The sequence below is a fragment of the Triticum aestivum genome, chromosome 1A (assembly GCF_018294505.1).
Source record: "Triticum aestivum cultivar Chinese Spring chromosome 1A, IWGSC CS RefSeq v2.1, whole genome shotgun sequence".
NCBI lineage: Eukaryota > Viridiplantae > Streptophyta > Magnoliopsida > Poales > Poaceae > Triticum > Triticum aestivum.
Window position 1 is genome coordinate 478,297,551 of NC_057794.1, and position 144,179 is coordinate 478,441,729.

The window sequence follows — 144,179 nt, forward strand, 5'->3', positions numbered from 1 at the left end:
TAGCACTATAGGTGGAATAGAATATGATGGTGGAGGAGACAAAAAGGAGAAGATAGTCTCACATCAACTAGGCGTATCAACAGGCTATGGAGATGCCCATTAATAGATATCAATGTAAGTGAGTAGGGATTGCCATGCAACGAATGCACTAGAGCTAAAAGTATATGAAAGCTCAAACTGAAACTAAGTGGGTGTGCATCCAACTTGCTTGCTCATGAAGACCTCGGGCATTTGAGGAAGCCCATCATCAGAATATACAAGCCAAGTTCTATAATGAAAATTCCCACTAGTATATGAAAGTGTTAACTCAAGAGACTCTCTATATGAAGAACATGGTGCTACTTTGAAGCACAAGTGTGGTAAAATGATAGTAACATTGCCCCTTCTCTCTTTTTCTCTCATTTTTTTATTTTTTATTTTTTGGTGGGCTTCTTTGGCCTTTTTGTATTTGGGCTTCTTTGGCCTCTTTTATTTTTTGCAAAGTCCGAAGTCTCATCCCGACTTGTGGGGGAATCATAGTCTCCATCATCCTTTCCTCACTAGGGCAATGCTCTAGCAATGATGATCATCACACTTTTATTTACTTACAACTCAATATTACAACTCGATATCTAGAACAAAGATATGACTCTATATAAATGCCTCCGGTGGTGTAGCGGGATGTGCGATGATCTAGCGTAGCAATGACATCAAAAAGCGGACAAGCCATGAAAACATCATGCAAAGCAATATGACAATGAATGCTCAAGTCATGTATATGATGATGATGAAAGTTGCATGGCAATATATCTCGGAATGGCTATGGAAATGCCATGATAGGTAGGTATGGTGGCTGTTTTGAGGAAGGTATATGGTGGGTTTATGGTACCGGCGAAAGTTGCGCAGTACTAGAGAGGCTAGCAATGGTGGAAGGGTGAGAGTGCGTATAATGCATGGACTCAACATTAGTCATAAAGAACTCACATACTTATTGCAAAACTTTATTAGTCATCGAAAAAACTACTACGCACATGCTCCTAGGGGGATAGATTGGTAGGAAAAGACCATCGCTCGTCCCCGACAGCCACTCATAAGGAAGACAATCAATAAATAAATCATGCTCTGACTTTGTTACATAACGGTTCACCATACGTGCATGCTACGAGAATCACAAACTTCAACACAAGTATTTCTACAATCCACAACTACACACTAGCATGACTCTAATATCACCATCTTTATATCTCAAAACTATTGCAAGGAATCAAACATATCATATTCAGTGATCTACAAGTTTTATGTAGGATTTTATGACTAACCATGTGAATGACCAATTCCTGTCATCTCTCTAAATAGATATAAGTGAAGCAACAGAGTTTAATTCTTTCTACAAAAGATATGCCCGTGCTCTAACAAATATAAGTGAAGCAAAAGAGCATTCTGCAAATGGCGGTTGTCTAAGTGAAGAGAAACAGGCAATCCAAACTTCATATGATATAAGTGAAGCACATGAAGCATTCTATAAAGCCATACTCAAAAGATTTAAGTGAAGTGCATAGAGCATTCTATAAATGAACCAAGGACTATCTCATACCAGCATGGTGCATACAAGAAAAATGAAAACTAAATGCAAAAGACGCTCCAAGATTGCACATATCGCATGAACGAAACGAATCCGAAAACATACCGATACTTGTTGAAGAAAGAGGGGGGTGCCTCCCCAGCATCCCCAAGCTTAGATGCTTGAGTCTCCTTGAATATTTACTTGGGGTGCCTCAGGCATCCCCAAGCTTGAGCTCTTGCCTCTCTTCCTTCTTCTCACATCGAGACCTTCTCAATCATCAAACACTTCATCCACACAAAACTTCAACAGAAAACTCGGTAAGACCCGTTAGTATAATAAAGCAAATCACTACTCTAAGTAATGTTTCAAACCAATTCATATTTTGTTTTTGCATTGTGTCTACTTTAATATAACTTTTTCATGGCTTAATCCACTAATCTGAATCGATAGATTCATCAAAACAAGCAAACTATGCATCAAAACAGAATCTGTCTAAAACAGAACAGTCTGTAATAATTTGAACATTCACCATAATTCTGATACTTGAAAACTTCTACCAAAATTAGGAAAAATCCATTTGACTTTCCAGCTAAAAATGTAAAATCGCGCACTACAGCCAAAGTTTCTGTCCTGCACCGTACAAACCATCAAGCAAATGTAAACATCCTAAAGGCAAACCTTGGCACATTATTTTTATAATACAATGGAATTGTACAAGGGGATAATTATTTTTATTGAAAAGTTTCTGTAATCAAGATTCACAAAGTTGCCGTGAGCATGAACAAAGTTCAAGGAGCTCTCCCACTTCAACAATGCTTGTCTTTCTCACTTTCGCTTTCCTTTTTCAAAAAGCTTTGGGTTCCCCTCTTTATTTTTGTTGTTTTTAAACTATATGAAAGCACTCAACAGAAATAAATGACTCTCTAAAACTTCCGGGTTGTCTCCCTGGCAGCGCTTTCTTTAAAGCCATTAAGCTAGGCATAAAGTGCTCAAGTAGTGAATCCACCCGGATCCCAAGGTATATCAAAGCCAATTTTAATTAACAATGATTTAGCATTTAGTAGTGAGCACAAAGTAACATATATCATGTAACAACAAAGTCTAACTCGCTTCCTATGCATCGGCATGTCATAAAAGAACAATTCATGCACACATAGTAAAGGCCGATGCATAGTATAAACAGTTTCTTGCAATTCTATCATATTGGAAACATAGAGAGGTGGAGATATAATTCCTCTCTCATAATAATTGCAAGTAAGAGCAGCAAGCACATGCATATTATATTTATCGAAATCATCATGTGCAACGGTAAAAGGCAACCCATCAATATAATCCTTAATAAGTGCAAACTTCTCCGATATAGTATAATCGGGAGAATTCAAAAAGATGATAGGACTATCATGCGTGGGTGCAATAGCAACAATTTCATGTTTAACATAAGGAACTATAGCAAGTTCATATCCATAAGCATAATTCATATTGGCATCTTGGCCATAAGCATAGCAAGCATCATCAAAAAGGGATATTTGAAAAGAATCATAGGGATCATAACAGTCATCATAGCAATCATCCTTCGGTAAGCACGAAGGGGAATTAAACAATGTATGAGTTGAAGAGTTACTCTCATTAGAAGGTGGGCACGGGTGATCAATCCGCTCTTCCTCCTTTTGTTCTTCGCTCTCCTCATCATCTTTTTCATCCAATGAGCTCACAGTTTCATCAATTTCTTCTTCAATAGACTCCTACAAAATATTAGTCTCTTCTTGGACAGCGGAGTAGTCCTCAATACATAGTTTAACATAAGCATTAGAAGCATAATTATCATAGCAATATTTATGTATGGCAAAAATTTCAGATTTATGAAAAGTAGCATCATACGTTTCAATCAAAGAAGCAATTTTGTAAGCACCCTTAAGAGCAACAAATTCTTCAATTTGTTGAATATCATAGTAACTATAAACACCTTTAGCATAAGAAGATAAGATTGCATTATCAATAAACTCACATTGGTAGGGAAGGTGTTTCTTAGGGTTTTCAGAACAACAATTAACATCATATATTTCGCATAAATTCCAAGCATAGCATTGCAAACGATGAATTTGATCCAGTAAAAGTTTGCCATTTTCAGATATTTGGTGTCGCACAAAACAAGCATGCTCATCTAAAGATTTGCCCTCAACTAAGCTAGTTGGGGTTTCTGCACGAGCACATAGGGATCGAAGATGATCCAAGTAATAAGCTTCAACAGTGTGATAGATTTTAAGTGGTTCTTCAACCATTGGTTTAGTAGGTACAACTAATTTTTTTTGGTATTTTGCGTTTCCTACCCATAACTAAAGATAGAAAACAACTAATATAAGAAAATACAAATTACTTAGTGATAAAGCAAACAAGCACACACGATAATATTCACCCCACGCTATTGCTCCCCGGCAACAGCGCTAGAAAAAGGTCTTGCTAACCCACAAGTATAGGGGATCAATTGTAGTCTCTTTCGATAAGTAAGAGTGTCGAACCCAACGAGGAGCTAAAGGTAGAACAAATATTCCCTCAAGTTCTATCGACCACCGATACAACTCTACGCACGCTTGATGTTCGCTTTACCTAGAACAAGTATGAAACTAGAAGTACTTTGTAGGTGTTTTTGGGTAAGCTTGCAAAAAAGTAAAGAGCACATAAATAAAAGCTAGGGGCTGTTTAGATAAAGACACAACTAAATTAGTTTTAGTAAAGAGCTTTTGTCAACAAGAAAGTTATTTGTCCCTAGGCAATCGATAACTAGATCGGTAATCATATTTGCAATTTTATTTGAGGGAGAGGCATAAGCTAACATACTTTCTCTACTTGGATCATATGCACTTATGATTGGAACTCTAGCAAGCATAAGAAACTACTAAAGATTCATTAAGGTAAAACCCAACCATAGAATTAAAGCATCAAGTCCCCTTTATCCCATACGCAAACAACCTACTTACTCGGGTTTGTGCTTCTGTCACTCAAGCCACCCACCATAAGAAAATCATAAGCATATTGCAAACCCTACAGCGGGAATCCCTCACGCTTGCGCGACACGGAGAGCACCGTAGGACAGCACCAATAATAAAACATACAACTCAAACCAATCACGATCATCAAATAGCCATTAGGACAAAACAGATCTACTCAAACATCATAGGATAGCTATACATCATTGGGAAATAATATATAGCGTTGAGCACCATGTTTAAGTAGAGATTACAGCGGGTAAGAGAGAGGATACACCGCTGCATAGAGGGGGGGAAGAGTTTGATGATGGCGGTGAAGTTGTTGGTGAAGATGGCGGTGATGATGATGGCCCCGGCAGCACTCCGGCGCCACTGGAAGCAAGGGGGAGAGGCCCCCCCTTCTTCTTCTTCTTCCTTGACCTCCTCCCTAGATGGGAGAAGGGTTTCCCCTCTGGTCCTTGGCTCCCATGGTGTGGGAGGTGCGAGAGCCCCTCCGAGATTGGATCTATCTCTCTGTCTCTCTCTATTTCTGCGTTCTCTTCTGGCTCTGTTTCACCATTTCGTATATATATGGAGACCCGTAACTCCGATTGGCCTGAAACCTTCACCGGTATTTTTTTCCATATATTCCAAAAATAATCTCCATCCGTTTTTATCCCGTTTGGAGACCGTTTGATATGGATATTCTGCGAAACCAAAAGCATGCAACAGACAGCAACTGGCACTGGGCACTAGATCAATATGTTAGTCCCAAAAATAGTATAAAAGTTGCCAAAAGTATATGAAAGTTCAATAATATTGGCATGGAACATTAAAAAATTATAGATACGATGGAGACGTATCAGCTACGCCAGAATGTTGATTCATTTCCGTTCCGGTGAATTTCAGGCGCTCGATATGTGCATTTTTTAGGAAAGGTAATGCCGAAATTTTCCGTGAATTTTGGCATGATTTGTGCTAGATAGTAGGCATGTCGAGTGCTGGGAAACGACATTCCGGCAAACATAGATTTCTTTTTTATGTCATTTCTCATTTTTTTCATAGTTTTAGAATTAAACAAGGAGACTTAATCATAGGAAACATGTCGAAGAACGAAGAAACTGGGCCTTCTGACCAAGATGCATACGAGATGGATTATGAGGGTGAACAAGAGTACCTCGACTTTTTGACTGCTAATAAAATGCAAATTCAAGGTTTGCAGGTCGGCCTCGACGATGGTACTGACGCCCACATCAACACCAAGGGCGCCGGCACCGATGGCGGTGCCGAGACCGGCGGGGAAGGTACTAGTGAGGAAGATACCGGCGGGGAAGGTACCAGCGCCGATGCCGCTACCGAAAAGAAGAAGCAGAAGAAGCAGAGGATACGAAAACCTAAAAAACTCGGGATTGGATGACTGGTGATCACAAAGATGGCACCTGGCAAGTTTGAGCCATTAGAGCCAGAAGAAGCTCGCAAGTGCTATGGGAACCAAGTAGGATGCATCCTACGGGAATGCGCGAGCATCAACGATGATGACTTAAGTAGTAAAGAACATTTGACACAGTTGCTCCTGATGAAGTTGCACAAGAGATTCAAGTTCCCCGACCGGGATGATAACATAGAAGAACCGTGGGATGATCCGAAGATGAAAAAGATTAACAATCACGCCATGGGCATGTTCAGCAATGATTTGGCCTCCTGGAAAGGGAGGGTGAAATGAGCTATTAAGGCTGATGAACCCCTGTCCAAGATTTGGAGGGAAATCTGACACTTACGGAAGAGGAGATTGAAAAGTTCAAGGACACTTGCGCTACCGAGGCAGCCAAGTCTAAGGCTGCGAAATTCAAGAGCCTTCAGCAAAGGAACATGGGGAAGCATCTCCTCGGAAGCCGTGGCTACCTCGGTAAAAGGCCCATATGGGATAAGGAGGACACGGAACGTGAAGCCGCGGGTATCCCAGACCACTTCACGAAGTTCACCAACCCCTTGGAGCGTGACATCATCAGGGCCCACTACAAGTGGGATAAGGAAAAGAAGGTTTTTTACACGGACCAGATCATGAGGAAATTGATTAGACTACTAGTAATTATTCTTTTACCACCTTACATTTAGCTCTAGATCTAGTCTACTACACATTCCTAAACGGTTCACGCTCCTTCTGCATGAGAAGCAACACCAGCTTCAGCCGAAAGCCCTACTTCTCCGATGAGGCCCAAGTGGGACAACCCTCTCAACCGGGCCTTGAACGAACTTAAGGGACTCCCTTTGGACCAGGGCTGCAATATGGCCGTGTGCACGACGCCAGAGACAGTGCCACGTGGAAGGTGTTTTACAACGAGGGCCTGGAGGCCAAGAAGAAGAAAAAAAGAAGTTTAGTCAGGCGAACATCGACGGGAAGGTGAAGCTTGTGGTTGAGAAAAAAGCAGCTGAGGACACGAAAAAACAGCCGAGGAGAAAAATGAGTTGCTACAGCAGGCAGTCAATGCAGTTGTAACTACCTGCAGAAATGATTTTGCTACTAACTTGGTTCCAACTATCATCAACCATACGAAGGAAAATCCAGACAAGGCGGTACATGATTTCCCGTTGCCCAGTTTCGTCGGGAGCAACTCCGTGAACAACAACACCACCGCACCATCACTTGCTCATGTAACCGGGCATCCTCTCGCAGTCGCTCCCGCTCATAGCAGCCCGTCCTCAGTCTATGGCGCGCTAGGTGGGCCTTCATCTTTGGCTGAGCTCGACGCCCTCACGGTAAACACACGCCTTTTGAATGTTTTACGTCACAGACATGTGTTTGCAGGCCGAAGAAACCCCGTGCACTATACTCTACTTGATGAAAGGTCAGAAGGTGGACGTGGGAAACGGGATGATAATGAACCCCTTGCAACCCACGTTCCACAACCACCCGATCCCCGCTGGGCACATCAGAGTTAACTTGTCCAGTGTGAAATCGGGGCACAAGCATTTGCCTCCTCTAGTACAGCCTGTGGGAGAGGACGATGAGACCCCGCCGTGGATTGGAAACTGCAAGGGTTGGGTGCTGCTATGGCCGAAGAATCTTATTCGTCTGGAGCCTGCCGAGAGCACACCAATAACCACACATCAACAACCATGTCCGGAGACCACCACCCCGCCTACGCAATTACCAGCTCCTTTAGTGCCGGTGAGAGCGGCGGACGACGTGATGAAGGGGGTGCAATAGTACTGGCTGATGTAATTGCTCCTGTAGAACATAGAATGGATGATGAGACAGAGGTCGACCCAATGGGTTTCCTCAATACAAACGCGTATGACTGTGACATAGATATGATGAGTCAACCATATGATGAATCGGGCTATCATCATGCTAATGAGGATATGGATGATCTGCCCGGGCAAGAAGGTCGTAGCAGGGATTGCAAAAAGTCTCTCTTCATGAAATCCTCACAGGACACGCCAGAAGATGCCGCCTCAACACAGGCTCAAATAGACGAGGGTTGTATAGTGCTTAGCCCGGGAACACTAGGGCAGGGGTTAAGGAAGGGTCTGGAAGGTGTGCCCAAGAAAAAGGAGAGGAAGAGATCGGGGAAGATAGCTGCCTCCAAACAAGCCAGAGCACATAGCAGCCAGATGATGGATTCTGAAGAGCATGTACCTGTGAAAGGTGCGGCCATGTTCCATCTCACGGGTGAGCCGATGCTACCATCGAAACCGCTGGAGGCACTATCAGGGGATCTCAGGAGACTGCACGACCATGTGCTGTCGACTGAGAAAATCCTACTAGCCTCAAAGGATCCAGGATATCCGACATACGCGGCTCGTGTGCCTGAGGGGAAGTGCTACGTTGACACATGGCCCGCGGAGGTGTTCTTCCTGTGGTTTGACCATATCTTTGAGATGTTTCTGACAAGGCGGCTCGATTTTAATCGTCCGCCTTTTTGCGCTACATATGAGCTCCGTCATGAAGAGAGAAGAAGTCTCACAAATCTGTGTGGCGGATCTGTACTACATGCACGAGTATTTCTTGAGTCTCGGCGACTTTGAGCGTGAAACTGCTAGCGACTACCTCCAAAACTTCATGGTACAGAATAAGGACCAGGAAATTGTCCTCCTGCCTTATCATCCAAAGTAAGTTAGTTCCAGACAACCCTTTCGTACATTTCAATCATTCCTTCTCGCTCATATGGAGAATAATTTGAGGTGTCTTTTCCCTGCGGCAACGGTCGCGCCGTCCTTATCGTTCTTTACCGGCGAGTCTCCCACGCCGTGTATTTCGACCATTCTAGAGACTACAAGAAGAAGGACTGCACTCACATAATGAATATTCTAGATGATGCTCTCCAAGGCTTCAACATTAGAGGTGGCCACATGCATATCAGGAAACAAAGGAGCAAGAATATGGGTTTCGCGCATAAAACTAACTTCTGTTGCATCTATGTCCCAAAACAAATCAAGAAGGATGGATTCTACATCCTCCATCTCATGATTGAGTTCAACACGGATCATCAAAAGCTTCGCATGACAAGAAGAAATGATGAACATATCCACAAGCGGCTAGAATCTCATGGAGAAGCGGATTATAAACTTAGAGATGACTTCTTTCGCATCCAAAGGGACATTGCGACAATCATCATGAAAGAAGTCATCGATGAGAAGGGGATGTTCCACCACGGCCCTATATCGCGAGCTGACGTCCAAACTCGCATAGGCATGCAATGTCAAGACCTCACGCCGTTCAAGAAGCTAGGGTCCATCTTCAATGATATGGAAGGATGGAACTTCTAGTGATTTACGATGCTGATGATGATGATATGTGTCGGTTGAACTTGTATACTTTCTGTAGCGATGAAACATTGTGATGTCCATGGTCCGTGCCGAACTTGCGTAACGCTACTTTGTTTGTTTGGGTACGATGACCTGCATACCTCTAGTTAATTAGTTTGCGCACTGTATGTTGCATCTAGTTGCTAATTAACCCTTTATTTTTCGTGTTGCTCTAATATATTTTGTTGCATATGATTGTACATCCTCTTAATGAACATGCATTTCTAACAGGTACCTAGTTTCTTGATGGCGAGATGGCGATGCTATGTCGTGTACAAAGTGAAGGTTCCGGGGGTGTACAACGAGTGTCCTGAGTGTCAGGCGCAAGTGAATGGGGTCTCGGGCGCCAGCCATAAAGGCTTCAAAACCAGACAAGAAGGAGAAGCTAGTTACTTGAGGTTCATGCTAGCGCGAGAGAGGACTCGTAACCGCCGCCTCATGTACTGCATAGTTTCGCTCTCACTCATAGTGATAGCTCTTCTCGCGTATACCATTGTTTAGATGGATGATGTTGTAGTTGCAAATATTCAAGACTTGCATGTATCGCTATTTTCGAGATGATGACGAGATACCACTTTCTATTGGATGATGATTATGATGAGACTATTTGTATGTATATGCTATGATTACATTTGTGGTCTCGCAGCCATTTGTATGTGTATCATGATGACATTTGTATCTGCTAAAGATTCTTGTATAAAGCCTGTTCAAATACAAAACAAATATGCAAAAAAACAAAAACTACTAAAATTAGTAGTAGCGAGTGGAGAAATGTTAGAAGCAGCGCCACAGTAGCAGTAGCGCATCCCCGCAAAGCGCGCTAGCACTATTAGCAGTAGAGAGCTTCCACGAGGCACGCTGCTACTACACTTGTATAGCAGTAGCGCCAGTGAGAACGCGCTACTTCTACGGGTTAGCTGTAGCTCCTTATTAGTAGCGCCGGTCACCGCGCTACTGATATACCTAGAACCTGCGCTACTGCTAGCCTTTTCCCTAGTAGTGAAGTTTTGCAGTCTCAGAAAGGGCTGGCGACATACCACTATTGTCATATTATATCATGGTTGTTTTGACAACATGTTGCGGTTTCAGATGTATTATGATTGCTCGCTAGCTGATTATGTCATTGATATGAGTCATTATAATCTTTAAGAGTTATTGTAGACATGGTTAGTTATAATGTTGGCTGAAAACATGGGTGCTGGTTAAGCTTATTTATGCAAACAAGAGCAAAAGAGTTTGTAAAAGTTTTTCTTTTTCACTTTCAGTTTATCAACTGAATTGCTTGAGGACAAGCAATGGTTTAAGCTTGGGGGAGTTAATACGTCTCCAACGTATCTACTTTTCCTACTGCTTTTCCTCCTGTTTTGGACTCTAATTTGCATGATTTGAATGAAACTAACCCCGGACTGATGCTATTTTTAGCAGAACTACCATGATGTTGTTTTTGTGCAGACATAAAAGTTCTCGAAACGGAATGAAACTTTGCGAGGATTTTTTATATCAATAATAAGAATTTCTGGAGCCAAGACCTACTAGAGAGGGGCACTTGGGTGGGCACAACGCACCAGGGCGCGCCCCCCTCTCCTGGTGCGCCCATGGAGCCGCCGCCAAGCCCTGTTCTTCCTCGAGAGGGCAGATCTAGAGTCTGTTTGGGGCTCCGGAGAGGGGGATTTGCGTTCTTCGTCATCACCAACCCTTCTCCATCGCCAATTCCATGATGCTCCCCACCGGGAGTGAGTAATCCCTTCGTAGGCTCGCTGGTCGGTGAGGAGTTGAATGAGATTCATCATGTAATCGAGTTAGTTTTGTTAGGGCTTCATCCCTAGTATCCACTATGTTCTTAGATTGATGTTTCTATGACTTGCCATGCTTAATGCTTGTCACTTTGGGCCCGGGTGCCATGATTTCAGATCTGAATGTTATCACCATTATATCCATGTTCTAGATCCGATCTTGCAAGTTATAGTCACCTACTATGTGTTATGATCCGGTAACACCGGAGTGACAATAACCGGGGCTTGTTCCGGTGATTACCGTAGTTTGAGGAGTTCACGTATTCACTATGTGTTAATGCTTTGTTCCGGTTCTCTATTAAAAGGAGGCCTTAATATCCCTTAGTTTCCAATATGGACCCCGCTGCCACGGGAGGGTAGGACAAAAAATGTCATGCAAGTTCATACATGCCTACATTATATCAATGAACTGGAGCTAGTACCGAATAGCCCTAGGTTATAAATATCACATGATGAATATCATCCAACAAGTCACCAATCCAATGCCTACGAATTTATCTTATATTGTTTCTGCTAAGTTACTACTAATATAATCACTATTACGCTTGCCACAAAATTACTGCTATCACTATTACTGTTACTATTGATGTTGTCACTTCTGTCAAAACTATCAAACTACTTTTCTACTGATTTTACTTGCTGCATATAATTAATCTCCAGGTGTGGTTGAATTAACAACTCAGCTGCAAATACCTTCAAATATTCTTTGGCTCCCCTTGTGTCGAATCTATAAATTTGGGTTGAATACTCTACCCTTGAAAATTGTTGCGATCCCCTATACTTGTGGGTTATCAGCACTCTCCCCGTGCTCCACCCCCTCCCCTGCTCTCTCCATCGAGCGCAGTCATCGCCGCCGCTCATTGTTGTCGTGGCCATCGTCTCTGCGTTGCCCCTCTGACGTGCCCACAAGCTCTGCGACGTCGTCCTCGTCATCTCCACCGAGCCAAGCGACCTGGGGCGTGTCGTAGCATCGTCATCACCACCGTCTTCCACCTCGGGAGCCAATCACCGCCGCCGTTGATTCGCCGCCGTCCGCGCCTCCCCGAGCCCGCTGAGACCGTCACCGACCTCGCTGTGAGCCTCGTCGTCATTTCCCCTCTTCTTCCCATGTCGCTCACCCCGCTAACTAGCCCCACCGTCAAACTCGGGGATCCATCGCCGCGGGCCATGTCACCGTCGAGGCACCAGCAGCCGTAGCTCGTGTCCGAGCACTTCGTCCTAGTCAACAGCTTCCCAGCAAGCCCACGCACCCACCAGCTCCTCCTCCCGTGCACCGTAGCGCCAAACCCGACCCCGCCTAAACTCTGGCCGCCGCCACGAGCTCGTTTCTGGCAAGCTCGATCCACCCCAGCTGCTGCCGCTAGCCGTGTTGGATGCGCGCGAATCCCAGCACCACGTAGAGCCTCTCCGCCGTTGTTTTGGTCATCGGAGGAGCTAACCCGAGCCCTCCACTGCATCTGCCGTCGCCGGCGTCGAGCCGCCGGTGCATTAGGCCCGGTTGACCAGGGGTTTGACCTGCCCTGGGTCGATGACATGTGGGCCCATGTTCCACTGACACTTTTAGTTAGGATTAAATTAGGACTAACATTCTCTATTAATGATCCTAGTCACTGACCAGTGGGTTCCACGCATCAGGTTTGACCTGGCTGACCTCCATTGACCTGCTGACGTCGGGCTGACGTAATTAATCATTTTCTAGATTAAATATAATCCAGGAAATTTCAGGAAATGTTTAAAACTTCAAAAATTCATATAGAAAATAATCTGTAACTCCAATGAAAATAATTTATATATGAAAAATGACCAGAGAAATCCAATCTTTCCATCTGTACCTTTTTCATGCATGTTTGAACAACCTAAGGTTGTTGTATATGACAGTTTGCATAATTGGCATTTAAATAATCACATATGGAGTTTGAATTTGAACCTTTGGTTCAAACCATCTTCATTTAATCTGGTTGCTAGTTGCACTAGCTCAATCGACATCATATTGCCATGTCATATACATGCATCATAGTGTTGCATTGCATTGATTGTGTTCCTTCTCTATTTGTCGGTGTTGTTCCCTCTGAGTGGACGTTGTTCCGACGTTGTGATCCTTAACACCGATGAAGAGCTATACTATCTTCAAAAGTGCCAAGCAAGCAAAACCCCCTTGTTCATTCCTATATATTTCCACTCTCTCTCGCTCTTGCTCTCTTTTACTGCATTAGGACAACAACAAATCAATTGTTACATGCAGCGGTAGTTGAACGCATTTCCTCTGCATGACCTGTCATTGCCACAGTAAATAGATGAAACCCACTAGCATGAGTAGGAGTTGTTTGAGCCCTGATGTGCCTACTCATTCATGCTTGTTTTTCATGCCTTCTACTGCTTAGAGTTGAGTCAGGTCCGACTCATCGGGAATGAATTGGAGGTGTGTGAACATGTCCTACTGTTGAGAGCTAAGTGTGTGAACACGATTTAGTAAAGGTATTGATGAGACGCTATGTAGGAGTACATGGTGGGTTGTTTCATTGGAACCGCCCTTAGGAACTGAGATATGTATTTGTGATTTAAGCTCAGCTACTACCACACATTGGGATCCTTAATTGACTCTCTTGACTTATTAACCGCCCATGTCCTCTATCCAGGAGTTGCAAGTAGTTTCTGGTGTTTGTAGTATGCTGAGGGCCGTGCGCAGCGCTGACCTGAGGGGTGGGTTGTGATGCGGTAGGCACGTCGCACGGTGTATTGGGATGCCCGTTTGGTGCCTGGGGAACCCTGCACACCTCATTCGGGGCGGTAGTGGAAACCTCAACCGGACTCCCTGCAGATGGAACCTGGATAGGCGATAAACCTGGACTAGGGACTTGTGTGGTTGGTCTGGTCGTGGTTGCTTACACAGTTCATAGACAAGTGAAAGTGGATACTCTAAAATGCGCAAGATAAGCGTGAGTGCTATGGATGGCGTTCTCTTAGGGAGACGGGAGCGGATCCATAGTGGTGTATTGATTGGTGAATATGTGGACCCGTGTGCGCCACCTCAAAAGAGTTACTTGCAGTCATAGTACAGGATAGCCACTGAGTCAAAGCTGGCTTGCTGCAGTTAAACTCCACCACCCCGTTGTTGATACTGATGCATATGTAGCTAGTTCTAATGTAAGTCTTGTTGGGTACATTTGTACTCACGTTTCCTTAATTTATGTTTTGCAGAGAGACTTCAATCTCACTAGTAGTTCTGCATGGACTTCGACGTTTAGCTTGTTACCTCAGCTACGATCTTGTACCCTTGGGAGGGTCTTGTAGATAATCAGGCTTCACAGCCTTTTTATTTGTAGTTGTCTGTACCCAGACATGTTATGCTTCTGTTGCTTGTACGCTCTGTATGTTGGGTCATGGGACCCATGTTTGTAATATCTGGCTCCTTAGAGCCTAATGAATAAATACTTTGAGTCATAGAGTTTTTTTGTGATGCCATGTTGTATTTGCACGTATCGAGCATATTGTGTGTATGTTATTGAAATGCTTGGTATGTGTGGGATCCGACAACCTAGTTGTTTATTCTTGGTAGCCTCTCTTATGGGGAAATGTCTCCTGGTGCTTCCATTGAGCCATGGTAGCTTGCTACTGCTCCGGAACACTTAGGCTGCCTGGCATGTGTCCTTCTTTGTTCCTGTGTCTGTCCCTTCGAGAAAATGTCACTAGTTGTTCCTTTAAGTCCTTGTAGCTTGCTACGACTTGGGTTCATACGTTGATGACATACACTTTCGTTGCTGGGTCACGTATGCCTGTCCCTGTAAGTTAGTGCCACCTAGGGTTTATGACTAGTCATGTCGGCCCGGGTTCTCTGTCATATGGATGCTAGTGACACTATCATATACGTGAGCCAAAAGGCGCAAACGGTCCCGGGCCAGGTAAGATGGCACCCATGGGGATACCGTGCGTGAGGCCGCAAAGTGATATGATGTGTTACATCCTAGATCGGTGTGACTTAGGATCGGGGTCCTGACATTATCGCGCTTCTATTAAAAATGAGAATTGTTTTCCTTAGCGCAAAAGTTTCTGTTTTCAGCAAGATCGAACCTACTATCACCGTAAGCTATTCCAAAGGTTACTTGGCACAAACACTAATTAAAACACAAAAATAGATCTAACCAGAGGCTAGATGAATTATTTATTGAAAATCAGAAGCAAAAAGCAAAGAACAAAATAAAGTTGGGTTGCCTCCCAACAAGCGCTATTGTTTAACGCCCTTAGCTAGGCATAAAAACACATAGATAGATCTAGGTATTGTCATTTTTGGTATGCACTCCATAGGTAGCTACCATAATAGATTCATATGGAAAAATAATTTTCTTTCTAGGAAAGTGTTCCATGACCTTCCTTAACGGAAATTGAAACATAATGTTTCCTTCTTTCATATCAATAATTGCACCAATCGTTCTAAGGAAAGGTCTACCAAGAATAATAGGACATGTATGACTGCAATCTATATCAAGAACAATGAAATCTACAGGCACATAATTCCTATTTGCAACAATAAGAACATCATTAATCCTTCCCATAGGTTTCTTAATAGTGGAATCCGCAAGATGCAAATTTAAAGAACAATCGTCAAATTCACGGAAATCTAGCACATCACATAAATTTTTTAGAATTGTGGAAACGCTAACACCAAAATCACACAAAGCATGGCACTCATAATCTTTATTCTTAATCTTAATAGTAGGTTCCCACTCATCATAAAGTTTTCTAGGGATAGAAACTTCCAATTCAAGCTTTTCTTCAAAATATTGCATCATAGCATCAACGATATGTTTAGTAAAAGCTTTGTTTTGATTATAAGCATGAGGATAATTCAACATGGATTGCAACAAGGAAATGCAATCTATTAAAGAACAATTATCATAATTAAAATCCTTGAAATCCAAACGAGTGGTGTCGTGGGAAACCACGGCCACCTATGGGACCAGGGGCCCCTTGCTGGTTCGGCAGGGGGGTGTCACGTCGCACAAAGAGCAGAAGAGCGTGGGGCAGCACGGCAGAAATCACACAGGCAATTTCACCTAGGTTCGGGCCGCCGTGAGGAGTAAAACCCTACTCCTGCTTTGGTGGATTGATGGTAGAAGAATGGTGGTCGAGCGAAGTACACTTGCCCGGTAGGAGTGCCTCAGGGAGACAGTGGCTACGCGCATATGATTGTGTGGGTATCCAACCTTCTAACCCCTATTACGGTTGCCATGGGCCTCCTTTTATAGGTTAAGGGGTCACCACAATGGCAAAGTAGTCATTATGCACTAATAAGATAGCAAATAGTGCTATCATACCTAACCCTCAGGCTAATAGGATGCACTAAATGCGCCGCTTAATGTCACATTGTCACTTGCCTGGCAAGCCTTGCCGGGCTGTTTTGCCAGCTTCACACCTGCTCGCTTGACACGTCGGACGACGGGTGTCGTTCGTAGGCATTTCCCGTAGAAAGAAGCTGCCATGTGGCGAGTGGCTGCCACTTAATCACTTTGCATCCTGACACCATACTGATTGACGACGTGGGTCATGGTGGAGTAGTTGGGTGAGGTGGTTTTGCCTCCGCGAGTCCCGGCAGGCCTTGCCGGGATTTCTTAGACGTTTTCTTCCGGGGGTGACCTCGCCCTCTCCAAGTTCACCTGCCCAGTAATGGAGACTTTTCTTCCGGTGGTATCTTGCTTCTCTGGCTTGACCTTCGTCCTCTTGATCTGCATGTTGGTCCCTCAAAGATCTTAGTCTCTTGTACTCTGGCATGGCCTGGTGCTGGAATCTTGTTCCCGTGCCTATGCAGAGTCTGGGCAACAGACCCAGGGTTTTGCTGCACCGACAGAAGCCCCGGGGACTGCCCCGAACAAGTTGATGAGCGTCGTCGAGGTAGGCCCTAATAAGTGCACATGCAATGGTGTGGAAGTGGCTGGTCTCTTGACATCTTCTTTGCTTCTTCATTAATCTCGAGTCTGGGCCAGTTTCTGGTTTCTCCGTGCGCCGTGTAAAGCCAATAGTGGTGGGGCCGCCCTTGTAATGGTCTGTGAATGACTTTAACGCACGGGGTAGAAACTTCCAATTCACTCTTCCCACCATGCTCTTATCCTTAGCCATTTATCCCGCATGCACTGCGCGGGGTATGTAACGGAGGCGTGAGGCGCGGGTGAGCATCAAGGCGAGGGCCCACTCTTCTTGAATTGGTGGAGGAGGACGGTGGTCGCTCATTGAGGGAGCGGCTCCCCTCCCTAGCCTACCTATAAAGGGAGGGGCGAAGGGAGGGCGGAGTCATTCATCCTTGCGTCCCCCTCCTCTATTTTTTGCTTCCTACTGGTTATGTCGAAGAGAAGAGCCTGGGGCCAGGCCCTAGGCTCCAGTCTAGAGCTTCACACGGATCCAAGGGGGGTACTCGAGCGGCATGGTGACAACGCCGGAGGTGGCGACTCCGGTGTGCTTGTTACCGGGTCGCCTGTAGCCTTGATTCCAATGGGAGGGGACGCGAACGACACCATGTCAAGGCCTGTAGTGGATATGGCGCGTGGTAGTCGGTCGCTCCCCATTCTTCTTTCCTCCGCGACGCCGGGGAGGAGTCACGAAAAAGGGTTGCCGCTAGCTAAAGCGGATCTGACTCCCCCTGGGTGTTGTCCTCTTGTCGTGTAGGAGGGCTTTCTACTCCCATACACGTCTTCAGAATGTGCAGTGGCTTCTGATGTCAGGTCCGTTGGGGACGACCATTCACTTTGTGGGATAAACCAGAGAGCATGGTGTCTGGTGCGGCTGTCGTGCTGAGGTCTTCGGGTGGCGGTGATACGGACGATGGTGGCAACCCACAATGCCTCAAGAACGGGGACGATCGTTCTGACGAGTCGTGTTTGTCGGTGACTCCGCATCCCCCATCTACTCCTCCGACAGCATCACCATCCACGCCCGCCCTCTGGTTTCTTCCTCCTTGCTAGGGAGCGGCACCATCCTGATCCTGGGGAGGCGCAAAATCCTAGCTATGTACGCCCCTGGCCTCCTCGACCTCTTCCTGCAGGAGATGGACAAGGCCAAAGGCATCACGGAGCACTTATCTTTTCTTCAATCTTCAACCTGTCGGCACTTGCCTAATTTTAATTCGAATAATGTAATCTCTCGAGTCCATGTTTGTGTTCTGTAAGGTTTGTACTTGTATTATCAGCATATTAATGAAAAATATGAACCTTGCCGGGAACTCGTGCATGTATATGTCCATGCAAAGGTGGGATGCCTCTTTAGTTTAAATAAACGAGTCTGCTCTAGCAGGCTATCCTACCGGTACCCTTTTGAATTTTTTTGCTAGAGAACTGAGCCTACCGGGCAAAAAATAAAAGGGACCAGCCCCCTGCCAACCTCTTTTCACTAAAGGCCACTACGACCATCCTAGCTAAATTAACGTTCAAGTCAAGGATGGGAGCACCTAAGTTTCAAAGAGTGGCGAGGTTTTCTCATGCACAAGTTCCAGCTTACAGAACACTTATGGACAAGAGGTAGAACTTATCTGTTTGGCTTGCAAAATAGTAGATCGGAAACTTATATGATGGAAAATGAACCCGGGGGCCATATGTTTCACTAGAAGTTTCTCTCAAGATAGCAAATAATACAGTGGGTGAACAAATTACTGTCGAGCAATTGATAGAAAAGCGCAAAGTTATGACGATATCTAAGGCAATGATTATGAAATATAGGCATCACGTCCATGTCAAGTAGATCAAAACGATTCTGCATCTACTACTATTACTCCACACATCGACCGACTCCTGTCTGCATCTAGAGTATTAAGTTCATAAAGAACAGAGTAACGCACACTACTGCATGATGGTCCAAACGCGACACTACGATCAGGGACACTTCAATGGAACTGTGTGTGATGCCATAATCACAAACGGTGGTGTAAAAAACCCATCAAAAAGGTGCAAAACATTTGTGATGACAGATGCATCAAACACGGTTCTGAATTTAGTTGCGTGTGCGATGTAGGGCATACGGTTCACCTCAATTAACTGTTTAGGATGAGGAGGCACAAAAAAATGTGCAGCCAAATGAAGGCATGTGCAATATAAAGCATACGGTTCACTGGGATGAACTATGTGTGATTAGGAAACACAATGGAAACGGTTCAACGGAACAAGATGTGTGTGATATGCAGCAAACAGGCCTGTAATCTGAAATTTGTGCGAAGACCAATAATAACACAGACGATTGCTGCTAATAAGCCGTGTGAATTGCTCTGTCTATAGTAGAATAACATGTATATATATAACTGAAATAAACATCGAATTACATAAGAGACTATACAGATCATTCGCACACACCTCAATAAACAATTGCATGCATTCTAAAGTAGGAGAAACATCGTCTAGTCATCTACTTCTTGTGACGCTCCCGCCACTGCTATGTGGCTCAATCCCTCGTCTGGGTTAGGAAGAAGATAGTTCCTCATGTCAACGATCCGCCTGTACGTATCGTAGCTTGTGTACGCGTCCATGACCGCGTACTTGACATGTTGTTCATCAAGTCTCTTATGCCACACACTGTGCCAGGCGTTCCTGTCCTTATTGCTCTCTTGCTTCATCTTCGTGTAGTAGGGGTCGATGATGGCCGAGGCGAGGTCAACGAGGGAGTTCAGTTTGCTTTTGTCACTGCCCCAAACCTTGTAGTGGATTTGGATGTTGACAAGATTCAGGCATTTCAAGTCCGAAACCTTGAGCGCTTTTAGATCGTTGGTGGTGTCCACTGTAGCAAAACTATAGTCGGAGCTGTTGGTAAACCTGGCAAAACGCTCGCAAGGCCTTGTGGCAAGGTGGAAGTGGTAGACGAGGACGTCATGTCGCATGCACAACTGGGCGACGGCAACCTTCTGATCGTGCCCCACACGACCCATGGTGTACTCGAGGTCGAAGCCGACCACTCGGTACTTGTCCTCTGCAAAGGAACTGCTCCATAGTTTGGATGGAACTCTCCACCGAGACCGGATCATTCGTGTACACCACCGAGACGGCCTTCCCCCTCATGTGGGTGTCCACTAAGTGATGCGTGGGGAACTGCCTGCCGTTGTCATTGTCGGCCGCTGGGAGCGCCATTGGAGCCACGGGGAGCACCATTGAAACCGCTGGATGTCCTCTCTATATGTGTCCTCGTGGGTGTGCTTATTGTGTCGTGTGAGACGAGAGATGAAGGTAAATGGCCGCGGGAATAAAAGGGGGCCGAGCAGCATGGATTCTCGGCACGTCCGCATGGCAGTTTTTGCAGCGGGTAACTGCATCGTCGTGCCACGCCCTGCGCAACCGCTTGCACACCAACGTGTGTGATTGTGTGCTGGTCCAAAAAACTGGCAGCATGCGTGGAGGGACGAGGGCAAAGCACCCAGAGGGACGCGATAGCAGAGCGCGCGCGGCGGGATGCGAGCAGAGCACGCACGGCCGCCTGAACCGCAAGCAACCACATGCATAGAGTAGTTGAACACGCAGGAAATGGTCGCCTACAAGCCGGCCGATAGTTGCATTGCTGCATAGAGAGCGGCCGTGTGGTACCACCTCCGTCTAGTCTATAGTCTCCTTTATATTCTGTGCCATCCTTTGCCCTCAAATTTAACCAACCAAATGTTAATGCATGTTTTAAAAATTATATAATTGGAAACTATGTTCAAATACAAATCCAACAATATAATCTTTGGCGACAAGCATTCATATTTTATTAGTTAAATCATACTTATAAACCAGGATGGTGGTATAGTAGGTAATTAAATCGCAAATGTTTTTTTATTAATGTATGTGTACGTGGCCTTTCGTCCTCCTCTCACACGTCTTGACACCCCGCTGCCGCAGACGGCTTACAGCGCAAGCTTGCGCAGCGCGGGGGGCGTTCTTCTTGCCAAACAGTGGCGCCAAAGAATCGTTGGTGAGCCCGTTCCCGCGCAATCTCGCAGGTTCCCGCACAAGCTTCCCGCACGACTTGGTGAAATCCCCCAAAATCCCAATGCTTACTGGCCTGCTTACAAAACCCTCACAGCCAGCGAGTCCTGCGTTGCATTTTCCCCTCCATCCCTGTAGCTTATCTCGTTTGCTTCCCCCACATTCGCCAATGGAACCGGTCCGTCGTCGTCGCTCAGCCACTCCGCCCTCATCAGAGGACAACTCCAGCTGGGAGTCTACACCACGGCGGTGGTGCAGTCCCCGACGTAGTGTAGTGCGCGTGGCGTCCCTGTTGGGTATGCGCAGAACACCCACCACACGCTCCGCCGCCAGTCCCCGTCGGGAGCTATTGTCGGCTGCCATTGCTGCCACACCACTATCGAAAGCCAGGGCCATCTCCCGCTCCACCGCCGCGGCCCGAAGGCGGGAGATGGCCGTCATGGCCGCCACCCCATTGCTGGCCATTGTGACCATCACCCGCTCCGCCATCGGGGCCCAAAGGCGGGAGGTGGTGGTCGTGGCCACCACCCCGTCATCGGCCGCCGTGGCCGCTATCCCACCATCGACCGCCGGGGTCAGCACCCACTCCGCCACCGCCGCCCAAAGGCGGGAAGCGGAGGTGTATGCCCGCACGTGCGACAGCGACCTTGCGCACTACACCAAGTTCCTGCGGGAGGAGGAGGAGCGCCTCGTCGAGCATGCAAAGAGCCTTACCGCCGCAGTGGCCACGGCACACACCTCCTCAGAGGCGAGGAATCAGGAGATCTACGAGGAGAACCATCGCTTCGAGAGGGGTCGTCTGGAGCGACAGAGGGCGTTCGAGTTGAGCGTCACTGAAGCTGCATTAGCGGCAGGCACCGCATTGCGGTTGCCTAGCTCGTCGGTAGGCTCCTCCTCCTCCGCCTCTTACTAGGCGCGCTCGGCAGAGGAGAGGCAGCCGGAAGTAGTACAAAGCCCCTCTGCAGTGGTAGTAGTAGTATTTAGGGGCTATTTTGTTCAGTTCATCTGACTATAGATGTGGTGGAACTTTACAACGTACTTAAATTTAGCTAGTATATATAGTTGAACTAGCTATTTCAGTACGTGTTGGCAACAACTGAGGAAAATTTTGGTCGGTTCAACTGTCGAGTTGACCTGTTTGTATAAATTAAGAATGATTGCTTAATCTATGAATGAAATCTATGCTTAATTACTGAATTTTAGTTGCAAAAATTAGATACTACTAGTGATTTTTAGCTTCATATTTTCACAAATCACAGTGTTACAAGGATTGACAAATCTTACAAATTGTTTGTACATGGTTGCACACGGGTCATCCAAAACAACTGTTTGCGTTAACGGGGTGCACAAATCATGTGATGCTCTCACTTTGCATACGGGTGTTCCATCTAAAACGTTTGCGATCAAGAGCTGCAGAAATCCGCACGGCACGGCACCTCCTACTACAATTAAAACCAAGACACATGGCGTCACGTGAATGGTTAACAAAATTTTGGATTTACTAGAATTTAAAAACCGGACATCTCAATGTTTTGTCAGCAATCAACGGTGCCCCGGTGTTTGAAATTCATTCCCATTTCTTGCATGGGACCTAAGCATGCACCCAAGGACACATATTTGATTTTTTCAACCAATTTATATGCACTCGAGCATGTGCATGTAGTTCAAATTTGAATTATGCGCATAAAATGCATTGAAAACTTAGTTAATGCATAAAAATGTCCAAACGAACCCCGAAAAATCACAAAAATTCACACAAGACTCCTAATGTTCTATGTTGACACGAGAAAAAAATCGAAAGCAATAAGAGGCAATGGATATTGTTTCGTCCCCAAAGGTGGGACGTTCCCTACCGAAAACCATCATGCTTGTTGTGAGAAGCTTCGGTTTGTGAGAAGCATAGACCCAAACCTGCCCCAAATGGGACAAAATTTGTACCACGGCATGTTGATGCCGCTTCATGATAGCATGCCAAGTTTAATGAATTTCACACGAGTTTTGGATTTACTAGAATTTAAAAACCAGGCATCTCAATGTTTTGCCGGCAATCAACGGTGCCCTGGTGTTTGAAATTCATTCCCATTTCTTGAATGGGACCTAAGCATGCACCCAAGGACACATATTTGATTTTTCAACAAATTTATATGCACTGGAGCATGTGCATGTAGTTTAAATTTGAATTGTTCACCTGAAATGGCTAGAAAACCAATTTAATGTATAAAATGTTCAAATGAACACTGAATAAATCCAATTCTTTTACGACACACATATAGTTGCATCTTCACTCCAGATAAAAGGTCTAGCAATTCAAACACCGTCCATTGCCGTTGTGACCCCACTATGTAATTCAAATAAAGATGGAAAATCTAGTAGATCGCACACAGTTTATTATCAGCAACCGTGTGAGATGTAGTACAAAATATCTTGGAGCACAGTAGGTGTATAGTACGCCTATGGCTTACGCGAGAACGTGCGCTGGCTATAGTCCATAGCCGGCGTCTCAAGCACACTAGCTTGCTCCCAAAATATCATTTCACTGTTCAATCGTTGCCGGTGAAAGATGGGCACGTGGACCCGCGTCATGAGGCCAATTTCGATGGCCCACTCCGGTGAGAGCGCGGCTGCAGATGCCTTGCGCGTGCTAACAAGGTGCATGAGCGCGGCCGCAATCTGCCACCAGGCGGCAAAGGCAGCCAAAACGGCTGTTGTTCCTTCTCAGGTGGCGGCAGCAACAGCAGTTGTCCGTTCCGCAGCGGCGGCCTCAGCCCTGATGGAGGCCGCCCACGACCATGTCGAGACCGCCCACGCCCAGCTCATGGCGGTCATCGCACAAATCGAACGAAGATTCTCCGACAATGGTCGGCAACCCATGGCCGAAGAGCTGGCAATCGCCGAGAGCATTCGAGGAGCCGTCCGTTCCTCTGCCGCATACCTTGCAACGACGGAGCCCGTCCAAGCCCAGATCGTGTACGCCCATGCCCAGCTCGTGGAGGACTTTTCCAAAGATATGGCAGACGCGTATGGCGAGGTGCTTGTTGAGTATAGTGCGATGGATGCCATGGAGCCCCTTCCCCAGGAGACCGTCGGGCGCGAACTGGACATGGAGGCGGCGGCGGAGATCAACGAGCACCAGCTGTAGTAGTACTCTATGTTTTGTTTAATTAAGAACGCGAGTCTTTAATTTGATAGAGTAATTTTTAGGTCAGCTAGCTCTGTTTAATTGCTGAACTTGCTCGATTAAGAAGTGTGGGTGTGCTGAAGTCTCCTTTGTGCACCCAAATTATGCAATGACGTGGATGACCACTTTAACCATGGAAATTCGAACCAAAACTTTTGATGTTCAAACTCATCACACACGAGTTAAGCTATCTTAATCTTTTCTGATGTCCACATATCGTACATAGTTCTGAATAAGGGACCGTGTCTGATGACACTTTGCGCGCCAGTTTTTTTGCTGAAGCGATTCCAAATTTTCGGATTCCGCGGTAATATCTACCTCCCCGCCCCCTCCCCCATACCAAAAGCCACATTTCCCCTCTTTCCTCCTTCCTTTCCAAGTTGAAACCTTCACTCCTTGCTTGCAGCACCGCCGCCTCCTCGCCGGCGACCCTCCTTCACGCTGCTCGGCCTCCTCTATCCAGGCAGGTAATCCACACCCGACCTTCATCCTCCTCCTTCCACGTCCCACATGCCCCGACCGCCGGCACGAGCGCGACACCTTCTACCCAAATTACCGACCCCTCCACCAAAAAAGCACCGGCCTAAGCCATGGTGCATGCAGTATAGCCAGGACCTCAAGGAGCATTTGGCAGCGGAGAAGCAAATCACGGCCACACACATGGATGAGGTCGTGATGGCTGCCATTCGTGCCGACCCCCGGATCTTTAAGGAGCACTTTGTCAATTGCTAGCTACGCCGGTTAAGCATGCTCGGTTTACCCGTTGCGTGTGCTGCTCCTGCCTTTCCTTCACAAATTCTAGTGAGTTGTGCTATCTAATTTCACCATGCGATTCGTTTCTCTAGTGTATATGTTCTATATGTTGTGCGGTGTGGTGCTCACTTATTAACTGTTTTGTTAATTAGTTGTCGTCTTCAGTTTTCTGTTTGGTTCAATTCTGCAAATATGATGTTCAATTCTTCAGGCTGCAATTTTGTATTGTCTTCCATGTGAGAAATAAATCGAATTTATCTTTACAAAATTGTAGGTGCATTCTGTTATTGTATATGAGGGTGTCCTGGACTAGGGGGTACTCACCACGTCGTCTCCCGGTCAGTTAGATTGGGCCGAGGACCCCCATGGCCGTATACTAATGGGCCAGTTCAGACAGCTGCCGCATACAAGGAAGATTCAACAAGACTTGGTGGTCAAGACAAGGACTCCTCCTCCACCGGCGTATTCGGCTAGGACTCTTGTTATCCTAGGCCTCTAGTGCATTATATAAACCGAGGCTAGGCTAGTCAATAGATCATCATCAACAATCATAATCATAGGCTAGCTTCTAAGGTTTAGCCTCTACGATCTCGTGGTAGATCAACTCTTGTAATACTCATATCATCAAGATCAATAAAGCAGGAAGTAGGGTATTACCTCCATAGAGAGGGCCCGAACTTGGGTAAACATCTTGTCCCCTGTCTCCTGTTACCATCGACCTTATACGCACAGTTCGGGACCCTCTACCCAAGATCCCCCGGTTTTGACATCGACATTGGTGCTTTCATTGAGAGTTCCGCTGTGTGATCGGCAAAAAGATCAATGGCTCGCCCGCAGGTCATCTGCGATGTCGGCATCTTCATCGCCGGCTCGAATGGTCACCTTGGCTCGACCGAGGACCGTGCTCCATCTCCGATCGTCATGTTCGGACGGGGGCCTTCTTCAACATCAACTCCGATATCTATCATGATCATAGAGGAATCATCCATCAAGCTCGAGGGCTCAACGTCAACATTGCCCTCGGGCGGTCGTGCTGTATTTATGGACAACGAACTTGTATCCGCCATCACCACCTCCTCGAGCGTTGGTTTGACGATTGCTTCGGTGGAATAGTGCGGAATTACATCTACAACAGCCATGCAAAATTTCGTCGAGTTCCTATGGAGGAATCGACGACAATCTACGATACACCGGAGACCTATCAAATTTGGACGGGAATCTGGACGGGTTTATGGCGTGGTCTCCAGAACCCAGCTCGGAGGTCCTTTGGAAGATCCAACCGTGCATCTACTGCGTAATTCCCATATCTACTACCCCTCCAAATTTCAGCTCGATCCGACGGTTCAAACTTCGGGAACCTTCCGATGAGTGGACCAATTTTCGGATCTGTTTTCTGCGCGAATACGGATCCGACCCGAATTCATGTTTCTTTATGAACGTGACATTAGACAAACTTTTTAGAGGAGCTCTCTTCTAGGGTATTGTGCGTCGTTTTTAAACACATGCCCTTAAAATTTTAAGCATCCCCTGAGGTCATCTTCATCATCATGCTGGTGTCAAACCAGTCCGGCAATATGGCTCCAAGGCTGCCGACCTGCGCTGGACACGTCGTCACTTTGTTGAGCCGAGCTCAACTTCTTCGGATCATCATCTCGGCAAGACGAACAGGAGTTCGGCACCGTGAAGGATAAATCATCACCAACATAGCCGCCCCACGGATTACACGGAGCGGGCACACCGGCATCGCCGCACGTCACTTCATCAAGCCGGCATTGACCATGTCACGACCTGCATCGGCAGGGCCGCAATGTTGCTCCTTCAAGCCGGTGTCCATCACGCCAACCTACTTCGACTCATCGGCTGACATCGAGGCTTCGGCATCTCGGCTGGACCGGGGGCTTCGCCATCTCTTCATCAACCTACTTCGGAGACTTCGGCATCACTAGCCGACCAGCTCCGTCATGTTAGCTTGACCGAGGGCTTTGCCTCGGCGAGCCAACCTTTGCCAGCATCGCCATGCTGTCGCTTTATCGCCCATCAGGCAATGGGCGTGCGGATCGAGTCCCAATTTTGGGAATCACCTTTCTTCGGATAGCTACAACAAATAAACCAGGTGCTATTAATCCTAGTATTTTTTGCTTGTTTGGGTTTATTTTTCCCAAGGAATTATTACTCTGGTTTGTCCATCATATGTACACAGGTCTATCAAATGGTGGTCGCATTAACGACGGTCGCATGGTGGTTTGGTCAGTTTCCGTACATAGTCCGGCGAGCGCCGCATCCGGAACTCGGACCGACCTATGAATTCTGGCTTTGCCATGCCTTTACCGCATCACGCCGACGCCCTTCATCGACATTGACTTCGGCGCCAGTCCATATTCATTTTATTGCTCACTTTGCATAAATTATTCATTATGCAACGATTTTTTTAAAATTATTATTATTACTATTATCTCCGGTTTGCACTATTTTTGTGTAGAGGAAAATGATCCGGGTTGGGCAGTATCGTCAACTCGGCATACTTACATACCACGTCACCTCGGCTGGACGGGGGGCTTCGTCAACACTTCATTACCCCATGCCGGGGACTTCGGCATCACTCTGCCGGCCTGCATTAACCGTGCTATGTCACCACTTCGAAGTTCCGAGCTCTTTGCTCCGCCACCTCGGGACCGACTTGGGGGATGGAACCTTGTCCCGCATCAAGCTCGGACCGCATCATCAATACCAAACACATTAACCAGCTAAGTTGCCTTCATGCTCAAAGTTTTAAATTTTTAACTTGTGTTTGGTTCGACCAAGCATTATACTTTTTTGGAAAAAAGTTGCTTGTAAAAAATTTCCTTATCAAAACTTTGTTTGTGACACACAAATTCAAATACCCCGTTTACTTGGGGGCTTCCTCTATGAAGCCTTTCCTCTTGCAAATGATTACACTTGTACAGCTTGGTTCCTTGTTCGTGTATTACGCCACAATATGCACCATGTTGACTTAAGCGATTTGCAAGCTGGGTTGCCTCGCTCCTGTGTTTACCCCTATGTTCCCGATTGTTCGGCTAGGGAGTAAAGGGAGCACCTCTGTGATTGTCACGATCGGGTCATCCGATCTGGACCTCAGACTGGGTGAAGCCGAAAGCTAGCGCTCTTATTGTTTTCAATTATGGTCGGCACACAACGGAACTCATGAGTACAAAAAATCTATTGCACAAGTCTCATAGTAATAATGAGCACCGAAGAAAGGTATCGGTGGGGGTACTATTTTCTTCGAAGATGCTTCTTACACTTCGTCAGTAATATAGCATAAGTTCCCTGAGCGCGCTTTGTCTGTTACAGCCTTATGGCCTGATTTCCTGGTCATCGGAAACACCATAGATACGCTCGACAGGTGGAGTACATGACACTTTTTGGCCCTTGGCCAAAGAGGGAGAAGCAGACGGTTGGTTAAGACGCGTTTAAAGTTCGGGTGAACACAGATATGATATAAGTACTTCGGTCCATACAATCATTATACATAAAATTCTTTTACCCAAGTCACTTGGGGGCTCTTAAATTTATATGAGCCGTTTTATAATAAGTGTTCGTCTTCTTACTCGTTGCAAAGTTTTTTTTATTACTATTTTTCACTCCTTTTTTCGACATGAGTGTTTGGTCACTAGCCGGGGAGCCTAATTTCTCTCTCAAAGCCGCTAGAGTTTAGTTTGCTAAACTGGCCTAATGAGAAGTACTCCGCCTTCGGGATAGGAGGTTAAAGCCGTAGGCTAACCCTCTTGAAGTCTTGAGATAGGATGTGTCATGTTAAAGCACGACAGAAGCACTTTTCTTTCTACAGTCCAATTTTCATATTGGCACCGAACACTTGATCTTATTCGGACATCATGTTTTCACTGACGTTTTTTGGTTTTCCAAGCCTATGGTACTTTTAAACTATTTGTGTGTTTCCAGTATTAGTCTCGTAGTGCAACGCCGGACACCTTTAGAAATTTGGCAAAAACACTCTCCGGATATTGCCATATATGTATCGGTTTCGAATTGTGTCTTCGTTCAATAGTTGGGTTGCCCGGCTCCTGTGCTTGCCTCCTACGTTCCGCTTTTGTTTGATAGGTGTGCAAAGGGAGAACCACTGCGATTGTGCTTTCAGCTCGCATGGTTAAGCACCTTAGTGGAGAAAGCCGAAAGCTGACTGTCACAATAGGCGTAAACTGGTCAGCGATCCGATGACTATGTTAAATGAGGGGCCGTTCATAACATTGGCCGAAATATTTACGGCTTGACCTCGGATGTCGCCGAACACTAACCGGGGGCTCATCGCTAGCTTCCAAAGTTTAAAGCTCCTATGACTAAGCAAAAATTATAAACCCCGCATATCTGATTGCCTCGTTTCCGCTAACACAACCGCCTTCGGGCACCGAGACGTCAGCTAAGGGTTGTTTTGTTATTGCGGAAACACCCTGCGTAGTATCTACCAAGGGGTAGAGGTCGACGATGGGCCACTTTCAACTGATAAACGGTCGCCATGGGGTCAAAATAATGATGTAAAGTATTTGGATACATAGAATCATTACACATAATCTGTGATTTTACTCTGGATATCGATCCTTAATTCGGCCACCCATGCCCACATTAAGGCTTGGGGGCTACTGGGCTTTGCGCTCATTATTTACAAATATTAAAGGGGCACATCGATCCCTTGATCTGGTGTTGCCACCCGACTAGTGTCTCGGGGGCTACTGCATTGCCTATTCAATGCAGAAAATTCAAAGGGCTCGGTGTTCGGCTTGATCGAACTATGGGAAAGCACGTCTTCGGACAACAATAAGTACCATCTGGACCTATCTGGCATCAAGCTAATATATCACGGCGACTTCTCACGACCCTCTCTCAGGGGCCCGTAGCTGATCATTATTATTTCTAATATATTACACTGCGTTTTTATTCCTATGTATGCTGCCGAGCTAGGAGTTGATCCTCAGGACGATTTCGCGCATCGACCTGAGTCTCAACGGCTACTGGGATCAGCAGTCTTACGTCATCCTTCAGGTGCATCTCGGGTTTTAGACCGATACACACCTTGAGGGCTACTGGCTATATATCTCGGCACAGAATAAATTACACAAATAAAAAATATTGACAAAAAATCGACCCACAGTCTGGGTGGTGCACCACCTCGGAAGCAGTCCGGCATAATGCTTAGGCACGAGCGGCTAGCTCTATAGAGGGCATTTCCGGCATTAAGCTCGGCTCAACTCCTTCAACTTTTTTGGACCAAGATGATCTATGGCATCTTGGATATAGTCCGGCGTTGGAGCTTGGACACAGTCCGGTGTTGGAGCTCGGATACATTTCGGCGTTGGAGCTCGGAAGCAGTCCGGCATTGGTGCTCGGCTACAAAAGATACCTCGAATGCAGTCCGGCGTTAGAGCTCGGACGCAAGAGGACACTGCCTCCCGGGAACAACTTCAAACCCGAGGTGTGGCATAAAAATAACAAGGCATTGATAAAGGCTGGAAAATTAAGGGGGCTCCTCGGATACTCGACGTGTAAACTCTTCGGATTCACTTTGGCGATCCTCAAGATCAAAGATGAGAAGATTTGTTGAACCAGATTTCAAGACCTTCGACCGAAGATGAAGAACAGTTTAGAAGAATTGAGGAGCGTCCCTAACTTGAAGACCGATTCAGGGGGATACTGATGGTGTCCTGGACTAGGGGGTACTCACCACGTCGTCTCCCGGTCAGTTAGATTGGGCCGACGACCCCCATGGTTGTATACTCATGGGCCAGTTCGGACAGCTGCCGCATACAAGGAAGATTCCACAAGACATGGTGGTCAAGACAAGGACTCCTCCCCCACCGGCGTATTCGGCTAGGACTCTTGTTATCCTAGGCCTCTGGTGCATTATATAAACCGAGGCCAGGCTAGTCGATAGATCATCATCAACAATCATAATCATAGGCTAGCTTCTAGGGTTTAGCCTATGCGATCTCGTGGTAGATCAACTCTTGTAATACTCATATCATAAAGATCAATCAAGCAGGAAGTAGGGTATTACCTCCATAGAGAGGGCCTGAACCTGGGCAAACATCGTGTCCCCTATCTCCTGTTACCATCGACCTTAGACGCACAGTTCGGGACCCCCTACCCGAGATCCGTCGGTTTTGACACCGATAGTATACCATGTGAGGAATAAATTGAATTTGGCTGTAAATACATGAGAAACAAATACAATTACTACAATTGGTTGTAGTTAACTGTTTGGTTAACTCTCTGATCTTCTATTAGGAGTATGTTATATTGTGCAATGTGGTGCTCAGTTAATGTTTGGTTCATTTGTTATGGTGTTTAGTTAACTGCTTGGTTCAATTCTGCAATGCGATGTCCAATTGTTGTGGGTAGAATTTTGTATTGTTGTGCATGTGAGGAATAAATCGAATTTGGCTGCACTTAATACATGAGAAACATATACAAGTGCTATATTTCCTAGTTCTTAATCATGCTTGGTTTGGGTAAATGCGTTTTTCGTGTGTCTTTAATTAATCTCATGAATCTGCAATGTGCTTATTTTTAATCAACATATTTTATTGATGGCATGTGAACCCTTACTTAACCCGATGACTAACTACCTTATATGTGTTGTAGGGAAACAATGGGAAGCACTGAGGTTTACAATCGAGGTTAGCACGTGCATGGTCCGTTGTCTAATAGCACATTATTGTGCAATTGAAGGAACCATTCTAATATTTTGGTTTTTAACAATTTGGTCTTGCACATGTAGGTCCTGCTGTCAGAGGTTTTGACGCACTATTCGACCCTTTTTGCATATGGGGAAATGAGTTGTCCATGAATATCAATCAAATCAAGAAACTCAGAAAGATTGTTAGGATAAAGAAATTAGCAACAAAAAATAACAAGATCTTTGTCTGCACAATGAAGAAGACATCAGTTCATTACAAGATGGTACTAACTATTATACCTTGCCTTTTTTATCCCTTTGCCCCATTTCCAATATAGAGAAGATATTTATGCACATCCTTGTTTTTAGGCCTTTCCAAAGCAGTTCACTGATGATTACCTCTCAAACCACCTCTATGGTCAGGAGGCGAGGAAGGTTTTCATACGACACCCACGGTTCAATATTGAAGTGTTCCTGAACAGGACGAAGGACAGACGGTCAATCATCCATAGGCACTGGCCTAAAGTTGCGAAGACCTTCGACGTGAATGAAGGCTCAATATTTGCCTTCCGCTTCAGCAGTTTTCCAGATGAGATGCAGCTGTCTATATACTGTCTATGATGCTAATTTCGAAAGGTTCTACATGTTACATGTGGAACTTGTTGCTGGTGCAGTTGTGTAATGGGGTTGCTGAGTGCTGAAGCTATATCATGTTGTACTCTGATGTATTTCAATTATGAAATTCTGCTTCCTTAATATGGAAATGAAATATAGTGTGTGCTTAATATGAAATGTCAATTAGATTAATAAATGGATTATGAATAATCGGATAATTAGCCTGCTAATTGTGTTTTGCTATTGCAAACGGTTGTTGAAAAAATACCATGGGCGATGACCTCAGACAACGCACACAGTTTCAAGGAATAAACCGTGTTGGATCAATGAACAATCACACACGACTTTCTCTTGAAAACTATTTGTGTTAGGCCACCTTGGGTAAACGTTTACCACATTAAAACTATGTGTGATGGATAGCCTTTGCCACATAGTTTCTTCTACGGACCATGTGTGATACATTCAATAACGCAAACGATTTAACAGGAAAACTGTGTGTGATGTACTTGTGAACGGAAACGTTTTCCTTGGAGCGACTGTGTGGGATGTGCATATGAACGTAAACGTTTAGTGGGGACTGACTGTGTGGGATGTACTTGCGACCGGAAACAATTTTGCCGTATAATTGTATTTTTTAGCTCTAATGTACATATTTCCGTATTTGAGTGCTCGCGGGACGCACACGGCCTCATTTTGCCTAACGTGTGTGCTAGGAGGGCATATCTATGACGCCTAGAGACCGATGCTCGAGAAGACTTCCATATGTTCCAGGTTTCGCTGTGTGTTTCATTTGTGCCTGCCCTTTTATTTTTGCATTGCATCATGTCATCATTCCATCATCTCATAAATCTTTTGCAACTCAACTAAATAAATTGCATAGATCGTTGATCTATTTAAACCGAGGGAATTCACATGGTGATTCTCTTTACAACATATATCCCAATATTAGGGAGCTATGATAATAATTATTCCATTTATTTGGAATTAACCATAACACACTTGCAAATATCCCATATGGTCTCTAACTTTGTCATATATCTTTTCTTCATTTTCCGGAGCTCCACCTAATTTCTCAACATTTTTGGGCACTTCGAAAAACCTGTCCTAGTTCAAACCTTTTGAATTAAATTCAAATGAATTTGAATTTAATCTTTCAAACTTGACCTTTTCTATTCTCTCGGGTCGTGCACATTTTCACGAGTCCGTGAAAATTATCCCCATGCCCAGACTCGTCCCCTACCTTCTCTTTCTTTACTTTCTCTTTTTCTGTTTTGTTTTAAAGGGAAAAAAGATGGGAAAGAGTGAGAGAAAGCAGAGAGCCCAACTGGGCCTCCCTAGGACATTGTCCCGCAGGCCCACCTGGACCACCCGCACCCAAGCCGGCCCAAGGCCCACTCCCTTCCTAACCTAGCACTGACCGAACCCTCGCTCTCTCCCTCCTCCTCGTTCCCTCACCGCCACCAGTAGCGCTGCATGCACACACGCACGCTCCCTTCCCTCGATCCCATCTCTCCCTCCCGCAGCGCCCGACTCCCCCATCTCCTTCGCAGCCTCGCTCTCTCCCGATCCTCTCTTCTCCCCTGCTCGCGCCGCCAGAGAGGAGCGGTCTCTCACCCCACCCATGCACGCAGGAGCCCCCGCGCTCGGTCCCCGTCATCGCCAGCGCACCTCGCTGCCCCGTCCCCGCAAGGCTCCATCCTCGCCGCCTGCAAGCTCCGTCCAGCGAGCGCTAGGGCGTTCCTCATGTTCATGGCCTCCTCGCCGCCGTTCACCTTTGCCTCGAGCTCCCGGAGAGCGCCGCCGCGCCTCCTGCCATGGCCTCCTCCTCGCCTCGAAGCCCCGCGCCCTGGGCTTCTTCCTCGCGCTCCTTGCCATGGTCATGTGCCCCTCGATCCAGCAGGACGATGCCCTGCCTCGCCGCCATTCGCCTCCGGCGAGCATCCGCAGAAGCTCATCCACCTTGCCATGCTCCTGTTTCCTCTCCAGTGCTGCCCCTGTTGCCTCTTGTTTTTGGCTGCAGAGATCCTTCGACAACCCGTGTGCCTCACCGTGACCGCTTCTTGTCGTTGGACTACCGAGATGCAGCCCCGGGGCTCTTCATGATCGTTGCAAAATTCCACCTCGGCACCAGTTGCACCCCCATGATTCGGTGATCCTTCGTCCACACGCCAAGACCGGACCCGTCAAGTACAACCACACCGTGTTGATACGGGAACCACTACCGTCGACCTCCGAAGAACAGGGTTTTGCCGAGTACCCCTTCGTTTTTTCAAGACCATCAAGTCCCTCGTCGACAAGTCCACGACTATGCAGATTGTACCAAGTACCCCTTCGTTTCGACGAGACCAGCAAGTCTGAAGAAAGCCAAGTTCGACGACGCTCTCCGCCCGAACGACTACCACCGATGCGTACCTCTCCGTCGCTGTGGGTTTTGTCAAGTTCAATGATGAACCCCGAAGCCCTCGGATTCGTCAAGTCCAAAGGTGCAAGTACCACTCCGAACCATGTACGTCAACCGTCGCCGAAGACCCATGTAACGCGAATGTCAAGTTCGACTACCATCACCTGAACTGCTACTTCAACTATGAACGTGAATGACTACCGTCGCGGAACAACTACTTCCTCTACTTCCCTCGACGAACTCGAACCGTCCCGTTTGCACGCTTTGAAGGTATAACCGCCGAGAACGAACGTCTGAGAATGAATGCTTGTGTCGTATGGGGTGCACCCTTTGTCTACACTGTGTCTGATTTTTCACTCGTTTTCCATGCCACTAACCCATGGGAACCCGGTAGTCGGGATCACCCCACCATCTTTTGCATGCTCCCGTCACTTTTCCTTTTGCATCGGTATTTCCATGAGCTACCGGAACCGTTATCGTTGCTGTGGCACTCCCTTTCTTTCCACCACGGTGACAAATGCTTCTTAATGCTCTTGTCAACTTTTAATAAAAATTGCATAAACTTGAACATGACATCCGCATCATGATAACAACATTTAATATGTGTTGCATTAAATTGCTAATGCATATGGGATTTTACCGGAATTGTTGGTTGATGTTTCCGGCCCCATTTAAATTGTTTAGATGGATAGTTTTGTTATGCTTCACCTCTTGCCATGTTAATCAACATTTAATTTTGTTGGGTACTTAAAACGAGATCGAACTAAATAACTTGTTGTGGTGTTTCCTCAATATGCAACTCGTTGCATATTGATCTCCACTTAATTTGTAGAATTGCTTGTGCACTTTGCCATGCCATGCCTCATTAATCCGGACATGCATCATACTTGGTTGTGCATCATGTCATGCTTATGTGGTGGTTGTTTACTATGTTGTTTGCTTCTTTCCGGTGTTGTTTCTTCGGGTTGGTTCCGGTAACGTCGTGTTTGTGAGGACCCGTTCGACTATGTTCGTTTGTCTTCTTCATGGACTCGTTCTTCTTCCTTGCGGGATTTCAAGCAAGATGACCATACCCTCGAAATCACTTCTATCTTTGTTTGCTAGTTGCTTGCTCTTTTGCTATGCCTATGCTGCGATACCTACCACTTGCTTATCATGCCTCCTATATTGTTGAACCAAGCCTCTAACCCACCTTGTCCTAGTAAACCGTTGTTTGGCTATGTTACCGCTTTGCTCAGCCCCTCTTATAGCGTTGTTAGTTGTAGGTGAAGATTGAAGTTTGTTCCTTGTTGGAACATGGAGATGTTGTTCCTTGTTTGGAACATGTTTACTTGTTGGGATATCGCAATATATCTTATTTAATTAATGCATCTACATACTTGGTAAAGGGTGGAAGGCTCGGCCTTATGCCTGGTGTTTTCTTCCACCCTTGCCGCCCTAGTTTCCGTCATATCGGTGTTATGTTCCCGGATTTTGCATTCCTTACGCGGTTGGGTAATAATGGGAACCCCTTGACAGTTCGCCTTGAATAAAACTCCTCCAGCAAGGCCCAACCTTGGTTTTACCATTTGCACTAACAACCTATAACCTTCCCTTGGGTTTTCGTGAGCCCAAGGGTCATCTTTATTTTAACCCCCCCCCCCGGGCCAGTGCTCCTCTGAGTGTTGGTCCGAAACGGGCAGCCTGTGGGGCCACCTCGGGGCAACTCGAGGGTTGGTTTTACTCGTAGCTTGACCTATCCGGTGCGCCCTGAGAACGAGATATGTGCAGCTCCTATCGGGATTTGTCGACGTATCGGGTGGCTTTGCTGGTCTTGTTTTACCATTGTCGAAATGTCTTGTAACCGGGATTCCGAGTTTGATTGGGTCTTCCTGCTAGAAGGAATATCCTTCGTTGACCGTGAGAGCTTGTGATGGGCTAAGTTGGGACACCCCTGCAGGGATTTGAACTTTCGAAAGTCGTGCCCGTGGTTATGGGCAGATGGGAATTTGTTAATGTCCGATTGTAGAAAACCTGAAGTTGTCCTTAATTAAAATGCACCAACCGCATGTGTAACCGTGATGGTCTCTTCCCGGCGGAGTCCGGGAAGTGAACACGGTGTTGGAGTTATGCTTGACGTAGGTTGTTCCAGGATCACTTGTTGATCATAGTTGTTCGACCGTGCTTTTGCCTTCTCTTCTCGCTCTCATTTGCGTATGTTAGCCACCATATATGCTAGTCGCTTGCTGCAGCTCCACCTCATACCTTTATGAAAGTGCAACTATCCCTAGGTAGTTTTGGTAATTCATAACAACATATAGCTCATTGAGCTAATGCTATTCCAAGACGATTATTTCAGGAAAGCTCAATGATTGGCATGGCATGGATGGTGAAAGTGGAACCCTCAAAATGCTAAGGACAAAGGATTGGCTCAAGCTCAAAAGCTCAAGACTCTTCATTTTATATTTTAGTGATCCAAGATCACATTGACTCTTTAGGAAAAGCCAATACTATCAAGGAGGGATGAGGTGTTGCTTAATGAGCCTCTTGCTTCATGTGCTTAGTGATATGCTCCAAAATCCTCAGCTACTTTCCCATATCCACATATGACCTAAACCCTAACCCAAACTCGGTCCTACCGATTCTTTCTATCCGGCGCCACCGAGTTTCACTTGTCATAAGCCACTGCCAAACCCTAGCAATTCGGTTCTACCGATAGGGATCTCGGTCTCACCGAGATGGGATTGCAAACTCTCTGTTTCCCTTTCGTAACTTTTCGGTCTCACCGAAAGAGCGGATCGGTCCCACCGAGATTGCAATGTAAACTCTCTGTTTCCTTTTTGTAACATTTCGGTCTCACCGAAAGAGCAAATCGGTCCCATTGAGTTTGCCTCACCAACTTTCTGGTTAGCTTATTACCAAAATCGGTCTCACCGAGTTTGTGTAATCGGTCTCACCGAGATTACATTATGCCCTAACCCTAACAAAATCGGTCCTACCGAGTTGCATGTCGGTCCCACCGAAAATCTCTAACGGTCACTAGGTTTACCTTTTCGGTCCGACCGAGTTTATTGATTCGGTCCCACCGAGATTGGTAAATTGTGTGTAACAGTTGGATTTTGTGTGGAGCCTATATATACCCCTCCACCTCCTCTTCATTCGTGGAGAGAGCCATCAGAACACATCTACACTTCCAACTCACATGTTCTGAGAAAGAACCACCTACTCATGTGTTGAGACCAAGATATTCCATTCCTACCATATGAATCTTGATCTCTAGCCTTCCCCAAGTTGCTTTCCACTCAAACCTTCTTTCCACCAGATCCAAATCCTATGAGAGAGAGTTGAGTGTTGGGGAGACTATCATTTGAAGCACAAGAGCAAGGAGTTCATCATCAACACACCATTTGTTACTTCTTGGAGAGTGGTGTCTCCTAGATTGGCTAGGTGTCACTTGGGAGCCTCCGACAAGATTGTGGAGTTGAACCAAGGAGTTTGTAAGGGCAAGGAGATCGACTACTTCGTGAAGATCTACCGCTAGTGAGGCAAGTCCTTCGTGGGCGATGGCCATGGTGGGATAGACAAGGTTGCTTCTTCGTGGACCCTTCGTGGGTGGAGCCCTCCGTGGACTCGCGCAACCGTTACCCTTCGTGGGTTGAAGTCTCCATCAACGTGGATGTAGGATAGCACCACCTATCCGAACCACGGGAAAAACATCCGTGTCTCCAATTGCGTTTGAATTCTCCAAACCCTTCCCTTTACATTCTTGCAAGTTGCATGCTTTACTTTCCGCTGCCAATATACTCTTTGCATGCTTGCTTGAATTGTGTGATGATTGCTTGACTTGTCCTAAAATAGCTAAAATCTGCCAAGAACTAAAATTGGGAAAAGGTTAAGTTTTTATTTAGTCAAGTAGTCTAATCACCCCTCCTCTAGACATACTTCCGATCCTACAAGTGGTATCAGAGCTTTGGTCTCCATTTGCTTTGATTTCCATAGCTTTTGGTGGTCATAGCCTTGGTTTCACAACCTAGGAGAGTATGGCATCTAGCGAGGGAAATTATCACCGTAGAGGTCCTTACTTTGATGGTACTAATTTTGCTAGTTGGAGGCATAAAATGAAAATGCATATTCTTGGACATAACCCCGCCGTTTGGGCTATTGTGTGTGTTGGTTTGCAAGGTGACTTCTTTGATGGGAGAGAACCAAACCGTGAAGCTACTGCGGATGAGTTGAAGATGTTGCAATACAATGCTCAAGCTTGTGATATTCTCTTCAACGGATTGTGCCCCGAAGAATTCAACAAAATCAGCTGTCTTGAGAATGCAAAGGAAATTTAGGAAACTTTGATTGATATGCACGAAGGTACTGACTCCGTCAAGGAATCCAAATTGGATGTGCTTCAAAGTCAACTTGACAAGTTCAAAATGAAGGATGGTGAAGGTGTCGCTGAAATGTACTCTAGGCTTGCTCTCATCACAAATGAGATTGCCGGCTTAGGAAGTGAAGAGATGACCGATAGATTCATCATCAAGAAGATTCTAAGAGCCTTGGATGGAAAATATGATACCGTGTGCACATTGATCCAAATGATGCCCAATTACAAAGATCTCAAGCCAACGGAGGTAATTGGAAGAATTGTTGCTCATGAGATGTCACTTAAGGATAAAGAGGAACTTCACAACAAATCAAGTGGTGCCTACAAAGCCTCATGTGAAGCCCCTACATCATCAAGTGAGAAACAAAACTTCAATGAAGAATTGAGCTTAATGGTGAAGAACTTGAACAAATTCTACAAGAGTAGAAGCAAAGATAGAAGCTCCAAGTCAAGGTCCTACAATGACAAAAGATCTTCTAGTCGAGAGCGAAACTTCTACAATTGTGGAAGACCCGGACACTATTCTAATGAGTGTATGGCTCCCTACAAGAGAAGAGAAGACTCTCCAAAAAGAAGAAGCAAAGAATCACCACCAAGCGAGAGAAGGAGTAGAGATGATCGTTATGAACGAAGATACTCATGGAGAAGCAAGGATTCGGAAAGGAAGGAAAAATCATCAAGGAGCTACACAAAAGGAAGACATCAAGCTCATATTGGTGAATGGGTATCCGGCTCCGACTCCGACAGCCACTCCGAGAGAAGTTATCACTCCGATTCCGAATATACTCAAGATGAAGGTGTTGCCGGTCTAGCACTTGTGTCAACCAACTCCTACGACATATTTGACTCACCAAATGAAGGAATTGGAAGATGCTTCATGGCCAAAGGTCCTAAGGTAACACACCTCGAGTATGTTGATTTTAATAGTGATGAAGATGACTTGTTAGGTGATGATTTACTTCTTGACAACTCTAGTGATGAATACTATGATGAAACGTCAATTAATCATGCTAATTAAGATAAAACAAATGACAATGATAAGGAGAAGATTGAGGCTCTAACTAAAGAACTAAACACTCTTAAGTTAGCTCATGAAACTATCTTCGAAGATCATCGAGAACTTTTAAAAGCTCATGAGAAGTTACGCTTTGAAAAGCTCAATCTTGAGCAAGAGCATGAGTTTTTAAAGGCAATCAATGATGATCTCGGCAAGAAAAGTTCTTCTTACATTGCCAAGCGTTTACTCTTATCCACTTACATGCCTCAAGTCAAGTCTAGTAACAAGAACAAGAAAGATTCTTCCTCTAGTAGTAACAATGATCATGCTAAATCCAATATTGTTGCTTCTAGTAGTTCTCTCGATTCCACTAATGATTCTCTTAGCCAAGTTACACTTGAGCAAGAAAATAGCTTATTGAAGGGAATTATAGAGAAAGGAGTGTACAAAAGCCTTGCCGGGAGTAAGCAATTCGAGGAAATTGTGCGCAAGCAAGGAATGCACCGGAAGAATCAAGGTGTTAGTTTTGAACGAAAGTTCAATGCCAATGGAGTTGACTGGGAAGAAGATCAATACCCCAAGACAAAGTTTGTTCCTCAACAAGAGAAGTATGATACTTCCTTCAAGGGGACACAAGCTCAAGATGATCTTCCACCGCAAGACTACAAGCAAAAAGGCAAGGACAAGCCTCAAGAAGAAATTGATGCATTTGAAGAAGCTCCTAAGACCTTAGTCAAGTGGATTCCCAAGACCACTTCAAGTTCCACTTCATCAAGTACGACTACAACTCCGAGGATTCCCATCAAGATGGTGTGGATCCAAAAGAAGAAGAACTAGAGAGTTCTTGAGGGTGACTCCGCCAACATACTTCATTGTTATCATTTTGGCAAGAACAAGTGCAATCAACTTCCACATCTTGCACTAGTTCAAGGAGTCACAAACCCTCTTGTTGGTAAGACAAGGGACAAGGTAACCTAATAGTTTTCATGGACATCATCTTGTGTGTGCATCACTCTATGTCTATGGATATCCTTGTTTGTTCCTTGTGGGACTAACCCATGTAGGTATTGAAAGTGCAATTCACTCAAATGGATAGCTCCAAGTGATCTACATCAACATTGAGCATCCACATCTTCAACATCTACATGAAGTCATCATCGACAAAACCCAAGGTTAGTTCATCCCTCTTAGGGGGGATATCACATCTAGGGCGAGCTTTACTCTAAGACTTGAGCTAAAGCAACTCTAAAGATGTGAACACAACAATGCTTTAAGTAAAAGTGGTAACCCCACTTGAGCTTAAACGATGAGTATGACCTATGATCAAGTGTTCTCACTTGACTCCTAAGTCAATATACTCATATATAGATGACCTAGTCATCGCAAATTGCTTGATAGATGCTAGAATTGGTTGTGCATGCTTTGTCACATATTTCAATTGCCATCTTATTGTGTGAGCATGTTGGTTGCATATTTTACTCATTCGAGGACATCCACTTGTTGTTTTTATTGTTTGGTCTTATTTCCTTTTGCCAAGTGGATGGACAAGAATGCCTAAGAACCTCCTCTAGCTATCTATGCTTTTCTCGTCTCGAACTCTATTCATGCTACATCACAAAATTTGATCAAGTCAGATTCGAACCACTCTGTGTGAGGAGCACTCGGAGTCCCCAATTCGTCATAGACTTAAACTTCCAAAACCTCTTTGTGATTCTCAGTCTGACCGATACCCCACTTTCGGTCTTACCGAGATCATCAAGTTGATCTATGTTTTCGATCTCGGTGCAACCGATTTGAACCTTTCGGTCACACCGAGTTGCAATAACTGTATACAGTTTTGCATCTCGGTGCCACCGAGTTGTTCCACTCGGTCACACCGATAGGGTCGGGCTATATATAGTCACAGGCAAAAATTTGGAAATTTCTCCAACCCTTTCGCCCGCACGATAGCCTGCTCTGCCAACGTGGTCTCCGGATCGTCTCCTCGCCGCCAGCCGCCTCCAGTCGCTGGTCTCCGTTGCCGTCAACGGGAATCAACCCCGCCGTTGTCGCCGTAGCGAGTCTCCGCCGAACTAGGGTATGGACTCGATCTTTGTGCTATTCCCCAATCTGATTCTTAGCACATTGTGATCATAATGATTCTTTCCACGTTTGATAAACTTCTATCCAGTCAATGAACTCGTAGATTAGGTTTGATTCGAAAATTTTAGGTTTAGGTTTCCGCCGAAACCATCTCGGACCCACCGAGTTGAAAAACTCGGTCCCACCAATTTGGCTTATGCCATTGCACAAGTGAAACTCGGTCTGACCGAGAATTACTTATCGGTGTGACCGATTTTGGAACTTTGTGAAACCCTAGCAGTCTCGGTGCCACCGAACTGTGACTCGGTCCAACCGAGTTCACTAGTTTAGGTTCCAAAAACTGCTTCAGTATCACCGAGTTTGAAAATCGGTAGATCCGAGATGATTTCAGTGGGAAACTAAAACTAAGATTTTGAGTCATTCTTTTGCAAAAATCTCTGCATTTTGTGATGGTCATCCACTCTACCTCATCTATAAACTGTTCACAGGGTCAGCAGTCAGCTTGTTCATCATGTCAGACCAGAGTGATAGCCAGAATTTGTTAGAGCAGCAAGTGCAAATGAGTGAGGGCACTAGTCCCTCCAGCTCTTCAGATGAAGGCAGCAGGAGCATCCCTAGCAACCTGCCAAAAGCTGCCACAATACAAAGGAAGAAGAGAACCTCAGACTCAGAGGATGAGGATTATGTGGCAGAGGAGGAAGCAACTTCCAAGAGAGTTGTGCTCACAAAGGAACATGGCCCAGCACAGAGCACAAAGCCAGGGATGAAAATCAACAGGCCAGCAGGTAGGCAGCCTATGTCAAAGGCCAGAGCTTCAACTGAAAAGCCCACTCCCATAGAGCCAGTTGCTGCTGAGGGAAAGAAAAGGAAAGAAAGGGTCAAGAAGACCGTAGCCAGAGTGCTTGGAAAGGCTTCCATCATGGAAGAAGATGAAGAAGAAGAGGTTGCTGCACCAGCACCTAAGGCACCCAAGCTGATGGGTGATGCCATAAGATCAGGGTCAACTACTTCCAAGGCCAAGCCAGCTTCAAAGCCAAAACCAAAGAGGAATACAAGAAGCATCCCAGCTGCTGAGAAGAACAAGGCCCCAGTGCCTGACATTGCTGAAGAAGAAGAAGGTCAAGTGCTCAGAAAGCTCAAGCCCAAGATCCCAGACCACAATGATGCTCATCCTGTGGCTGAGGACATGAAGCTCAGAAGAGACTCAGGGCTGAGGAAGTGGAGGGAAGCAGATCCCTATGCTACCAGGAGGGAGGACTGCTATTGACTATAGGTTTTACACCAAGGAGCAGCAAGATTTTTATGAGACAGTGCTGCTTGATAAGAAGCCCATAGTTTGTGACATGAGATGGGTTGATTGGGAATATATCAAGGAGAATGAAGAGCACTACCCTGGAGTGCAGGATAGCTTCAAGGCATGTGGAGTAGAGGACTTTGTTGGGCAGAAGCTCACAAAGTGGAATGAGGAGCTTATCATGCAGTTCTACTCCACAACACATTTTTATCCAGATGGGAGGATCACATGGATGTCTGAAGGTACGAGGTACCAATATATAGTTGTTGAATGGGCTCAGCTGATAAATGCCCCAGAAGAGCATGAAGATGACCTGGATGTCTATTCCAAGAAGAAGATGGACCACAACTCAATTTCAAATATGTACAAGGAGATCCCAAATGAAGCACTTGATACGTTCAAGTTTGGCTCAGTGCATTATCTTCTGTCAGGGCTGCCAACTATCAATTGGATCTTGAGGCACACTCTGTTGCCCAAGTCAGGTGATCACAAGATGATCAGAGGTCATGCCATCAATTTGCTTCATATATTTGATGTGCCTCAGAAGTTCAAGGTGATGAGCCTCATGGTAGAGACCATTAAGAGGACATCAGCTGATCAGAAGAGGAGCTGTGGATATGCTCCACAAATTCAGGAGCTAATCAACTCAAGAATGGGCACAGACACATACTTGTTGGACAAGGAACACCTGCCCATCCATCTAGATTTTGAAGATAATCAGGTTGTCATGCATGAGAATGAACCATCATCCGTTCAAGCACAAGCCAAGAAGGAGAAGGCAAGGAAGGAGAAAGCTGCCAAGATGCCAACTCAAGAGGAGGCATCTGAGTATTTCTTGAAAACCAAACAAGAGCAGCTTGGTTACTTGATTGCATCCACCATGCGGATTGAGAAAGGACTAGCCACCCTAACTCAGAACCAGGCAAGCCTAGAAAGAATCATAGAACAAAAGTTCTATGACTTGGATATCAAGGTGACAGAGATTCAGACTGCAGTGGAGCAGCTCCAAGATGACATGCAGGAGAGGAAAGGGAAGACAACCACTGATGCCTTTGCCAAAGTGCCACGAGGTCCGAGGTCGTCTGCAGTGCCAGTTCCTGACACAAGAGCAACCGCCTCAGCTCCAGCTACAGCTTCAGTTCCACCAGCTCTAGCATCTACTTCAGCCTCAACTCCAACCACGTCTACAGAAGGCTTCGTCCTTGGAGTGCTCCGGACTCCACCACCACCAGAAGATCAAGCCTGAGAGTCGATCTAGCACTATGCATTTTCTAGGAACTTTTTGGTAACTTGTTGCCAAAGGGGGAGAAAATGTATAGATCATAGGCTTCGAGAGAGAGAGTGTTGTTTTTTTCTCTCTTGCTTTATTTGGTGGTTTATCGAACTTTGTTTGCTTTTGAGTGCTTGAGATACTATGCTTGTGAGACATTGATGATCATGTGTTTCATCATAAGCTACACTTATGCATGCTTGGTGAATGCTATTATCTTATCTATCTTATGTGATCATTCACTTTTCTTGGTGATGAGTGCATGTATTTCATTCTTATCATTTTAAGCGCTCCACCAAGATGTATGTGACATGGAAGAGTAACCCATGACTCTAACTCTTTGTGCATTTGCAGTCCAAAGCAAATCTTAAGTATGCGCAAATTTAGGGGGAGCTCTTACTTATCACATACTTCTCAAAGCGACGATATCTTTCATGATTATTATCATTTGTCGAAGCTTTGATCTATATGTTGTCATCAATTAACAAAAAGGAGGAGATTGAAAGTGCAACTATCCCTAGGTGGTTTTGGTAATTCATAACAACATATAGCTCATTGAGCTAATGCTATTCCAAGACGATTATTTCAGGAAAGCTCAATGATTGGCATGGCATGGATGGTGAAAGTGGAACCCTCAAAATGCTAAGGACAAAGGATTGCCTCAAGCTCAAAAGCTCAATACTCTTCATTTTATATTTTAGTGATCCAAGATCACATTGAGTCTTTAGGAAAAGCCAATACTATCAAGGAGGGATGAGGTGTTGCTTAATGAGCCTCTTGCTTCATGTGCTTAGTGATATGCTCCAAAATCCTCAGCTACTTTCCCATATCCACATATGACCTAAACCCTAAGCCAAACTCGGTCCTACCGATTCTTTCTATCCGGCGCCACCGAGTTTAACTTGTCATAAGCCACTGCCAAACCCTAGCAATTCGGTTCTACCGATAGGGATCTCGGTCTCACCGAGACGGGATTGCAAACTCTCTATTTCCCTTTCGTAAGTTTTCGGTCTCACCGAAAGAGCGGATCGGTCCCACCGAGATTGCAATGTAAACTCTCTATTTCCTTTTTGTAACATTTCGGTCTCACCGAAAGAGCGAATCGGTCCCACCGAGTTTGCCTGACCAACTCTCTGGTTAGCTTATTACCAAAATCGGTCTCACCGAGTTTGTGTAATCGGTCTCATCGAGATTACGTTATGCCCTAACCCTAACAAAATCGGTCCTACCGAGTTGCATGTCGGTCCCACCGAAAATCTCTAACGGTCACTAGGTTTACCTTTTCGGTCCGACCGAGTTTATTGATTCGGTCCCACCGAGGTTGGTAAATTGTGTGTAACGGTTGGATTTTGTGTGGAGGCTATATATACCCCTCCACCTCCTCTTCATTCGTGGAGAGAGCCATCAGAACACATCTACACTTCCAACTCATATGTTCTGAGAAAGAACCACCTACTCATGTGTTGAGACCAAGATATTCCATTCCTACCATATGAATCTTGTTCTCTAGCCTTCCCCAAGTTGCTTTCCACTCAAACCTTCTTTCCACTATATCCAAATCCTATGAGAGAGAGTTGAGTGTTGGGGAGACTATCATTTGAAGCACAAGAGCAAGGAGTTCATCATCAACACACCATTTGTTACTTCTTGGAGAGTGGTGTCTCCTAGATTGGCTAGGTGTCACTTGGGAGCCTCCAACAAGATTGTGGAGTTGAACCAAGGAGTTTGTAAGGGCAAGGAGATCGCCTACTTCGTGAAGATCTACCGCTAGTGAGGCAAGTCCTTCGTGGGCGATGGCCATGGTGGGATAGACAAGGTTGCTTCTTCGTGGACCCTTCGTGGGTGGAGCCCTCTGTGGACTCGCGCAACCGTTACCCTTCATGGGTTGAAGTCTCCATCAACGTGGATGTAGGATAGCACCACCTATCCGAACCACGGGAAAAACATCCGTGTCTCCAATTGTGTTTGAATTCTCCAAACCCTTCCCTTTACATTCTTGCAAGTTGCATGCTTTACTTTCCGCTACCAATATACTATTTGCATGCTTGCTTGAATTGTGTGATGATTGCTTGACTTGTCCTAAAATAGCTAAAATCTACCAAGAACTAAAATTTGGAAAAGGTTAAGTTTTTATTTAGTCAAGTAGTCTAATCACCCCCCCTTCTAGACATACTTACGATCCTACACTTTACCTTACCCATAAGCTTAAATAGTCTTGATCACGAGGGTGTGAGATTGCTGAGTCCCCGTGACTCATAGATACTTCCAAAACCAGTTTGCAGGTGTCGATGAAACCGTACAGGTGACGCAACCAAGCTCAAGGAGGAGCTCGATGAAGATCTTGTCCTTTGTGTTGTTTCGTTCTAGTTGATCAGTAGTGGAGCCCAGTCGGGACGATCGGGGATCTGTGTAGCATTTGGAGTAGTCTTCTCTTATTTTGGTTCCGTAGTCGAACCTTGATTGTATCTGGATGATGTAATGTTTTATTCATGTATTGTGTGAAGTGGCGATTGTAAGCCAACGATGTATCTCTTTCCCTTATGTATTACATGGGTTGTGTGAAGATTACCGCACTTGCGACATTGCTTTCAATGCGGTTATGCCTCTAAGTCGTGCTTCGACACGTGGGAGATATAGCCGCATCGAGGGCGTTACAAGTTGGTATCAGAGCCTTCCCCGACCTTAGGAGCCCCCACTGCTTGATTGAATTAGCGGACGAGTTGAGTCTAGAAAAAATGTTTTGAGTCATTTAGGAATTATATATCGGAGAGTTAGGAATTCTTTTTACTCCCCAGTCCCTTCGTCGCTCTGGTGAGGCATCGTAACATAGAGTTTTGACTCTTCTCTTCTCAAATTTCACTAAAAAAATTAGGATCACGCGGGTATCTTGGAATCGTTCCGATGGTTTTGTGACGAGAACATTGTTCTTGGTGCCTCCTGTCATTTAGGGGTTGTGGCAGTGTCCCGGGGATTTGAGCTCCGAGGTGTTGTCGTCACAATTTTATCGTTGCAGTTCTGGAATACCTGAGTTTAGTTTCGCCGACATCGAAAATCTCTTTTATGCAGTTGTTGGTGAGATAACCTCGACGCCACCCAGTACCGGGGCGGGAGTTCGGGAGTATTGCCATAACTTGTATAACGGATGCTTTTCGAAGGTTGAGGTAGACGATTTCCGAAGGTTTCTTGGTTATGTGTTGAAGGATGGATACAGCTGGATGTAGGATTTGCTAGTTTGGGTGAGATATTATGCTTCCCTTGTATCCCCAACATCTGATTGCATAACCCAAAAATTTCGGGAGTTTATAAGTGGGAATTCAAGTAGCTCTTAGGATATCTTTCCGACAGATGTATGATATGAAATTGGGGTTCGACGTCTAGTGGTCCGCCTATTCACGGTTGGTTTTACAGTGGTCTTGTTGTGTCCTAAAGAGTCCTTGGCTATGCCGACTCGGGGACGCTTCGTATGTCATGTGCACTGCCTTGTACATGATGGTGCTGTACGATCGATCCTGTGTAGGCCCCACCACGAAAACTTCGGACGAAATCTCTATCATATGTTTGTTCCGGCTTATTCCGCAAGCCAATCCTTTGTTTTGTTTTGATTTGTGAAATTCGAGTTGCTTCAATGTCAAGTGTTGATTCCATGCCTTTTCCTAAGCGGTGTTCTCATAATCCTATGTGAATACTAATCCTTGTTGATCATTGAGATTTTCATGTCAATCCTTTTCACCAGTGAGTCGCTCTTCAAGTGGATCCGATCTTTTCAACTTCAGCAAGATCAATTATCATTTCTTCTCAACGGTGTTCATTTCATCCGTCCCAAGTTGCCTTTATTTTCCCGCCCTCCCACCCTTGTTCTTCAAGGAGTCTTATATCTTAATCAAGTGTCCATCTTATGGATGTGAAGCCTCTCCATTCTTTTCTGTCAATATTCTTATCCGGTGATTATCAGGAAGATATTAACGGAGCCTCAAGTTCATCATTCTTCATTCTTTTCATCTACGATGGTTTCAAGTCAAGCTTTGTTGATCATATCCTTTCCTCGTTTCAATGCTCTCTCATGCCGGTGCAATTCTTAATCATCCACTCTTCGATATTCATTTGTTCCGGAGTGCTCAAGAAATCTCAGAAGATTCGTGTTTCTACTCGGCTTTCATAATCCTTTCAAGGTCTTTCGAGATTGTTATCTCATTCTAGCGATTTAATTCAACCGGTGCAACCTCTTTTTTTAAATCATTCAACGGTATTTATTTTGAGTGGGCCCTAACCCATAGGTATTTTCCCTAGGATCTTACCTGACTCTTCTAATTTTCGGAGTTATTCTCATATTCATCTCAAAGTTTGACGTAAGAATGATTTAACATGAGTCATATGTCTTTCTCCAAGATCTTTCAAATTCTTTCATCATTGGTTCAACCTTTCTAATATTCATCCCGGAGTATCTCAACAACTCATGTTGGGGTTTCACATCGTCATTCTCAACATTTGAAGACCGAAGAAGTGTTTCCTCTAAATCTTGCTCCATTCTCTTCAAGATTCATGGTGCTAGCTTTATGCCACCCTCTCATAATTGTTTTTGATTGTGAGAATTCTTTTCACCCATCCGGAACAATTCAGGAGTATTTTCCAGTTTGATTATCTAGATGCCATCATCTCAGAATTATTCATTCCAGCTTTCATCTATCATTCTCCAAATCTTACCGGTGCATTGCTCAAGTATTAGTTAATTAGCTCAAGATCTCTTCATTATCTTGTTTCTAAATTCTCTCAAGCATCTTCGTTCATTTGCTAATTCTTCCTAGTGCTTCTTTATCTTTTCTTCAATCATTTTCAATTCTTACGGTGGTTCCCAAGATTCTTCTTCCTTTGTTTATCATATCTATGTATTTGTTGTTCCCAAATCCTACTGGTGGTTCGTTGAAGACTTTCTCAAGTTTGCGCTATATCTATCTTAATCTTTCTACGAGGATAAGTAGTATGCCTAATCCGCTGCTTGTCAGCAATTAAATTGTTGAAGGATACGCATAACATAATTCTTATTCTTGTTGCATCCAAGTGATTAATTCCTTTTTTCGGAGTGGTTCATCATATCATATTCTCAGTTCGAGATGATTTATCTTTTCTTTCCCGGAGTTCCAAGCTCTAATTATCACGAAGATCCATCTAAATCATTGCAAGGATTCACCTTGTGTTTTCAATTTCTCTTTTTTTATTCTTTTGTTACCGTAGTTTCTTCTTGGAGGCTATACATGATGGTTCATCAAGGATTTATTTCCTTCTCGAAGCGTTCATCAAGATTCCTTTATAAGGAGCTTAAGTTTCTTCATCTTGCAATCCGGAGTGCAATTCTTTCTTCCATATCATTGAAGGTGGTATTATGCCATTCTTGATAATTTGAGTTCATGTTTCATGATTCAGATGTTGTTAAGAATGAGGTATTTTAAATCCATCAATCCCTTCGTTGGAGTTATCTTGGGTTATATTTCACCTAAAGCTGTCCCTAAGGATTGTTGCTATCTATGGTGCTTATAAAGGACCCAAGTTCTTCTTTATCCTCCCGGTGAAATAAGTTTCTCGTCTCCTCGCCCATATCAATCCAATTTTTTTTCCCGTAAGTGGCTGGTTGACACCTTATAATTTGAGATGTATTCCATAAGACCATATCAAGTTTATTCTTTTCGTTGTTGGTGTTCCAACGACTCCGTTCGACCCTTCTTCTAAGGATGCCTTTTCCAACTCAATTGTGGCAGAAGTTGGCATTTTCTTCTTCATTCTTTTATTTCAATTATCTATCTTCTATTATTTCCTCCGGAGGTATTGTGATGTTGTTCTGTTCGACCCATCATCTTGTTTTGTCAAGATCATGTTCAATTCCTTCCATTTACAGTCGAAGTGCTGTTCAAATTATATCAGTCTTATTCCTTCTCTATCTTGTTTTAACTGGAGTGTTGTGTCTATCATTCCCCTTCTAACCGGAGTCTCATCCAAGTGCTTCCTTTTGCCAAGCTCATATTCTTTACCTTCATGTTCCAACCGGAGTGTTGTCGTAATTGATCCTTAGCATTCCTTGTACATCTCGTTTCTACCGGGGCGCTTGCATGTAGTTCTTGTCCATTGCAACCTTTTTATTATGTCTTTCAACCTACAAGGTTCTAGTAAGGTTCCTTGTTCCTCTTATCCAGAGGAGTGTTTTTTACCTTGTTCACCTTCGTTGTATTCTGTCTCGAATTTTGTTCAACCTCGCAAGGTTCTTTGGTTTCACTCATTCGTCAAAGAAGCAACTTTATTTTACCTCTTCCTCTTCCGTTTCTCCTCGGTGCCATCCTAGATCTCGGGACGAGATCCTCTCGTAGTGGTGGAGTGTTGTGACGCCCAGAGACCGATGCTCGAGAAGACTTCCATATGTTCTGGGTTTCGCCTTGTGTTTCATTTGTGCCTGCCCTTTTATTTTTGCATTGCATCATGTCATCATGCCATCATCTCATAAATCTTTTGCAACTCAACTAAATAAATTGCATAGATCGTTGATCTATTTAAACCGAGGGAATTCACATGGTGATTCTCTTTACAATAGATATCCCAATATTAGGGAGCTATGATAAAAATTATTCCATTTATTTGGAATTAACCATAACACACTTGCAAATATCCCATGCCTTTTTCCTTCTCAACTCTTCGTCTCTAACTTTGTCATATATCTTTTCTTCATTTTCCGGAGCTCCACCTAATTTCTCAACATTTTTGGGCACTTCAAAAAACCTGTCCTAGTTCAAACCTTTTGAATTAAATTCAAATGAATTTGAATTTAATCTTTCAAACTTGACCTTTTCTATTCTCTTGGGTCATGCACATTTTCACGAGTCCGTGAAAAATATCCCCATGCCTAGAGTCCTCCCCTACCTTCTCTTTCTTTTCTTTCTCTTTTTCTGTTTTGTTTTAAAGGGAAAAAGATGGGAAAGAGTGAGAGAAAGCAGAGAGCCCAACTGGGCCTCCCTAGGCCATTTTCCGCGTAGGCCCACCTGGACCACCCGCACCCAGGCCGGCCCAAGGACCACTCCCTCCCTAACCTAGCGTTGACTGAACCCTCGCTCTCTCCCTCCTCCTCGTTCCCTCACCGCCGCCAGTAGCACTACACGCACACACGCACGCTCCCTTGCCTCGATCCCATCTCTCCCTCCCGTAGCGCCCGACTCCCCCATCTCCCTCGCAGCCTCGCTCTCTCCCGATCCTCTCTTCTTCCCTGCTCACGCCGCCAGAGAGGAGCAGTCTCTCGCCCCACCCATGCACGCAGGAGCCCCCGCGCTCGGTCCCCGTCATCGCCTGCGCACCTCGCCGCCCCATCCCCGCATGGCTCCATCCTCGCCGAAGACCCGTGTAACGCGAACGCCAAGTACGACTACCATCACGTGAACCGCTACTTCAACTATGAACGTGAATGACTACCGTCCCAGAACAACTACTTCCTATACTTCCCTCGACGAACTCGAACCGTCCCGTTTGCACGCTTTGAAGGTATAACCGCCGAGAACAAACGTCCGAGAATGAATGCTTGTGTCGTATAGGGTGCACCCTTTGTCTGCACCGTGTCCGATTTGTCACTCGTTTTCCATGCCACTAACCCATGGGAACCCGGTAGTCGGGATCACCCCACCATCTTTTGCATGCTCCCATCACTTTTCCTTTTGCATCGGTATTTCCATGAGCTACCGGAACCGTTATCGTTGCCGTGGCACTCCCTTTCTTTCCACCACGGTGACAAATGCTTCTTAATGGTCTTGTCAACTTTTAATAAAAATTGCATAAACTTGAACATGACATCCGCATCATGATAACAACATTTAATATCTGTTGCATTAAATTGCTAATGCATATGGGATTTTACCGGAATTGTTGGTTGATGTTTCCGGCCCCATTTAAATTGTTTAGATGGATAGTTTTGTTATGCTTCACCTCTTGCCATGTTAATCCACATTTAATTTTGTTGGGTAGTTAAACGAGATCGAACTAAATAACTTGTTGTGGTGTTTCGTCAATATGCAACTCGTTGCATATTGATCTCCACTTAATTTGTAGAATTGCTTGTGCACTTTTCCATGCCATGCCTCATTAATCTGGACATGCATCATACTTGGTTGTGCATCATGTCATGCTTATGTGGTGGTTGTTTACTATGTTGTTTGCTTCTTTCCGGTGTTGTTTCTTCGGGTTGGTTCCGGTAACGTCGTGTTTGTGAGGACCCATTCGACTACGTCCATTTGTCTTCTTCATGGACTCGTTCTTCTTCCTTGAGGGATTTCAGGCTAGATGACCATACCCTCGAAATCACTTCTATCTTTGCTTGCTAGTTGCTCGCTCTTTTGCTATGCCTATGCTGCGATACCTACCACTTGCTTATCATGCCTCCTATATTGTTGAACCAAGCCTCTAACCCACCTTGTCCTAGCAAACCGTTGTTTGGCTATGTTACCGCTTTTCTCAGCCCCTCTTATAGCGTTGTTAGTTGCAGGTGAAGATTGAAGTTTGTTCCTTGTTGGAACATGGAGATGTTGTTGCTTGTTTGGAACATGTTTACTTGTTGGGATATCACAATATATCTTATTTAATTAATGCATCTATATACTTGGTAAAGGGTGGAAGGCTCGGCCTTATGCCTGGCGTTTTGTTCCACCCTTGCCACCCTAGTTTCCATCATATTAGTGTTATGTTCCCGGATTTTGTGTTCCTTACGCGGTTGGGTAATAATGGGAACCCCTTGACAGTTCGCCTTGAATAAAACTCCTCCAGCAAGGCCCAACCTTGGTTTTACCATTTGCACTAACAACCTATAACCTTCCCTTGGGTTTTCGCGAGCCCGAGGGTCATCTTTATTTTAAACCCCCCCCCCCCCCCCGGGCCAGTGCTCCTCTGAGTGTTGGTCCGAAACGGGCAGCCTGTGGGGCCACCTCGGGGCAACTCGAGGGTTGGTTTTACTCGTAGCTTGACCTATCCGATGAGCCCTGAGAACGAGATATGTGCAGCTCCTATCAGGATTTGTCGACGTATCGGGCGGCTTTGCTGGTCTTATTTTACCATTGTCGAAATGTCTTGTAACCGGGATTCCGAGTCTGATCGGGTCTTCCTGCTAGAAGGAATATCCTTCGTTGACCGTGAGAGCTTGTGATGGGCTAAGTTGGGACACCCCTGCAGGGATTTGAACTTTTGAAAGTCATGCCCGCGGTTATGGGCAGATGGGAATTTGTTAATGTCCGTTGTAGAAAACCTGAAGTTGACCTTAATTAAAATGCACCAACCGCATGTGTAACCGTGATGGTATCTTCTCGGTGGAGTCCTGGAAGTGAACACGGTGTTGGAGTTATGCTTGACGTAGGTTGTTCCAGGATCACTTCTTGATCATAGTTGTTCGACCGTGCTTTTGCCTTCTCTTCTCGCTCTCATTTGCGTATGTTAGCCACCATATATGCTAGTCGCTTGCTGCAGCTCCACCTCATACTTTTACCTTACCATAAGCTTAAATAGTCTTGATCACGAGGGTGTGAGATTGCTGAGTCCCCGTGACTCACAGATACTTCCAAAACCAGTTTGCAGGTGTCGATGAAACCGTACAGGTGACGCAACCAAGCTCAAGGAGGAGCTCGATGAAGATCTTGTCCTTTGTGTTGTTTCGTTCTAGTTGATCAGTAGTGGAGCCCAATCGGGACGATCGGGGATCTGTGTAGCATTTGGAGTAGTCTTCTTTTATTTTGGTTCCGTAGTCGGACCTTGATTGTATCTGGATGATGTAATGCTTTATTCATGTAATGTGTGAAGTGGCGATTGTAAGCCAACTATGTATCTCTTTCCCTTATGTATTACATGGGTTGTGTGAAGATTACCTCACTTGCGACATTGCTTTCAATGCCGTTATGCCTCTAAGTCGTGCTTCGACACGTGGGAGATATAGACGCATCAAGGGCGTTACAATATCCCCGACAGTTTCTAGGTCATGTGGGAAGGACCCCCCTATCGCCCACACTCACTTGGCGACGGTTCCAGTTGTCGTCGCGGAAAGGGGTTTTAAACCGTTTGTTTAGCACCGACGCGCACCAGTGGCATTAAGTAAGATGACATGATGTAGAGGAATAAACTTAAGCAATATGATGTAAACCCCATCTTTTTATCCTCGATGGCAACAATACAATACGTGGCTTGCTGCCCCTACTGTCACTAGGAAAGGACACCGCTAGATTGAACCCAAAGCTAAGCACTTCTCCCATTGCAAGAAAAACCAATCTAGTTGGCCAAACCAACCTGATAGTTTGAAGAGAATTACAAAGATATTGAATCATGCATATAAGAATTCAGAGAAGATTCAAATAATATTCATAGATAAGCTGATCATAAATTCATAATTCATCGGATCTCGACAAACACACCGCAAAAGAAGATTACATCGAATAGATCTCCAAGAACATCAAGGAGAACATGGTATTGAGAATCAAAGAGAGAGAAGAAGCCATCTAGCTACTAGCTATGGACCCGTAGGTCTGAGGTAAACTACTCACACTTCCTCGAAAGGCCAATAGAGTTGATGTAGAAGCCCTCCGTGACTGAATCCCCCTCCGGCATGATGCCGGAAAAGCCCCAAGATGGGATCTCACAGGAACAAAAGGTTGCGGTGGCGGAAAAGTGTTTTCGTGGATGCTTCTGGTGGTTTGGGAATATTTGTGAATATATATGATGAAGAATTAGGTCAGGGAGTGTTGGAGTAGGCCACAAGGCAGGGGCACGACCACCCCTAGGGCGCGCCCCTGTGGCTTGTCGTCTACTCCAAGGTCTTCTGACTTGGAGTCCAAGTGCAACAGGTGTCTTCTGGTCTAAGAAAAATCATCGCGGAGGTTTTATTCTGTTTGGTATTCCTTTTCTACGAAGCTCAAAAACAAGGAAAAACCCAGAAACTGGTACTAGGCTCTAGGTTAATAAGTTAGTCCCAAAAATAATATAAAATATCATATTAATGCATGGAACAATCAAAAATTATAGATACGTTGGAGACGTATCACCTTCGGACCTCATCAATGACGCCAGGTACGCGATAGACTCATCACTTTGGGACACATGGCTCCGTGACGAGAACGACCTATGATGACAATCATACTTTGTCGGTCATGCTCTGAGCCCATCACAGATGCACTCTGCCAGCCGTGCGTGCTCTTAGTCCGCCTCGGCCCCGAAGTCATGTGCGGGTGCGCCGGCTCACGTTGACACCCCCACCCCTCACCGTCCACGCCACCACCACCTCCCATGACCGCCGAGAAGGAGGGGAGCTCTATAGGCGTGTGCTAAAGGACACTGTCTGGAAGCACGACCGCGCCCCAATGGGAGGGCCTTGATGAGATGCTGCTCTTCTTCGCCACAGGCGAGATCGCCATTCCCTAGAGCTGTAGGTCAAGAAGGAGGCCATGGAGGAGGTCAAGGTGGAGGCCACCGATGATCCACCCTTCGCATCATTGGTGCACCAGTCCTAAACAATTAGACATGGATGGACACAATGCCATGCATGCCGGAGCACGTGTCCATCCCGCCCGTGTGCATGGTCACTGATGCGTGGTCTTTGTCCCCGCGATGGGAAGAGGTGGTGCAGGGGCCTCCGGCCTTGCAGCCGTCGCAGGGGCCGCCTGAGCTATGGAAGCCACCAGCGTACATCGACCTCACCATAAATAACAATGAGGAGGATGGCGATGTGAAAGCACAAGTGCTCCCCGGGTGATTTTGGTAATTAATGTCAACATATCTCTTGTTGGACTAATACTTTCATCTAGCATATTTCAGATACGTCCAACAGTGGAGTGGCATGGACTAGAGGATGTGGGACCCCTTCAAGATGATGAAGACAAATGATTGGCTCAAGCTCAAAGCTCAGGACTCTACATTTTTCATTTTAGTGATCCAAGATCACATTGAGTCCATAGGAAAAGCCAATACTATTAAGAGGGGGTGAGGTATTGCTTAATGAGGTTCTTGCTCAAAGTGCTTAGTGATATGCTCCACAACCCTCAACCACTTTCTCATATCCAAATATATCCCAAACCAAAAGTCAAACTCGGCCCCACCGATTTGTTCTATCCGGCGCCACCGAGTTCTCTTGACACAGCCACTGCCAGAAACCCTAATCAATTTAGTCTCACCGATGGTATCTCGCTCTCACCGAGATGGGCTTGCAAACTCTTTGTTACCTATTGCATTAATTTCTGTCTCACCGAAACATGACGTCGGTCCCACTGAGTTTGCTTAGCCAACTCTCTGTTTAGCTTATTACCAAAATCGGTCCCACCGAATTTGTGTAATCGGTCCAACCGAGATGAGGCTTTACCCTAACCCTAGCACATCGGTCCCACCGAGTTGATCATGTCGGTCCCACCGAAAACCCTAACGGTCACATTATGAACTAAATCGGTCTGACCGCGTTGTATGATTCGGTCCCACCGAGTTTGGTGATTTGTGTGTAACGGTTAGGTTTTTTGTGGAGGCTATATACCCCCACCCACTCTTCATTCGTAGAGAGAGCCATCAGAACATGCCTACACTTTCAACATACATTTTCTGAGAGAGAACCACCTACACTTTTGTTGAGGTCAAGATACTTAATTCCAACCACATAAATCTTGATCTCTAGCCTTCCCCAAGTTGCTTTCCACTCAAATAGTCTTTCCACCAAATCCTATCCTATGAGAGAGAGTTGAGTGTTGTGAAGACTATCATTTCAAGAATAAGAGCAAAGAGTTCATCATCAACACACCATTTGTTACCTCTTGGAGAGTGGTGTCTCCTAGATTGGTTAGGTGTCACTTGGGAGCCTCCGTCAAGATTGTGGATTTGAACCAAGGAGTTTGTACGAGCAAGGAGATCGCCTACTTCGTGAAGATCTACCCTAGTGAGGCAAGTCCTTCGTGGGTGATGGCCATGGTGGAATAGACAAGGTTGCTTATTCGTGGACCCTTCTTGGGTGGAGCCCTCCATGGACTCGCGCAACCGTTACCCTTCGTGGGTTGAAGTCTCCATCAACATGGATGTACGATATCACCACCTATCGGAACCACGCCAAAAATCTCCGTGTCTCCAATGGCGTTTGCACACTCCAATCCCATCCCTTTACATTCTTGCAACTTGCATGATTTACTTTCCGCTACTCATATACTCTTGTCATGCTTGCTTGATATGTATTGTAAATGTTCAAATTTGTGCCAAAACTCCACTTCAACTTAAAGAAATTAAAAATTGTAACTTTTCTTGCTAATAGTCTATTAACCCCCCTCTAGAAACCTCTTCTCGATCCTACAATTAGTATCAGAGCATTGGTCTCCATTGCTCTGGTTTAAACACCTTTGGAGGAAGATGGATGAGTCTACGTTGGGGAGTCTTAGACGTAGAGTGCCTATTCTTGATGGAGAGTATTTTCATGAGTGGAAAAATGAGATGCTTGAGATCTTCAATGAATATCATTTGACCAAGTACATTACTACTCCTTGTGCTCGCATTGTTGATCCTTTGCATCCTACCCTTGATGAGTCTATTGACATGATCCGTAATCTTAGAACGGTCAATTTAATCACTAGAGGTTTGCCTAGAAACTTGCTTGGTAGCTTGCCTACTTTTGATTGTTCCTACACCTTATGGAGATTTCTTGAGGAATGATTCCCAAATTATTCCTTGAAAATCCTAGATGAGATTCTTCATAAGTCTATTGCCTTGAGTAAGATGAGTTCTAATGATCCCAAGTTTGGTGATTGCTTATTTGAGCTTACTAATCTTACAAGTGCAAAAGGAGATGTTGGAATTATTAGCAATATCATTTCCGAAGTCATTAGAATCCATAGAGATGAACATTGTTACGGCCATACTTCTAATGAATTACCCTCTCTAGGAGTTGATCCATCACATGACGATGTTGAACATGGATACTATGATGAGGATGATGATAGTGACTATGATCTTGATGATGCGATGAGACACTTTGGTCTTATGGCTAATCTTCGTGGCTACATGGCTGGAGGAAAGGAATGGGTCCTTAATAGTGGATGTACTTATCATATGATCGGAGACAAACATATGTTTCGTGAGCTTGCTGAAAACAACGGCCCTCGAAAGTATGTCACTTTCGGTGATAACTCAAAGGGTAAGGTGGTTGGCCTTGGTAAGGTGGCCATCTCATAGGATAGCTCCATACAAAATGTTATTCTCATTGAATCTCTTGGCTACAATTTACTTTCCGTATCTAGACTTGCTGACTTTGATTTTAATGTCCTATTTACTGTGGTAGATTGCCAAGTGTTTCGTAGAGATAACCATAAAATGGTCTTTACTGGTATACATAGAGGTGATCTTTACATTGTTGATTTCACTAAAAAGGCTCAACCTAGAACTTTCTTAATTGCTAAATCTTCTAAAGGCTGGTTGTGGCATAGAAGGCTAGGTCATGTGGGCATGCGAAATCTTGATAAGCTTATTAAAGGTGATCATATCCTTGGAGTAAAAGATGTTATATTTGAGAAGGATAGACTTTGTAGTGCTTGTCAAGCAGGAAAACAAGTTGGTGGAAGTCACCCCGTGAAGAACATTATGACCACGAGAAGACCGCTCGAGCTACTTCATATGGATCTTTTTGGTCCCAATGCCTATAAAAGTCTCGGTGGTAACTCATTCAGTCTGGTTATAGTTGATGATTTTTCAAGATTTACGTGGGTGTTCTTTCTTGATGATAAATTGCAGGTCCAAAAGATCTTCAAGAACGTTGCTAGGAAGGCCCAAAATCAATTTGAAGTGAAGATCAAGTAGGTTTGCAGCGACAACGGAACGGAGTTCAAGAACGCAAATGTCGATACCTTTCTTGACGAAGAAGGGATCTCACATGAGTTCTCAGCTGCATACACGCCTCAAAAAAATGGAGTTGTTGAGAGGAAGAACCGAACTCTTATTGAGATGGCAAGAACGATGCTTGATGAGTACAAGACTCCAAAACACTTTTGGGCGGAAGCGGTTGAGACAGCTTGTCATGCAAAAAATCGCTTGTATCTTCACAAGCTACTCGGCAAGATGGCATACGAGATCCTCACTGGTAATGTCGTGGAATTGTCACGGCAGATGTCCTAGTGTGAGGACTTAGTCGTGAGGCCAACGCATCTATGTGGTAGCTTGAGAGGGGTTGAGCGGAATCGAGAGATGCAACACAAGACAACGGTTTAGACAGCTTCGGGCCCCGGGAAACATCATCCGGCAACAACCCTACATGTTGTTTGTGCCTAGGTCTCATTATCATCATGAGGGAGTCGCCGTAAACCGGCTCTCCTAGTTATGTCTAGCCTTAAGATTATCTTCCCCCCTTGGGGTGCCCTGCCCCTCCTTATATATGTTGAAGGGGCAGGTTACATGTAGAGTCCATCTCGGACCAAGACTTAAACTATTCTGACTTCTCTTCATGGGTTTCTTAATGTCTTGGGCTTCATAGCATCTCGGGCTTCATAACACTGATAACCCACAATTATAGGGGATCGCAATAGTTTTCGAGGGTAGAGTATTCAACCCTAATTTATTGATTCAACACAAGGGGAGCCAAATAATTTTCTCAAGTATTAGTAGCTGAGTTGTCAATTCAACCACACCTGGAAACTTAATATCTGCAGCAAAGTATTTAGTAGCAAAGTAATATGATAGTAGTGGTAACGGTAGCAAAAGTAATGTTTTTGGTATTTTTTAGTGATGATAACAATAGCAACGGAAAAGTAAGTAAATAAGTGAAGAACAATATATGGAAAGCTCATAGGCAATGGATCGGTGATAGAGAATTATGCCGGATGCAGTTTATCATGTAACAGCCATAACCTAGGGTGACACGGAACTAGCTCCAATTCATCAATGTAATGTAGGCATGTATTCCGAATATAGTCATATGTGCTTATGGAAAAGAACTTGCATGACATCTTTTGTCCTACCCTCCCGTGGCAGAGGGGTCCTAGCAGAAACTAAGGGATATTAAGGCCTCCTTTTAATAGAGTACTGGAACAAAGCATTAACACATAGTGAATACATGAACTCCTCAAACTACGGTCATCACCGGAAGTGGTCCCGATTATTGTCACTTCGGGGTTGCCGAATCATAACACATAGTAGGTGACTATAGACTTGCAAGATAGGATCAAGAAATCACATATATTCATGAAAACATAATAGGTTCAGATCTGAAATCATGGCACTCGGGCCCTAGTGACAAGCATTAAGCATAGCAAAGTCATAGCAACATCAATCTCAGAAGATAGTGGATACTAGGGATCAAACCCTAACAAAACTATCTCGATTACATGATAAATCACATCCAACCCATCACCGTCCAGCAAGCCTACGATGGAATTACTCACGCACGGCGGTGAGCATCATGAAATTGGTGATGGAGGATGGTTAATGATGACGATGGCGACGGATTCCCCTCTCCGGAGCCCCGAACGAACTCCAGATCAGCCCTCCCGAGAGAGTTTAGGGCTTGGCGGCGGCTCCGTATCGTAAACCGTGATGAATCTTTCTCCCTGATTTTTTTTCTCTCTGAACACGAATATATAGAGTTGGAGTTGAGGTCGGAGGAGCTCCCGGGGGGCCACGAGGTAGGGGGCGCGCCCAGGGGGGCAGGCATGCCCCCCACCCTCGTGGCTAGGGTGTGGGCCCCCTGGCCTTGATCTTTTGCCAGTATTTTTTATTATTTCCGAAAATACGCTCCATGGAGTTTCAGGTCATTCCGGGAACTTTTTTTCTGCACATAAATAACACCATGGCAATTCTGCTGAAAACAGCGTCGGTCCGGGTTAGTTCCATTCAAATCATGCAAGTTAGAGTCCGAAACAAGGGCAAAAGTGTTTGGAAAAGTAGATACGACGGAGATGTATCAACTCCCCCAAGCTTAAACCTTTGCTTGTCCTCAAGTAATTCAGTTAACAAACTGAAAGTGATAAAGAAAAACTTTTACAAACTCTGTTTGCTCTTGTTGTTGTAAATATGTAAAGCAAGCATTCAAGTTTTCAGCAAAGATTATAAACTAAACATACTCACAATAACGCTTAGGTCTCATGTTTACTCATATCAATGGCATAATCAACTAGTGAGCAATAATAATAAATCTCGGATGACAACACTTTCTCAAAACAATCATAATATGATATAACAAGATGGTATCTCGCTAGTCCTTTCTGAGACCGCAAAACATAAATGCAGAGCACCTTTAAAGATCAAGGACTGACTAGACATTTTATTTCATGGTAAAAGAGATCCAGTCAAGTCATACTCAATGTAAACTAACAGTAATGAATGCAAATCACAGTAGTGCTCTCCAACTGGTGCTTTTTAATAAGAGAATGATGACTCAACATAAAAGTAAATAGATAGGCCCTTCACAGAGGGAATCATGGATTTGTAGAGGTGCCAGAGCTCGGTACTGGAATAGAGATGAATAATATTTTGAGTGGTATACTTTCATTGTCAACATAACAACCAAGAGATGGTGATATCTTCCATGCTACACACATTATAGGCGGTTCCCAAACAAAATGGTAAAGTTTATACTCCCCCTCCACCAACAAGCATCAATCCATGGCTTTCTCGAAACAACAAGTGCCTCCAACTAACAAGAGTCCCAGGGGGAGTTCTTTGCAATTATTTTGATTTGATTTGCATAAAGCATGGGACTGGGCATCACGGTGACCAGCCATTTTCTCGTGAGTGAGGAGTGGAGTCCACTCCTCTTGAGAATAACCCGCCTAACATGGAAGATACGGACAGCCCTAGTTGATACGTGAGCTATTCGAGCATACAAAACAGAATGTTTATTTGAAGGTTTAGAGTTTGGCACATACAAATTTACTTGGAACGGCAGGTAGATACCATATATAGGTAGGTATGGTGGACTCATATGGCATAACTTTGGGGTTTATGGGATTTGATGCACAAGTAGTATTCCCGCTTAGTACAGGTGAAGGCTAGAAAAAGACTGGGAAGTGACCAGTTAGAGAGCGACAACAGTCATGAACATGCATTAAAATTAATCAACACCGAATGCAAGCATGAGTAGGATATAATGCACCAAGAACATAAATATCATAGAGGATATGTTGATTTTGTTTCAACTACATGCGTGAACATGTGCCAAGTGAAGCCACTCGAATCGTTCAAAAGAGGATACCACCCTACCATACCACATCACAACCATTTTAATAGCATGTTGGCACGCAAGGTAAACCATTATAAGCTCTTAGCTAATTAAGCATGGTATAAGAAACTATGATCTCTATTTGTCATCACAAACATGTTTATTCATAATAGGCTGAATCAAGAATGATGAACTAATCATATTTACAAAAACAAGAGAGGTCGAGTTCATACCAGCTTCTCCCATCTCAATCAGTTCATCATATATCGTCATAATTGCCTTTCACTTGCACGATCGAACGATGTGGATAATAATAATAGTGCATGTGCATTGGACTAAGCTGGAATCTACAAGTATTCAATAAACAGGAGAAGACAAGGCAATATGGGCTCTTTTGTCAGATCAACAATAATGCATATAAGAGCCACTTCAACAATTTAATCATGATCTTATCCTATCGACCCCCAAAGAAAAGAAAAGAAATAAAATTATTTACACGGGAAAGCTCCCAACAAGCAAAAAGAAGAACGGGAAATCTTTTTGGGTTTTCTTTTTAATTACTACTACAAGCATAGAAATTAACACTTGCTAAAAGCTATGACTAAATTTTTTTGGTTTTTCTTAAGGTTTATCAAACACACAAGAAGAAAGCATAAAAACGAAATAAACTAGCATGGATATTACAATGAAAAAGTATGAGCACTGACATTTAGCAATGAGTGTGTGAACATGAATGTAATGTCGGTGGGAAATACGTACTCCCCCACGCTTAGGCTTTTGGCCTAAGTTGGTCTAATGCACGGATGGCCTGGCAGATATCCAAAGTTGTAGTTGGGGTCGTACTGAGATGCAGCAGTCATTGCATCATGGGCTGCAGCTTGGAGGCGAGCTATCTCAGCTCTCCTCTTATACTCTTGCGCCTCCTCTCTAGTTATAAAATATCTCCCTTTTGCCTGAAAGTCAAAGAAAGTAGAAGGAGGGAGAGCGACATGATAGGTGCCTCGTCTGTCAAAGATTAGTCGGTACTGGAGGAACTGATCGTTCCTCTCAACAAACTGATGATGAACCATAGCCTCATAATCCAAATAAGAAGGAGGCAACTCAATATCATCCTCACGTATGGTTATACCAAGAAAATTAGCTATGCGGGTTGCATAAATTCCACCGAAGAAATCTCCATTTAATCTATTAAGATGCAACCTACGTGCAACAATGGCTTCCAAATTATAAGATTTATCTCCTAACACAGCACTCCTAAGAATACTGAGGTCAGGGACACACATGTGACATGCTTCATCTTTACCATTAATGCATCTACCTATGAAGAGAGCAAAATAATTTATAGCAGGAAAGTGAATGCTCCCTATGGTAGCTTGTGCTATATCTCTAGATTCCCCCACAGTTATATTAGCAAGAAAATCTCTAAATTCAGATTTGCGAGGTTCACTAGCACTACCCCATTGTGGATGTTTGCAAGAAGTGGTAAAATCCTCTAAGTCCATAGTATAAGAATTTTCATAGAGATCAAACAGGACAGTCTGAGAATTGCGTGAAGATGAAAATTCAAACCTCGTCACAAAGGAACTAGTGAGATAGTGGTACTGACGACATTTTTCTTCCTTGAAGCTCACAAGATCGGTGTTACGCAAATATGCGCTAAATTCTTCCTTAATTCCCGCTCGATCCATGAAGTCCTCTGAAGACCATTCACAAGGCCGCAATGGAGCGTCCCTTGGTGGCTCATCATCAGCATCACGCATTGCAAGCCTGGGTCCTTGTTTCCTTGAAGAACCACCTTGGTACATTTTCCTAAACATATTTCTTCCTCTGAATTTTTTTTTGAAATTTTTAGTGAACCAAACTCAACAAAATTAATAGCAACTACTCCTACAAGTGCCTAGAGCCTATATCATGCACCAAAACTACTTGGAACCACATAAATTTGACATGCAAGCTCAAGAACATGGTCACCTAAGCAGCATAGATTTGCAATGAATAAAGCACTAGAACAAAAAATAATTGGACCAATGGAGGAGTCACATACCAAGGAACAATCCCCCAAAGCAGTTTTGTGAGAGGTGCTTTGAGCAAGGAGATCGAAAATCGCAGCAAAATGAGCTAGAACTCGTGCTTGAGCTGGATAATGGTGTTTGTGGGAGGAAGGAGTGTGTGGGTGCAGGAATAAGTGGAGGAGGGCCACCATGGGCCCACGAGGCAGGGGGCGCCCAGTGGGGTAGGGCGCGACCTCCACCCTCGTGGCCAAGTGGATGCCCCCCATGGTGTGTTCTCAGTGCCAAATATTCCAAAAAAATCATATTTAAATTTCAGGGAATTTGGAGAAATTTTATTTTCGGGGTATTTTTATATTGCACGGATAATCAGAAAACAGCCAGAAATTACTATTTTTTGCTTTATTTAATAAAAATAACAGAGTAGAAAGAGGGTACAGAGAGTTGTGTTTTCTAAATTCATACATCTCATGATCATCAAAAGGAATCCATTAACAAGGTTGATCAAGTCTTGTTAACAAACTCATTCTGAATAACATGGAACCGGAGAATTCTCGAATAACACTAGGTTACCTCAACGGGGATATGCACATCCCCAACAATAAGAATATCATATTTCTTCTTGACAGTAGGAAGAGGAAATTCAAAACCTCCAAAAATAATCGATGGAATTTTTCCAATAGAATTGATACTGTGGACTTGAGGTTGTTTCCTCAGAAAGTGTATCGTATGCTCATTACCATTAACATGAAAAGTGACATTGCCTTTGGTGCAGTCAATAACAGTCCCTGCAGTACTCAAAAAGGGTCTTCCAAGAATAATAGACATACTATCGTCCTCGGGAATATCAAGAATAACAAAGTCCATTAAAAATGTAATGTTTGCAACCACAACAGGCACATCCTCACAAATACCGATAGGTATAGTAGTTGATTTATCAGCCATTTGCAAAGATATTTCAGTAGGTGTCAACTTATTCAAATCAAGTCTACGATATAAAGAGAGAGGCATAACACTAACACCGGCTCCAAGATGACATAAAGCAGTTTTAACATAGTTTCTTTTAATGGAGCATGGTATAGTGGGTACTCCTGGATCTCCAAGTTTCTTTGGTATTCCACCTTTAAAAGTATAATTAGCAAGCATGGTGGAAATTTCAGCTTCCGTTATCTTTCTTTTATTAGTAACAACTTCTTTCATATACTTAGCATAAGAATTCATTTTGAGCATATCAGTTAATCGCATACGCAAAAAGATAGGTCTAATCATTTTAGCAATGCGCTCAAAATCCTCATCATCCTTTTTCTTGGACGGTTTGGGAGGAAAATGCATGGGTTTTTGAACCCATGGTTCTCTTTCTTTACCATGTTAACTAGCAACAAAGTCTCTCTTATCATAACATTGATTCTTTGATTGTGGGTTATCAAGATCAACAGCAGGTTCAATTTCTATACCATTATCATTGCTAGGTTGAGCATCATCATGAACATTATCATGAACATTATAACTAGTTTCAGGTTCATTACCAGATTGTGTTTCAGCATTTGAAATAGAAATATCATTTGGATTCTCAGGTGTTTCAGTAATAGGTTCACTAGAAGCATGCAAAGTCCTATCATTTTTCTTTTTCTTACTTTTAGGAGGACTAGGTGCATCTATATTATTTCTCTAAGAATCTTGCTCAATTCTCTTAGGGTGGCCTTCAGGATACAAAGGTTCCTGAGTCATTTTACCAGTTCTAGTAGCCACTCTAACAACATAGCCCTTATTCTTACTATTCAATTAATTTAGCAAATCATTTTGAGCTTTAAGTACTTGTTCTACTTGAGTGCTAAACATAGAAGCATGTTTACTAATAAGTTTAAGTTCACCTTTAACATTAGCCATATAATCACCCAAGTGTTCAACCATATCGGCACTGTGTTTTAATTCTCTACCAAAATAAGCATTGAAGTCTTCTTGCTTAACCATAAATTTATCAAACTCATCTAAGCATGGGCTAGCAAACTTAGTAAATGGGATTTCAGCTTTATCATATCAATAGAGAGAGTTTACCTTTACTACCTGTGTAGGGTTATCAAGACCATGTGTTTCTTCAATAGGTGATGGATTAAAACCATATATTTCTTCAACAGGCGGTAAATCAAGACCATGTATTTCTTTAATAGGAGGTAAATTCTTAACATCTTCAGCTTTAATACCCTTTTCTTTCATAGATTTCTTTGCCTCTTGCATATCTTCTAGACTAAGAAATAGAACACCCCTTTTCTTTGGAGTTGGTTTAGGAATAAGCTCAGGAGTTGGCTCAGGAGCTGGCTCAGGAAGTGCCCAATTATTTTCATATGTCAACATATTATTCAATAGAATTTTAGCTTCATCCGGTGTTCTTTCCCTGAAAACAGAACCAGCACAACTATCTAGGTAATCTCTGGAAGCATCGGTTAGTCCATTATAAAAGATATCAAGTATTTCATTTTTCTTAAGAGGGTGATCAGGCAAAGCATTAAGTAATTGGATAAGCCTCCCCCAAGCTTGTGGGAGACTCTCTTCTTCAATTTGCACAAAATTATATATATCCCTTAAGGCAGCTTGTTTCTTACGAGCAGGGAAATATTTAGCAGAGAAGTAATAAATCATATACTGGGAACTACGCACACAACCAGAATCAAGAGAATTAAACCATATCTTAGCATCACCCTTTAATGAGAACGGGAATATTTTAAGGATGTAAAAGTAGCGAGTTCTCTCATCATTAGTGAATAGGGTGGCTATATCATTTAATTTAGTAAGATGTGCCACAACAGTTTCCGATTCATAGCCATAAAAAGGATCAGATTCAACCAAAGTAATTATATCAAGATCAATAGAGAATTCATAATCCTTATCAGTAACAAAGATAGGTGAAGTAGCATAAGCAGGATCATATTTCATTCTAGCATTCAGAGTTTTTTGTTTAAGCTTAGCTAATAATTTCTTAAGATCACTTCTATCATTGCAAGCAAGAAAGTCCCTTTTAGTTTCTTCATCCGTAACATAGCCCCCAAGCACAACAGGTAATTCATATTTATTAGGAGAGCCTTCATAATCACTTTCATCAGTATTATCAGTTTCAATAATTTCATTCTCTCTAGCCCTAGCAAGTTGTTCATCGAGAAATTCACCAAGTGGCACAGTAGTATCAGGCATAGAAGTAGTTTCATCATAAGTATCATGTATAGCAGAAGTGGCATCATCAATAATATGCGACATATCAGAATCAATAGCAGAAGCAGGTTTAGGTGTCGCAAGCTTACTCAAAACAGAAGGTGAATCAAGTGCAGAGCTAGATGGCAGGTCCTTACCTCCCCTCGTAGTTGAGGGATAAATCTTGGTTTTTGGATCTCTCAAGTTCTTCATAATGATAAGCAGATATAAATCCCAAGTGACTCAAAGAATAGAGCTATGCTCCCTGGAAACAGCGCCAGAAAATAGTATTGATAACCCACAAGTATAGGGGGTCGCAACAGTTTTCGAGGGTAGATTATTCAACCCAAATTTATTGATTCGACACAAGGGGAGCCAAAGAATATTCTCAAGTATTAGCAGCTGAGTTGTCAATTCAACCACACCTGGAAACTTAATATCTGCAACAAAGTATTTAATAGCAAAGTAATATGATAGTAGTGGTAACGGTAGCAAAAGGTAATGGTAGAAAAGTTATGTTTTTGGTATTTTGTAGTGATGATAACAATAGCAACGGAAAAGTAAATAAGCGAAGAGCAATATATGGAAAGCTCGTAGGCAATGGATCGGTGATAGAGAATTATGCCGGATGCGGTTCATCATGTAATAGTCATAACCTAGGGTGACACAGAACTAGCTCCAATTCATCAATGTAATGTAGGCATGTATTCCGAATATAGTCATACTTGCTTATGGAAAAGAACTTGCATGAAATCTTTTGTCCTACCCTCCCGTGGCAGCGGTGTCCTAGCAGAAACTAAGGGATATTAAGGCCTCCTTTTAATAGAGTACCGGACCAAAGCATTAACGCATAGTGAATACATAAACTCCTCAAACTACGGTCATCACCGGAAGTGGTCCCGATTATTGTCACTTCGGGGTTGCCGGACCATAACACATAGTAGGTGACTATAGACTTGCAAGATAGGATCAAGAAATCACATATATTCATGAAAACATAATAGGTTTAGATCTGAAATCATGGCACTCGGGCCCTAGTGACAAGCATTAAGCATAGCAAAGTCATAGCAACATCAATCTCAGAACATAGTGGATACTAGGGATCAAACCCTAACAAAACTAACTCGATTACATGATAAATCTCATCCAACCCATCACCGTCCAGCAAGTCTACGATGGAATTACTCACGCACGGCGGTGAGCATCATGAAATTGGTGATGGAGGATGGTTGATGATGACGATGGTGACGGATTCCCCTCTCCGGAGCCCCGAACGGACTCCAGATCAGCCCTCCTGAGAGAGTTTAGGGCTTGGCGGTAGCTCCGTATCGTCAAACGTGATGAATCTTGCTCCCTGATTTTTTCTCTTCGAACACGAATATATAGAGTTGGAGTTGAGGTCGGAGGAGCTCCAGGGGGGCCACGAGGTAGGGGGGCGCGCCCAGGGGGCAGGCACGCCCCCCACCCTTGTGGCTAGGGTGTGGGCCCCTGGCCTTGATCTTTTGCCAGTATTTTTTTTTATTTCCGAAAATACGCTCTATGGAGTTTCAGGTCATTCCGAGAACTTTTGTTTGTGCACATAAATAACACCATGGCAATTCTGCTGAAAACAGCGTCAGTCCGGGTTAGTTCCATTCAAATCATGCAAGTTAGAGTCCAAAACAAGGGCAAAAGTGTTTGGAAAAGTAGAAACGACAAAGACGTATCAAATGTCTCGGGCTTCCTAACCCCTGGTGACTCTGTCTACCGGGTTATGACTGTCTGGCGGCCGGTTATGACTGTCTGCCGGTTTATGATGGTCTGCAGGTTTATGATTGTCTGTCGGGTTATGGCTGTCTTTTGGGTTATGATCTGACTTAACATCTGCCGGGTTATCACCTGCCGGGTTATCATCTGACTTAACACCTGCCGGGTTATCATCTAACTTAACACTTGTCGGTTTACCATCTGACTTAACACCTACCGGTTTACCAGGTCCTAGCCGGGTTATAACTCCGGCCGGGTCATACCACAGGGTATATCTGTCGGATTTCGGGTTCCGGCAGACCCTTAAGGTTCGAACTCTGGGGTGCGCACGGAGATCTTTCCCATACCGACTCGCGCTTCTATGGCTCTCAAGAAATCTAGGCTGGAAAGAAGAACACATAGAGGACACGAGGTTTATACTGGTTCGGGCCACCGATGTGGTGTAATACCCTACTCCAGTGTGTGGTATGGTGGATTGCCTCAAGGACTGCTGATGAACAATACAGGGGGAAGAACGGCCTCGCGAGAGGTGTTCTTGAGGTTGTGTGGTATGTTCTACTTGGTCTGGATCTCTCTCTCCCTTTCTCTGCTCTCTTCCTTTCTCTTTCTTTTTTCTCTTTTCGTTCTTCTCCTTTCTCTTTTCCTTCTCCTCTTTCTATTGTGGTTAGTCCTATTTATAGAGGCCCTGGTCCTCTCCCCAAATAATGAGCGGGAAGGGTGCCAACAATTGTCCATTTTGAAGGGGAACATCTAGTACAAGTTATCCTGACCAAAGGTGGTCTTCGGCTGCTAAAAGCACTGGTGATGACGCCGTCTTGGGCTCCACGGTGACCTCCGTCCTGCCGCACTGCTGGTCTTGGTCTCGTTGCACCGGAATGGTAACCTTTGCCCGATACCTTGGCCTGTGCTTGCTCCCTTTGCACCGAAGGGGAAACAAGGACACTGCGCAGGCCGGCGCCCGCCTAATCTCGATCGTCATGGCTTGCGTCACGGGCTCCTCACGAGGCACCCCTGCCTTGATCTCTCTGCCTCCTAGCGAGCCTGCCTGATGAGGCTGCTCCTGAGGTAGCCTCATGTCGTCCTCCCCGCAAGGCTTGGCCCCTTGCGAGGGTCTTGAGCTTGAGCTGATGAAGCTGGGCCGCACTGGGCCCCCACTCGAGCCACGACGTAGGCCACAGGAAGGCAAGTGTGGGGACCCCCGTTCCCAGAACTCCGACAGTAGCCCCCGGGCCCAAAGCACGCCCGGGCTTGGCTTAGCAGAGAAGCTAAGGGGCAAGCGCGAAGCGCCGCGGGCCCCAATAGCCTGCGGCCTTCGGCGCGGCGTGGCGGTTGACTGGACGTGGGCGTCTGCGCTTCCCCATGATGCCTCGGCAACCGCTCGACTTGTCAAGTCCCTGCATGCAGGGAAATGGGTCATGATTACCTGCGATCGTGGTGGCCGGCGGTTGGCCTTCTCCGGCTATAAACACAGGGCCGCGTGAGCCTTGTTAGCTTATCCCTTCCTGCTACTCCTTTCCTTCCTCTTCCTCGTCCTTGCTTCTCCTTACGGCAATGGCACCAGTCCGTCGGTTTTCTGCAGAAGAGAAAGGAAAGGCCCCCCGAGAAGGTCCTCACCCTCTTCCGCCGAAGAAACAGCTAGTCCCCTGCCGCCGAGATGAGGGTGCTTCGCAGGAGGCGCCGAGGCCCTAGTACGAGCGGCCGCCGCCTGGGTTTCCACTGCCCTTGTACGCCCGAATCAAGGGCCGTGGGGAAGAGGGCGTCGAGCGACACCGACGGTGCCGCCGCCGACACCGGCGAGTCACGGCGGTGCGCATCGTTCCTCCTGGAGTCCAAGCCGAGGGCTCCTCCTGTGAGCTCGTGCTTCACGCCGCCATGCCCCCATGCTCTTGGATTCATCTTCCTTCCTCCTTCGCCTTCGAGATGCTGCCGAGCGGGTCTCTGGAGCTCTGGCTGCAACACACCGACTGCAGCACCCTCGCGACCATACCGGAGGTCGCAGTCGTCGCTCTGGGCAAGGTCTACATGACCCGGGGCTAGGGTGAGATCGCCCGGGTCTGCCTCTCGCAGGGTGCACTCGTAATTCATCTTGAATACGACGCGCCTCCCTGATGTTTGTCAAGGTCTTTGATGCTGAAGGACGCCGGTTGGAGTGCTGCCCCAAGGAAAGCGGCAGGGGCATCGGACTGGCGAGGACCTGGCCTGCCCATCGGCCCTCCAGCAGCTCTTCAGGCCGTAGCGGAGGAGCTGGGGAATCCAGCGGCTCCCCCAAGCTTCTCATGACTCCGGAGACGAGCGACGACAGCTACGAGCCTTCGAGCTCGCGCCGTGCTCGGAGTAGGGCAACTGCATCGGGCCGCCGACACCATTGATCTAGGTGGGGTCGGCGCCGGCGCCGGGCAGTCCACTGTTGATGATGGTGTCGCTTGCGGTGGCGCGGGAAATCAGCATTCCTTAGGATTAGCACCTTTTGTTCCCTGCGAGGAATCGAAGCAACACCCCGCGGGGGTATGTAAGGTGCCTCCCATGTCTTTTGCGAACATTATATCCCTAATATGAATCGATGCGAGATGCTTGTCATGTCCCGGCTCGGCTCCCCCTTTCTATCCTCACGAGGACTTAGCGCTCTACACTGACAGGTCCCAGTCCCCAGGCAGGCTTCAGCCGTCGCTGGTATGCCAGGTCGCGATGTCGTGGTCAAGGCCAGGAGGTGAGCGGCCCGAGGTTCGGTAAGAGCCCCCGAGTTGTGATGCTCGGGAGGTCACCTTTAGCGCCCGAGCAGCCCTCGCTGGGCGAGAAGGAAGGCAACGTCGTCGTGACAAAGCTGCACTAGGCGAGGGTTTGGTGCTGCGTTGGTCCAACTCCTGTAAGGGCGTGACTTATATTTTGAGTTTGGGGTAGTTCTTGGACGGGGCACCCGGCCCGAGTGGCGGTAGCTGAGGTGCTGCTGGGTTAGGTCCTCGCGAGCTTCTTCCCACTTTCCCACACTTTCCTTAATGCTCTACGTCCTCACGTCCTGGCCCTCGAGCGAGCTTAGCCGCCGCTAGTATGACAGGTCGCGATGCCGTGGGTCAAGGCCAGGGGGTGAGAGCTGGAGAGCTAGTAGGAGCCCATGAGTCGCGATGCTCAGGCGCCCCCTTTTAACGTGCAAGCGGTCCGTGCCGGAGAGAGGGAGAGATAGCCCGCGATGTCCCCAACGTTGCTCCTGGAGTGGGTCCTGCATACCAATCACAAGGAGAGACAAGACCTGTCGCTACAGTTGCCAGCCAACCATTGGTCGCTCCGAGGGAGTGATTGGGGCACTGAGGGCCTGGTGAGGTGGCGCCTTGCGAGGCTGCCGCGGCCGGAGCTCGACCACTCAGATTTACCGGCATTGCAGGGACGGGCCCGTACGCAGACGTCGTGCCAGAGCGAGCGGCTCCATGGGTAGGTGTGAATCGAGCAGGCGATTAGGTCAGGTATGTTAAGTACGAAGGAGCAAATTCATTTCAAGTAGATGTGGGAAAAGCAAACGCCGTTGGGCCAGGCCTGAGCAGTTTGGGAATGATGCAGCCTGAGGGACGCCCCAACAAGGTAGGTAAAGTACATAAGTAAAACAGATACATGCCGCAGGGACAGACGCACGCGACCTGGGAACTACGCGGCCCTGTGGGCTCTCCCAGCTAAAAATGGAACTTGAAATATGTCACCTGATGCCTTTGAAGATGAAGTGATGCCGCAGAAGTGGGCGACGCGCGGTGAAGACGTCGACCCTCATGAGCCCCCAGGCCCAGGAGCCTCGGGAGGCTCCGGGGGCACGGGTAGGTCTTCGAGGGCCATCTCCACCTCCGCCAGGACCGCATAATGCCTGACCTCCTAAGCCTCCAGAATGCTCCTCAGCAGGCGCTGATAAGCGGCGACCGCATTCGGCAGGCCGAAAGGCATGCGAACGTAGCTGTGAGGTGGACCCTCACAACGCCCCACGCGCGAAGGCTAGAGGCGCTCCTGAGATGTGGCTCGGTTGAGCCCTGGCACGTCGATGCAGATGCGCAGCCCACCATCCTCGCCTGGATGTGGGGCCACGGCGGGCAAGCGGCGGCTACCACGCATGACTCTCGACTCCTATAGCTCCTGGGTGTTTCCTGCGATGAACTCCTGAGGGTTTGGTCTTCCTTGCCTCGTACCTTCCTTAGGGAAACGTGCTTGGAAGCACCCTTCCAAGTGGTGCCCGAGCGCCTCCCTCGTGACCTTGGCAAAGTCAATGGCTCTCCAAGAAAGAGCCCCCAAGCCCTGCCTAAGGAGGGCGCCGGGCGCACTTTCCTATGCGACAGAGGGTGGCGCTCCCTGAATGGGCGTGAATCCTGACTCAACGCCTCCGGAGGCGCCTGCCTCCTTATGGCTTGGGCCTGGCGAAGCCTTCTTCTTCTTAAGGGTCTCCTCAGGAAGTCTTCCGCTCCTGTGATCTGGGTCTTCGATTGCTGCGGCTTGGAACGCACGCTCAAGTGAACACACCGTGTCCCTTTCCTTACAGGGTACGGTGATGACTCCACCGCTTCCTGGCATCTTGAGGACATTGTAGCCATGGTGAGTAACTGCCATGAACTTGTCTAGGGCTGGGTACCCGAAGATGGCACTGTATGGCAGGCGAATGTGGGCGACGTCAAAGTCAATGAGCTCGGTGTGGTAGTTGTTGCGCTTCCCGAAGGTGACTGGCAGGCGAACTTGCCCTATCGGAATGGTGGAACCATCAGTGACTCCTGAGAAAGGCTTGGTCGGCTGGAGCTGATCATACGGCACTTGGAGATTGTCGAACATCTCGACGGATAGGAAGTTGAGTCCTGCTCCGCCATCAATGAGGGTCCTGGTGACCTGCACATTGCTGATGACTGGGGAGCAAAGCATCGGGAGAACTCCGGTCGTTGCCGTGCACTTGAGATGATCAGCTGAGCTGAACATGATGGCACACGTAGACCACCTGAGAGGGCGTGTGGCCTCAAGCTTGGGGAGGACTGCATTCACCTCACGAGCAAACTGCTTGAAGATGTGATGAGATGTTGGGGCCTGGGCGCCACCCAAGATACAAGTGATTGTGCGCGGCTCCTGGAAGCCCCCACCCCCTCGTCTTGATGTTGGTCTTCGTTCCTTCTTGGTGGTGGCGGTAGAGGAGGGAGGCCTGCGTTGCCGTGCGGGCGATCCTCACGAGGCTGATCCCTCCAGCCTCCCTCGCGAGGCTGCTCCTGCCAGCGATCCTGGCGAGGTCGGTCGCACCACCCTTGGCGAGGGCCACGGTCTTCCCATCGTCCTCCACCTCTTCCTCCTCCTCGGCCATAGCCCCTGTCATTGCGCTCGGGGCTCGGCCGATACGCCCATCTCGCACGGCCCTGAGCTCTTGGCATTCGTTGGTGTTGTGGGTGTAGAGGTCGTGGTACACGCAGTATCGGCTGCCTTTGGATGACTCGGGCTGATCCCTACCTCGCTTGGTGTCTGGTTCCGCTGCGAGCACGGCAGCTCCCTTACGCTTCACGTCCTTGGCCTTGGGCTTTTTCTCTTCTGGGTCAGCAGCCGGGAGCTCGAGGAGGGAGAGGCGTCCTTCCTCAGCCCTGGCGCACTTGGTCGTCAAGTTGAACAGCTCCAGGGATGTGTGCAGGTCTTCATGGATTGCCAGCTCCTCCTTCATCTTGATCACTACTAGGAAAAGGCCTACTAATGGCGCACCAGTTTTGCCTACTAATGGCGCACTACTGGTGCGCCATTAGTATCACGCCACTAGTATTTCTTACTAATGGCGCACCACGCAGTGCGCCATTAGTATCTGGTATACTAATGGCACACCACGTAGTGCGCCATTAGTATAGAACACCATGCGCCATTAGTATGCCTCCCAGGGGGCCATATTTAACCATGTTCTTTGGCATACTAATGGCGCACTATTGTGTGATGCGCCATTAGTATACTTTGGCATACTAATGGCGCACTCTGTAGTGATGCGCCATTCGTATGAATATTAGGTTTTATAATTTTTTACTTTTCTGATTTTTGCACAGGTTACAAAATATATTATTTGACAGAATATAGACAACAGCACACAGCAATAGCAGATTCATCGAATACAATAGAAGATTAGTCTCCGCATACAATTCATCATATTAGTCTCCGAATTCAAAAGACTGAACAAAGATAAAACATTACAAGTCTCGAGACCGTGAGTATCGATTTTGTCTTCACATTACAATTCGATATCGATCATCTAAACTACCATCACATAGAAGAGAGCTGCGGTCATCATGATGAGCATCATCGCGATGAAACTGGTCTTCATCCGGTTCCTCCAACGCTCCCTCCTCTCTCCCGCTAGATAGCGGGCGTATCTAGATTCCGCCTCCACCCTAGTTGTGTACCCTTTGTAACTGTTACCGCTAAAACGGTGAACCTGTCTCCGACACTCCTCCCAGTCATCATAGACTCCGGGAACCTTACCCTTGTACACGACATACGACGGCATCTCTATGCACAAGCAAAACAACAGACAATACATACATAAGCAATATATAAGTATGCAACAAAAGGATCGGAAGAGAAAAGAAAGACATGACATTAATAGCACGATTCATGGTCCTACTAATAAATAGCATCAATTACATCTAAGTTGAACGACTGTCCAAACCAAAGAGACATACAAGTTCATTAAAGTTTAATTACAACATGAGCCAATCAATGTTTCAGAACTACACATAGCATCACTACTATCGACTCGACTCATGGGACCGGAGCGTGGATGAAGCCACCGTCTGTCGTGATGGTCATGCAATCGCGGGTGTTGTCAGCTGCATTTGTAGCATTCCGTCTATCTCCCTGTTGGACGGTTGATATCTGAGGTAGAACTGCCCCGAGGTATGAAGGACATCTTGATGGATGATGTCCGCAAACTCCGACTGGATGCGAAAGAATTCTTGTCTGATGTCCGCGTCCTGGATTGCCGACAAGCTCGCGGCCCATTCTTTGACATTATCTGGTAGCAGAAGGTGATGATGGTCCCTTATGATCGCTCGCATGTGATGGAGGGCGTAGTAGGCATCCTTCTGACCGCCAGGCGGCTGCTTGACGCAGCAGAACTTAGTATTGTGGGCAAACACGTGCTTGCCGTACCTACGAACTGGCCTGGTGAAGGTGCCTCCAGATTTGGCGTAGCCGGGGAGAACATCATCAAGAACTTTCTTGATATTTGTGTAGTCCATCTTGGAGTCACGGTTCGGGTCGAAATACGTGGCCATGGAATATTTCGGGCTTAAGAGGATGAGTGTGCAATGTGTGTCACTGCACAGAACACGGAATGTTAGAAAAAAGAACGATCGAAATCTAAGAAATCATATGTTACGGGGCGGTTAAGGGATGACTTACTCGGGAAAGTAAGCCACGAGGAAGTTATCCTTATCTGGGTTTGCCAGAATGACGCCTTCGAGGTGTGAACTCGCGACTTGGCGGTCCCCAGCGCTGCCCAAGAGCTTGGCACGCATGTAGAAGGGGTCGACTATCACGATGTCGGGGTCTTGTCTCTAATGATCCGCATCTCCATACTCAGCGAAAACAGCCGAACGAAGGTGTAGTGCAGCGGATGAAGGTTAAACATAGCAAAGATGTCATCAAACCGCAGGACGATCGTACCCCCGATGGCGCCATCCACAAAGCCCTTGCCCTCTGGCACCTTGGCCACGAAAACCGGGTATGCCACATCATTCTCTCTGAGACGCCGCTTCTCCAAAGAAAGAACACTGTCATGCAGACTCCGCATAGCACCGGTTGCAGCATTGAGCATATTTGTCGGTAGCATCGCCCTACCCGCCACATGCACCCTCATCGAGATATCCTTAGGTGAAGGTGGCCCGTCCTGAGCACAGATCGTACTCGGTGCCGGCTGGCTCGCACCCTTGTTACTCTTTCTTTTCCGTCCCTTCTTCTTCTGTTGTAATGGGACCGAGTTCTGCTCACAGACCGCCTTCTTGAGTGTGTTGGGGCTGATAATATTTGGCACCTCGGCTATCTGAGGCTCGGTGAAGTCGGCAGCTGGAGGCGTCTCCTGAGAACTGAACGCCAGACGACACCTGTTGCAACTGGGTATTTCCGTCGTACCAGCTAGACCGCGGTCGTCTTGGTTGGGTTCTTAAGAAAGAGGCCCGCAGAATTCGTCATCGTACCCATGTTCGTCAAAGTACTTATCGACGTTGCTAAATGTACAACCGTCGTCGTTGTCATCGTTGTCCAGATCCTGTGCCATATGCATGTTCGGATCCTGTGCCATAGGGATGTCCGGCATGTCCGGTAGAGTTGCGGCGGTCTTGCCATGGCTTGGCGCCGGCACGACTGGCGGTGTTGTCTTTGGGGTGGTGTCCCCCGCCCCCAAACGAATCTGGCTCTTCGGCCAAAGCAGGGGCCAGCTTAGGCAGGTGCTGAGGGTCATCAAATCATCTTCGTCGGCCCCGGCGGGTTGAATCGGAGGTAACAACTCGTCGCAGCCTGGCAGCACCCGAACCAGTTCAACCGTATACACGGTGGGTGGCATCGGTTTACCGTGGAACATGGGGTTGCCCGGTTGAACGATTTTTCCCTTGGTGACATCGACCAACTCGTCATTCACGAAGTGCAGGAGAGTGCACGGAACGTTGGCAGCGCCCTACAAAAACATGTAGGGTGTCAGGGATGCCCAGTCAAAGGCAAGGAGATGAAGTCCTCGGCCGAGAGGCTTAATTAGTTACTGTGATGATGGCGTTGAGCTCGGCTAATGTCGAGGCACCGCCAACGGCGGGCGTGCAACTGACGGAGGGACCGCTTGCTGGCGAGTTGCCGGCCGGCGTACACCCGGGTGCATTAAGCTCCAATGCCGGCATCGGAGACACCAATACCGCCGCCGTCGGAGACACCAATACCGCCGCCATCGGAGACACCAATGGCACCGCCTGCGCGTTGTGCGAGTTGCTGGCCGTGAAGCTGGGAATCAGGGGCAGCCCCTATTGGCCACCCGCAATCCACGTCATTATCCCATGAATCAAGGTAGGCATAATGCCGGTGAGCATCGATCCCAGTTGTTGTTGCACTTGCTCTTGGACTATCTCCGGAATCCGTGCCACTTGCGCCTTGAGGGCTTCAACCTCGCACGACTGGCTTTCCGAGCTGGTCTTTTTCTCCTTTCGCCCACCAGCGGTATAGTATAACGACCATTTTGTGGACAAGCCTTTGCCGGCCACACGACCAACTGACGTCGGCTTACTGAGCTTATCCTTGTTTTTCATTACGTTCAACGCCCTATTCAAAGGGGTGTCAAAAGGGGAGCTCTAAGATGACCCCGCGCTACTGCTTTCTTTGTCCTACGGAAGGAACGTGAACCATTTAGAAATATTGGGGATTAATTAGAATGCAACCATATGGAGCTAATTACGTGGGGGTGTATTCCTTACCAGAACAAGCTCAAGCGCCTTGGTCTTCGGATCCGTGGTAAGCTCCTTTGTTACCGGGTCCCCCTTGTACCGGGCCCTGAGAAAGTTCCTGGTCTGCTTGTCACGGTATTTCTCGAAGTGGGGCGGTAGGCCTTGCTCGGCACGCTCCGCATCCTCCTTGTCCCATATAGGCTCCGCCACTTTGTAACCGTCGGGACCGAGTTGGTGGACCCCTAAGTTCAACTACCGCATTTCTTTCCCCCACTGACTTGATTCGGAGGTTGTGGGGCTCTCGCACTTGATCTTGAACTCCTTGTAGTCATCTTCGCTCATCAAAGGATATTTCGCCTTGATCTTCTCATAACTATCACCTTTGTCAATCATTGCCTTCACCGTGCTTTTCCAAGTAGACAGGGTCGTGCTCATCCTCGTGAGGGCGGCACCGTTCACTTTATTCCTCGAGAGGCGTGTGTTTGCAAACTCAGCGGGGAACTTGTATCATTCGTGCAGCTTTGTGAAGAAGAGGCTGCCCAAATTCCCTCGGTCCTTATGCCTTAGGTTCTCGGTGTTGATCAAGACGATGCTCCGGAGAATGCACCCGAGCTGAACCGAGTACCCCTTGACTATGTTTTTGGGCGCCGTCGGATGCCCGTCGGAGTTCACTTCAGTAAATTCCTCCCTGACGGTGCCGAGCACGTTCGGGCACCGGTCCTTCCGTTGCCTGTTCGGTTGGCTGCCATCTGTGCGTGCGCTGCCATCATTAGTGGTGGCATCCGCGGCGCCATCATCAGTGGTGTCATCCCCGACGCCACTAGGGGTTGTGTAGTCAGGATCGGTGTCTTCCGCGGCGTCCTCATAGCGGTGAGGTTCTTCCTCCAACTCCTGGGACAGCTCCTAGAATTGCTTGCCGCCTGAACCACCAGCCTCATCGTTGTGGGCCATGTTTCGCTCTAAATAGGAAAAAAGTTTGGTCAAAAAGTTGGTTATTGTCAAGGAACAAGATCATGGTCTCATCATTTAGGGTTTGTCGACACCGTGGCATCCTAAAAGCTAAGCTTTTATCATTTAGGGTTTGTCGCCGCCGAGGCACCCTAAAAGCCTAAGCGTACATCATTTAGGTTCTCATCGACATCAAGGCACCCTATAGAAGCCAAGTTAAGTTTTCATCATTTAGGGTTTATCGATGCCGAGGCACCCTAGGTTAGGCCTAATCACTTGGCTCTATTGCCACCTATGTTGGGTTTATCATCTAGGGTTTATCGATGCTAAGGAGAATTCTAAGTTGGGCCTAATCACTTGGCTCTATTGCCACCTATGGTTTAATGCAGCAAGAATGGCGGGGCAGTTGATCCTACTTAACTTAGTACTAAGATACCTCAGCCCATGCAGTAGTCGCAAGTACCCCATATGCCCTATTTTTAGCAAAGTCATGCTAAAATTCACGGAAAATTTCAGCATGACCTTTGTTGAAAATAGGACATATGGAGTACCCGAATTTGCCGAAACGGAAGTTAATCGACATTCCGGCAAACTCAAGGGCCTCTCGGGGTACCTACAAAATCATTGAGCAGGAAGCCCCCAACAGCACCCGAAGTACATGTAACAAAAAACAGGTGACAAAACTTGCACACCCATCTCCGCTTAACGAGGCAGGGAAACAGTGCCAGGACAACAACCAAACACTGTCCAGGCACATTTTAGGGAGGCTCCAAGCCAGACACGATTCAGTGTGGACACTATCCAAACAGACCCTAAATGACTGGGGATACTTGTAAAAACTTGGTTTAGCTCCTTTCACACATAGATAAGCAGTTGGGAAAAAGACACAATTTCCTGTAAGAACTTGAAAAAGAAACTATGCCATATGTACTTCAAGACTTCAAGTATATAGCCATAAAAAATAGTTCATGCATGTATGAGCCGTGGATCGTGCTGTTTGCGAAAAGAGTAAACCCATAGGGGGCAACTTACCTGTTATTTCAGGCTAATTGTATTAAAATTTGAAGCAACTACAATGAGACATGTAAAAAAGGTGCTATCTCTCTCTTGTGCTATCTCTCTCTTGCAAAAAAGTGCAGTTCCTTTAAAGTTTCAAATTTGCACTTGCATTGCATTTAAACATGCCCATTGGGTGTGGGTGAACCATTCAGAACAATCAGCCATGGCAATGTCACATTTCAGCACCAAAGTGGCTTGCACTTCTTTTTAGTTGAACTTTTTTAATAGACAAACAACCAAATGCTTAGAACTTCTACTACTACCACTAGATCATTTTCCTCTAGAACAGAACCAAACATTTTTTAATATAAAAATACACAGTTCAAAGATTTTGGCACAAGAAGTCCAGTTCTTGTCGTACCAATAGTGCTTGAAGATCGAAGTTGTAGTTGTGAGCACTTGCAGATTCTTCAGCAGTTAAGCCACGGTAAAATGAATCCTACAAAACTAAAGGCCATACTAAAAATCAAGCATGATTCTACTGCAGGATCCCTAGCAGGCTCGTAACGCAAAGCATTTCCAATCGCAGAAGAGGAGTACTGGGGGAAGGATGCGCGTACATTTGAGGGAGGCGGTGTACTGGAGGAAGCAGGAGGAGTCGGCGAAAGCAGGAGGAGTCGGCGATCCGGGCCGCGCTGGGGTAGGGCCGGAGTTGAGGTGGAGCAGAGACCGGAGTTGAGGTGGAGCTCGACCGGATCCTCCAAGACGGCGTAGCGGACCTTGGCGCAACTCCTAGGCACGACAACGGGGCACGGGGCGGTCGGTGGCTGCGGTGACGCGTGGCGGCCGCGCTAGGGGAGGCGGGGGCGCGGAGGGTTCGGCCGGCTAGGCGCGCCACGGCGGAGGGCCGGCTGTGGCGGCGGCAGGGGCAGCGCAAGACCACAGCGGCGGCGGCGTCGCCGACGGCGTGCAGGCGCGGTGGACGGAGGGGGCGGAGCAAGGGGGCGGCGGCGTAGGGTTGGGGTCGAGTGGGGGATCTGGCGAGGGAGGGAGGGAGGCCACAGTGCGAGGGGAATAGGTGGAGTGGGGGAGGTTTAGCAATAGCGCACCTCCCCTAGTGCGCCATAAGTACGACGATTCTAATGGCGCACCTCCCCCTGGTGCGCCATTAGAATTTTGTTTTAATTACTAGCCCGACTGGTCAGGTTATATTCCACCTAACCCTATCTCCATCAGAACACGCCCACTAGCCCGACTGGTCAGCACGTAGCACACACACTAGGAGGTCTTGGGTTTGATTCCCAGGCTCCCCAATTTTTCTTTGTATGCATTTAAAATGTTGTTTGATATTTATTTGTGTTTATGTTCAAACTCGTTTAAATCATGACAGTAATATTTTTTATAAAAAACAGCAATAATTTTTTAAAAAATATCATCAAATTTGTTATTTGAAAATATTTATGAATATGAAAAAATATCATCAAATTTATTATTTGAATATATCATCAAATTTGTTATTTGAAAATATAATCAAATTTGTTTTTTTTTGCAATTTTAGTTGCATTCATTTGTGATGGTGGAGCGAGCCGGGGAGGGTGCGGGGGAGAGGGTGTGGTGGGTCGTTGGCGACGGTGGAGCGGGGGAGGGTGCGGTGGGTCGTCGGCAGCGGTGGAGTGGGGGAGGGTGCGGGGGTCGGCGGCGGCGGCCGGTGGAGCGGGGGAGATGGTGCGGGGGGTTCTCGGCGGCAAGGGGGACCGGATCTGGCGAGGTGGGATAGCGATCGAGATGGAGGGGGATCGAGATCGAGTGTCCATGAAATTTAAAAACATTCATGAGTTCAAAAATTGCCCATGAAATACAATCGAGAAATGAAGGCTACGATTTAAATACAATCGATCTTAGCTAGCTATCTATTCACAATCTTCTTGCCCTTCTTTTTCGCAAATGGAGTTCTTCTGTGGAACGGACGTCCTTTAGGTAGGGTGGTCCTGCTTCTTCTTGTGGTGTATGCTGCTACTTCATCGTCGTCGTCAAGTTCGATCTTCGGGTCGCCGTACTTGTCGAAGTCTTGCTCATTGGCTAATCCATCCATTCCGATGATCTTCCTTTTGCCTCTCCTCACGACAACACAACTGGGCTTTGACGGGTCGGTAATGAAAAGCATTGGTCCACTTGGGAAACCAGTACCCATGGCTCATTTTTCGCGGTGACGTTTGCGCCCGCGGTCTTGGATTTGGCTTCGGGTATAACCATGGTGGTGAAATATCGGTCTTCTTTTAGGACGCTCTTGGCCCATCTGACATGGAACATCGGGACCTTCTCTCCAGCGTAGCTCAGCTCCCAGATCTCCTCTATCCTTCCGTAGTATCTGTCCTTGTCGTTACTGGTGTAGGATTCCATCGTTACCCCGGAGTTCTGATAACCATCGCTCTTCATGTCCTTGTCCTCGGTGTAGAATGTGTAGCCGTTGATATCGTACGCCTCATAGGTCATCAGGTTGTGCTCGGCGCCCTGTGACAAGGCGAATATGAGTTGTTCTTCCGTGGAAAGTGAGTGGGTAGGTGTGGCTGTCCAAAATATCTAGCTGGTCCCAGGTTACTAATGGCGCACCACACAGCCATGCGCCATTAGTAACCCAACATACTAATGGCGCACCTCCTGGCCGTGCGCCATTAGTAGTTTTGCCAAAAAAAGTAATATATATATATATATATATATATATATATATATATATATATACTAATGGCACACCATGACATAGTGCGCCATTACTGGTTTAAACTAGTAATGGCGCACTTTGCAACGGTGCGCCATTAGTAGTTTTGCAAAAAAAGAATAAAAAAATACATTAGTGGCGCACTCCATGGCTGGTGCGCCATTACTAGTTAGAACTACTAATGGCGCACTTTGCCAGGATGCGCCATTAGTATGTTTGGAAAAATGAAAAAAAAATTGTTACTTGTGGCGCACCTTGTGCCTGGTGCGCCATTATTGTCTTCCACACTAATGGCGCATCACCACATGGTGCGCCATTAGTATATAGTAGTGGCGCACCACTTCTCTGGTGCGCCATTAGTGTTAATTTCATCTATAGCCCTTTTCCTAGTAGTGGATGTCGTGCACGCCGTCGGAGAAGGCTGACATAATGGCTTCCTCAGTCACCCTGGGGATCTTGAGGAGAGCGTTGTTGAAGCGCTGGATGTATTTCTGCAGGGTTTCCCCTGGCTGTTGCTTGATGCGGCGCAGGTCGCTTATGGCCGGGGGCCGGTCGCGAGTGCCCTTGAAGTTGGCGATGAAGCGAGTGCGCATCTCGTCCCAGGAGGAGATCGTGCTGGGAGCCAGGTTCAGGAGCCAGGTGCGGGCGCCGTCCTTGAGCGCCATGGGAAACCAGTTCTCCATGACCTTTTCATCTCCGTTGGCGGCTTCAATGCCCAGCTTGTAGAGCTGCAGGAATTTCGTGGGGTCCGCCGTGCCATCATAGCGAGGGGGCAGATCAGGCTTGAACTTGCGTGGCCATGTGACGCCTCGTAGCTCGGGGGTGAAGGCGCGGAAGCCTGCTATGGCCACCGGCGCCCTTTGCTGGTGCTGGGCCTGCTCCTGGTGATTACCACGCGTCGCCGCTTGGAGCAACGCGGGGTCTCGGCGTGGAGGCGCAGGGACGCGATCTTGGCGCGCCGGTGTTGGGAGCGCGCGAGCACCTTCTTGTGGACGAGGGATCTCTTGGCAGCTCCCTTCTTGCCGCGCAGGTGCCGGACGTGGAGGGTCTCTACGCGCCTTGGAGCCAGGCGCCTTCTTGGGGAGGAGGTGGTGGAGGCGCCTCCTGATCCTCGCCCCCTGCGCGGAATGGAGGGCGAGGCAGCGAGGGGGCGGCAAAGGAGAGCCCCCTGCGGCGCTGACGAGCTTGGTGATGCGGGCAAGCCAGTCCTCATAGAGGTCGCTGAGGGGCGGCAGTGCAGGAGCTCTCTTGCCAGGAGCAGCGCGGCGTGCGCGTCCGTGGGGGCACGACGGGCGTGGGACGACGAACCGGCTGGAGTCAGTGACGGGGTTGCGGTGCGGCCCTCCCGCCGCACCGAAGGATGCTTGGACGAGGCATGCTGCTCGTTCCCCGCCGGGCCGGTGGCGGCGTTGGCGGCAGGCAACAGGGAACGACGAGGGCGTCCGCCGACGGGCGCCGTCTGGGCGACGCAGGTGGCGAGAGCAGCCCGGCGCTCGGCGCGAGCCCGACGAGCGTCAGCCGTGGGCACGATGGAAGATCACACGCGAACAGCAGAAGAAAGATTCCGGCGCACCCCTACCTGGCGCGCCAAATGTCAGATTTCGGGTTCCGGCAGACCCTTAAGGTTCGAACTCTGGGGTGCACACGGAGATCTTTCCCCTACCGACTCGTGCTTCTATGGCTCGCAAGAAATCTAGGCTGGAAAGAAGAACACACAGAGGACACGAGGTTTATACTGGTTCGGGCCACCGATGTGGTGTAATACCCTACTCCAGTGTGTGGTGTGGTGGATTGCCTCAGGGGTTGCTGATGAACAATACAGGGGGAAGAACGGCCTCACGAGAGGTGTTCTTGAGCTGGTGTGGTATGTTCTACTTGGTCTGGATCTCTCTCTCTCCCTTTCTCTTCTCTCTTCCTTTCTCTTTCTTTTTTCTCTTTTCCTTCTTCTCCTTTCTCTTTTCCTTCTCCTCTTTCTATGGTGGTTAGTCCTATTTATAGAGGCCCTGGTCCTCTTCCCAAAAAATGACCGGGAAGGGCGCCAACAATTGGCCATTTTGAAGGGGAACATCTAGTACAAGTTATCCTGACCAAAGGTGGTCTTCGGCTACCGAAAGCACTGGTGATGACGTCGTCTTGGGCTCCGCGGTGACCTCCGTCCTGCCGCACTGCTGATCTTGGTCTCGTTGCACCGGAATGGTAACCTTTGCCCGATGCCTTGGCCTGTTCTTGCTACCTTTGTACGGAAGGGGAAACAAGGACACTACGCAGGCCGGCGCCCGCCTGGCACCCGCCTAATCTTGATCGCCATGGCTTGCGTCACGGGCTCCTCGCGAGGCACCCCTGCCTTGATCTCTCCGCCTCCTCGTGAGCCTGCCTGATGAGGCTGCTCCTGAGGTAGCCTCCTGTCGTCCGCCCCGCAAGGCTTGGCCCCTTGCGAGGGTCTTGAGCTTGAGCTGATGAAGCTGGGCCGCACTGGGCCCCCACTCGAGCCACACCACAGGCCGCAGGCAGGCAAGTCTGGGGACCCCCATTCCCAGAACGCCGACAATATCCCCGACATTAGCCCCCAGTTTAATTTGGATTTATCCATGTTAAACTGATCCTTATCATCCTTAAGTCCTTGTCATTTCCTTCTTCTAGAAAATTCGGGTCAACAGGCCAGCTTCATAATCAATATGATCTTCAGCCGGTTTAAGGATATAGAACTTGTCGGTTTATCATTGCCAAAATTGCTGGTTTATAAATATTGATGGCACTAGGTTATAATTGTAATTTAACATCAAGCTTGAAAATATACCTCTTATGTGCCTATCACTTGTAGCCCCCAATTCTTAAGAAGGTAATGTAGTAACAGCTTAAGAATTGCTTCAATATGAATATCACAAGCTTGAAGAAATCCAGGCTGTTCATCTCCACTAGTCAGAACTAAGTATTCCACATATGTAGCCCCCAAGCGTCGGGTTGTCATGCTCGCAGCAACCTGGGACTTGTAATTGCATGATCCTCATAAAAACTTCAACCAGTGTAGCCCCCAAGGGCCGGGTCATTATGCAAATAATGAGCAGGGACTTTGAAAATATGATCATGTAGATTTTAACAGCAACGTGTAGCCTCCAAGGGCCGGCTCAGTAAGATAATATTGAGCTGGGACTTTATATATACTTCATTGAAAATAACATCATATGATGTAACTCCCATCATGGGGCTTGAACCCACGTCCACAAGGTTAAGAGCTTTGTGCTTTACCAACTGAGTAGTAAACCTTTCAATATAATGGGTTAAAGCTTGTGTACCTTCAATTTTTGACAGGAGCAATTGGTAGCCCCCAAGGGCCGGCTCATTACAATGCGATGAGTCGGGTCTTCAATAAGGTGATGAAAAAATGACTTTGCATTAGCCCCCAAGTGCCATGGTGCATGCTGGTAGTGACATGGGACTTGCATATTTGATGTAATCTTGATTTGAATAATGTAGCCCCCAAGTGCCGGGTCGTAAGCCTGCAGTGACTCGAGACTATTCCTTCCATTGTAGAATAACTCATATCCATTGATAAAATAACGGCCATTGCACTAAAGTGACTTTGAAAAAACCTCAATCATAACACTAGTTATTGATAACCAGAAAAATCCAGCCATGTTGGCTATTAAGGATTTGAATAATATACCCAATGATTTATAAGCGCATGATTCCAATAGCGCAATCCAAATATATACTGGCGACTTATAGTCGAAAGCCAGGCCGGGTTAATAAACAACGGATGTTATCTTATCTCATACTGGCGACTTGTAGTCGAAAACCAGACCGGGTCAATAAACACCGAATTGTAGCTGATCGTATGCTGACAACGCATAGCTGAAAGCCAAGCCGGGTCGATAAACACCGGATTAGTATAATCTTCATCAAAAGAAACTGCCAAAAGGAAAGATTTCAGAAGAAAACATGCAAAAAGGCGAGGCTTTTCATGGGCTGCCAGGCCACTGAGTTAAATCATTTTGCAAAGCCTTATAAGATGGACCTCACATTAACCAATCGTCATTTTAACTATGACAAGTTCAGGGTCTTTATAAGAATGACTTGTCAAACGTTCGACGGGTCGTACCAGGATTACCCGAGCGGAGTGGCTTACTTAAAAAGGCAGGATAACCCGGGGTTTTAGGTGAATACACCTGGCTTCCAAGCCTGGATTTTATAGCCTATTACAAGGTTATAGACTCTTTGTTCTTGTAGAAGCAAAGAACCCTCGAGCAATATTTTGAGCTGTGCTCAATGGGTTCCTATGTTTGAGTTGTGCTTTTGCAACACTCTCTTTGGCCCCTTTTGACTTTGAGTAACAAGCCCCCAAGTTTTTTTTCTAAACATGGTGTATAAGCCGGATCAAAGGGTAACCATAGCTTAGCTCAATAAACCAGAAGCCCCGAAGTGATCTATTTCTGAGTTGTGCTCGCCGGGTGCCTATGTTTGAGTTGTGCTATGCAACAAACGCTCTTTTGTCCCTTTAATTTTTCCTGAGAACTCAAACTTGCGAGAGATTATTCTTTTGAACCGGAAATTCTTAAACCGGATATTGAGAGCTTCAAAGCTTTGTGGGAGACAACTTTCCCTTGAGCTGGATTTTAAACCGGAATCCTTCTTTTTAAGCCGGAAATTTTCTGACAAACTTTAAATTTGCACCAATATGGTGGTTTAGGGTCCTGCATTAGATAACTTTGCAAGCCAGAGTAATTGATCTTTTAAAGAAAGCAATATATAATATAAAAATATGATGGATGGATTTCACCTGATATGTTAGGCCAGAAGTTATCCACCGCGGAGTTCACGATCACCACGGTGAAGTTGAAAATCAAACACGGGCGAGTCGGCCGCGGGAGCAGACAGATGAACCGGCCACGGCATTATAAGCTGGTGCGGACGGACGAGTCGACGTCGGTGTTGTAAGCTGGCGCGGAGGAGATAGTCGACCGCAATGTTAGAAACGGCACGGACGCGGGCGAATCGTCCGTGGGCGCGGACGATGAGTCAGTCGCGTGTGTTGATGTAGCAGGGGTGGTGACTTGCACACGTATCCGTCCAGCAACACGACACGGACAAGTGCTAGTGCAAAATTAATGCTGACACACACCCTTTTTGCGACACCTTTGTAAGAAATAATGGTCCTGTGAAAAAAAATCATACACCAGAGTAATTGTTCTTAAACAATTTAATATGTGTTAATGAAATATATAAAAAGATAGCACCTGGTGACTTGTCAGACAAATGCGGGCACCGACATTGGATGATATTGTCGAAGGAAAAGAGTTCTCAGATATACTGCTAACTTTGTCCGATCTTTTAAATCGCTGGACACATCTGACAACCTCATGGAGTAGTATTCTGCACCATGGTCTTCCCGTAGTCAAAATATAGACTAGCAGTTGGAGTACTAATACTGCATCTGATCTTTTTTCTTGGTGTTTATGCTCATCCCGCATACCAAGGAGGTGAGGGAACAGCAAAACTTAGATTGTCTTACTCCTAGATTGCTACGGAAGAGGCGTCGGGCAGTTGCAATAATCGGCTTAGAGCCACTGTATCATTGTGCCCATGTTCTCCCCCACCTCTTTGCATGCACACATGTTCTCTGACCCGTCCCTCTCTCTGTGGATGTGCATGCGCCTGCATGCGTTTTTTCTCTTTTCTAGCATAGAGGGGCTTGCTGGTGCATAAAAGACACTCAGATGGCCATCGGAAGGTTCCCAGAGCGGAGGTGAAGGTGACTCAGGCCGGAGCATCGACGGCTCTGCAGCAGTGGCTGTTGCGGAGGCGAACGCCGGGGTGCAATCCGGCGAGGCGAAGGCTGAGCCGCACGGCAAGTTAGCAGCGGAGCTCCCTCACGAGGCGGACCGGGGAGGCTTGATGTGGTCAGTTTCAGAGACGTCGGTTCAAAGTCCGGGGCGGGTTGGAAACCGGCAGTCAGGGTGGTTTATAGTGTTGGAGGCGGGAAGCTTGCGGAGGCGAGGCACAGCCGTGCCATGGAGGCAACCAAGGCAGGGCGAGGCACTTCCACGACGACAGCGGGGCGACAGAGGGGCACCGGGCAGAGCTACGGGGTGCAGCGCAGGAAGCGGCCGTGAGCAGTGACCCAGCCCGGGCGCGCGGAGGGAGTGCGCGGGCGGTTTATGGCGGCACCGGCGGTTTAAGACGATTCGAAGACGAGAGCCACGGCAGGAGCAGCGGGTCGATGCCGGCGGCTCAAGGCGCGAACGTTGACCCGGCTGGCGGCCCGAGATGCGGGGTCTTGCGCAGAGGGAGGCTGGTCGGGGCCAGCGACTCACGCGTCAGTGGTTTGCCATGGAATCGTAGGCCACAGTAGCGGAAGGCGACTCGCCGTAGACCGGCGGCTCAACTGTGGAAACGAATGGCTGTGGAAGCCGGGGCGACTCAAGGCCGCAGAGGAGTCAACGACGGCTCAGAGGCCAGCCAAGGCGGAGGTGGGGTGAACCCACAGCGGCGGTTTAGCAGAAAGCGGCGACTCCAGGAGGGGCGCCGACGACTCGGCAAAATGGTGACGGCGACTCACGGCGCCAGTGGTTTAAAAGCAGGGGCGTGACTCGGAGCAGACGGCCGCTCGACGCAAGCTGAAGTGACTCAGAACCACACTTGATCCGGTGGCGAGTCATGGCAATAGGGCCGGCCCCACCCGGAGGCGGAGGAGGCTGATCGGGGCTGTGGCCGCAGACAAGGACCAGCGACTCCGCGGAAACAACGGCTCGTGGCCCACCCCAGCAATAGCAACTTGAAACGGAGGCGAGGTGGAGCAGCTTGAAACGGCGAGATGAGGAGGCGCCAAGGCAACGCGAAACTAGCCATGCCCGTGGAAGCAGTAGTAAACCGGCGGGCGGCTTAGCAAGTGGCTCGAACGGGAGACGAGGCGCGACGGCGAATCAGACAGGAGCTAAGCCGGAGCGGCTCAGAAGCAGGCGGTATAGCACAGGCGGCGTTCAGTTCATAACGAAGGTGCAGCAGCGGGTGATGCGCTGACGGCTGGCGAGGTGACCCATGGCCGTAGCGGTCCAGCAAGATGATGGAGGCTCTTCGCGGCTGTAGTGGCGGGTCGTGACTTGTGGCGTTGATGGTGAGAGAGGCCAATTGGAACAGCAGGCTCGTCGCCGCGGCGGCTCAGGAGTGCAGCGGCAGAGACGGCAAGGCCAAGGCCGGTAGTAGCGGCTCAACGGCGGTGCTGTTAACCCGAGTCTAACCCACATCTTAGTTAGCCTCCGGTCCGTAGTTGGTTTGACCGATCCATATCCGTGTCTTCCTCTGAACTCACAATAAGAATTTTTTTCATTGGGTTTGTCTGAAGTGGGCACACCAAACATCGGGGCTAGCAGTTTGCCCTTGGCACGTGGCCGCAGGCGTAAATCAACTTATGCACACACCTTGTACCGCGGCCATCACAGGTTGTACCATGGAATTTATACAGATTTTGGCGGTCAGTGACAGCCACAGTGACCCGCCAAGTCTTCTGATTTCTTGGAGACTGATCTTGAATCGTAACTGGTGACGGGTGCTTCTTGATCCGGCCACCAAATATGCAGTAAAAAAAATCCTGCTTGCTTCGGCACAGATCGTTCCTCCTCAGATTGATACGGATTTGTATGACGCGGCGTACAACAACTACCGCAAAACTTCTCTAGGCCTTGGCGACACGCAACTGCAGCCGAAAAAACTGATCTCATATTCGGATTCGGCAGATCATGTTGCCTCGGCGACGCATAAAACGCCAAACCCTCATGCTGCTAGCTTCAAAACCAACAAGTCTGATCGCAAACATTGGATGTTCCGGCTCCGCCGAAGACAATCCCATGACGGCGGTTTATCACGGCGCATGTAGCAGATGTTGAACATGCAAGCTGATGACATAGATCTTCTTCGTGCCGGCTTTTCTTCTTCCGGACAACAGCAAAAACACGGCAACTTGACGGATTAAACAGCCGGTGGCAGCGGCTCAACAGCAAACCCTAACTTCTGTGATGATACTCTTTCCAATGTTGGTTTTTCTCCCGGCCAATCGCGAGCTTGTAGATCCCAGAGAGAAATCCCTCTAAGAACTCAATACCACCGTGCGCGAGCCCCACGATGGGCGCCAACTGTCGTGGAATTGTCACGGCAAATGTCGTAGTGTGAGGACTTAGTCGTGAGGCCAACGCATCTATGTGGTAACTGGAGAAGGGTTGAGCGGAATCGAGAGACGCAACACAAGACAAGGGTTCAGACGGGCCCCGGGAAATATCATCCAGCAACAACCCTACAAGCTGCTTGTGGCTAGGTCTCATTATCATCACGAGGGAGTCACCGTAAACCGGCTCTCCTAGTTATGTCTAGCATTAAGATTATCTTCCCCCCTTGGGGTGCCCTGCCCCTCCTTATATATGTTGAAGGGGTGGGTTACATGTAGAGTCAATCTCGGACTAAGACTTAAACTATTCTGACTTCTCTTCTTGGGCTTCATAGCGTCTTGGACTTCATAACGTCTCGGGCTTCCTAACCCCAGGTGACTCTGTCTGTCGGGTTATGACTGTCAACCGGGTTATGACTGTCTGCCGGGTTATGACTGTTTGTCGGTTTATGATGGTCTGCCGGTTTATGATTGTCTACCGGGTTATGGTTGTCTGCCGGGTTATGATCTGACTTAACATCTGCCGGGTTATCACCTGCCGGGTTATCATCTGACTTAACACCTGTCGGGTTATCATCTGACTTAACACCTACCGATTTACCATCTGACTTAACACCTACTGGTTTACCAGGTCCTAGCCGGGTTATAACTCCGGTCGGGTCATACCACTGGGTATATCCCTGACAGGTAACAAACCCCAAGTTGGATACTTTTGAGTATTTGGCTCAAAATGCTACATTCTTGATAAGCATCATCGTTCTAAATTTGCTCCTAAATCTCATGAAGGTTTCCTAATTGGTTATGGCTCAAACTCTCACACTTACTGGGTCTACAACAATTTCACCCGAAAGGTTGAAGACATGGTAGATGTGAAGTCTGATAAATCTAACGGCTCACAAGTAGAGCAATTGCCAATTGATGTAGGAGACAAAGATCCTTCGGAAGCAATTCAAGACTTGTCTATCGGCAAGATTCGTCCAACGGAGGTGAAGGAGAGTACCTCTTCCATCCAAGTGGAAGCTTCCACCTCACGACAAAGTGAACCAAGAGTTGACTTGGAAGCATCCACGAGTGGGACACACCAAGACGAAGAAAACAAGGATGTACACCAAGATGAACCTCATCAACCTCCTTCTCCACCACGACAAGAGAACGGTAACGTCAACAATGAAGAAGGCCAAGAAGAAGAAGAACAAGATGAAGAAGATGTTCCACCCTGGCCCAAGCAAAAGCTTCCACGAGTTCGACCAAGAGTCGCCAAAGACCATCCCGTCGAGCAAATCTACAATGATATCCAAACCGGGAGAATCACTCGCTCTAAAACTCGTTTGGCTAACTTTTGTGAACATTATTCATTCATCTCTAGCATAGAACCTATGAAGATTGAAGAAGCATTGGAAGATCCGGATTGGATAAATGCCATGCATGAAGAGCTACACAACTTTGAGAGAAATCAAGTGTGGACATTGGTCGAGAAGCCCGACAACAACCACAACATCATCTATACCAAATGGGTGTTTCGCAACAAGCAAGATGAAGATGGTCAAGTCGTCCGCAACAAAGCTCGTCCAGTCGCCCAAGGCTACACTCAAGTCGAAGGTACAGACTACGGTGAGACATATGCCCCCGTTGCTTGAATTGAGTCCATCCGGATCTTACTTGCCTATGCTAATCACCATGATATCACTTTATACCAAATGGACATTAAAAGTGCTTTTCTAAATGGTGAAATTGAGGAGGAAGTTTATGTTAAACAACCTCCCGGCTTTGTCAATCCTAAGAAACCCGATCATGTTTACAAACTTCACAAAGCCCTTTATGGTCTTAAACAAGCTCCTAGGGCGTGGTATAAATGCTTGACCAAGTTCCTTATTGAAAAAGGCTTTCAAAAAGGAAAAATAGATTCTACTCTTTTTACTAAAAGGGTTAATGGTGAGTTATTTGTATGCCAAATTTATGTTGATGATATCATATTTGGCTCAACTAACCCTCATTTTAGTGAGAAGTTTGGAAAGCTAATGTCGGAGAAGTTTGAGATGTCTATGATGAGTGAAATCAAGTTCTTTCTTAGTTTGCAAATCAAGCAAACTAAGGAAGGCACCTTTGTCTCTCAAACAAAGTATACAAAGGACTTATTCAAGAAGTTCAACATGCAAGAAAGCAAAGGTATGAAAACTCCCATGCCTACTAGTGGACATCTTGACTTGACTAAGGACGGTGAACCAGTTGATCAAAAAGTTTACCGATCTATGATCGGTTCATTGTTATATCTATGTGCCTCTCGTCCCGATATTATGCTAAGTGTGTGCATGTGTGCACGATATCAAGCGGCCCCCAAATAATGTCATCTTAAGGCTGTGAAAAGGAAAGTGAGGTACTTAATACATACACCAAATTTTGGCATTTGGTATCCTAAGAGGTCGTCTTTTGATCTTGTTGGCTATTCCGACTCGGACTATGCCGGCGACAAGGTTGATAGGAAGTCCACTTCGGGTACTTGTCAATTTCTTGGTAAATCTCTTGTGTCTTGGTCTTCCAAGAAACAAAACTCGGTATCCTTATCCACCGCTGAAGCGGAATACATTGCCGCCGGTTCATGTTGTGCTCAATTACTTTGGATGACCCAAACTCTTAAATATTATGGGATCAATGTGAAACATGTTCCATTGCTTCGTGACAATGAGAGTGCTATTAAGATTGCTCACAATCCCGTGCAACATTCTCGAACTAAGCATATTAAAGTTTGTCATCATTTCATTCGAGATCATGTTGCTAAAGGGGACATTGATCTTAAGCATGTTCGTACTGATAAGCAATTGGCGAATATATTCACCAAACCGCTTGATGAGAAAGTCCTTTGCCGTTTGAGAGGTGAATTGAACATCATTGATGCTTCAAACTTGCAGTAGGAAATCCATTTGGATATATGCAAGGCATGAATCTATGACAAATCCTTGATAGTTCTCTTATGATGATATTCATATGTCTTGGATATATTTGCACCCTTGCATGTTATCTAACCCTTGTAGGAACTTGGATGAATCTAAATCTATGAGATCGCAACCCACTCACATCTTGAGCGATCTCTACATCACCAAGTCTCTACAATGCGGTGGTTGATGACAAGGAAGCACGGAACCCTTCAACATATCCTTTGACAAATTATATGTATCAAATTTCATGATTGTCATTTTGGATGCACAAGTGCTCTTCCTTGCAAAACTAACCCATGTAGGTAGATGAACTCAACTACAAGTGGTGCTCCCAACAATTCTTGTGCTACATCAACCTTGAGCACCCCACGCAAGTTCAACTACATGATCAAGATCCACCCAAGGTATGTCATTCCATCTTAGAGAAGCTTTACCTCAAGACATAGGTCAAAGCAACTCAACAAGATGTGAATACATCAAATGCTTAAACGAAAAATGGTAACCCCGTTTTGAGCTTAAATGATGAGTATGACTTACGATCAAGTGTTCTTACTTGACACCTCAGTCAATATACTCTAACATAGGTGACTTTGTCACCGCCCAATTCTAGATGAAGTTCTCTAGTGTATTGCAAACTTCATCTAGATTTTATTTTCTTTGTTTTTTTCTGCATTCTCTGCATCCAATTCCTTGCAAATCCATGTGAGATCTTTCTTGTCTAGTGATCTGAGGTGACAAGTGTTTTCCCTGTGATAAACTCGGTCACACCGGTTTGTTGTTTTCGGTCCAACCGAACTCTTTCGGTGCAACCGGAACACACCACTCGGTGCAACCGATTTCACTACAGGAAAGACAACTTGCCACTTGTTCCTGCATTCTCTTTGCTCCAGCTCCACTCAATGATTCTTGTCCTCTACCAGCATCACATTCGACTTGCTGCTTTGCTTTGTGACTCAAGGACCAAACCCATTTGTAACAAACATCCAGAAGAGCCCTTCTTGGAAATTGATGTCAAAGGGGGAGAGAGATCACATCAAAGCTTAATCATTTCTATAGGGGGAGAGAGAATACTCAAGGGGAGAGAGTTCTTCAATGAGAAAGAAGTATCACATCAAAGACCCCGGATGCTTGGTGTTCAAGAGGAGAGAAGTTACATGTCTTTAAGAGGGGAAAGACATGTTCATATTTCATTGCTTGCATTTGCTCTTTTTTGTTGCTCTGATTTTCTGTGCCCTATCTTCTCCCAGTATCCCAAGCAAGATTCAGGGGGAGCAAGACATCTAAGGGAAGGAAATACTTGAATTCATTGCATATCTTTACCTTTGGGGACATATCTATATCCAATAGAGTACTCAGTACTCACTCTCTACATGTCATCCCAGTCTTGGTACTCTTGTGGTTTCTTTGTTTACTCTGGCTAGTAGATGTATCTGTGTTATCTAACCTTGTTTACTCAGCTTCATTCCTCCTAAGCCAACTCAAGACCACAAGGTAAGTATATGCATCACACTCATGTGCATGAGGACTTCTTGCTGATGTACATATTGTTTGCAAGAAAGACTCATGAGCATGTAGGTACATTTCCTATATTTACATCTTTTGCTCTGATGCATATAGCCAAGATACATGTAACACATTGCTTACTCTGTCATGCTATGCATTCACATGTACTTATATTCCATATTTACATGATTGCATACATATAAGGGGAGCCTATGCATGTTACATGTCTTTCCAAAACTTAACTTGTTATTCTCTATATATTTATCTAAAGCTTTGATGTATGTTGTCATCAATTACCAAAAAGGGGGAGATTCAAAGCACAAGTGCTCCCCGGGTGATTTTGGTAATTAATGTCAACATATCTCTTGTTGGACTAATACTTTCATCTAGCATATTTCAGATAAGTCCAACAGTGGAGTGGCATGGACTAGAGGACGTGGGACCCCTTCAAGATGATGAAGACAAATAATTGGCTCAAGCTCAAAGCTCAGGACTCTAAATTTTTCATTTTAGTGATCCAAGATCACATTGAGTCCATAGGAAAAGCCAATACTATTAAGAGGGGGTGAGGTGTTTCTTAATGAGGTTCTTGCTCAAAGTGCTTAGTGATATGCTCCACAACCCTCAACCACTTTCGCATATCCAAATATATCCCAAACCAAAAGTCAAACTCGGCCCCACCGATTTGATCTATACGGCGCCACCGAGTTCTCTTAACATAGCCACTGCCATAAACCGTAATCAATTCGGTCTCATCGATGGGATCTCGGTCTCACCGAGATGGGTTTGCAAACTCTCTGTTACCTATTGCCTTAATTTCGGTCTCAACGAAACATGACATTGGTCCCACCGAGTTTGCTTGGCCAACTCTCTGTTTAGCTTATTACCAAAATCGGTCCCACGTAATTTGTGTAATCGGTCCAACCGAGATGAGGCTTTACCCTAATCCTAGCACATCGGTCCCACTGAGTTGATCATGTTGGTCCCACCGAAAACCCTAACGGTCACATTATGAACTAAATCGGTCTGGCCGAGTTGTATGATTCGGTCACACCGAGTTTGGTGATTTGTGTGTAATAGTTTGATTTTGTGTGGAGGCTATATGTACCCCTCCACCCACTCTTCATTCATAGAGAGAGCCATCAGAGCATGCCTACACTTCCAACATACATTTTTTGAGAGAGAACCACCTACACTTGTGTTGAGGTCAAGATACTTCATTCCAACCACATAAATCTTGATCTCTAGCCTTCCCTAAGTTGCTTTCCACTTAAATCATCTTTCCACCAAATCTTATCCTATGAGAGAGAGTTGAGTGTTGGGGAGACTATCATTTGAAGCACAAGAGCAAGGAGTTCATCATCAACACACCATTTGTTACCTCTTAGAGAGTGGTGTCTCCTAGATTGGTTAGGTGTCACTTGGGAGCCTCCGTCAAGATTGTAGAGTTGAACCAAGGATTTTGTACGGGTAAGGAGATCTCCTACTTCATGAAGATCTACCCAAGTGAGGCAAGTCCTTCGTGGGCGATGGCCATGGTGGAATAGACAAGTTTGCTTCTTCGTGGACCCTTCGTGGGTGGAGCCCTCCGTGGACTCACGCAACCGTTACCCTTCGTGGGTTGAAGTCTCCATCAACGTGGATGTACGATAGCACCACCTATCGGAACCACGCCAAAAATCTCTGTGTCTCCAATTGCGTTTGCACACTCCAATCCCATCCCTTTACATTCTTGCAACTTGCATGATTTACTTTCCGCTGCTCATATACTCTTGTCATGCTTGCTTGATATGTATTGTGAATGTTCAAATTTGTGCCAAAACTCCACTTCAACTTAAAGAAATTAAAAACTGCAACTTTTCTTGCTAAGAGTCTATTCACCCCCCTCTAGACACCTCTTCTCGATCCTACACGACGACTGATACGTCTCCAACGTATCTATGATTTTTGATTGTTCCATGCTATTATATTATCTGTTTTGGATGTTTATGGGCTTTATTATACACTTCTATATTATTTTTGGGACTAACCTATTAACCCAGAGCCCAGTGCCAGTTTCTGTTTTTCCCATGTTCCAGTGTTTCACAGAAAAGGATTATCAAACGGAGTCCAAACGGAATGAAACCTTCAGGAGCGTGATTTTTGGAACGAATGTGATCCAGGAGACTTGGAGTTGAAGTCAAGGAAGCTTCAAGGTGGCCACGAGGCAGGGAGGCGCGCTTGCCCCCCTGGGCGCGCCCCTACCCTCGTGGGCCCCTCGTGGCTCCCCTGACCGACTTCTTTCGCATATATATGTCCATATACCCTAAAAACATCGATGAACAGAATAGGTTGGGAGTTCCGCCGCCAGAAGCCTCCGTAGCCACCGAAAACCAATCTAGACCCGTTTCGGCACCCTGCCAGAGGGGGGAATCCCTCTCCGGTGGCCATCTTCATCATCCCGGTGCTCTCCATGACGAGGAGGGAGTAGTTCTCCCTCGGGGATGAGGGTATGTACCAGTAGCTATGTGTTTGATCTCTCTCTCTCTCTCGTGTTCTTGAGGTGACATGATCTTGATGTATCGCGAGCTTTGCTATTATAGTTGAACCTTTGATGTTTCTCCCCCTCTACTCTCTTGTAATGGATTGAGTTTTCCCTTGAAGTTATCTTATCGGATTTAGTTTTTAAGGATTTGAGAACACTCGATGTATGTCTTGCATGTGCTTATCTGTGGTGACAATGGGATATCACGTGATCCACTTGGTGTATGTTTTGGTGATCAACTTGCGAGTTCCGTGACCTCGTGAACTTATGCATAGGGGTTGGCACACGTTTTTGTCTTGACTCTCGGTAGAAACTTTGGGGCACTCTTTGAAGTTCTTTGTGTTGGTTGACTAGATGAATATGAGATTGTGTGATGCATATTGTATAATAATACCCACGGATACTTGAGGTGACATTGGAGTATCTAGGTGACATTAGGGTTTTGGTTGATTTGTGTCTTAAGGTATTATTCTAGTACGAACTCTATGATAGATCGAACGGAAAGAATAGCTTCATGTTATTTTACTACGGACTCTTGAATAGATCGATCAGAAAGGATAACTTTGAGGTGGTGTCGTACCCTACCATAATCTCTTCGTTTGTTCTCCGCTATTACTGACTTTGGAGTGACTCTTTGTTGCATGTTGAGGGATAGTTATATGATCCAATTATGTTATTATTGTTGAGAGAACTTGCACTAGTGAATGTATGAACCCTAGGCCTTGTTTCAACGCATTGCAATACTGTTTGTGCTCACTTTTACCATTAGTTACCTTGCTGTTTTTATATTTTCAGATTACAAAAACCTTTATCTACCATCGATATTGCACTTGTATCACCATCTCTTCGCCGAACTAGTGCACCTATACAATTTACCATTGTATTGGGTGTGTTGGGGACACAAGAGACTCTTTGTTATTTGGTTGCAGGGTTGTTTGAGAGAGACCATCTTCATCCTACGCCTCCCACAGATTGATAAACCTTAGGTCATCCACTTGAGGGAAATTTGCTGCTGTCCTACAAACCTCTGCACTTGGAGGCCCAACAACATCTACAAGAAGAAGGTTGTGTAGTAGACATCAAGCTCTTTTCTGGCACCGTTGCCGGGGAGGTTAGTGCTTGAAGGTATATGTTTAGATCTTGCAATCGAATCTTTTTGTTTCTTGTTTTAGCACTAGTTTAATTTATAAAAGAAAACTATAAAAAACTGGAATTGAGTTTGCCTCATACGCTTCATCTTTTTAATATCTTTTGTGAGAATGATGGAAAGGAAAATTGTGCTCAAGTGCTAGAAGAAGAAGTCTATAGAATGTTTGGCACTAAACCTTTGAATGATGAGCATGATTGCAATGTTATTAGTATGAACTCTTTGAATATCCATAGTACTAATGATGATTGCACTAGTTATGATGAAAATATCTCTTATAAGCATGTCAATTTTTGTGGAGTGCATAGAGTTTGCAAGTACATACCAAACAGGGAAGATAGATTTTGCAAGAGGCATAAGTATTTGGAGACTAAATGGTTGCAAGAGAGACTAGATGTTAGTGCTGAAAATTTAAAATATCTTAGCCATACTTGTGAACTTTGCAATGAACATGGTCATTTAAATATCAAATGCAAATTGTTTCATGATCGAATCATGTCCAAAAATTGTGATGATTTGATTTCCCTTGCACATCATAATGAACTTAGTTTGCTTTTGGGTTATGAAGAAATGAGACGTCAAACTAAGCATATTCCAGAATATAGCCTTGAGAAATTCCTCGATATTGACCTAGAAGAAATTTATATGTATTGTGCGGTGAATTGCATTGAAAATCCTTATATTGCCAATTACATAAAGAAAAGAAAACAAATAGAAGATGAAGAGAATACTAACTAAAGGGAAGAGACTTCCCAATATTCTCCTATTATTTCTTATGATGAATCGGGTAACGGGGAGGAGCCTTCTATTCAACCAATCTCATTAATAAGGAGCTCCAAAAAGAGGATTGAACCCACACATGATGTGAAGAAGAAAAAGGAAAGACGGAGAAGTAAAGGTAGAAAGGTATTTCTCCCAAATGATGTTGCTCCTATTTCTCATTGTGATGATGATAATTGCTATACTATTGGTGCTATCCTTACTATTAATGATGAGAGTGATTATGCTTATGATATTAAAAGGCCCAAGCTTGGGTATGCTATGTTTGATGAAGATGATGTTTTTGAGAATATATTTGCTGCAAATAATGTTTGCTCCAAGCTTGGTGATGCTACGTTTAATGAAGATGATATTTTTAGCCTCCCAAGTTTTGATATGCAAATTTGTTATGATGAGAGCATGCCTCCTTCTTATGATGATTATATTGATGAAAGTCGATTCGGAGAGGTCATGACTTTATTTAGTAATGATTCAACTATCTTGGAAGAGGTTTCATTCGATTATGATGAGAACAAAGTTGCTACCTATGATGATTATTGTGATGATACTTATGCTATAAAAAGTTGTGATGATTATATTTATAAAACTTCTCATGATTATGATTACCCTTTTTCTGAACATTACTCTTTTAATATGGAAACAATTTATAGTATTCGAGTCTCTTATGATACTCCCACTATTCCGAATGAGAAGAATTTTGCTTATGTGGAGAGTAGTAAATTTTCTATGCTTGTAGATCATGAAAGCAATGCTTTATGTGATTGTTATATTGTTGAATTCATTCATGAAGGTACTGAAAATTATTATGAGGGAGGAATATATGCTTGTAGGAATTGCAGTAATATCAAGTTTCCTCTCTATGTGCTTAAAGTTTTGAAGTTATGCTTGTTTTGCCTTCCTATGCTAATTGATTATTGTTCCCATAAGTTGTTTTCTCAAAAAATCCCTATGCATATGAAGTGGGCTAGACTTAAATGTGCTAGTGATATTCTTCATGATGCTCTCTTTATATTTTAATTCTTATCTTTTATGTGAGCATCATTGAAATCATCATGCCTAGCTAAGGGCATTAAACGGTAGCGCTTGCTGGGAGGCAACCCAATTTTATTTTTGTTCCTTGCTTTTTGTTCCTGTTTAGTAATAAATAATTCATATAGCCTCTATTTATATGTGGTTTTATGCTTTTAATTAGTGTTCATGCCAAGTAGAACCATTGGGAAGACTTGGGGAAAGTCTTGTTGATCTTGCTGTAAAAAGCAGAAACTTTAGCTCTCACGAGAATTGCTGCCATTTTTATTGGAGAGTGCTATTTAGTTAATTATTTTTGCATATGATTAATAGATAATTTCCTCACGTCCAGCAATTTATTTTAGAATATTTGGGGTTCCAGAAGTTTGCGTTATTTACAGATTACTACAGACTGTTTTGTTTTTGACAGATTCTGTTTTTCATGTGTTGTTTACTTATTTTGATGAATCTATGGCTAGTAAAATAGTTTATAAACCATAGAGAAGTTGGAATACGGTAGGTTTAACACCAATCTAAATAAAGAATGATTTCATTAAAGTACCTTGAAGTGGTGTTTTGTTTTCTTTCGCTAATGGAGCTTACGAGTTTTCTGTTAAGTTTTGTGTTGTGAAGTTTTCAAGTTTTGGGTAAAGATTCGATGGACTATGGAATAAGGTGTCACACCCTAGTTAGTTCATGCATTAGAGTGTTGCATCATGTCTACTTTTATAGAAACTTGAAATGGGGATGACAGAACCCCCAACAACCCCCCTGGAAACAACTAGGGTTTACTAAAATTATTTTCAATGAACCCAAAATGTTCATCATTTCTGGATTGGGTTAAAACCCCTGGCAAAATGGTGCACTCTTTTCTAGGACATTCTGGATTCTTTGAATTAAATCATAAGTATTTGAATTTGGGCATATAAATGCTATAAAATATTTTAAATGCCCAAATAATTCTAGAGTTAAGTGAGGGCTGTTAGGAATAATCCCAACAGAGCTCACAATTATTTTCAGGATTTTAGTAAGTGCCTAAGTATTTTTAATAAAGCCCTAAAGTTACAGAAAAATTGAAAAAGAAACAAACAGGAAAAGAGAGAAACTGAAAGCTTACCTAGCACCCACCCAGCAGGCCCACCTGCCGGCCCAGCCCAGCCAACGCTCCAGCGAGCTACTTGGCTTGGCCAGGCAGGCAAGCAGCTGCTCGACGGCGAGCACAGCATGTGCGCCACGCATCTGCCCGCCGCCTCGCCGCTCCCCTCGTCGAGCTGTCGACGTGGGACGACCCCACTCTCTCTCCCCGACCTCGCATACATTAGCTCTTCCCTCTGGTTCCTCTCTCTTGCCTTCCCTGACGTCGCCCGAGACGTCACCGTCGCTGCCGCTCGCCGCAGCCACGTCCAATGCCCTCCCCACACCCTCTCACCGTGTCTGGACGGTTCGTCGTCGTCTACTACGTCGACTAGCCAAGCCGCACGACGCCGGAGCCCCTGCATCATCCCCGCCGCCGTCGTCTTCAACCTCGGGCCGCCGAGATCCCCGTCGTCGTTCCGGCCGCACCGAGCCTTCCCTGAGCATGCTGACCTTCTCTACAGCTTCCCAGTGAGCTACTGCTCCTCCCCCTTCTCTCTGCTTCATCGCTAGAGGTCTGTAGCCGCCGTGCCTTCTCCGTCCGAATGCATCGCCGCCTGACCACGTCGCCGGCGATGCTCCGGTGACCTTTTGGTCACGGGCTTGTGCCCGTCACACTCACTTCATTGCGTAGAAGTTGTTGGTGCAAGCGCCACGCCGCCTAGGCCACTGCAGCCACGCGCATGAGCTGACCCAAGCTTCGGCCTCCGCCAAGCTCGTCGCCGGAGATGCTCTGGACACTCCCCGGCCAAGCCATCACCACGGCTGGATGAGGGCGAGCACCAGTTGCCCGTAACTGCTCTCCGCACAACAAATGATGCCCTATGGGAAAATCCCGCAGCGCGCCGCCATGTCTGGCCTCGCCGGCGGCTAAAGGCCGGCAGGCTTTGACCCGCTGACCGGCGAGTTGACCACGCCTGACCCATGTGGGCCCAGGTTGACTCCCCCCCTAAGCCTATGATAGGTGGGGCCGGCCTGTTAATTAGTTTAGGATTAGTGCTAACTAATTATAATTAGTTTAGGTCATTGACATGTGGGCCCACGCCCCACTGACAGTTAGTTAGTATTAACTTAATCCTGTTAGTTAGCTGAGACACTAACAGACGGGGCCCACCAGTCAGGTTTGACTGGCCCTGGCGCCTTTGACTCGCTGATGTCACAGTGACGCAGTGCTAACGCAATTATTCATTTTCTGGATTTATTTTTATATAGGAAATTCCAGAAAATAGCCAAAACTTCTAAAAATCATAGAAAATCAATCATAGCTCCAAATCAAACAAATTATATATGAAAAATGATCAGAAAAATTCAATATATCCATCTGTAATGGTTTCATGCATGACAAACCACTTTAACCTTGCTGTTTAGGTGAAACAAGCTAACACACTTATTATGCATAAGAACTTTAACTTCCATTTGAATCTTTGGTTCAAATGGACCCATTTCAACTTGTTTCACATTGCATTAGGCAGGACACATCATTTTGCCATGTCATAGCATGCATCATATTGCTACATATTGGCATGTGTTGATTATGTCCTGTGTGTCCTTCGTGGTAGGTTCTTCCTCCGAGGATATCTCTGAGTATCCAACTGAAGGGCAGTACCCTACTACCACTCCATCAGGTAAGCAACCCCATTGATCATATCGATACAATCCCATGTTCTAGCCTCCGCTCTCATTTACTGCATTAAGACAACAACATTTCAAACTGTTGTGTGCTGCCGTAGTTGAACCCTTATCCTCTGCATGACCTGTCATTGCCACAGTAACTAGATGAAACCCACTAGCATGTGTAGGAGTTTATTGAGCCATGCTTGTGTTTCCTACCCTGCTATGCCTGCTATGCTTAGAGTTGTGTCAGGTCTGGTTCATCTGTGTGATGGGCTAGAGTGAAATGATTATGTAGGTAATGTGAGTGATGTGTTGAACATGATTTAGTAAAGGTATTGATGAGAGGCCATGTAGGAGTACATGGTGGGTTGTTTCATTGAGGCCGTCCCTAAGAACTGAGATCTGTATGTGTGATTTTAAGAATTAGCTACTACCATGCATTGGGATCCTTAATTGACCCTCTCGGTTTCTTAATCACCCTAGTACTTTGTCCAGGAGTTGCAAATAGTTTCTGGTGTTTGTAGGTTATGTGTTGGCGGCCGTGCATAGCGCTGACCCTAGGGGTGGGCTATGATGCGGTAGATACACCATGGCATGGTGTACCGAGTCGCCCGTTTGGTGTCTCGGGAACCTTGTTCACATCGTTCGGGGCCGTATGTGGAAACCTCGGCCAGACTCCCTGCGGATGGAACCTGGATAGGCGATAACCCTGGACTAGAGACTTGAGTGTTTAGGTAGGCTGTGGCCGACACCCTCGTTAGGCTTCCGCTTGAAGGTTGTCGAGTACATGTCGTGTAAAAGATGGTAAGTGGTGAGAGTGTGTATGAAGGAGTACACCCCTGCAGGGTTAACATCATCTATTCGAATAGTCACGTCCGCGGTAAAGGACTACTTGGTTGCCTATACAGTTCATAGACAAGTTAATGGTTACTACTAAAAGACTCAAGATAAGTGTGAGTACCGAGGATGGCTCTCTCATAGGATGATGAGGGAGGATCCCTGGTGGAGTATTGTGTTGGTGATTAGTGGACTCGTGTGCGAAAACTATTTTACTAGTGGTGTCCCGTAGGATAGCTTAGCCAAGATTCAAAGCTGGCTTGCTGCAATAACTCCACCACCTTCTTGAGAATGAGCATGTATAGTAGGTTCTGATGTAAGACTTGCTAAGTACCTTTGTACTCATGTTTGTTTAATTACTGTCTTCAGACGACAACACCGCCCCCTCCGATGGGTTTTATGTAGATCTTGACATCGATGAGTGACTTGCCACCCAGGTGGTGATCCTGGCCATGGAGGGCCCTATGTGGATAGACAGGCTTCGAGAAGCCTTCTTTCTTTCTAGTGTCTGTACTCAGACTATTTGCTTCCGCATGTGCTTGTATGCTTGTATGACTTGAGTGTCAGGTCATGTGACCCCTACGTGTATGAACATGTTATGTATGGCTCTCTGGAGCCTTTAAATAAAGTACTTGAGTTGTACAGTTTTGTTGTGATGCCATGTTGTATTTGCACATATCGAGCATGTTGTGTGTATGATTAAAATGCTTGGTATGTGTGGGATCCGACAATCTAGTTGTTTATCCTTGGCAGCCTTTCTTATGGGGAAATGTAGTCTAGTGTTCCTCGAGCCATAGTAGTCCGCTACAGCCCGGTTCACCGGAGTCCTGCTAGCCCAGCACTACTGCTCAGGACACTTGACTGACCGGCATGTGTTTCACTTTGTTCCTATGTCTGTCCCTTCGGGGAAATGTCACGCGGTGACACTCGGAGTCCTTCCTAGCCTGCTACAGCCCGGGTTCCCCGGAGTCCTGTTAGCCCAGTGCTACAACCCGGATTCACTCGCTGATGACCAACATGCTTGATGTGAATCATGTATGCCTGTCTCCATAGGTTTGTGCCGCTTTGGGTTCTCGACTAGCCATGTCGGCCCGGGTTCTCTGTCATATGGATGCTAGCGACACTATGATATACGTGAGCCAAAAGGCGTAAACGGTCCCGGTCCATGGTAAGGCGACACCCGTGGGGATACCGTGCGTGAGGCTGCAATGTGATATGAGGTGTTACCGGCTAGATCGATGTGACTTGGAATCGGGGTCCTGACAGCGTTGGCATTAGAGCCGGACTGCCTGTAGGTTCGTTGAGCCAAACTGGTCGATGTCGAGTCTAGAAATGCTTTAGTTATATGTAGGGGAATTGATTGTGGGAGGGAACGTAAGGCTCTTTTTACTCCTTTACCTTATGCTCTCTGATCTGAGTCATTCTCTTCTCATTCAACGTGGGTTAAGGACTAGGCTCTCTTCTTCTGTCAGGTTCACGTGTTACTAATCCGTAGTAACTTATAGGATTGTTGGTTACCAGCCTCAGTTCAGTTTCTACCACTTTGAGTATGTTGCCAGTTGAATCAGAACCTTTATATGATGTTGTTGAGTGTGTTGCAAACTGTTGTGGATGTCTCAAATCTTTTTCTGAGCATTTATAGTTGTTATGCTGTCCAATTTTCCCTAGAAATTCTAATGTCTTTCAAATTGTGCTTGTGCTTTCAGATAGCCACTCGTGCTCAAAACCAAGTGGTTCGCCTGACCCGGTGCCTCGATGTGCCCGGTCATACTGCTATATTAGTCCGAGTAATGATCGAGACGGGTTACCGTTGGTATCCCGAATACACTGTCGAAGAGCAATTTCGAGACTTTAATCAAAGCGAATATTTCTGCACCGTCAGGATATTTCCTTCTTATCCTGGATCTACCAAGCCCCTCCATTGTTTCTATGGACTCGGGGTTACTGTTGAGATGGCTGTGCAGGATGCTGCCTATTCCATGATGACCATCATGCGAGTCCGGACTGGCCTGCTTCGAAACACCGACTTCCGTTATATGCCAGCTTCACTCCCGGGAGCGCAAGGGTATCTCCAGGCTATCTATGTTGACTCCACACGTGAAGACTCACTAACTCCAGGATAAGGACCGAGAGAATCAGGCCTTGAGACTGGAGCTTTTCAACACCCGTGTTGATCATTGGGCCACTTTGACTCGGTTTGCACCTGATGTGCAAGCTAATGTATGGATACGAGGGATCTGTATCCTGTGAGATCTGCTCTGCCAGACATGGTGGATTGGCGTGATGTGGGAGGCATCACCCCACCCCGTGGTCCCCGCAGGCCACCGTTTGTTGGTCCAAGACCTCATCCTAGCCCCTTTGGTCCACAAGCTCCTCAGGACCGTCTGTTCCCGGAGGATCACGTTGAACTTCCAGGCTATGGAGGTGACTTCTATGAGGACTACTACAGAGCTGTCTAAGTTAGTAGTAGTATCACTAGTATTGTAATAGTTGTATCTCCACTGTCCTGCGTGAATTGTGGAATATGACTTAGTGTGTAATCAATTCCGGAGGTGTAGACAAATAATGTATAGGAGCTTGGAATGCCTCCGATGAGATGTAACGTCTTTCATCATAGTTGTACTGTAGCCTGGGCTTGTACTAGACTATTTATGGTGTGTATGACCCTTGGTATATATATGGCAGTTCTATATTACCATGTCATACGGATGAACATCTCTGCATTTCGTGTTATCCATTACATTCTGCACTTCCTTGCTAAGTTGTGCCATCCTTATATAAAATGTTGTCTTGTTTTCTCCTAGGATGGTCAACACCCGCAGCAACCCTGCTGCCCCGGAGCAGGGGGGAAGCCAGTGCAGTTAGGGGTGAAAATCTGCCTCACCCGCCTTCTCTGGCAGAAGTGATGCTGGAGGCGGAAAGAAACAAGCGTGAGACTAACCGCTTGCTGGAGCGGATTGAGCAGAACACTGCACGCCATTAGCGAAATGACTTGGTGTCAATCAATGACTTCATCAAGTTGTACCCACCAAAGTTTAACCATTCCGTCGAGCCCCTCGACGCGGATGACTGGCTTCGCAGCATCACCCACAAGCTACATTCTGTCAACGTAGCCGAAGCTGATAAGGTTACTTATGCTGCCTATCACCTCGAAGGCCCTCCTAGTCTTTGGTGGGAAAATTTTGAAGCTATGCGCCCGGTCGGCCAAATCACTACTTGGGCTGAATTCAGTGAGGCTTTCCGTGAGCATCACATCCCAGAAGGTCTCATAGATCGCAAGAGGGAAGAGTTCTGCAATTTCACCCAAGGAAGACTGACTGTGGATGCATATAGTCGTGAATTTGGGAATCTGGCACGATATGCTCCTGAAGAAGTATCTACCGACGCTAAGAAGCAGGCAAGGTTCCATAAGGGACTTAGCCTGAGCTTCGCCGCGATATTCGTCTGCACGAGTGCACCTCCTTTCAGAAGTTGGTCAATAAAGCCATCAGTGCTGAGACAGGCCAGTCTGACTATGACGCTTCATGCAAGCACTCCCGTGATTTTGGCTCTTCATCCAGCTCTAGATCTCAGAAGCGCCGGGTGTGGATTCCAAGCAGGGCACTGCCACCCAGGTTCATTCTGAGGCCATCCTTTGAGGCGCCTCGTCCCAACCAGCAGTTTGCACCGTCCAAGCCCTATGGTGGCCCTGCTGCTAATGCTGCTCCACGCCCCAATGTTGTGACATGTTTCAAGTGTGGGGAGCCGGGTCACTACAGTCGAGAGTGTCCCCAGAACAACAACCCCAATCAGTCTGGAAAGTCCATTGGTCGTGGTAAGCCAGCGGTAAAGACATTCTATGCCAAGCCAGTCACCACTGCACGTGGCCATGTTAACTATGTCTCAGCCAAGGAGGCTCATGAGGATCCTAACGTCGTCCTTGGTACGCTCCTTGTTAATTGCCATCCGGCATCTGTTCTTTTTGATACTGGAGCATCTCATTCATTCATATCCGAGAACTATGCTCGATTGCATAGCACGCCATTCTATGACATGCCCACTTCCATGGTAATTCAAACTCTGTGTTCCAAATGGCAAACTTCTAGAGTAAGCCATGGGAATGAAATTCTTGTCGATAGACTTTTCTTCCTTGCATCCTTAATAGCTCTCAAGTCCTCGGACATAAACATCATCTTGGGTATGGACTAGATGTCAGCTCATTACGCTAAGATTGATTGTGCCACTAGAACCGTTCAACTTACTCACCCATTGGGCAAGATAGTAAATGTCTTAACTCGAGTGGCCAAGCGCCAGCTTTACTCCCTAAATGCGAACTCCCTTCCAGACCTTGAAGATATTCCGGTAGTCTGGGACTTTGCAGATGTCTTTCCAGAAGAACTGCCAGGTGTTCCACCTGACAGGGATGTCGAGTTTGTGATAGACCTTGTTCCAGGAACCGTTCCAATTTCTAAAAGACCCTATAAGATGGACCTGACAGGGATGTCGAGTTTGTGATAGACCTTGTTCCAGGAACCGTTCCAATTTCTAGAAGACCCTATAAGATGGCACCCTTAGAACTAGACGATCTTAAGAACCAACTCGATGAGTCCTTGAAAAGGGGTTTCATCCGTCCTAGTTCCTCTCCTTGGGCTTGGGCTTGCCCCGTCCTCTTCGTCAAGATGAAGAAGGATGGAACGGATCGGATGGTTGTAGATTACCGACGTGTCAACTTGGTCACTATCAAGAACAAGTATCCACTTACCAGGATCAACGATCTGTATGACCAGCTCGCTGGATCCTCAGTCTTTTCCAAGATGGATTTGAGGTTGGGCTACCATCAAATCAAAATCAGAAACGGGGACATTCCCAAAACGGCCTTTGTTACTCGTTATGGCCAATACGAGTACCCCGTTATGTCCTTCGGTTTAACCAATGCCCCAGCCACCTTCTCTCGGTTAATGAACTCGGTCTTCATGGAGTATTTGGATAAATTCGTCCTAGTATACCTCGATGACATACTCATCTACTCCAAGAATGAAGAGGAACATGCCGAACATCTAAGGCTGGTATTGACGAAACTTCGAGAGCATTGCCTTTATGCCAAATTCTCCAAGTGTGAATTTTGGTTGCCAGAAGTGACCTATCTAGGCCATGTAATCTCTGGTAAGGGTATTGCTGTCAATCCCGAGCGAGTTCAAGCCGTCCTTGATTGGACTCCACCTGAGACGGTCAAGCAAGTTCGGAGCTTCCTTGGCTTAGCGAGCTATTCCCGCCACTTCGTCGAGAATTTCTCCAAGGTTGCTAAACATCTAACTGAACTCCTCAAGAAAGATAAAAAGTTCGAGTGGACCCCACACTGCGAGTTTAGCTTTCAGGAACTGAAAAGACGCCTGACATCTGCTCCCGTACTGGTACCACCAGATTTCTCCAAGGACTTTATTATCTATTGCGACGCCTCGCGACAAGGACTAGGTTTCATACTCATGCAAGATTGCCAGGTAATTGCTTATGCTTCACGGCAATTACACCCCCATGAGGAAAATTATCCCACACATGATCTAGAGCTTGCAGCTGTAGTCCATGCACTTAAAACTTGGTGACATTACCTTCTCGGTAATCGTTGCAAGATCTTCAACGATCAACAAAGTTTGAAATATATCTTCACCCAACCGGATTTGAATCTCAGGCAAAGACGTTGGGTCGAGTTGATCTCGGATTACGACTTAGGAATAACTTACACCCCGGGCAAAGCCAATGTCATGGCTGATGCGCTGAGTCGTAAATCTTATTGTAACAACCTGATGTTACAACAAAGTCAACCACTTCTCCACGAGGAATTTCGTAAGCTTAATCTTCACATTGTTCCTCAAGGATTCCTATCCACCCTGGTGGCGAAGCCTAACCTTATGGATCAGATCATAACCGCCCAGCAGTATGATAAGGGCATATCCCGGATTAAGGAGAACATCGCTAGCGGAGTTGATAAATGTCTTTCCATGGATGAGCGAGGTCTTGTCTTCTTCGAGAACCGCTTGGTGGTTCCCAAGAAACAACATTTACGCCAGTTGATTCTTAAGGAAGCTCATGAATCCCCTCTCACCATTCATCCCGGTAGTACCAAAATGTATCAAGACCTATGCCAGAGGTTTTGGTGGACCAGGATGAAGAGAGAAATTGCTCAATACATTGCTAGTTGCGACGTCTATCGTCGTGTTAAAGCAGAGCACCAACGGCCTGCTGGCACCCTTCAACCTTTGGCTATTCCTTAGTGGAGATGGGATAGAATCAGTATGGATTTCATTACTGGGTTTCCCAGGACCAAGAGAGGGAATAATGACATCTTCGTCATGATCGACCATCTTTCCAAAGTAGCCCATTTCCTACCTGTTCGTGAGAGTATCACCGCTAGCCAGCTAGCTGATTTATACATCTCCCGAATAGTGTTGCTTCATGGTGTCCCATTGGAAATTAACTAAGACCGTGGGAGTCTCTTCACCTCTCAATTTTGGGAAAGTTTCCAAAATGCTATGGGAACTCGTCTCTCTTTTAGCACCGCCTTCCATCCTCAATCAAGTGGTCAAGTAGAGCGAGTCAATCAAATTCTGGAAGATATGCTCCGAGCTTCTGTCATCTCATTCGGAATGGGTTGGGAGAAATGCCTTCCATTCGCGGAGTTTGCTTATAACAATAGTTATCAAGCAAGCTTGGGCAAAGCTCCTTTCGAAGTTCTATATGGACGAAAATGTCGAATGCCTCTTAACTGGTCAGAAACCGGGGAAAGACAACTCTTTTGACCGGATATGATCCAGGAAGCAGAAGAGCAGGTTTGCGTTATTCGTGAGAAATTGAAAACGGCCCAATCTCGCCAAAAGAGTCAATATGACCGCAAACATAAGCCTATGTCTTATGAAGTTGGTGAGAAGGCTTACCTTCGGGTTACTCCATTAAAGGGAACCCATTGTTTCGGTATCAAAGGCAAATTGGCTCCTCATTTTATTGGACCCTTTTGCATTGTTGCCAAACGAGGAGAAGTTGCCTACCAATTGGAACTTCCTTCGCATCTTTCCAGAGTTCATGATGTCTTCCACGTTTCTCAACTCAGGCGTTGCTTCGCAGATCCTATCTGTGGAATGGACCACGAAACGCTTGATCTACAAGATAACCTCTCATATCGGGAATATCCCGTTCGTATCCTTGATCAAGCCGAGCGTACCACTCGATGACATAATATCAAGTTTCTCGAGGTTCAATGGTCACACCATTCCGAGAAAGAAGCCACTTGGGAAAGGGAGGATTGTCTTCGACTCGAGTGCCCCACTTTCTTCCCGGAGGATCCTAAATCTCGGGACGAGATTCTTTTGAGTGGGGGTGAGTTGTCACACCCTAGTTAGTTCATGCATTAGAGTGTTGCATCATGTCTACTTTTACAGAAACTTGAAATGGGGATGACAGAACCCCCAGCAACCCCCCTGGAAACAACTAGGGTTTACTAAAATTATTTTCAATGAACCCAAAATGTTCATCATTTCTGGATTGGGTTAAAACCCCTTCCAGAAATAATGCACTCTTTTCTAGGACATTCTCGATTCTTTGAATTAAATCATAAGTATTTGACTTTGGGAATTTAAATGCTATAAAATATTTTAAATGCCCAAATAATTCTGGAGTTAAGTGAGGGCTGTTAGGAATAATCCCAACAGAGCCCACAATTATTTCCAGGATTTTAGTAAGTGCCTAAGTATTTTTAATGAAGCCCTAAAGTTACAAAAAAATAGAAAAAGAAACAAACAGGAAAAGAGAGAAAGAGAAAGCTTACCTGGCGCCCACCCAGCAGGCCCACCTGCCGGCCCAGCCCAGCCAACGCTCCAGCGAGCTGCTTGGCTTGGCTAGGCAGGCAAGCAACTGCTCGACGGCGAGCACAGCATGCATGCCACGTAGCTGGCCGCCACCTCGCCACTCCCCTCGTCGAGCTGTCGACATGGGACGACCCCCCTCTCTCTCCCTGACCTCGCAGACATTCGCCCTTCCCTCTAGTTCCTCTCTCTCGCCCTCCCCGACGTCGCCCGAGACATCACCATCGCCGCCGCTCGCCGCAGCCACGTCCAACACCGTCCCCGCACCCTCTCACCGTGTCCTGACGGTTCGCTGTTGTCGACTACGTCGATTAGCCAAGCTGCACGACGCCGGAGCCCCTGCATCTTCCCCACCGCCGTCGTCTTCAACCTCGGGCCGCCGAGATCCCCATCGCCGTTCCGACCACACTGAGCCTTCCCCGAGCACGCTGACCTTCTCTGTGGCTTCCCAGTGAGCTACTCCTCCTCCCCCTTCTCTCCGCTTCCTCGCTAGAGCTCTGTAGCCGCCGTGCCTTTTCCGTCCGAACGCACTGCCGCCTGACCACATCGCCGGTGATGCTCCTGTGACCTTTTGGTCATGGGCTTGTGCCCGTCACACTCATTCCATCGCGTAGATGTTGTAGGTGCAAGCGCCACGCCGCCTAGGCCACTGCAGCCACACGCACGAGCTGACCCGAGCTTCGGCCTCCGCCAAGCTCGTCGCCGACGATGCTGCGGCCACTCCTCGGCCAAGCCATCACCACGGCTGGATGCGGGCGAGCACCAGCTCCCTGTAGCTGGATGCGGCCAAATCCCACAGCGCGCCGCCGCATCTGGCCTCGCCGGCGGCTAAACGCCGGCAGACTTTGACCCGCTGACCGGCGAGTTGACCACGCCTGACCCATGTGGGCCCAGGTTGACTCCCCCCTGAGCCTATGACAGGTGGGGCCGGCCTGTTAATTAGTTTAGGATTAGTGCTAACTAATTATAATTAGTTTAGGTCATTGACATGTGGGCCCAGGCCCCACTGACAGTTAGTTAGTATTAACTTAATCCTGTTAGTTAGCTGAGACACTGACAAATGGGGCCCACCAGCTAGGTTTGACTGGCCCTGGCGCCTTTGACTCGCGGACGTCACAGTGATGGAGTGCTAACACAATTATTCATTTTCTGGATTTATTTTTATATAGGAAATTCCAGAAAATAGCCAAAACTTCTAAAAATCATAGAAAATCAACCATAGCTCCAAATCAAACAAATTATATATGAAAAATGATCAGAAAAATTCAATCTATCCATCTGTAATGGTTTAATGCATGACAAACCACTTTAACGTTGCTGTTTAGGTGAAACAAGCTAACACACTTATTATGCATAAGAACTTTAACTTCCATTTGAATCTTTGGTTCAAATGGACCCATTTCAACTTGTTTCACATTGCATTATGCAGGACACATCATTTTGCCATGTCATAGCATGCATCATATTGCTGCATATTGTCATGTGTTGATTATGTTCTATGTGTCCTTCGTGGTAGGTTCTACCTCCGAGGATATCTCCGAGTATCCAACTGAAGGGCAGTACCCTACTACCACTCCATCAGGCAAGCATACCCATTGATCATATCGATACAATCCCATCACTAGTAAAAAAGGGGGCTTTGGTCCATGCAGGGTAACCCCATTAGTCCCGGTTCAGTCCAGAACTGGGACCAATGGATGCATTTATCCCGGTTCGTGCGGCTAAGGCATTAGTCCCTGTTCACCTGGGCCCTTTAGTCCCGGTTCGTGCCACGAACCGGGACTAAAGAGTTCGAAGGCCATTAGTCCCGGTTGGTGGCACCAACCGGGACTAAAGGTCTAACCTTTAGTACCGGTTGGTGCCACCAACCGGGACTAATGGCCTTTGAGGCATTAGTACCGGTTCATGGCACGAACCGGTACTAAAGGTCCCATTTTCAAACTCTCCCCCCCCCTGGACCGCCTTTTCAGTTTTAGAAGAAACAAAAGAAAATGATGGAAATGTCAAAAAAATAAAATAAAATAAGTTTCCCATGTGATATGTGGTCTAGTTGTTGGGAAAATTTACAAATATGAATTTCGACTTTATTTCTAAAATGGGCATAACTTTTGCATACGAACTCGGATTAAAAAGTTTTTTATATGAAAAATCATCTACTCAAAAAGTTACATCCGATGGAGACTGCCTACTATTGTCTAGTGAAATGTGTGACTTCATGCTCAAGCTAAACTCCTGAGGGTTAATAGGATTGACATCTTACTATTGTCAGGAAAACAACGAGTGCAGACTTGGAAACGAGGGAGAATAGAACCCGGAAGTTAAGCATGCTCAGGCTGGGGGAGTGGGACGATGGGTGACCGTCCGGGAAGTTAGATGATTTGGAATGATGAGGGGTGATTAGAGATTAAATTGAGCAGTGATGAAGGGTGATTAGAGATTAGACGTTAAAATAATTCAGAAATTTAAAAATAAAAAAAATCAAAAAAATTTCAAAAAAAATTTCAAAAAAATATCAGAAAAATACCTTTATTACCAGTTGGTGTTACCAACCGGGACTAAAGGTGGACCGGCCACGTGGAGGGTCTTTAGTCCCGGTTCTGGTTTTAACCGGGACTAAAGGGTCAGGGCATTAGTACCAACCCTTTAGTCCCGGTTCAGGAACCGGGACTAAAGGCCCTAATGAACCGGGACAACAAGCCCTTTTTCTACCAGTGCATGTTCTCACCTCTACTCTCATTTACTGCATTAAGACAACAACGTTTCAAACTGCTGTGTGCTGCGGTAGTTGAACCCTTATCCTGTGCATGACCTATCATTGCCACAGTAACTAGATGAAACCCACTAGCATGTGTAGGAGTTGATTGAGCCATGCTTGTGTTTCCTACCCTGCTATGCCTGCTATGTTTAGAGTTGTGTCAGGTCTGGTTCATCTGGGTGATGGGCTAGAGTGAAATGATTATGTCGGTAATGTGAGTGATGTGTTGAACATGATTTGGTAAAGGTATCGATGAGAGGCCATGTAGGAGTACATGGTGGATTGTTTCATTGAGGCCGTCCCTAAGAACTGAGATCTGTATGTGTGATTTTAAGAATTAGCTACTACCATGCATTGGGATCCTTAATTGACCCTCTCAGTTTCTTAATCACCCTAGTACTCTGTCCAGGAGTTGCAAATAGTTTCTGGTGTTTGTAGGTTATGTGTTGGCGGCCGTGCGTAGCGCTGACCCTAGGGGTGGACTATGATGCGGTAGATACACCGTGGCACGGTGTACCGAGTCGCCCGTTTGGTGTCTCGGGAACCCTGTTCACATCGTTCGGGGCCGTATGTGGAAACCTCGGCCGGACTCCCTGCGGATGGAACCTGGATAGGCGATAACCCTGGACTAGAGACTTGAGTGTTTAGGTAGGCCGTGGCCGACACCCTCGTTGGGCTTCCGCTTGAAGGTTGCCGAGTACATGTCGTGTAAAAGACGGTAAGTGGTGAGAGCGTCTATGAAGGAGTACACCCCTGCAGGGTTAACATCATCTATTCGAATAGCCGCGTCCGCGATAAAGGACTACTTGGTTGCCTATACAGTTCATAGACAAGTTAATGGTTATTATTAAAAGACTCAAGATAAGTGTGAGTACCGAGGATGGCTCTCTCGTATGATGACGAGGGAGGATCCCCGGTGGAGTATTGTGTTGGTGATTAGTGGACTCGTGTGCGAAAACTATTTTACTAGTGGTGTCCCGTAGGATAGCTTAGCCAAGAGTCAAAGCTGGCTTGCTGCAGTAACTCCACCACCTTCTTGAGAATGAGCATGTATAGTAGGTTCTGATGTAAGACTTGTTGAGTACATTTGTACTCATGTTTGTTTAATTACTGTTTTCAGACGACAACACCGCCCCCTCCAATGGGTTTTATGTAGATCTTGACGTCGATGAGTGACTTGCCACCCAGGTGGTGATCCTGGCCATGGAGGGCCCTATGTAGATAGACAGGCTTCGAGAAGCCTTCTTTCTTTCTAGTGTCTGTACGCAGACTATTTGCGTCCGCATGTGCTTGTATGCTTGTATGACTTGAGTGTCGGGTCATGTGACCCCTACCTGTATGAACATGTTATGTATGGCTCTCTGGAGCCTTTAAATAAAGTACTTGAGTTGTAGAGTTTTGTTGTGATGCCATGTTGTATTTGCACATATCGAGCATGTTGTGTGTATGATTGAAATGCTTGGTATCTGTGGGATCCGAAAATCTAGTTGTTTATCCTTGGCAGCCTTTCTTATGGGGAAATGTAGTCTAGTGTTCCTCGAGCCATAGTAGTCCTCTACAGCCCGGTTCACCGGAGTCCTGCTAGCCCAACACTACTGCTCAGGACACTTGACTGGCCGGCATGTGTTTCACTTTGTTCCTATGTCTGTCTCTTCGGGGAAATGTCACGCGGTGACATCCGGAGACCTACCTAGCCTGCTACAGCCCGGGTTCCCCGGAGTCCTGTTAGCCTAGTGCTACAGCCCGGATTCACTCGCTGATGACCGACATGCTCGATGTGATTCATGTATGCCTGTCTCCATAGGTCTGTGCCGCTTTGGGTTCTCGACTAGCCATGTCGGCCCGGGTTCTCTATCATATGGATGCTAGTGATACTATCATATACGTGAGCCAAAAGGCGCAAACGGTCCCGGGCCATGGTAAGGCGACACCCGTGGGCATACCGTGCGTGAGGCCGCAATGTGATATGAGGTGTTACCGGCTAGATCGATGTGACTTGGAATTGGGGTCCTGACATAAGGAGTGGAAAGAGCATAAGCTTGGGGATTCCCAAGGCACCCCAAGTTAATATTCAAGGATAGCCAAGAGCCTAAGCTTGGGGATGCCCCAGATGGCATCCCCTCTTTCATCTGTGTTCATCGGTAACTTTACTTGGAGCTATATTTTTATTCGCCACATGATATGTGTTTTGCTTGGAGCGTCATTTTATTTTCTTTTGTTTTGCTTGCTGTTTGAATAAAATACCAAGATCTCAAATTATTAAATGTTAGAGAGTCTTCACATCGTTGCATAATTATTTGACTACTCATTGATCTTCACTTATATCTTTCGGATTAGTTTGTCATTTGTTGTAGTGCTTCACTTATATCCTTTTAGAGCACGGTGGTGGTTTTATTTTATAGAAATAATTGATCTCTCATGCTTCACTTATATTATTTTGAGAGTCCTTTAGAACAACATGGCAATTTGCTTTTAGGCATAATAAAAACTTTCATGTTAGTGCATTGAATACTAAGAGAAGTCTGATACTTGATGATTGTTTTGAGATATGGAGATAGTGATATCAAAGTTGTGCTAGTTGAGTAGTTGTGAATTTGAGAAATACTTGTGTTGAAGTTTGCAAGTCCCGTAGCATGCACGTATGGTCACCGTTGTGTAACAAATTTGAAACATGAGGTGTTATTTGATTGTCTTCCTTATGAGTGGCGGTCGGGGACGAGCGATGGTCTTTTCCTACCAATCTATCCCCCTAGGAGCATGCGTGTAATGCTTGGTCTTTGATGACTTGTAGATTTTTGCAATAAGTATGTGAGTTCTTTATGACTAATGTTGAGTCCATGGATTATACGCACTCTCATCCTTCCATCATTGCTAGCCTCTTCGGTACCGTGCATTGCCCTTTCTCACCTTGAGAGTTGGTGCAAACTTCGCCGGTGCATCCAAACCCCGTGATATGATACGCTCTATCACACATAAACCTCCTTATATCTTCCTCAAAACAGCCACCATACCTACCTATTATGGCATTTCCATAGCCATTCCGAGATATATTACCATGCAACTTTCCACCGTTCTGTTTATTATGACACACTTCATCATTGTTATATTGCCTTGCATGATCATGTAGTTGACATCGTATTTGTGGCAAAGCCACCATGCATAATTTATCATACATGTCACTCTTGATTCATTGCCCATCCAGGTACACCGCCGGAGGCATTCATATAGAGTCATATCTTGTTCTAGTATCGAGTTGTAATCATTGAGTTGTAAATAAATAGAAGTGTGATGATCATCATTAATAGAGCATTGTCCCCAAAAAAAGAAAGGGCAAATAAAAAAAGGAAGGCCCAAAACAAAGAAAAAAAGAAAATAAAAATGGGCAATGCTACTATCCTTTTTCCACGCTTGTGCTTCAAAGTAGCACCATGATCTTTATGATAGAGAGTCTCTTGTTTTGTCACTTTCATATACCAGTGGGAATTTTTCATTATAGAAGTTGGCTTGTATATTCCAACAATGGGCATCCTCAAGTGCCCTAGGTCTTCGTGAGCAAGCAAGTTGGATGCACACCTGTCGGTGTCAAAACCAGCGGATCTCGGGTAGGGGGTCCCGAACTGTGCGTCTAAGGCATATGGTAACAGGAGGCGGGGGACACGATGTTCACCCAGGTTCGGGCCCTCTTGATGGAGGTAATACCCTACGTCCTGCTTGATTGATCTTGATGATATGAGTATTACAAGAGTTGATCTACCACGAGATCGTAGAGGCTAAACCCTAGAAGCTAGCCTGTGGTATGATTGTTGTTGTCCTATGGACTAAACCCTCCGGTTTATATAGACACCGGAGGGGGCTAGGGTTACACAGAGTCGGTTACAAGGGAGGAGATCTACATATCCGTATTGCCAAGATTGCCTTCCAAGCCAAGGAGAGTCCCATCCGGACACGGGACAAAGTCTTCAATCTTGTATCTTCATAGTCCAATAGTCCGGCCAAAGGATATAGTCCGACTGTCCGGAGACCCCCTAATCCAGGACTCCCTCAGTAGCCCCTGAACCAGACTTCAATGACGATGAGTCCGACGCGCAGATTTGTCTTCGGCATTGGAAGGTGGGTTCTTCCTCCGAATACTCCATGGAAGATTTTGAACACAAGGATAGTGTCCCGCTCGGCAAAACAAGTTACACATACGACCGCAGAGAGAATAATATTTCCACAAATCTAATCTGCTGACATGTTTAGCAACATGACATCATGTGATGGCCCGGGCATTATTCAAACCGTTTTTCTAAACCAGCGCCGCACATATTGCGAGGCGGTTTTCTTGACACGCCTTGTGGAAGCAGAGATCATGTCCCCCTTATTACGGGATTCTCATCAATGCGGACGTGGGTAACCCAATCGTGCCCGTTGGTATGACTCCTTGATTTTAGGCAAGTCCCAAACGGCCACGAGGAGGACGCTTGATATTCACCCTCTTTATAAAGGGGCCAAGGCCTGTCCTTTTTTCCTTCTCGTACTCAATCGAATCCCTTCCCCGCCTTGAGTTCCAACACCCAAGGCTCAGATCAGGCGCTTCGGACCTTCAACCATGTCTGGATCCAACCTTCAAGGTCGGTGGATGCCTTCCTCTGTCACAGAGGAAGACATCAATAAGCTAAGAGAGGCCGGGTATTTGATCGGCGAAATCTGGCACAGGCTGCCTGCTCGAGGGCAGGTCATTCCCACTCCCAAATCTGGCGAGAGCATTGTATTCATCTCTCACTTCCTCCGAGGGCTAGCCCTCGCTCTGGATCCCTTTGTTAGGGGGCTCATGTTTTATTATGGGCTGGATTTCCATGACCTGGCCCCGGATTCCCTCCTTCACATCTTGTCGTTCATCGTCGTATGTGAGGCCTTCCTCCACATTACCCCGCACTTCGGCTTGTGGCTCAAGACTTTCAATGTGAAGCCGAAGATGATCGAGGGGCGACACGCAGAGTGCGGAGGTGCCGTAATAAGCAAAAGTGCCGATGTTCTGTGGCCAGAGGGTACCTTCCCAGAGGTGTCCGCTTTATGGAAACGGGAGTGGTTTTACATCACAGCTCCCCGGAGTACCAAGTGGGTAGCCGCCCCTGCCTTTCGCTTGGGCCCCCACCACAACTGACGTCATGGATCAACAAGGGGCTAGACCGGGGGCTAGTAAATGATGTGCTGATATTGCAGAGTCGCATCCGAGATCTCCTCGAGAGAGATGTCAGCCTGGTCACGGTAATGCAAGTCATGCTAGTTCGTCGAGTCCCGCCTTGCAAACGTCGACCCCTCCGTATGTGGGAGTTCAACCCGGAAGGACCGCGAATTATTCAGCACTTCCTCGGCATGATGCTCGAAGAGATGTACAAATTGTTCTTAGGACCACAAATAAAGTGTCCGGACACCACCGAGGACGCGGGTCTGAGCTGTAATTGCCCAGATACCCAAGTAAGTAATCCCGTGGCCGAACATGCTGTCTTTTTATTTATCATAACATCATTCTGAAAAGTCACTCTTTGACTAGGACTGGGTAACAAAGGCGAAGATGATCAGGTGTTCGGCCCCCCTTCCCGAAGGCTCTGCCAATCCAGTACTAGCCAGAATGCTCGAGCCGGCACCTTATCAGGCGCCCTCAGGGGAAGATAAAGGGGGAAATAAAGAGGCTGAAAGCAGGCCTCACTCATTATTCATCCAAACCGAGGGAATTAGCACCTCCGCGAAGGAGGATAACTAGGGATAAGAATATGAAATTCCCTCTCCCCAAGGAAGGAAGAGGACCACCTCTAAAGACCCGGAAACAAATGTTTCCAAACGGGGGAAGAAATCTTCGCCAGAGGGTTCTGCCTTGGAGGGTACTCTTGCCGCACGACGCCTGCAAGGGGATCAGCCCTCTATCGAGATGTAAGTAAACAAAAAGTACTTAATAGTAAAAATATCCTACATTACTTCTGAAGACAATAACCGAAGCATATATCTTGTAGTTCTTATCGTAGCCCTTCTCGACAGAGTTCATCTTCGGGGGATCTTCTTTCGGAGATGATGGAGAGCCAAACACCTCCCCATGCCACCCTGCCTCATGAGGCGAGTGACCCTGAAGTGTCGTCGCGGAGGGTTTCTCCTGATCCGCCAAGGCCAGAGGGTAATCCTTTGGCCACCCGAAGTCCTCAATATTTGGCTCCTAAAGAGAGTAACTGAAAGAGTCCGGAACCGTCCGGTGTGCGATCGGATGCACTGAAGGATCTTCTGGAGCAAGCGTCCATCTCAGAAGCGCATCGTACGCTAATGGGTATGGTGATTGAGAGGATTTCATCCGCCGAAAGCGGGTTGCACGAAGCTTTTATGAGTCTGCTAAAAGGCTTTGAGGTACGTGCAATAGTGTATGTTTTTATAGTACCGCACACGTTAGGTGTGCCCTATGCAGATAGTAGCCCCTGAGACTCTGGGTGCCGTCGAGAATGGCGGCAAACAGAGGATCATAGTCCCAGGTAATAATCAGGCTGCCTTCATGTGCAGGTGGCTGAAGGTCCGGTGGCTAGCCGGACTGTGAGTTTGCCGAGTTAAAGCGGGAATTTGATGCGGCAGATACCGACATCGTGCTTGTCAACAAGCGGCTCGACGAGGCACAGGGTATGTGATTTCTCCGGTGATCAACACATAGTAAGAGGAGCATGATGCCAGTATCTTTAATATGTTGTGACTGCAGATGGAGCTACCGCCATGGAGACCCTTCGGGCGGAACTTGCCCGAGCCAAGGAACAAGCCAGGAATAGTGATGCGGCCGCTCTAAAGGCGGTCGAAGAGCTGAGGGCCGAACAGGCTGCGCATTGCCAAAGCAAGGAAAAAATGGCCAAGATGGCCCTTGAGTTGAAAGATGCCGCCGACCGTTACCAGCTTCTTGAAAAAGAAAGCCGAGCGAAGGCGACGGACCTGGACAAGGCCATGGTAGCAGCCAAGGAAGCCCGCTCCAAAATCAGAGCGGCGAAGGAGGAGCTGCGTCAAGCTAGAGATATCCCGGATGGGAAGCCATTTTTGTTGCAGGCGATGTTCGGAGATCCGAAGTATGCCTCTCTTGATCAACTATGGAGTTCTGCAGACGCATACGTGGATTTGGCAGCAAGTGCTGCTGATGCGGCCAAGTACTTCAAGGATCAAAAAGATCGTTAAGTGGAAAAGTTGTTCTGGTCGCAGTTCAATGTTCCAGTGTGTCCACTGTTGTTGAATGAGCGAATGGCCGAGTGGGCCGAGCTCCATAGGTTGTCCGAGCTTGCCATGAGGTCTATTGTGGATCATTTGTGGCCGGAAGGGCCAAGGCCGAATAGTTATTTTAGTTTAGTGCAACAGTTCCTTGGTGTTGTGCCGCACATCGATGCTATGAAGAGGTCGGTGTGCATAGAGGGTGCGCGTATGGCACTTGCCCGTGTCAGAACATACTGGGCGGAGATGGAGCCCACCGCTATTGCAACTCAGAGTTCGGCCGTAGGCCGAGTATCTGCCGAGCACTACTTTGAAGAAGTCCTTGAAGGCGCTCGTTCAATAGAGGCTCGGTGCTCGAAGAATATAATGTTCTAGTGACATGTATTCCCATTGTAAAAACAATGTTTTATTGAATTATAAAGGTTGTGTTTATACTTTTGCCTGAAAGTATTATGATGCCTCCTGTGCGGCCGTTTATGTATATGTATATAACCTGAAAGTTTGCAGTCGTCGGCTTCAACCCCCACGCATATAATGCGGGGGTGTTCGCAAAAAATGCGTATTCACACTTGATCCAACGTCTTGGTCCATTAAGGAGGTGGTAGCGCAGCGAACAAGGCAATCGGACTATATTGCTTTAACACTTTCACTTAGCCATAGGAGTTTGACGGTGGGGCTACTATATAGCCCCTGGTACCTCCACGCTCGCCTGAATACGGTGCACGTACGTACATGACCGGGAAACGGCCCTTCATTAATGCGGAGGAATCCCGAATATTCCGCTAAGTCATCGAGTGGTTGACCAGTCTCGCGCTTTATCATGACACTCAGTTTTCGGCTTTCTCTACTGAGGTGCTCATCCGGATGAACCAGGGCACAATCGCAGTAGTTCTCTCGGTGTTGCCTTAGCCGATAGAGCGGAACGTAAGGTAGAAAAACACAGGAGCCGGGCAAACCCAACATTTGACCAAAGACATGATTCGGAGCTGATGCATATAAGGCCAAACTCGCGACGCCGAACACTCCCTAAGGTATTCGGTCTTTATAACATATGTTGGGCTGAACAATGCCCTTAATAATAAACCCTGAGTGTCTAGGTATGTGCAATATTCTGACATGGCGAACTGCCAGTAATGTCAGCATCCTTCTCAGTTGTACTGAGTATTCGAGGGATGTGAACAACAAGAGACAGTAAAAAAGGTTTACGTAGGGTCTTAATCTGAAAAGAAACCTTTGAGCGGGTCCCTGCTGCACGTCTGCGCCTGTGCTCCATTGTGCCGTGTCCTGGACGGGTGTAGCACGATTGTCATCTGTAAAAGAGAAGAACTTAGGTGAAAGTTGTCGTGCCAAAAAATTGGTTATTCTCGATAAACCATTAAAATTCAAGATAAGTCAAGTTGAGCCGAACTAGCCCTGATTACACGCAGGAAGCCCCTAGTACCGTCTATGAAGGTTTAACCATCAAACCAATCTCAGGTATATCTAGTGATGCACTAGACTCGCCGAACCGTGTCCGCGGTCTTGACGACCTGTCATTTATTCTGGTTGGTGAGGCCGTCTAGTGCTCGGCTGTTAAAGCCGCCGCACATTCTTCCACGCATAGAGAATGCTCAATATTTCCACTAATTGTGATGGTGCCACGTGGACCAGGCATCTTAAGCTTAAGAGAAGCGTAATGTGGTGCCGAATTAAAACGGGAAAAAGTTGTTCTTCCGAGTAGTGCTTGATAGCCGCTTCGGAATGGAGCAATGTCGAAGTCTAACTTCTCACTTCGGTAGTTGTCGGGTGAACCAATACAACCTCTAGTACTAGAGAGCCCGTGGAGCGAGCCTTTGGGCCTGGTATTACTCCCTTGAAGGTAGTATTATTGTGGGTGATTTTCGTCGGTCTATCCCCATTTTGCGGACTGTGTCCCGATATATCAGATTTAGACCACTATCGCCGTCCATAAGGACTCGTGTGAGATGGTATCCATTTACTACTGGGTCTAAAACCAAGGCAGCCAATCCTTCATGCCAGATGCTTGTCGAGTGATCCCTGCGATCAAAAGTGATCGGGCAGGCCAACCAGGGGTTGAACTTAGGGGTGACGGGCTCTACGGCGCGTATGTCTCGGAGTGCACGTTTGCTTCTCCTCTTTGTCACATGGATCATGTTTACTGTTTTAACCTCTGGTGGGAATTTTTTCTGTTCTCCACTGCTTTGCTGGGGAGGTTCGTCCTAGTCTTCGCTTGGTGTCTCCCTCCCCTTGTGTTCGGCGTTTAGCTTACCAGCCTGCATGAAGACCCAGCATTCTCTATGGGTGTGATTTGCAGGTTTATCAGGGGTGCCATGAATCTGACATAGTTTGTCTAGAATCTTGTTTAGGCTGGACAGTCCATCTCTGCTGCCTTTGAAAGGCTTTTTCCGCTGACCTGGTCAGGATCCCCTGAATCCGGCATTTACTGCCGTATTATCTGGGCTGTCTTCTTTATTTCAACGCTTGCTTTTACTGCGTCATGGTTTTCCATTGCCATCCCTGACATCGGATGTGCTTGGGTCGCTGGTTCTACTGCGAGCTAACCAGCTATCTTCGCCCGTGCAAAAGCGGGTCATGAGGCTTGTCAGGGCTGCCATTGTTCTCGGTTTTTCTTGGCCGAGGTGTCTGGCGAGCCATTCGTCTCGGACATGTGCTTGAAAGTTTCTAAGGCTTCGGCGTCCGGACAGTCGACGATTTGGTTCTTCTTAGTGAGAAACATGTTCCAAAGCTTTCGGGCTGACTCTCCGGGCTGTTGAATTATATGACTTAAATCGTCTGCATCCGGAGGTTGGACATAGGTCCCTTGAAAATTAGCCCGAAAAGCATCCTCGAGCTCCTCCCAACTTCCAATTGAGTTTCGGGGAGGCTTTTCAGCCAGTGCCGAGCTGGTCCTTTCAGCTTGAGGTGCAAGTACTTGATGGCGTGGAGATCATCTCTGCAAGCCATATGGATATGGAGGATAAAGTCCTCAATCCAGACCCCAGGGTCTGTTTTCCCGTCATACGCCTCTATGTTCACTAGTTTGAATCCTTCTGGAAATTCGTGGTCCAGCACCTCATCGGTGAAACATAGGGGGTGTGTGGCAGCCCTGTATTTGGGTGTATCATGGTGTTCAGACGGTTGTAGTATTCGGTTTTGGTTTTGTGCCGGAGCGCGCTTCCTAGATCCATAAATGGATCTGGTCATACTGGATTTTTGGCGCAAGTCCTCACGTAGATCGTGTGTGGACTTATGTGCGGCTTTGTTAGCCGCTCTATCGCGGTCACAAGGTGGTTGATGGCCGGTTGGCTGTTTTATTTTTCGGCTGTTTGGGATCTAAGGCCTCATCGTCAAATTCAGGTAATAGCTTTCGCTTTGGATAGCTCTTTGTGTGGTAACTTCCACCATACTTTTCTTTGTTGTCGAGCACTTTGTTCCACCTACTGTTGAGTGTATTTTGTGCAGCCTTAAGCCTTTGCTTCTGCTTCTTCAGACTCCTCATTGTGGCAATAATACTGCTGCGGAGGTTCTCTTGTTCCAAGTTCCTTTCCGGGATGATGTGTGCATCTTCGTTCGGACTGTTTTCCTCCCCAAGGAGGGTTGATGAGGTTTATCCTTGGCGTCGCCGTGTTCGGACATCGGATCCGTACTATGTTCGCCATTTGTAGTTTCATCGTGCTCTGCCGCCGGGTCAATGTGGTTGTCGTTTCCTCTGGAGTCGACTGGAGTGTTATTTTCTTTTGCGCTGTTATCGCTGTTTTTGCCGAGGCGGGATTCGGGGCGGCGCCTACGCCGATGCTTTGTTTGCTTCTTGGAGGGGTCATCCTCCGTTCTCTTGTCGCCATTGCCTTCTTCAGGTGTATCCACCATGTATATGTCATGTGATGAAGTGGTTGTCCAACGCTCTGTGGGCACTGGTTCCTGTTCCTCTCCTGCATCGTCGTCCATGCCGTCGATGTCTTCGGAGTTGAAATCGAGCATGTCGGTTAAATCGTTGACAGTGGCTACTAAGGGGGTGGCGGGTGGGCAGCGAATTTCTTCATCGTCCGCATCCCCTTCTAGTCGGACATAGTTCAGCCAAGGTTCTCCTGACAAGGAGAGAGACCTTAATGAATTTAGCACATCACCGAAAGCGAGTGCTGAAAGATATCTACGGAGGTAAACTCCATGATCGGTGCCCAATCGGATTCGATAGGCACGGACACAGGCGGCTCGGAGCCTATGGCCGGGGATGAATCCAATGGTTCGGCAACATGGCTCTCGCAAGGGGTGAAGTCAGCATTCGGCACTATCGCCACTAAGAGTACGGACTCCATGGCGGGGTCTATCCACCCGTCCTCGGATGGCGCACTTTGCTCCGGATTGAGGGCCGGAGTAGCTGCAGATGCAATTTCCCGAACACTGTCCGACGGTAGAGTTACGTCATGCTCGTCGTGATTGTGCGGCGCACCTGACATGGGCTCGAATCCGTCGAAGATCAAGTCTCCGCGGATGTCGCCAGTGTAGTTTAAGTTTCTGAACCTGGCCTGATGGCCAGGGGCGTAGCTCTCGATCTGCTCCAGATGGCCAAGCGAGTTGGCCCGTAGTGCGAAGCCGCTGACTACGAAGATCTGTCCGGGGAGGAAAACCTCACCCTGGACCGCATCGTTACCGATGATCGAAGGAGCCATCAAGCCTTACGGTGACAGCACAGTGGAACTCTCAATGAAAGCACCAATGTCGGTGTCAAAACTGGCGGATCTCAGGTAGGGGGTTGTAACACCCACGATGCGGCTATATCTCCCACGTGTCGGAGCACGACTTAGAGGCATAACCGCATTGTAGGCATGTCGCAAGAGGGGTAATCTTTACACATCCCATGTACTGAATAAGAAAGAGGTACAGAGTTGGCTTACAATCGCCACTTTACACAATACATGAATATAGCATTACATCAACTGGATACAATCAAGGTCCGACTACGGAACCAAAATAAAAGAAGACTACCCCTAATGCAAAAGATCCCCGATCGTCCCAACTGGGCTCCACTACTGATCAACTGGAAATGGGACAAACAACGAACACAATCTTCATCGAGCTCCTCCTTGAGCTCGGTAGCGTCACCTGCACGGTATCATTGGCACCTGCAACTGGTTTTGGAAGTATCTGTGAGTCACGGTGTCGGTGTCAAAACCGGCGGATCTCGGGTAAGGGGTCCCGAACTGTGCGTCTAAGGCGGATGGTAACAGGAGGCAGGGAACACGATGTTTTACCCAGGTTCGGGCCCTCTTGATGGAGGTAAAACTATCACGACCGGTTTTCCAATAAAAATGTTTATTGAGAAACCGATCTTTTGAGTCCAGTATGAGGAAAATCCTCCTTACTGGTAGACAAAATCTTGATACAATAAGCCAGTAGCATATAATATATTACAAGGTCGAGCTAAGGCTGCTCAACAAATTATTACAAGCACGCCAATAATTATACATAATGGCGGATATGACACAATGGTGTGGTGGCATACTACTGACTCGAGATAAAAGTGGTGGTGGAATATCACAGTGGAGAGTGGATAACATGACTCCTAAACTGGTAGCTCATCGAGCGTCGAGGTGAGGCTCGATGAATTTATTCGGGTAGCGGAAGCGGATATAATACAGAGACCAAATCCAGGGTCGCACGAGACTGACTGGGACTCCTCTAGGCGTCGGACTCGCTATCGAACTCTTCATCCATGAGATAGCCTTCGTCAACATCTGGCCAAATCAACAAGCCAGGTGAGTACTTTGAAAGTACTCGCAAGACAGTTCGGACATGAGATATAACAAATGCATGCATGAAAGCGTCATGAGTAATTATTAATGCACATTCAAATTAATAATTATTGGAACAACATGGTAAGTAAAAAAAAAGGAGTCGGGCGGTAGTCTTCCCGAAATCCCAACAAATTAACTAAAAAGCCGATCGGGTGTCTGGAGCGACGCCTCGAAGGGTGAACAAATAAATAATCATGCCGCAGTCGGGCTTCTAAGCGACGCCACGAAAAGGGCTTATATTGAGAAGAAAATGACATGCGTGCCACAGTCGGACGTCTGAGCGACATCGCAGAAAGGACTTATATCGCAGGTAAATAACAAGCGTGCCACGGTCGGACGTCTGAGCGACATCACAGAAAGGGCTTATAATGAAAAGTAAATAACAGGCGTGCCACAGTCGGGCGTCTGAGCGACATCACAGAAAGGGCTTATACTGAAAAGTAAATAACAAGCGTGCCACAGTCGGACGTCTGAGCGACATCACAGAAAGGGCTTATATCAAAAGTAAAGGACAATTGTGCCACAGTCGGACGTCTATGCGACATCGTAGAAAGGGCTTAAATTTCATTATTCATAACTGTTAAGCTCACAACAATATAATACTCATAGGAAATATTCAACACATAATAATAAACGGGTTAGTCCATCCACAGGAATAAGCATTTAACCGGACTTAACACTCATGTGGTTCACCGGAGTTTCTGTCACTGAGACTGACATTTGACAAGAAAAGTTGAACACAATACTTGGACATGGATAAGATGATTAAAGGGTTTTTTTACTCTGCAGAGTTTGTACTAGAATTACCCACAGCCAAAGGATTTCCGTAGTCACGAAGGACTAGTTCCGTTTACGGTATTTCGGACGAAACACATCTAACCAGTACACACCCATCCCACCTCAGGATGCCAGGAATCACCCTAGACAACGTTCAAGAAAAACTTTGAGACAGGGAGATCACAATCTCGAATAGCATGGGATCAAATTTACATACGCGCGCTCTAAGGGGTGCCCCCCTCTCGGTCCCAACCAGAAATACCCATGCCCCCTGACCGGATGACTGGCTTTAAGCCAGGTCCATGGAACCATCATCACGGCCTCTCCATTTGGTGTGTACCAGGAAAGCGGTTTACAACTTACTAAGCCATATTCCTTGCGGAAATCATGTGGTAGTACGGGAAGGGAAACGGATGGAAACTGGACCGATACGGGTTGACACTGAAGTCAAACAGTCTGGCATAAGACTGGCATGCTACAACACTACCATCTTACCCATTCTCGTGCCAACACATGGCCATGCAAACTCACATCCAACAACTTATGGATTTTCGAAACTCACTTGCCTCAACTTTGCATGTAATATGACATTCATCGAAATGATCATAAACATGTCATGAAACTACTTAATGCAAACATTCCAATGACACTCATCATATCAAAAGTTCAAACATGCTTGCCTGGTTCAGAGTAGTCGGAGCCTAGCTTGGTGAAGTTTGCGGTTCCGTCACCTCCTTCGGTATCTATGGTGTAAAGAAACATACGCGCTATCGTAAATACTGTGAGGTGAACAAAAAACATATTCCAATTTTCTTTCAAATAAATCTAATAAAAAACTAGACAAAATTTTAAAGAGGACAGAAAAAGAATCAATCAAAAATCATTTTCTGTTTAAAAGTTATAAAGTTTTTAGTCCAGGGACTCATCTGTGATGAAACAGAAAGTTTCTAGGGGCCAACTTATAAAAACAGAAAACGCTTCATTTGAGAATACGCCGGCCTAGAGGGGAGACGTACTTTGGCAGAAGGCGCCTTCAGAAAATGTTTCGTTTAAAAGAAAAGAGAGACTGACGAGGGGGTCCCACCCGTCAGGTTTGAAATTTCAAACGAGGGAAGGAACAAAGCGCGTCGGTGCCCGAGAGCTGCGGTGGTCGCCGGCGGCGATCCACGGCGAGTTAGGAGGATCGGAGGGTACCTACGTGCTCAGTGTGTTCTTCCGCGTCGGTGGGTGGTGGTGGTGGTCGTCGGCGAGCACCACGTCGACGGCGGTCCTTGCTCCGGCGGACGGCGGCTCGGGTGGAGTTGGATCTCATCGGGGAGGGCTGCGGAGGTCAAATTGAAGCTTGGGTTAGATCACTGGGTGCTTGAGGAGGCTACTGACGAGGTTTGGGCGTCGGGGATGGCCTCACCGGAGTGGATCGAGTAGGTGGCCGGGGCGGAATGAGGCGGCCGGAGTTGGGGGAGGAGACCTCCTCGAGGTCCTCCTAGTGGCCTGGCGGGGTGTCTGTGGGGTGCAGTGGTGGTGCATGTTCGAGGGCAAGCTCGGGGCCCCTTTTTATAGGCGATCCGAGGCGGTGGCCGTGAACGGGGATCTCCGGCGATGGTTACGGCGGCGCAGTGCTTGGTCGGGGGAGATTAGGTAGTTGGGCATTATCGTGGAGGTCTACTGGTCCCATTCAGATGCTAAACAGACTTGGATTAGGAGCTTGAGTGGGTTTCGATGGAACGAGGCGGCGCGGGCCCGTCGGCGGCAGAGAGCGTGCCTTGTGCTTGCCGGGCCACTGCGACGGTGCTGCGGGGTGCGCTGGCGTGCATGAGGCCACGCGGAGGGCAGGGGAGCGTTGGGCGGCACCGAACAGCGTTGCGAGCTGGCGCTGTCTTCTGTTGGCCGCCACGGGTGGCGCTGCCACCGTAGAAGCTACCAAATCCGGCGATGCTCGCCGCCACCAATGATTGCACCCGTCCAAGAGGGCGTGCGGTGCTCTGGCCAGGGAGGAGAGGCCGAGCGCAATGCTCCAGGGCGCACAGTTGATCGATGACAAGTCTCTGACGAAGAAACGACACTGTAAAACTCTGAAACTCTGAATTTTACTGAAAGTGCACAGGAACAGTGCCGGCCAAGTGTTCGACGAAATTATTTTGGCATGTGGGGAATTTTCCTTGAGATGATCTTTGGTGGGGTGGCCTCTCGTTGCATCTGGGGGCTGCCTGAATTTTGGTAGAAGTTTTGGAGAAGAGAAAATATGAATTCCGTCCAAACTTGCAGAGGTTGAAACTTGAAAATTTTGAAAAGAGGAAGAGTGGATCCTGATGGATCTAGGTTGGGTTGCTAAGGACTATCCAGAGGAGTTGGTTTGAGATCAAAACTCAAAGGAATTCAGGTACTTCCTTTGTAAATCCTCTAGGCTTAAAATAATTGACAGAATTGTATTGGGGAATAGAATAAATGAAATAAAATCCAAAAATGGGTTGGACTTGTTGGAATAGAAAGTTTGGATTGCCCCAAAGTGGAGGGAGGGGTTTTGGGAGGATTTACCACATGAGGCATGGTAAAACCATGGGTGGTTTCAAGATAAGAGAAGCCCCAAAACTCATAGGGTTCCTTTTAAAAGAAAAAAAATAAATTCCAAAAATATATTTGAGAAGGGAACCATCAGAGAAAAGGTTTTTAATAATCAAACACCAGAGTTGAAGAAGATACAAAAATAAAATCCTTGCTAGGGGAAAAGTTTTGAGAGAGAGGTTTTTGAAAGGATTTAAATGACCTTCATCAAAACCAACAAAGTTTTCGTTGAAAATTAAATAAAATTTTTTTGGAGTGTCACAACACCTACCCCCTTAGGAAAAATCTCGTCCCCGAGATTTCAGCTGATCCTCAAATAAGTGTGGGTGCTCTGTCCGAAGAAAATCCTCTCTTTCCCAAGAAACTTTGTACGTCCGTTACGCTGGCTGGTGGTTTCCAGCCAAGTACGGCCTTGACTTTTTCCGGGTCTACAGCAATACCCTCTTGGGTCAGTACGTGGCCCAGAAAACCTACCTGTCTTAGCCAAAATTCACACTTGCTGAACTTGGCGTACAATTGATGTTTCCTGAGTTCTCCTAGCACAATTATGAGATGTTCTGCGTGCTATTCTGGTGTCTTGGAGTATATCAGAATATCGTCGATGAATACCACAACAAACTTGTCCATAAACTTCATAAATACTTTGTTCATGAGGTGAACAAAATATGCGGGGGCGTTCGTTAGTCCAAATGGCATTACTGTGAACTCATACAGTCCGTATCAGGAGGTGAAGGCTGTCTTGGGGATATCCTCTGCTCGTACTTTTAACTGATGGTATCCCGACCTTAAGTCAATCTTTGAGAATACCTTGGCCTGAGCGAGCTGATCAAATAAATTATTTATCCGTGGCATCGGGTATTTGTTCTTGATTGTGACCATGTTAAGTGCTCGATAGTCTATACACAATCTCAGTGTTCCATCCTTCTTTTTGGCAAATAAAATTGGTGAACCCCAAGGTGAGGAGCTGGCTCGAATATATCCTTTGTCTAGTAATTCTTTTATTTGCTTCTTCAATTCTACCAACTCAGATGGTGCCATTCTGTATGGTTTCTTGTATATGGGGGTGGTTCCGGGTGCTAGCTCAATGCTGAATTCTATATCTCGGTCTGGTGGCATGCCTGGTAGTTCTTCGGGAAATATGTCTGGAAAGTCACACACTACTGGAACCTTGTTTAATTCAGAAACGTCCACCTTGTTCAATCTCGGTTGCCGGGGTATTTTTCTCTCTCTGGCCGAAACTCTTATTGTCTTCCCGTGGTGGTGGGTGAGAATTACGGTCCGGTTGAAGCAGTCAATAAAACCTTTGTTGGTGGTTAACCAATCCATCCCTAGGATGACATCCAGTCCTTTATTTCCCAATACAATAAGATTGGCGTGAAACTTCAATCCTTCAAATTCAATAACCACACCTTGGCAGTAACTCTGTGTAACTTGCTCAATCCCAGGGGACTTGATGATCATGGATTTTTCCAAGGGAAACATCGAAAAATTATTTTGCAAAGCAAAACTTTTCGAGATGAATGAGTGAGAAGCTCCAGAATCAAACAAAACCATGGCAGGTATTGTGTTGACAGGAAACATACCGAGTACGATATCCGGGGCATTCTGTGCCTCCTCTTTGGTCACGTGGTTCAGATGACCCTTCCTGTGGTTTTTGTTGGGGTTGAAATTGTTTCGCTTGGGCGCTGAATTATTGCCACCGTTGTTCGGCTTTGGGGTCGAGTTCCTTGGCTTGGGACACTGCTTGGCATAGTGCCCTTCCTCTCCACAAGCGTAGCAAGTAACGCCTGGGCGATAGGTGAACTCCTTGTCCCTTGCATGGAAATTCTTGATTGGGCGTGGGACGTTTGTCGTGGGTTTGTGTGTCCCACCTTTCTGAAAATCTGTCTTGCTTCGATGGTTGCGAGCAAGAGTAGTCTGGTCCCTTTTTCGCTTGCGGAAATCCTCCAAGCTGCGTCTCTCATTTTCCAAGATAATGGCCTTATCCACTAGCATTTTAAAATCTGGGAAAGTGTGCACAACCAGCTGGCATTTAAGCGCGGGCGCCAGACCATCTAGGAATTTCTCCATCTTCTTGCTTTCAGTCATACACTCTTCGTTGGCGTAGCGAGACAATAGAGTAAACTGACCGTTGTATTCTGACACCGTCATGGCCCTTTGTTTGAGGTCATCGAACTCTCTCTTCTTGATCTTCATAAGACTTTTAGGAATGTGTGCCCCGCGAAAACCTTCCTTGAAATCCTCCCAGGTTATATCATTTTCGTTGGGGTGCATGTGCAGGAAATTCTCCCACCATGATGCAGCTGCTCCTGTGAGATAGTGCGGAGCATATAGTACTTTCTCGTGGTCTGAACATTTTGCAATATTTAATTTTCTCTCCATGTCCCGAAGCCAGTCCTCGGCCTCAAGAGGTTTGTCAGTATGAGAAAATGTTTGGGGACGTGTCTTCTGTAGCTCAGATAACTTGGATTGCTGCTGATACTGTCCATGGTGATTTCCCATATTAATGACTTGGTTCATCATTTCCTGATGTTTTTGCTGACTTTGCTCATAAAGGCGGCATATTGGGGAAAATGTTGTTTCACCGTCCTGTTGACTCGACTGTCCTTGTGTGAAATTGTTGCCTGGTTGAGTGCCATAATTTTCCTCTGGTGGAGTTGGCATGGAGCGCGTCCAAGGACTAGACATTTTTCACTCTGGGGATATATTTTGTAAAATTCATAAGAAAGGGAATTGAGTCGCAAAAAAATCAATAAATCCATAAAGACGGGGAATTTTTTTTAAATGCTCCAGGATTTTTTCAAGATAAAAATCGATTGCGCACGGAGAAGGACTGCTCATTACATATCTTACACGCAAGCAGTAATTATACAATACATCACTCAGGATATGCGTACATATTCCTGACATGTTATTTAGGCTAGTGCACTTCTCCCAGTTCCTACATGATGCGCAAACAAGCTACTTCTCACAACTTATACATATAAACATATCGTACAAGTCGGTACATCACATGGCGGCTAAGTGTACTCAGTCAGAGATGGTAAGGATCTCCCTTGGCCTGCCGAGGGTGAGGTGCAGTGAGGCTGGGGACTCAACCTCCTCCTCGCTAATAGGCTCTAGACGTGAAGTGCTGCGCTGAGTAGATGGAGCGGGCACCAGAGGTGGAGCAACACGAACAGGAATGGGCGCAAAGGGTGGTGCAGTGCAGGCTGGAGATGGCGCAATGACTTGGTTGAATTCCTCGGTGGAAGGCAGGCGACGGGTAGTGGCGAGAGTGGTAGGTGCATAAGATGTTGAGGACGAGACGAAAGTTAGTGGCGGTGCGGTGTGCAGGAGCTCCCTCCTGTTGGCGGCACAGCCATGGACTGAGTCCATGCGGGCAGCCACGAAGTCGTCCACCAGGTTGTCGAAGGCTGCCTCCAGATCCCGGAGGTACTCGACAAGCATCTCAAAAGCCTCGTCTCGTTCTCCTCTGGGGCAAGAGAACGCGTAGTGGCAGGTGTATGGCACATGGCAGGGAAGGTCGCGGTAACGACGAGTCTTCATCAAGGGAAGGACATCCCTGAGACGAGCTATCGCCTCGCGGGCTGCCATCTGCATGGCATGCTTCTCCGTAGGCATGGCTCTTCCCAAATACCGGAAGCGGCGTAACTCAACACGCCCTCCCTTGAATTGCACCGCGGCCTGGTGCATGGTCAGACTGTGAAGACTGGGCGCACAGATGGCCCCATTGCGACCTGAACGATGAAGGAGAGGAGTTTGACGAACCCATCGGGCACGTTGGCGAACATCTGTGACTCGCAGTTGTTGACAGCCATCTACAAAGGTAGGCAAAAATTCTGCATGGTCAGAACATAAATTTATGCTGACTGACAGAAAATGACTACAATTGCAAAAATATGAATTAGCTCTATTATGCTAATAACCGATTAGCGATCGCACCTAGTGGCTTCCTACAGTCAGCCTGGCTCTGATACCAAGCTTGTCACGACCGGTTTTCCAATAAAAATGTTTATTGAGAAACCGACCTTTTGAGTCTAGTATGAGGGAAATCCTCCTTACTGGTAGACAAAATCTTGATACAATAAGCTAGTAGCATATAATATATTACAAGGTCGAGCTAAGGCTGCTCAACAAATTATTACAAGCACGCCAATAATTATACATAATGGCGGATATGACACAATGGTGTGGTGGCATACTACTGACTCGAGATAAAAGTGGTGGTGGAATATCACAGTGGAGAGTGGATAACATGACTCCTAAACTAGCAGCTCATCGAGCGTCGAGGTGAGGCTCGATGAATTTATTCGGGTAGCGGAAGCAGATATAATACAGAGACCAAATCCAGGGTCGCACGAGACTGACTGGGACTCCTCTAGGCGTCGGACTCGCTATCGAACTCTTCATCCATGAGATCGCCTTTGTCAACATCTGGCCAAATCAACAAGCCAGGTGAGTACTTTGAAAGTACTTGCAAGACAGTTCGGACATGAGATATAACAAATGCATGCATGAATGCATCATGAGTAATTATTAATGCACATTCAAATTAATAATTATTGGAACAACATGGTAAGTAAAAAAAAGGAGTCGGGCGGTAGTCTTCCCGAAATCCCAACAAATTAACTGAAAAGCAATTCGGGTGTCTGGAGCGACGCCTCGAAGGGTGAACAAATAAATAATCATGCCGCAGTCGGGCGTCTAAGCGACACCACGAAAAGGGCTTATATTGAGAAGAAAATGACATGCGTGCCACAGTCGGACGTCGGAGCGACATCGCAGAAAGGGCTTATATCGCAGGTAAATAACAAGCGTGCCACAGTCGGACGTCTGAGCGACATCACAGAAAGGGCTTATAATGAAAAGTAAATAACAGGCGTGCCACAGTCGGACGTCTGAGCGACATCACAGAAAGGGCTTATAATGAAAAGTAAATAATAGGCGTGCCACAGTCGGGCGTCTGAGCGACATCACAGAAAGGGCTTATACTGAAAAGTAAATAACAAGCGTGCCACAGTCGGACGTCTGAGCGACATCACAGAAAGGGCTTATATCAAAAGTAAAGGACAATTGTGCCACAGTCGGACGTCTATGCGACATCGCAGAAAGGGCTTAAATTTCATTATTCATAACTGTTAAGCTCACAACGATATAATACTCATAGGAAATATTCAACACATAATAATAAACGGGTTAGTCCATCCACAGGAATAAGCATTTAACCGGACTTAACACTCATGTGGTTCACCGGAGTTTCTGTCACTGAGACTGACATTTGACAAGAAAAGTTGAACACAATACTTGGACATGGATAAGATGATTAAAGGGTTTTTTGACTCTGCAGAGTTTGTACTAGAATTACCCACAGCCAAAGGATTTCCGTAGTCACGAAGGACTAGTTCCATTTACGGTATTTCGGAAGAAACACATCTAACCAGTACACACCCATCCCACCTCACGATGCCAGGAATCACCCTAGACAACGTTCAAGAAAAACTTTGAGACGGGGAGATCACAATCTCGAATAGCATGGGATCAAATTTATATACGCGCGCTCTAAGGGGTGCCCCCCTCTCGGTCCCAACCGGAAATACCCATGCCCCCTGACTAGATGACTGGCTTTAATCCAGGGCCATGGAACCATCATCACGGCCTCTCCATTTGGTGTGTACCAGGAAAGCGGTTTACAACTTACTAAGCCATATTCCTTGCGGAAAACATGTGGTAGTACGGGAAGGGAAACGGATGGAAACTGGACCGATACGGGTTGACACAGAAGTCAAATAGTCTGGCATAAGACTGGCATGCTACAACACTGCCATTTTACCATTCTCATGCCAACACATGGCCATGCAAACTCACATCCAACAACTTATGGATTTTCAAAACTCACTTGCCTCAACTTTGCATGTAATATGACATTCATCGAAATGCTCATAAACATGTCATGAAACTACTTAATGCAAACATGCCAATTACACTCATCATATCAAAAGTTCAAACATGCTTGCCTGGTTCAGAGTAGTCGGAGCCTAGCTCCGTGAAGTTCGCGGTTCCGTCACCTCCTTCGGTATCTACGGTGTAAAGAAACATACGCGCTAAATACCGTGAGGTGCACAAAAAAATATTCCAAATTTTTTTCAAGTAAACCTGATAAAAAACTAGACAAAATTTTAAAGAGGACAGAAAAAGAATCAATCAAAAATCATTTTCTGTTTAAAAGTTATAATGGTTTTAGTCCAGGGACTCATCTGTGATGAAACAGAAAGTTTCCAGGGGCCAACTTATAAAAACAGAAAACGCTTCGTTTGAGAATACGCCGGCCCAGAGGGGATACGTACTTTGGCAGAAGGTGCCTTCAGAAAACGTTTCGTTTAAAAGAAAAGAGAGACTGACGAGGGGGTCCCACCCGTCAGGTTTGAAATTTCAAACGGGGGAAGGAACAGAGCGCGTCGGCGCCCGAGAGCTGCGGTGGTCGCCGGCGGCGATCCACGGCGAGTTAGGAGGATCGGAGGGTACCTACGTGCTCAGTGTGTTCTTCCGCGTCGGTGGGTGGTGGTGGTGGTCGTCGGCGAGCACCACGTCGACGGCGGTCCTTGCTCCGGCGGACGGCGGCTCGCGTGGAGTTGGATCTCGTCGGGGAGGGCTGCGAAGGTCAAATTGAAGCTTGGGTTAGATCACTGCGTGCTCGAGGAGGCTACTGACGAGGTTTGAGCGTCAGTGATGGCCTCACTGGAGTGGATCGAGTAGGTGGCCAGGGCGGAACGAGGCGGCCAGAGTTGGGGGAGGAGACCTCCTCGAGGTCCTCCTAGTGGCCTGGTGGGGTGTCTGTGGGGTGCAGTGGTGGTGCGTGTTCGAGGGCGTGCTCGGGGCCCCTTTTTATAGGCGATCCGAGGCGGTGGCCGTGAACAGGGATCTCCGGCGATGGTTACGGTGGCGCAGTGCTTGGTCGGGGGAGATTAGGGAGTTGGGCGTCATCGTGGAGGTCTACTGGTCCCATTCAGACGCTAAACGGACTTGGATTAGGAGCTTGAGTGGGTTTAAATGGAATGGGGCCGCGCGGGCCCGTCGGCGACACAGAGCGTGCCCTGTGCTTGCCGGGCCACGGCGACAGTGTTGCAGGGTGCGCTGGCGTGCATGAGGCCACGCGGAGGGTAGGGGAGCGTTGGGCGGCGCCGGACGGCGTTGCGAGCTGGCGCTGTCTTCTGTTGGCCGCCACGGGTGGCGCTACCACCGCAGAAGCTGCCAACTCCGGCGATGCTCGCCGCCACCGACGCCTGCACCCGTCCAGGAGGGTGTGCGGTGCTCTGGCCAGGGAGGAGAGGCCGAGCACAACGCGCCAGGGCGCACAGTTGATCGATGACAAGTCTCTGACGAAGAAACGACACTGTAAAACTCTGAAACTCTGAATTTTACTGAAAGTGCACAGGAACAGTGCCGGCCAAGTGTTCGACGAAATGATTCTGGCATGTGGGGAATTTTCCTTGAGCTGATCTTTGGTGGGGTGGCCTCTCATTGCATCTGGGGGCTGCCTGAATTTTGGTAGAATTTTTGGAGAAGAGAAAATATGAATTTCACCAAATTTGACAAATCTGGTCCAAACTTGCAGAGGTTGAAACTTGAAAATTTTGAAAAGAGGAAGAGTGGATCCTGATGGATCTAGGTTGGGGGTGGTAAGGACTATCCAGAGGAGTTGGTTTGAGATCAAAACTCAAAGGAATTCAGGTACTTCCTTTGTAAATCCTCTAGGCTTAAAATAATTGACAGAATTGTATTAGGTAATAGAATAAATGAAATAAAATCCAAAATGGGTTGGACTTGTTGGAACAGAAAGTTTGGATTGCTCCAAAGTGGAGGGAGGGGTTTTGGGAGGATTTACCACATGAGGCATGGTAAAACCATGGGTGGTTTCAAGATAAGAGAAGCCCCAAAACTCATAGGGTTCCTTTTAAAAGAAAAAAAATTAATTCCAAAAATATATTTGAGAAGGGAACCATCAGAGAAAAGGTTTTTAATAATCAAACACTAGAGTTGAAGAAGATACAAAAATAAAATCCTTGCCAGGGGAAAAGTTTTGAGAGAGAGGTTTTTGAAAGGATTTAAATGACCTTCATCAAAACCAACAAAGTTTTTGTTGAAAATTAAATAAAAAAATTTTGGAGTGTCACAAAAACCCTACGCCCTGCTTGATTAATATTCATGATATGGGTAGTACAAGAGTAGATCTACCACGAGATCAGAGAGGCTAAACCCTAGAAGCTAGCCTGTGGTATGATTGTATGTTGTCCTACAGACCTAAACCCTCCGGTTTATATAGACACCGGAGGGGGCTAGGGTTACACAAGGTCGGTTACAAAGGAGGAGATATACATATCCGTACTGCCTAGCTTGCCTTCCATGCCAAGTAGAGTCTTATCCGGACACGAGAGTAAGTCTTCAATCTTGTATCTTCATAGTCCAACAGTACGGCCAAAGGATATAATCCGGCTGTCTGGAGAGCCCCTAGTCCAGGACTCCCTCAGTAGCCCCCGAACCAGGCTTCAATGACGACGAGTCCGGCGCGCAGTATTGTCTTCGGCATTGCAAGGCGGGTTCTTCTCCAATTTTCAAGTGTTCGTAAGCAGTGTCCAGCTCCATAAATGTTGAACCTCTTGGCTTCTGTGCCCAATAAGGGCTTTCTCCCATGCGTCGAATGAATACGAGGCGCCAGGGCGTTTTTACATTCGCCCCCCTAGACAGATAAATAAATTGTCTATTAAAGGGATGGGGATCCTTAGATCCAATCCATTCCATCCTCCCCCAGCGAGAGTCCATCAGAGCACGTTCCGGAAAGATCCATTCCAGCATGGCCGACCTCCGCAGCTCCTCCTCCCGCCCCCGTAGCCCTAAGCCCGGTGATTGGGAGAGGTGTTCAGTCCCGCACAATCGATTAGTCGAACTGCAGACTAAGGGACTTCTCCCCCCGGCGGATATGGTGCCCGTTCGAGCCGGGCTTGCCACCTACAATGGCGGGGAGCAAGCGGAGAGCTTTCCCTGTCCCTCCATAGGGGAATGGGATTGCCTTGTTCCTTATTTACTAAGGGGACTCGGATTTCCAATTCATCCATTTCTCTGCGGGCTCTTGGAGTTCTATGGCCTCCAATTACACAATCTCACCCCTGCCTCCATTCTACATATCGCCGGCTATGTTGCTCTCTGCGAGTTGTTCATGGGCTGTGAGGCTCACTTCGAGCTGTGGAAAAGGCTATTTTGCCTCGTCCCTCGCATACAGAGGAGATCACTTTATCAAGTGGGCGGAGCCAAAATATGGCGCATCGCCGATACCGGATACCTGTCCGGTACCCCGAAGAAGTCGTCCGAAGACTAGCCTTCAGAATGTTTTTATATGGAGGACGTTCCCCTTCCGGACCCTGTTCGGCGGGGTCTTCCTGAGTTCAACAATGCTCCTCTGAAGAAGCACCGAAGTTGGCGCCCACGGAGCCCCCAGGCGGAAGACGACGGAGAAGTCCTCTATCTGATGAACCGGATCAAAGCACTGGCTCAATCAGGATTGACAATAATCGAAGTTATGTCGATTTGCATAATGCAGGGAGTGCAGCCACTTCAATACCGTGGGCATCCCTTGTGGTGTTATAACGGGGTGGATGACGCCACCCGCTGCGGGCGTTAGGGTCCGGACAATGCTGTCGCTCTAGCGAAAATCCTGTCCGAACTGTTCAAGGGTGAGGAAGAGGAGTTCACCCGCATCAAGCCACGGGATGGATTCTCCATGTACAATCCTCCAAGCTAGGTAAGTTGTATCTCCCTGCTCCCATTTTTCCCGCATTCTTTGTCGTAAGTATTCACCTTGCCACTTTGCGGCAGGAACTGTGAAAAGCCATAAAGGAGGTCAGCAGCCCTTCTCCACAACTAGAGGACCCTGACCGGGCCCTCGACTCCGGACTCGAAGAAGATTCAGTTATATCCGTGGAGCTGAGAGACCGGCATTTCTATCAGTTAAGCTGCGACGAGGCCATGGTGGCCATTACGACCGACTATCCCGGACTGCTCCCTGCATCGCATGTAAGAAAAACCAAAACTCCCAACTCCAAAACTAGGATCCCCTTTTAGACACTTAACCCACCATATACACATGGCATTTTACAAGGAAGGCATTCGGGACGCCTTGCCAAACCCACGGCAACGCGCCAACAGGAGGCACCGAGGCCTGGTAGGACAAAAATGAAGGCGGTCAGGACGGAGACGCCGGCACAAAGGTATAACAAACCCCGCTACGTGGTTGTCGTCTTTTCTTGAAATATAATGACGCCCGTGTTTCTTTAACAGAAAAAATGCTCGCCGGAATATGTCCGGCGATGTTACTAATCACGCTTCCACCAGCCGGGCGCCAGGACCGGACATAGAGGCGGAAGCCGATATGGGGCAGGCGCCGGATAATCCCCCTACGGAGGATGCGGCTAGATTATCCGCTACTAACTCAGAAGTGGAAAGCGCCATGAACCATAGGCGCCGCCGGGCCATACTCCGGGATGCTTGTTTCTCACCAGAGGCATTTGATGCCTTTAATTCTAGAGAGGCGTACCTCCGTGCTGCTCAAGATAGTCTAGCCAGAGCCACAGATCAATATGTAAAGGATGTACGGGTAAGTGAATCTGACGATTTATATGTGTCAGTAGCCCCTGAGACTTGAAACAATTAGCAGAACTGTTTTAAGCATCATCTTTATTGTGCAGGTTCTTACAGAGAAGAATACTAGGCTAACACAGGAGCTAGAGGAATGCAAGACCCAACTGCGGGCTGCTATGGCCGCATTGCAGGAACCGAAAAAGTCACCTGTTGGTAACATTTATTTTAAAGAGTGATGGTTACCATATAATGTGCGGCATGGCTGCAGATCTAACAACAGATGTTGCAGATGAATCCGGAGAAAATCCGGAGGACCAGCATGTTATGTGACAGGTAGAGGCTGGCAAACGCGTGCTGACTAAGGTTAGGCGGGAGAAAAACAATCTCCAAGACGCCAATATTAAGCTGAGCGTGGAACTAAAAGACGTTAGGGGCCAGCTTGCAGACTCCGAGAAGGAGAATAAGCGGCTTCAGTGCGGCATTTTCAGTAAGTGCTTGAACGAATCCTTTTAAAGGAGTTCGGCGAAGAAGCCGACTAACAGCGTTATGTCTGTAGGTATGCTGACGGGTCGTCCCATGGAGGAAATGCCCGGGTCTGCAGGTGATCTTCTATCCGAGCTGTCACATCTACACGAACGAGTTCGGCAGGTGATGCAAGGTGTTGCCCAGGCTTTGTGGCCATCCGTCTCCCTACCAGAGGGCGTTGCAGAGCTTACAGAGAAGCCCAAGGGAGCACGGCGGCGCTTCCGATTATGGAAGATATCGGCCTGCCGACAGGGTGCCAAAGAAGCCTGGGCCATGGTGAAGACGCGGTATACGAAGGTACACCCAAATCACATGGCCGAGGTCGGACCTGTGGGGCCCGACGGAAAAGAGATCCCCGTTAGCTTAGTTTATGGGCAAGTAGAATTAGCCGCAAAGTATTCCCAACAGGATTGTAAGCTAGACTGCCTGTTGGATGGTATAGAAGAGGAATTTAGTCAGTCTGCATGACTATGTAATTAAAGTGACATGTATAATGCCTTCTAGCCAGATTGTAGATCATTTGTCGTTGCGGACCTTTTCGCTTCAACCTCCGGGCCCAATAGTCCGGAGTGTATCTGAATACCCGCTCAGTTATATAAGAACCAGGGTATGCGTGGAGACTAGGCGTAGGGGTTATTAGTGCTTTATCAAAC